The sequence below is a fragment of the Vipera ursinii genome, assembly GCF_947247035.1.
Source record: "Vipera ursinii genome assembly, chromosome: 2".
NCBI lineage: Eukaryota > Metazoa > Chordata > Lepidosauria > Squamata > Viperidae > Vipera > Vipera ursinii.
The window spans coordinates 19,726,585-19,870,763 of NC_139513.1; the positions used below are offsets into that span (position 1 = coordinate 19,726,585).

Consider the following 144,179-nt stretch of genomic DNA (forward strand, 5'->3'; position numbering starts at 1 on the left):
CTTCTGTACACGCAAAGCAACAGAGAATAATAGCAATACAGGTAGTCCTCAATTTACAACCCCAACAGAGCCCCAAATTTATGTTGCTAAGTGAGTTTTGCCCCATTTTACAACCTTTCTTGCTATGTTTGCTAAGTGAATCCCTGCAGTTGTTAAGTGAATCTGCCTTCCCCATTAACTTTGCTTGTCAGAAATTCGCAAAACACCACAGCCCATCTTAAATATGAGTCAATTGCCAAACTTCTAAATTTTGATCATGTGACAAGGGGGATCGTAAGGGTGGAAAATCGGTCGTAAGCCATTTTTATCAGTGTCACTAAGGGAATTGTTGTAAATCAAGGACTACTTGTACCCATAAAAGAGGGAAGTAAAGAAGATAATAAGAAGGATAAATACGAATATTACAGTCACATTATAGAGTTAATATATATAGACATTAGAAAGAACATTCTCCTGGTAACCATGGGAGTTGTAACCAACCATGCAACTTGGAGTCAGATCAAAAAAATAACCGTGGTTCATACCAATGAATCCAGATGAATCGGAGCAAGGGCCAAGCTATTGCCAAGGGCGTCAGAAGTTTGGTTTAAAACGATGGAGTGAATAGGACCTTCTAGTCTATCAGAAATGATCAGACGCTGCATCTGGGCACCTCCGACTGGCCCCAGCATCTTTAAAGAGATGGTATAGTTTGATCCTGAGAAAGATGAAGAAAGTTAGCAGAGCACTCCTCCAGAATCCTCTCTCATCCTCAATACTCCTTTCTTCTGAAATGGATTTTTCTTGGCACTTAAAACCCTTTCCTGACTTTTTTTTTAGCACAGATGTTGGTAATGGGGGATTTAACCCCAGGGTTGCAACAGGATATTCCACCACCTCTTACAACGGATGGAAACTAGTCAAGGAGAGAAGCAACCTAGAACTAAGGAGAAACTTCCTGACAGTTAGAACAACTAACCAGTGGAACAACCTGCCTCCAGAAGTGGTGAATGCTCCAACACTGGAAGTTTTTAAGAAGAGACTGGACAGCCATTTGTCTGAAATGGTATAGGGTTTCCTGCCTTAGCAGGGGTTTGGACTAGATGACCTCCAAGGTCCCTTCCAATATTATTATTATTATTATTATTATTATTATTATTATTATTATTATTATTATTATTATTATTATTATTATTATTATACAACACAGTATCAACAGTAGAGACCTTCAGTGTCTATTATCTCCCAGGACCCATTAATATTAGAACCATCCTTAAAAAGGCACAACAAAGAATGTTCTTCCTTCGTCAACTCAGAAAGCTGGGATTGCCCGAGGATCTGCTGATACAGTTCTACAGAGGAATGGTTGAGTCTGTCATTTGTATCTCAGGAACTGTCGGGTTTGGCACGGCAACCAAACAGGACAGGTACAGATTTCAACCGATAGTTTGGACTGCAGAAAAAAACCATTGCAACCAGCCTGCCTTCCATTGAGGACTTTTATACTGCGCGAATCAGAAAGAGGGCTGAGAAAATATTTACAGGCTCCTCACATGCCCCATTTTAGAATTGAGGCCTTTGAACTGTGGTGCTGGAGAAGACTCCTGCGAGTCCCTCGGACTGCAAGGTGATCAAACCGGTCAGTCCTAGAAGAGATCAACCCTGACTGCTCTTTAGAAGGCCAGATCCTGAAGCTAAAACTCAAATACTTTGGCCACCTAATGAGAAGGAAGGACTCACTGGAGAAGAGCCTAATGCTGGGAAAGGTTGAGGGCAAGAGAGAGAGAGAGAGAATGAGGTGGCTGGATGGAGTCACTGAAGCAGTAGGCGTGAGCTTAAATGGACTCCAGAAGATGGTAGAGGACAGGAAGGCCTGGAGGAACGTTGTCCATAGGGTCACGATGGGTTGGACACGACTTTGCAGCTAACAACAACAACACATGCTGGACATAAAGTGTTTCAACCTCACCCCTCAGGATGCCGCTATAGGGCATTGCATGCCAAAACAACTAGATACAAAGGTATCTGCAGCAGAACATCCAGATTCTGTCACAATTTTGTTCCATATAGCATTAACCTTGTGAACTCTCAAGCTTTGTCTTTCCACTATGTATTCAAATGTACAGTGATTAATACTGTGTGTGTGTGTGTGTGTGTGTCTGTCTGTCTGTCTGTCTGTCTGTGTCTCTGTGTGTCTCTGTGTGTCTGTGCCTATGTCTCTGCGTCTGTCTCTCTCTGTGTGTGTATGTATGAGTGTAGGTACTTATATATGGATGTATGAGGGCAATTCGGAAATAAACTTCTGTTTTGTTATCAGTGACAGACACTCGCAGATACAGACCTATCACCTGGTTGTTTGTATGTATACTGAGAGCTTATGCACTGGAGACAAATTCCTTGTGTCCAATCACGCTTGTTCCAATAAAGAATTCTATTGACAATTGACTAGAATAGAATAGAGCTGGAAGGGACCTTGGAGGTCTTCTAGTCCAGCCCCCTATACCATTTCAGATACGTGACTGTCTTGTCTCTTTTTAAAAATCTCCCTTGATGGAATGCCCACAATTTCTGAAGGCAAATTGTTTCACCGGTTAATTGTCCTCTCTGTTAGGAAGTTTCTCCTTAGTTCCAGGTTGCTTCTCTTTTTGATTAGTTTCCAGCCATTATTTCTTGTCTTGCCTTCTGGTGCTTTGGAGAATAGTTTGACACTTCTTCTTGTGGCAGCCCCTCCAATACTGGAATACTGCTATCAAGTCGCCCCTGTTTCTTTTTTTCTTTAGACTAGCCAAACCCAAGTCCTGCCACCGTTCTTCATATGTTTTAGTCTCCAGGCCTTGGATCATCTTAGTTGCTCTCCTCTGAACTTTTTCAAAAGTCTCAACATCTTTTTTGTAGTATGGTGACCAAAACTGGTTGCAGTATTCCAGGCGTGGTCTTACTAGGTTTTTATAAAACGGTACTAATACTTCGTGTGATCTTGATTCTATGCCTCTGTTTGTACAACCCAGGATTGTATTAGCTTTTTTGGCGGCTGCTGCACACTCAAAACTTACCTTTCGTAGGCTGTCCTTGGATTGGAAGCATGTAGCCATTCTGCTTTTCCATTATCCGGTAGGTAAAGTCAAGCAAACTCTTGCCTCTAATCTCTACCTCGTAAGAGCCCCTGGGAGTCACAGACACGGCCCACCGACCTTGCTGAGGGATAGGAGATATCTTCACGACTTTGTGATTGCTTGTGTCAATCAACATTCGAGGTTTTGTGAATGGGTCACCTATTGCGGAACGTCACAAAAAGGAATGAATTGCGTTACAGGGGGTCCTCGCCTTACGACCACAATCGAGTCCACCATTTCTGTTGCTAAGTGAAACATTTGCTAAGTGACTTTTGCCCTGTTTTATGACTTTTCTTGCCACAGTTGTTAAGTGAATCACTGCAGTTGGTAAATTAGTAACACGGTCTTTAAGGGAAGTCAGTCAGTCCCACTGTCAGTCAGTGGTGTCCCCACTGACTTTGCTTGTTCAGAAGGTCACGAAAGGGGAATGACATGACCAGTGCTTTTTTTGTAAAAAAGAAAAAGGTGCCAGAACTCACACATGCCATACAACCCACCTTGCCTACCCTACAAGGTTCCATCCAAAAAAGGTGCCGGAACTCCGTTCTGAGCGTTCTATGACAAAAAAAAGCCCTGGACATGACATTTATGCAACCGTCATAAATGTGAGTCGGCTGCCAAGTGTCTGAATTTTGATCATGTGACCGTGGGGAGGCTGCAATGGCCGTAAGTGTTAAAAACCGCCCTGAGTCACTTTTTTAGTGATGTCGTAGCTTTGAATGGTCACTAAACGAACTGTTGTGAGTCGAGGACTACCTGTACTCACAGAGGTTAAAATGCCCAGTATTATGGCTTCCTCCAAGTCAGGGCATCCGTGATCGTGCAATTGAAGCCCCGCCCCCTTTTTTTTTACATGCAGACAAGGGAAAGTGTTTGCTTGCACAGCTTGCAGCCCTTTGGGACCTTTTGTATACTCACATTTCTCCTCTCTTCAATTACCTGAAGGTTGCAAGACATTAAAGTTGAACCTCTCATGCCTTAAAGTCTTGACTGAGACTGATATTTCGGAGAGAGATTCATCCACAGGGAAGGAGAACTGAGAGCCATCCACACGATTATGGGCTATTTTAACCGGAGCGGCATTCAGGGACATTTCCAGTAGGCCAAGAGCCTTAGAAAGTTGTTTTTTCTTCACGTTTACAGAGTAGCCACCAGAAAAGGATGCCAATTCTTCATAGACGTTGCCGTAAGCTCTTTGAGAGGCTCTAGGTTTCCTCTTAACAGGCTCTGCCAAAATTAAAAACACATTTTTAGGGGGCTGGAGGCTAAAACATATAGGGAACGGTTGCTGGAATTGGGTATGTGTAGTTTAATGAAGAGAAGGACGTGGGATGACATGATAGCAGTGTTCCAATATCTCAGGGGCTGCCACAAAGAAGAGGGAGTCAAGCTATTCTCCAAAGCACCTGAAGGCAGGACAAGAAGCAACGGATGGAAACTAGTCAAGGAGAGAAGAAACCTAGAACTAAGGAGAAACTTCCTGATAGTTAGAACAATTAACCAGTGGAACAACCTGCCTCCAGAGGTAGTGAATGCTCCAACACTGGAGGTTTTTAAGAAGAGACTGGACAGCCATTTGCCTGAAATAGTATAGGGTTTCCTGCCTGAGCAGGGGGTTGGACTAGATGACCACCAAGGTCCCTTCCAACTTTATATATTATTATTATTATTATTTATTATTATTATTATTATTATTATTATTATTATTATTATTATTATTATTATTATTATTATTATTTCTTCCTTCAAGTGGCTCCTCCTGAGTTTACCAAAGAGAGGCACATGGTTTTAGGAAAGTGCCCTTTTGTCCCTCTAAAGCAGGGCTTTTCAACCTTTTCACCCATTGTGCCACTTTTAGGATATGGCAACATCCGAGTACCACCAGTCGCCTAGCAAGGTGTTAAAAACTTGATGACCAAAAAAAAGAGGAAAAAAGGAAGAAGTACAGGTAATCCTCGACCTACAACAGTTCGCTTAGTGACTGTTCGAAGTTACAATGGCACTGAAAAAAAGTCCACCCCCCCAAGCCACAGCTGAGCAAGACACCTGCCTGCCCGCCCGGCGGCACTCTTCCTCCTGTCCGAGGTTTTCATTGTTGTGAGCATTTCTGTTGAGGATTGGCAGCAGGGTTGGGTGGGGGGTGGGGTGTTTGGTTTTTATTCCCCCCATCTGCTGAGTGGTTGCAGCAGGTTTGGGTCACTTCACATGACCCTGGGACACTGTGACCGTCATAAATATGAATCAGTTGCCAAGCATCTGAATGTAAATCACAAGACCCTGGAGATGCTGCAGCATTCCAGCTGATCGGCGCTTCTTCTGGGCTCAGAAGCGCCAGGATCAGCGCCGACCTCCAGCTGGAGCCTGGCGCTGATCCTGGTGCTTCTGCTGAGCCCTGACAGCCCTGCAGCTCCAGCCGTCTCTCGCTCTGGCTTGTGCGGTGCTGCCACCAGTTCAGCTCATTCTCCTCCCCCGCTACTACTTTTCTAGGATGGTCATGTACCACCTGCCAGGTGCCAATGTACCACAGGTGGTACCCATACCACTGGTTCAAAAGCCCTGCTCTAAAGGTAGTCCTTGACTTACGACCACAATTGAGCCCAGAATCTATGTTGCTAAGGGAGAAATTTGTTAAGGGAGTTTGGCCCCCTTTTAGGACTTTTCCTGCCACAGTTATGAAGTGAATCGCTGCAGTTGTTAAATTAGTAACACGGTTGTTAAGTGAATCTGGTTTCCCCATTGACTTTGTCAGAAAGTCACAAAAGGGGATCCCCGGGACACTGCAACCGTCATAAATATGAACCAGTAGTCAATCCTCTGAATTTTGATCACATGACCATAGGGATTCTGCAGTGGTCATAAGTGTGGAAAACAATCATAACTCACTTTTTTTCAGTGCCGTTGTAACTTTGAATGTTCACTGTTGTAAATCGAGGATTACCTGCACCTGCTATTTATCATTTTTATTTAATGTGGTTTTATACATTGGGACCAGGGCTTATATGACATGCTAGCTGAAGCCGACTCTAAGCGAGACCGTTATTAAGTAAGTTTTGCCCCATTTTTACAACCCTTCTTGCCACATGTAAATGAATCCCTGCAGCTGCTAAGTTACTAACACTGTTGTTAAAGGAATCTGGCTTCCCCACTGAAGTTGCTTGTCAGGCGGTCATAAAAGGAAGGCAATCACAAGATCTTGGGACACTGCAAACCATCATGAATATAAGCCAAACATCTGAATTTGGAAAGAAAGAAGGAAGGAAGGGAGGGAGGGAGGGAGGGAAGCAAGGAAGGAAGGAAGGAAGGAAGGAAGGAAGGAAGGAAGGAAGGAAGGAAGGAAGGAAGGAAGGAAGGAAGGCAGGCAGGCAGGCAGGCAGGCAGGCCCATAGAACCATTTTTTGTAAGCAGATTTCACTGCCCAGGGTGAAATGAGGGAGACTGGCAGCCTAGAAACACAATTAATGAATTAATAAATTAATAAACAAATTTCAGCTGGCCTGCTCACTCTGTCTAGAACAGACATGTCAAACGCAAGGCCTGGGGGCCGGATCCGGCCCGCAAAGTGGTTTCATGCGGCCCATGAAGCCATCCTGGAAACAGTGAGGGAACGGCCCCCACTGCCTTGGCCCTGGCCCAGAGACCCTCCTTCTGCCAGAGACCCTCAGATCTGTCCCACTCCTGCCCAGGCCCCCATAGGCACCCTTGATGCGAACGATGTACAGCTGGCCACGCCCACCCAGTAAGTCATATGCACTCTACCCACGCCCACCCAGTAGGCCACGCCCACCCAGACCATACCCACCCAGCCCCTTGAGGGCAATCTCAATGCTGATGCGGCCCTCAATGAAATTGAGTTTGACACCCCTGGTCTAGAAGGATATGCTTTGGGTACCTTCAACATGGGAAATAAAATGAGCAGAGGTCCAGAAGCAATGTACCTCCATCGCTTCCTCAGCCCTCTGGACTAAGCTCCCTCTGAGATCTGGATTTCACTCTAACCATTTTTCCAGAAAGTGGTTAAAACCTGGCTATCCCACTGGCCTCTGTGACGGCCTCCAAAATGTAGTTTATAGTCCTGGAATTCCACAGTTGTCTCCCATCTAAATAATATCTAAGCCCAACTTTACTTAGTTTTTGAACTCAAACAATGTCAACAGATTTCTTTTTCTAAACACAATATTTCTTTACCTTGGGAATTGGAAGAGACGGGAACTTCTAGTCCCAGAATTTGAACTTTGTTGGCTGGTGAATTCTGGGAGTTGAAGTCCATCCCTCTTCAAGTTATCAAGGTTGAGAAATACTACTTGAGCCTCCTCCAAAAACATATCTCAGCCTGTCCTTCTGGTGACCTCACTGCAATGCATCATCCCCATCTCTCCTGTCCTTCTCAGAAGACGTACCTCTTTTTATACAGATAGTCCTCGACTTACAACCGTTCATTTAGTAATGGTTCGAAGTTACAATGGCACTGAAAAAAGTGACTTATGGCCATTTTTCACATTTACGACCATTGCAACATCACGTGTCCAAATTCAGATGTTTGGCAACTGACTCATATTTATGACAGTTGCAGTGTCCCGGGGCCATGTGATCCCCTTTTGCAACCTTCTGATAAGCAAAGTCAGTGAGGAAGCCAGATTCACTTAACAAAACATTGTTACTAACTTAACCACTGTAGTGGTTCTCTTAACAACTCTGGCCTGAGAGATTGTAAAAGGGGTCAACATTCACTTAACAACTGTCCCATTTAACAACAGAAAATTTTGGGCTCAATTGTGGTCGTAAGTTGAGGACTACTTGTATACGGTTCCCTGATCAATGAAATACGCCTGTGGCTGGGGACATCTGCATCTTCCTGAGAGCCCATGGAAATGTCACTCAGGGCGCCATGCCCTCAGCACCATCCAATGAGGTATAAAAGGGGCGGAGTTTGAATCTTGACCTCATGATGCGCCCTTCCACGTTTGCCCTTCCTGCTTCTCCCCACTAATACTCATGGCTGTTAGCGTGGTTTTCTTCAGTGACCATAGATGTCAGAAAGATAGCAAGGCTTTTCTTCAGGATGTTTCAGATCCCCAGGGATTCTGTCTTACCATCTCGTACAAAAAATTTTTTTGCGGCTTCAGTGGCCATTTCAGGAACTTCCTTGTGCAAATAGGAGTGAGAGGAGAGCAGGGCATCAGTCGCCTCTTTATTGTTTCCCCCAGGAGCGGAGGGGTCTTGGGTCACCTCATTTTTCCCACCGTGTCCACATTTGTCTGCATGGGGGGAAAAAAACATAATAAAAATGCACATTAAAAAAGGGGAGGGTTTTGACTGCGTAGTTGCGGTGGCTGTTGTTTTTTTTTACTTTTTAAAACACTTACGGAGGCATCCATCTTTCAACCAATTCCGTTGGCTCCCAATCAAAAATTAAAAGACACTTAAAATTACGGGTAGTCCTCGACTCACAACATTTCATTTAGCGACCCATCGAAGTTACAACGGCACTGGAAAAAGTGACTTATGACCGTTTTTCATACTTACAACCATTGCAGCATCCCCCCGGTGACGTGATCAGAATTCAAGTGCTGTTGAATTAGTATCAAGTCAATCACAGGTCACGTTTTGGGAATAGCTGCTTTTTTACTTAGCTGCCTTCTCCCAAATCATTACAGATACAGGTAGTCCTCAAGTTACGACAGCCTCAGAAAAAGTGATTTATGACCTGTCCTTGCACTTATGACCATACAGCTTCACTCCTGCAGTCACGTGGCTGCAGTTACAACTGGTTGCGGCATCCTGTAACCCATTACATTCAATTCTACAAATTATGTACTTTTCTTATAATTCTGGAGACTTGGTTGAGAGTTTAAACTTTTCAAACAGTACAACTATTCAAATTATTTAGATTCTTTTAATTTGGAAAACTGTCTCACTTTTCCCTAACAGGACAAACTTTCTATATAGAGATATTCCAGTGCTGTTAGCACAGCTGGTAGACCAGATCAGGAAATCAACTCCAGAGGAAGGCTAAAATTATTTTTTTATTGAGATTGACTATAATAATAGTGTCTTGCAAGCCTCATTGATCTGTATCATTCTCCTCTCTTATGTACTCAGGGAGGTGTCTGTCTGGGCCTCTGCTGAATGTTATCTGTTTATTATGGACTTGAGATATTTTCCCCCCTCTTCTTTTTGATAATGGAGTTTGTGTATCTCCCTCAAAGACATCTTTTTTACTCTCTACATAGGTAAAGGTAAAGGTAAAGGTTCCCCTGCACATGCGTGCTAGTCATTTCCAACTCTAGGGGCTGGTGCTCATCTCCGTTTCAAAGCCGAAGAGCTGGCGCTTGTCCGAGGACATCTCCGTGGTCATGTGGCCGGCATGACTAGACGCCAAAGGTGCACGGAACGCTGTTACCTTCCCACCGTAGTGGTCCCTATTTTTCTACTTGCATTTTTTACGTGCTTTCGAACTGCTAGGTTGGCAGAAGCTGGGACGAGTAACAGGCGCTCACTCTGCTATGCGGCACTCGGGATTCGACCCGCCAAACTGCCGACCTTCTGATCGACAAGCTCAGCGTCCTAACCCACCGAGCCACCGCGTCCCTTAGTACTCTCTACATTGTTGTCCCCAATTCAGGTCTGAACCTGGTGCCAAAGCCGATGAAGAACAACAGGCATGAGGTGCAGGTTTTGTTTCCTTTAATTGAAGCGCTCCAAGAAAAGGGGCCCTGGTCAGAAAATGCCTAGGAACCCTGAACCATAGAATTAAGAAAGGTTTATACATTTTCACTAAAGCAGAAGGAGGGGATAAGGTGGGATAGATAAGAAATATCTAGAAATGTGAAATTTACACAGGCCCAAAACTTAAGAGAGAATTTTTATAAAATGTTTTATAGGTGGCATCTAGACCCTAAAAAATTAGCAAGTATGTATCTGAACTGCCAGCCCAAATGTTGGAGGTGTGGCTGTGAGGATGCAACGTATTTTCATATATGGTGGACTTGTAAAAAGGTTAAAGCTTTTTGGATTAAAATTTGGTGGAATATGCAAAAGATATTTAAGAAAAGGATAAAGTTTTCTCCGCAATTGTTTTTATTGGGTATTATTACAGATACTACTGTTATAGATACAAAGTTAATGTTGAATTTAGTAACGGCAGCGAGACTTTTAGTAGCACAATATTGGAAGAAGGAAGAACTGCCGACTATAGAAGAGTGGACTTTGAAAGTTTCTAACTTGGCGGAAATGGCAAAGATTTCAGCATATTTGAAAGATCAATCCCAACAGAGATACATTGTGGAATGGAGAAGATGGATTGAATATATTCAGAATAAATATGGGACTAAAAAGTATCATTTAGCATTTGAATAAGTAGCGGATTTTTATGACGTATATGTAGTTAGTAGTTACTTTATTAATATTTTGACTATGGAGAGTTAAAGTGTGATAGAATTTAATGTTTTATTATTGTTGTTAGCTTATTTTAGATTATGCTTGTTTGTATTATTATACCCTGTATTCAGCTCTGGGAAGTCGGGGAGAGGGGAGGGGAGGGGAGGGTTGGGGGGGGTTGGGGAGAGGGGAGGGGGAGGAGGGGGCTTTCTGTATTCAAAATGTATTGTAAAACTTTTCAATAAAAAATATCGTCTAATAAACATTTTGATAATGATCTAACAATTATTCCAAGCCTTGGTTAATGAATGCTTCAGGAGTTATCTAATACACGTTCTATTTTGCTCCAGGCCATCCCTATTCCTAGCTTCTAGCTGAGCTATGCAAGATGCCTAACTCCAGGGCTTTTTTTCTCATAGAACGCTCAGAACGGAGTTCCGGCACCTTTTTTGGATGGAACCTTGTAGGGTAGGCAAGGCAGGTTGTATGACATGTGTGAGTTCCGGCACCTTTTTTTCTTTTACGAAAAAAAAGCACTGCCTAATTCTTTGTTACATTTATCAGATTTCTTACAACCCAGAATTGTTACAAGCTTTTACACGTGCATAAGCTTTATACGTGTGAATAAGCATTCTTTGTTCTTGCCAGACAGACTCACAATTACAGGCTTTCCCGTCTCCTGTCTCCTGTCTGCTTTGTTTTAGCAGCCAGTGCATCAATATCTCTGTTAAAGTTGTCATGAATGTAGAAAAACAAAGAAATGGATCCCTTACATGTTTGCGCCTACCATATTTTTACTTTATTTTTTTAAAATGTTTCATTTCTTTGTTTGATTGTTGCAATCTGCCTGGAGTTGTTGAGAATCAGGTGGCATGTAAGTTAATATATTCTTATTAATGTTTTGAATTATTCTTAGCCTGGCTGAGATCCTAGGATCAATAGAAGGCATGTAGACAGCAGATTTTCTTTGAGTTGGTTACAAACAGAAAGCATCGCTTTATGTTCTCTAGCCAAAATGTACATCAAATGTGTACATCAAGTCTCAAAAACAATGAAAAATTACTGATTTCTTTTTCTAGAGGTGCAGCTCCAGAGAATGTTTGTGAGCAGATGATTGCCATGGAGGCAAAGGGAACAAAAAATTATAGGCCAAGTAAATGGTCATAAAGCCCCCATTGTTCCTGGCCAGATATTACAGACAAAAGAACTTCAAATATTGCAGCTGAAATAGCTGTTGCTAAGAGACATTTAAATCCCAGCAACCCAGAAGCTGTAGAAAATCTTAAATCCCTGACCAATAAGGGCAAACCTTATGCTTTCCCTTAACACAGAAGCCTATCATGAAATCTCAACTCTGAAGATACCTCAGTTTCCTCTAAACTAGCATTTCATGATCTTGGCAATTTCACGATGTGTTACTGGGGAATTTTGGGAGCTGAAATGCACCTCTCTTCAAGTTGCCAAAGTTGAGAAACATTGATCTAAATGCTGTCACTGCATTCTAAGTCAGGTACAGTAGTTCTCAACTCACAACTACAAAGGAGTGCAAAAGTTGGGTTGTTAAGATATTTGCTAAGTGAGTTTTGCCCTCATGCCGCAACCTTCCTTGCCACCATTGTTAAGTGAATCACTGCAGTTGTTAAGTTAGTAACATGGTTGTTAAGAGAATCTGGCTTCCCAACTGACTTTGCAAAAAGTTATCATGTGACCCTGCAATTGTCATACATTTGAGTCCATTGTCAAGAGTCTGAATTTTGATCACACGACCATGGGAGATGTTGCAATGGTCATAAGTGAAAAATGGTCATAAGTCATTTTTTTCAGTGCCATCGTAACTTCGAACAGTCGCTAAATGAATGGCTGTAAGTCGAGGACTACTTATATAACACAGCCAACCACCTGTCAAGTCCTAAGTGCATTGTTGCTGGTCTGACAATTATTGCTTCTTAGCTTGCCAACGAACGTAGGGGGAGGGAAAGGGATTGAAATGCAGATTTCAAAAGATGAAGAAAGCAGACCGTGAGACCCAAGAACAATTCACCAGGTGTCTGGCCAGACCCAGAGACACTTTCTCATAACAATATCTTTCCACCTAATTGGGCAACGTGACCTGACCAAGGAGGAGGAGGAGGGGGGAATTCTATACTTTTTGCAAATGCATGCTGAAAAAACTTTACTCAGTAAAGTTTTACATTAAGAGTTCGGAAAGCCTCGAAGGTGTTTACTTGGTTGGGTTTGTCATTCGGAATCCTGACACCACCCATCCATCTATTCCCCAATCTCACTTAATCATAGCTATGTTGGCTAGAGAGAGGTGTGGAAAGGAAGATGCTGGAAGATCAACAGTAGGGCAGATTGGCCCCTTGGATGTGCCCTCCCTGCATTCAAGGGTGGCAGCGCAAGGCACCTGTGACAGGTCTAAACATCTTACCTGAGCTCAGTTGCTTTCTTGGAGGTGTTTCATTATCCAAATTAGATAACATCATCAGGGCTAATGGACTAGCACTGAAGATGTTACCTAGTTTGGATAATGAAATGTGTGCAAGAAAGCAACCAAGCTCAGAGAGCACCAAGGACCCATCATTTCAAGCCAGAGCCAAAAAATATTCTCCTTTATTGAAACAACTTACTTATTCTCTTGCCACTTTACCAGCACTTTACTTCTCATTTCCATCTCTTCTTTCTTTCTTTCTTTCTTTCTTTCTTTCTTTCTTTCTTTCTTTCTTTCTTTCTTTCTTTCTTTCTTTCTTTCTTTCTTTCTTTCTTTCTTTCTTTCTTTTTTCACTCTGCCCAGAACACTTTTGCGGGAACATGTTCCTGGCTGGACTAAACACGCCTACTTCAGTCTGGACTTAGAACTATCTCTAACTGGCTGGTCTACATGTGAATGTTTTCATTTTTCTAGAAGGGACTTTTGGGGAGACTCCCGATACTGAATATTAGCTTTTGGTCTTCATCGGAAGTGGCAAAAGTTAGAACTTGGCAGAAGTTCATATATTTTGCTTGGAATGTGCGTTCCCGCCTTCCCCAGGGTTCCTAGCCTCAGTTCTGTTTATTCATGAATAGGGAAGAAAATGATGATTTTTTTGTCAGTCAGCCATGTTTGTGAAGACAAATCAGTAATGAAAATTTGGTGACATTCTCCTGAATGGGCACCATATGAAACAAAATGTCTCCCTGATGCCTTGTACAGGCTGACTACCTTTTGATTTTGCTGACTTTTTGGGGGAAAAATATAATAAACACAATGTCGCTGAAATTTAGCAGTTAAAAACTAGGAGGGAGAACATTTTTACCTCAGAAAAACTGGTTTAGTTATATGTGAGTTGCACGGTCTGCTGAAACGTAATCATTAAGCAATGTCTTCTTTTGTTTTTGTAGAGCACGTGCTGCTGGTCTGACCCAGAACTGGAGAAAGAGAGAAGAGGGAACGGTTGCTGGAATTGGGTATGTCTAGTTTAACGAAGAGAAGGGTGAGGGGTGACATGATAGCAGTGTTCCAATATCTCCGGGGCTGCCACAAAGAAGAGGGAGTCAAGCTATTCTCCAAAGCACCTGAAAGCAGGACAAGAAGCAACGGATGGAAACTAGTCAAGGAGAGAAGCAACCTAGAACTAAGGAGAAACTTCCTGACAGTTAGAACAATTAACCGGTGGAACAACCTGCCTCCAGAGGTGGTGAATGCTCCAACACTGGAGGTTTTTAAGAAGAGACTGGACAGCCATTTGCCTGAAATGGTATAGGGTTTCCTGCCTGAGCAGGGGGTTGGACTAGATGACCTCCAAGGTCCCTTCCAACTTTATATTATTATTATTATTATTATTATTATTATTATTATTATTATTATTATTATTATTATTATTATTATTATTAATATTATGAGAGAAAAAGATGGGGAAAAACACAGAAAGAAAATAAGAGCTGCACAGATTGTTTTAGAAGGGAAGAGCTGGAGAGAAAAGGGAGAAAAAGCTGCAGAGCAAAGTTGATATGAGTGTGAAGAGCAGTTGAGAGAACATAGAATAATAGAGTTGGAAGAAGTTCTCAGCTGTTTCTCAGTTGGAGAAGAAAACTCTATGGTAGCTTCTCTGAAGGGAGAGAACCAAAGTCCTGGAAAGGTATCTTCAACCAAGAGAAGAAAGAGGGAGAAGGTGGCTGTGGGCAGAAGGTCTTTAATAAAGCCCTAGTCTCTGGGGAAGAACTGGCAGAAGACTCCCAAGAGAGGTCCTTCTCCCAACAGAGAAGACACAAAAGGGGATCCAAGGAAAAGAGATGAGCAGTGCTGAGCACATTCATTTGTGAATCCAGCACATTCCCCCCTTCTACGCTTTCTTCACAATCCTGGAAATGGGAGAAGAAGATGTAGTGAAGTATGGGGAGGAAATGAAGCATTCAGGAGGAGCGTTAGAGGGCAATAGACCAGACATGTCAAACACAAGGCCCGGGGGCCGGATCCGGCCCGCGAAGTGGTTTTGTGTGGCCCGCGAAGCCATCCTGGAAACAGTGAGGGAACGGCCCCCACTGCCTTGGCCCTGGCCCAGAGACCCTCCTTCTGCCAGAGACCCTCAGATCTGTCCCACTCCTGCCCAGGCCCCCATAGGCACCCTTGATGTGAACGATGTAGAGCTGGCTACGCCCACCCAGTAGGCCATATGCACTCTAGCCACGCCTACCCAGTAGGCCACGCCCACCCTGGCCATACCCACCCGGCCCCCTGAGGGCAACCGCAGTGCTGATGCGGCCCTCAATGAAATTGAGTTTGACACCCCTGCAATAGACTCTCGGTGAGAGGCCTAAGAAGAAACCTGACCTTTGTAGAAGCCAGGATTCTGTTGTTAATATCCATTGTAAATAGTTTTGCTATGTACAGTATAGAAGATCCATAAGATCCACCAACTTGGTTCCCTATGTTGGTTACCATCCTCGTAACCTTAACCCACACCTCCAATCATAAAAAGAACCGAGTCACACCATGGCAGATGGAAATAATGGACCTTCTGGGGGTCATATGAAACTTCCTGTTTTTTCAGGATTTCACCGTAGGAAAAATGGAGGATCTATTTGTACCTGGAGGAAAGCAGGACACATCATAGGAAGACCTTCCCACCCACCGGTTACCTTCAAAACAGGCTTTCAACGGTTCAGTGGCATTCTTCTTTTTAAGTGTTCCACCTTTCTTGAGTTGTTTTCCAGGCAAAGGGTTTTTCTCCATGATCGCCTGCATCATCCTCTTTTCTGTGATATTGGCATCGGTGGAGTCACTTGAAGCAAAGCCCTCCAATTCGTGGTTGTGATAAAACCCACTCACAAGTCCCACGCAGAGAAGCAAAGGAAGTTCCCTGGACAACAGCATAGTTTGCGGCTCGACTTGGGCAGGCAGGACAAAACTAAACGAGTTTTCCCCCAGGTCTGCCTCACAACCTCTGCCTGCCTGTCTTGGCTGTGGGAGTTAAATAGCTGAAGTGATACGGGGGTGGGTGGGTGGGTGGGAAAAGGAGCCTCTTGCCAATTGTTCATCTTCTTCTTTTTTTCATATTGAAATTGCCTTTCTAATGAAATCGGGATCATACCCTCCAGCTGCAAGGAGGAAGGTTACAAATTGAGTTTTTGACCAGTTGCCAGACTGGTATTTGCTGAAGCCCCGTGGGTTGCAGTGGGGGAGTATGTGAGTCCTGTTTGTTTAGATCAGTGTTTTGCAACCTTGGCAACTTTAAAGATGTGCATACTTCAACTTTGACATTAAAAACCTTTCACTGTGTTTTTGCTTTGAAAGCATTGTGCTTTAGAGACCTTTGTCACTTTCTACGTTTTTCCGGCACAAGAGCACAATGCAGCCTTCTGATAACAGAATAGTAGAATAACAGAGTCGGAAGGGACCTTGGAGGTCTTCTAGTCCAGGGGTCCCCAACCCCCAGTCTGTGGACCAGTACCGTTCCGTGGCATGCCACAAACAAACAAAGGCCCATTTGTAGGATTACAGGCAGCACACAAAACCACACACTCTCCGGTCTGTGGAAAAACCTTTCTCCACAGAACCGGTTCCTGGTGCCCAAAAGGTTGGGGACGTCTGTTTTTAGTCCATCTCCCTGTTCTAGCAGAAAACCTCAAACCATTTCAGACAAATGGCTGGCCAATCTCTTCTTAAAAAATCTCTAGTGATGGAGCACCTACAACGTCTGGAAGCAAGTCATTCCAATGATTAATTGTTCTCCTTAATTCCAGGTTGCTTCTCTCCTTGATTAGTTTCCATCCATTGTTTCTTGTCCTGCCCTCTGGTGCTCTGGAAAATAAATTGACTCCCTCTTCTTGGTGGCAACCTCTCTCAAATACTGGATGGGTATTAAGATGGGCCACCATTTTCCCATTAGGACATATGGAACGCTATTCTTGCCCTCAAACTGGAGTCTGTGAGGGTCTGGATGGGAGGGAGCAGGTTACATCTCACCCTGGCAAGATGAAGTAACACTGGGTCTTTGGGTCCCCCGGATCTGGTGATTTTTTTTCATCTTTACCTCTTTATGGGATAACATCCCCCCAGACAGAGCTGGTGTGCAGTCTGGGGATCCTCCTGGACTCCTGGCTGCTGCTCAAAAAGAAAGTGGCCAATGTAGTCAAGAGGGCATTGCACAGATTCATCTTTTGCACTAGCTGTAACTGTTTGTGCTCTACGCACTATCACTTCCTGATTGCGGTTACTGCAAGGTAATCTATATGGGGCTGACTTTAAAGAACATTTGAAAGGTGCAATGTTTAAGATGTTGCTTGTTTAAGATGGACGACTGTATAGATTTTCTATAAATAAATAAATACATACATACATACATACATACATACATACATACATACATACGTACATACATACTCTCAACAGACATAGTTACTTCTGAGGTTAGTTTTGTTTGGATCAGCCAGGGAGATGGGGCAAAAGTACTTCAGTTTGGCTGATTATGATCTCAATGTAAGGGGAGCCCAGGGACCAGAAATAAGATCCATTTTGCATCAGGACATTTCTTCAATGTACATCATTTCTGGAGTGAAAGTGAACAAAGGAATCTGCCTGAGAGATGCAAGTTATTTTTCAGCATCTCCATTCCTCAAATCTTATCCATAAGTGTATCTGAAAAATTAGTAGCCCTGGGGAATTCCGGGAGTTGAAGTTCATAGGTCTTAAAATTTCTATGATTGAGAAACATAAGGCTGAAATTCAGCAGGTGCACTTTGAATGCTAGTGCCGAGAAGGGCCAATGGGAGAAGATGCATTTCTTGAATTTATATTGGCCACAAGCTTTTTCAAAAGAAAATCTATTGCTTTCTGGGCTCTTAATCCTTTGTCCTCAGTAACGCTGTCCTTGGTGGACCAGCGCTACAGCAAACAAAATCTATAAGGTGGTTGGAGATGTCCCTTAAAATTGTGTTGTATTCCCCTCAGGAGAGCTCACAAAGTCTATTCGGATAGATCTACACATTTCTCCACGTGATATTGCAAAGTGCGTAGGAAATGAGCAGTGCTTTTGTTGTGATGTTGTTGCACTGCTTGTGTTATTCTCCCACTGTCCCCTGGATCCATCTTAACTTTCTTTGATATAAGCAGGAGGGAGGGAGGCACAGAGGGAAAATGCCATCAGGCTTTCAAGATTCCTTACTTACCGTATCCTGCACTAGTTTTGCTCAACCTCAGCAACTTTAAGATGCATGGGGGAATTCTGGGAATTGATATCCACATACCTTAAAGTTGCTGAGGTTGAAAAACATTGCTCTATATCAATAAAGTAGGCTCCAGGATTTCTGATACAATCTATTCCTTAACCTGGACTTACCTTAAGGGCCTGATAGATACACCTTCCAGATTCATAGTTGACATTTTATTTATTTATTTATTTTTAAATTGCGGTTGTTATTTACACACAGTGTTCCAAATAGTTCTAACTCAGGGGTGTCAAACTCAATTTCATTGAGGGCCGCATCAGCATTGCGGTTGCCCTCAGGGGGCTGGGTGGGTGTGGCCTACTGGGTGGGCGTGGCTAGAGTACGTATGGCCTACTGGGTGGGCAAGGCCAGCTCTACATCGTTCGCATCAAGGGTGCCTATGGGGGCCTGGGCAGGAGTGGGACAGATCTGAGGGTCTTTGTCAGGAGGAGGGTCTCTGGGCCAGGGCCAAGGCAGTGGGGGCTGTTCCCTCAATGTTTCCAGGATGGCTTTGCGGGCCACATGAAACCACTTCGCGGGCCGGATCCGGTCCCCAGGCCTTGTGCTTGACATGTCTGTTCTAACTGGAATACTTTTGGCTATAAAGTCTGGGACCCCTGATTCCCATAGAATTGAAATTTGGCAAATTTTATAAAGCATTTTATGACCTAACACAAAATGTCATTAAAATTTTCCTGTGGTCAACGGGGGTTCCCAATCCCTGAGCTGCAGACTACTACCAGTCCGTGGCCTGTTAGGAACCAGGCTGCACAAGCGAGCAAAGCCTCATTTGCACACGCATGAGATCTAGGTACTGCGTGTAACCATATCCCCCTCTCCGGGCCATGGAAAAATTGTTTTCCAGAGAACCTGTTCCTGGTGCCCAGAAGATTGAGGCCTGCTGCAGTACAGTTCGACACTGACTATTTTCAAGGCAGATACCCTAAATTTTAAAGAACATTTGTAGTGAAAGCAGTGCATTAGACGCCGTGCTATCAAGCGCCAGGTAAATCAGAAAACCCAGGCCATTCAAATGAGTATAAAGGTTTATTGTAAGCTTAAGCTCTCTACAAGAATCTGAGCTACTAAGAGTCAAAGAGTCAAAGGTGAGCTGGACTTAGATCTCTTGTGGTCCCAAAGGGATTCATGACTGATGACACATTTGATCCCTTCCTCGAGCTGAGCCGGGCCATCTCCTACATCTGCCATTCTTGATGACATTGAGGAATCTGGTAAGAAAATATCTCTTATCTTTGACCCAGGCTCACGCGTTGTCTAGTTTTGACTAAAGAGTAGAGGGTAAAATGCTTTAATGAAGACGAGGTGTAGGCGTAGGGTTTCTGTAGCCCATCGTGAAACTGCTTGTGTTTCCATCCTCATCACTGATCAAAACTTCCACAAAAGAATCACAGCAGGTTGACCTACAGAGGGGAGCCAAAATAACGAGGCGGATAAATAACAGGAGAGCGTGAAGGAGGAAGAGTTTGGACAGCTACAAGCTGCATGAGGACTAAAAACCAAGGCGCTAGAATTCAGCAAGCAGTGAAAGATTTAGAGGGTGTGACCAATTCACCAAGGCGGCTCCGCTGCTAACACGTTCCATCAATGCAAAGTACAGGTTGTCCTCTACTTACGACCATTCATTTAGCGACTGTTGAAGTTACAACAAAACTGAAAAAGGTGGCTTGCAATCAGTCCTTGCACTTATGACCTTGCAGCACCCCTAAAGTCATGTGATCAAAAATTCAGACCCTTGGCATGCAGCGTTGTAGTTGCAGCGTGCCAGGGACATGCGATTTGTGGTCTTCCCAGCCAGCCAGCTCCCAACAAGCAAAGTCAGTGGGGGAATCTGGTTTCAACGAATGACTGCGTGACTCATTTAACAATGGCAGTGATTCACTTAACAACAGTGGCAAGAAAGGTCATACAGCTGCCAAAAAAGCCAACACAGGGCTAGGCTGCATTAACAGAGGAATAGAATCAAGATCACGTGAAGTATTAATACCACTTTACAATGCCTTGGTAAGGCCACACTTGGAATACTGCATCCAGTTTTGGTCACCACGATGTAAAATCGATGTTGAGACTCTAGAAAAAGTATAGAGTAGAGCAACAAAGATGATTGGGGGACTGGAGACTAAAACATATAAGGAACGGCTGCTGGAATTGGGTATGTCTAGTTTAATGAAGAGAAGGACTAGGGGTGACATGATAGCAGTGTTCCAATATCTCAGAGCCTGCCACAAAGAAAAGGGAGTCAAACTATTCTCCAAAGCGCCTAAAGGCAGGACAAGAAGCAACGGATGGAAACTAATCAAGGAGAGAAGCAACCTAGAACTAAGGAGAAACTTCCTGACAGTTAGAACAATTAACCAGTGGCACAACCTGCCTCCAGAAGCTGTGAATGCTCCAACACTGGAAGAGACTGGACAGCCATTTGTCTGAAATGGTATAAGGTTTCCTGCCTCAGCAGGGGGTTGGACTAGATGACCTCAAAGGTCCCTTCCAACTTTATTATTATTATTATTTGGGTGAGACTCACTTAAAAACCACTACGCTTAGCAGTAAAAATTGTGGTCCCAATTGTGGTTGAAAGTCGAGAAGGACCTATACTTATTTTCTTATGCTGCACAGTAAGGTGGCATATTTTCCTTGAAATGAAAACATACATTATTTTACTTTGATCTGTGAAGAAAGAAAAGGAACAATTTTGAGAATACGGACTAGCGTTCTGCAAATGCTGTGCAGCTCCTTTTGGGTTGAGGGCTGAAACTGGAGTTTGAACTGGATGCCTTGAAAATAACTAGTCAGGGCATGACTAAAATGAAATTTTGTTCAGATTAAATTTAAATATAGTCGATACAATTATCCGCTACTAATATATTTAATATTTATTCTTTACATTCACAATTATAGTTTAGTAATAACTGGGAATTTAGAATGTCAGTTTTTCTCAAAATAAGGAATTGCTTTAATAAGATGGGGATTTGTAATGTCAGTAATTAGTAATGTTACGTGGATGGAAAGAAATTTATTCTCTTGATGTTAAGGAATGGATTCCATATATGTGTTATGATATTATTGTTATTATTATTATTTGGAATTACGGATCTATTCTAAAAATGAGTAGATGGACCAATATTTTTTTCTAAAGAGTGTAGATCTAATAGGCTTAAGGGCCAAATTAATTTCATATTGAGATTATATAGTCATTTTTTATTTTTCCTATTTTTTTTCTTCCATTATGTTCAGTTTGCTTTAAATCTTTATAACCTATGTAGGGTTTCTATTATATAACTACTGACATTATTTTGATATTAATAAAAAAAATAAAGTCATTGTACTGCTTTGATTTTTTGCATTGCACAGCGAGTTAAAATAAATTTTGTCATAAATTTAAAAACCCTGGGATTTCAAAACAAGAAAAAAATAAAATTAAAACATACTTAATGTATGCGCTGTCCTAAATATTAGCTAATATTAATAATTGTATATTTTGCCTGCTTTAGCACCAACATTTTTTGCTACTGCTTACCTAACAGAGATCTGGCTAAAATCTCTGTAATAGTGGCGAATCTTTGTAATATGGGTTTCAAATTAATAAAATCATTACTCTAATTTTGGATTATTTCCCCCTGGGGAAAAGATATTTCACACCTGGGGATTAAATTAATAAAGAACTGCCTTTTCTATTTTTGCTGGAAACTTTCTAAGCTCAAGAGGGCGCTCTTAGTCTATTTCAAAATAGTTAGAAGCCGGTTGGTTTTCACAAATCCTCGGGAATAAGCACACAACCAGCAGGCAAAACTGTTATCAGTGATTAATTATTCGGCTTGTTCTTTGCATATAACAAGAAGCTCAGCCAATAATAAAGACTGTTGCTAGTGTTGAGGGATGTTGTTGTTAGCTGCGAAGTCGAGTCCAACCCACCGCGACCCTATGGACAACGTTCCTTCAGGCCTTCCTGTCCTCTACCATCTTCTGGAGTCCATTTAAGCTCACGCCTGCTGCTTCAGTGACTCCATCCAGCCACCTCGCTCTCTGTCGTCCCCTTCTTCTATTGCCCTCAGCCTTTCCCAGCATTAGGATCTTCTCCAGTGAGTCCTTCCTTCTCATTAGGTGGCCAAAGTATTTGAGTTTTAGCTTCAGGATCTGGCCTTCTAAAGAGCAGTCAGGGTTGATCTCCTCTAGGACTGACCGGTTTGATCGCCTTGCAGTCCAAGGGACTCGCAGGAGTCTTCTCCAGCACCATAGTTCACAGGCTTCAATTCTTTGGCGCTCAGCCTTTTTTATGGTCCAACTTTCACTGCCATACATTGCAGCTGGGAAGACCATAGCCTTGACTATACACACTTTTGTTGACAGGGTGATATTGTGATATGTTGAGGGATATTGTGTGCTGAAAAGTGGATAGTGCAGATTCGTAAGGCAGGCAAGGGGCAAAACGAGCTTTGGGGTGTCATGTTGTAAAGTCCAGGGCAGAGAAGGCGAACACGGAGATTTATTTGCCCTTACATTTACAAGTAGTCTTCTACTTTCCACCACAACTGAGACCAGAATGTTTGCGGTTAAAGAAAAGGGTGGTTGTTAAACGAGTCATGCCCAATTTTACTCTCTTTTTCCCTATGTTTTTTTTTCCCAGCGAATCACTTCAGTTGAGTGATTCATGTGGTCTTTAAAGCGAATCTGACTTTTCCTATTGATTTGGCTTGTTGGAAGCCAGCTGGGAAGGTTGAAAATGGTTATCACATTATGCCAGGATGCTCCAACCATTGTAAATTCATGCCAGGATACCAAGCAATCAAAATTTTGATCACGTGACCGTGGGGTTGCTTCATCGGTTTTTAAGTGTGAGAAAACCTTATTTTTCAGTGCTGTTGCAACTTTGAACAGTCGCTAAATGAAAGGTTGTAAATGGAGGACTACCTCACCTTAATTATTACTACTTTTATAAATAACTCAAGGCCAAGAGACCTAAGACTCCTTCCTCCTCCTCTTTTCCCCACAACAACCACCCTGTGAGATGAGTTGGGCTGAGAGAGAGAGAGAGAGAGAGAGAGAGAGAGAGAGAGAGAGAGAGAGAGAGAGAGAGAGAGAGAGAGAGAGAGAGACTGGCCCAAAGTCACCCAGCTGGCTTTCATGGCTAAGGCAGAGCTAGAACTCCCAGTCTCCTGGTTTCTAGCTTGGTGTCTTAGCTGCTAGAACAATCTGGCTCTCAATTGGGAATTGGGTATGTGTAGTTTAAAGAAGAGAAGGGCGAGGGGTGACATGATAGCCGTGTTCCAATATCTCAGGGGCTGCCACAAAGAAGAGGGAGTCAAGCTATTCTCCAAAGCACCTGAAAGCAGGACAAGAAGCAACGGATGAAAACTAGTCAAGGAGAGAAGCAACCTAGAACTAAGGAGAAACTTCCTGACAGTTAGAACAATTAACCGGTGGAATAACCTGCCTCCAGAAGCTGTGAATTCTCCAACACTGGAAGTTTTAAAGAAGAGATTGGACAATCATTCATCTGAAATGGTATTGGGTTTCCTGTCTGAGCAGGGGGTTGGACTAGATGACCTCCAAGGTACCTTCCAACTCTGTTATTCTATTCTATTCTATTCCGTTCCGTTCCGTTCCGTTCCATTCCATTCCATTCCATTCCATTCCATTCCATTCCATTCCATTCCATTCCATTCCATTCCATTCCATTCCATTCCATTCTATTCTATTCTATTCTATTCTATTCTATTCTATTCTATTCTATTCTATTCTATTCTATTCTATTCTATTCTATTCCAGAGTAGTCTAGTCTAGTCTAGTGTTCTCCTTAAGCTCCAGATTAAAGGAACTTTCACAGAAAACAAAAGGAAGTTCAAGTAAAATTGAATCAGAAAGATTCAAGATTCACGTTTCTGTTATGTAGACAAGCATTATGTTTAAAACTGCAGGAAAATTAGTTTTTATTTTCAGGGTGGGATGCAATCATTTTAATTTTCTTTGCACCATTTGAAGTAGTCATTGCTAGAGACTAACTGGAGCGGCACCTAGAGGTGAAGATGCTGGCCTCCCACTCAGAAGGTTGAGAGTTCAATCCTAGGCAGCAATAGATATTTCTCTATCAGGGCGCAAAGAGAAAACATCTCCTGCAAACTTCCTTTAGGCATCAGGAAGAGCATCCGGCCAGTAAACACTCAGCTCCATTCAGTTGCCCCGACTCCACCCCAAGCAAGGGATTACAGGATCGTAAAAAGAAAAGAAGAAAAAATAAATGCTGGAGACTAACTGAGATTGTGGGAGTCTTACTTCTTCCCAAAAACCCCAGTTAGTGAGAAGAAGGCTAGATGAGGCTCCTTAGATGAAAGGCAGTGGCTGGAGGGGCTGTCAAATTGTTGAACTGAGGAAAATGGGTTTTATGTTCTTTTCAAACTCCACACCTTCTCAAATTTGCTGGGCAGTCTTGCAAAAGTGTAGAGGTTTGAAACAGAGTTAATCACACGCTTTCCAGAGAATAGAACGAAGCAAGAGAAAGTGATCTTTCAGAAGCTGGTGCCCTCTCAAGCCTGCTGAAATAACTGTGGCCCCATAGCTCTTCTCCTCATTTTTGGCTGGGGGGGAAGTGGGGGGAAAGAATGAACAGTGGTGTAGAAAAAGTGTACTTGAGGACCAGAAAGGAGGACTGAATCCCAGTGGTGCAGTGGTTAGAATGTAGTATTGCAGGCAGACTCCGCTCACTGCCAAGAGTTCGATCCTGACCGGCTCAAGGTTGACTCAGCCTTCCATCCTTCGGAGGTTGGTAAAATGAGGGGCGGGGGATATGCTGACTCTGTAAACCGCTTAGAGAGGGCTGTAAAGCACTGTGAAGTGGTATGTAAGTCTAAGTGCTATTGCAGTTGTTAAAGTGGCCACAGCATAATAGTTGACGAACCATCTTAGACTTTATACCTCTGGAGGCGCAGCAATTTGCACTGGCATAACTCAGGACTCTTTAAGGCTCTCTTGCATGCAGAGGTTGGACAAGACTAGGTGATTGTTGATGCAAATGGGAAAAATATTTTATGACTAATTTCCCCCCCCCAAGAACAATGGATGTATACGAACCTATATTCACACATCACATTCTTCACATCACCTCCTTGTGGGGTGCAAGTGAGACCAGAAGGATTTGCACTGATTTTGACGGTTACAGCACTTTGGTCATCTACTGCAGTGAATGACATTTGCCAAGAATGACGACGGCATTCTGGTACATTTTGGATGTTGCCCCTACATGGCATGACAAATTCTCTGATTTTGTACACAGGTGGGATCTCATCAGTCTCCTGTTGAATAGCAAACGTGTCGGTTAGTAATAAAACTAGCTTGTTGATCAGAAGGTCGGCAGTTTGGCGGGTTGAATCCCGAGTGCCGCGTAACAGAGTGAGCGCCTGTTACTCGTCCCAGCTTCTGCTAACCTAGCAGTTCGAAAGCACGTAAAAATGCAAGTAGAAAAATAGGGACCCCTACGGTGGGAAGGTAACAGCGTTCCATGTGCCTTTGGCGTCTAGTCATGCCGGCCACATGACCACGGAGACGTCCTCGGACAAGCGCTGGCTCTTCGGCTTTGAAACGGAGATGAGCACCGGCCCCTAGAGTTGGAAACGACTAGCATGCATGTGCGGGGGAACCTTTACCTTTACCTTTAGCCATAGTACATGAGTACATTAATTTAAAATGCAAGTACAAGGACATGTAGACATCCTTTTTCCAATATGGCAGACTCTGGCTGGCTGGCTGAGGAATTCTGGGAGTTGAAGTCCACAAGTTATAAAAGGGCCAAGTTTGAAGACACCTGGTCTAAGTAAACTGATTTATTGCTAAAATGCCCAAATGCAGAGGAATCTTCTCAACTAACACTTCACACCTGCTTGGAGCTAAATAAGGGCCAACAGAATCTAAGGGCGGGGGAGGGGCTTGGACTTAGTCTGCTTGTGGCCATGTAGGGATTCAAGGCTGATCCTTCATTTAACTCTGCCCCCAGATTCTGTCACTCCTTCTCTGCAATAGGACTAAATTTCCCAGAATTCTCAGCCAACTTCCTGAGAACCGTAGAACCTGCATTGGTTGGAATGGCACTGACTCTTTAGCTGACTCTTTCTTGAGAGGCTGCCACAAAGAGGAGGGGGGGTGTCAATTTATTTTCCAAAGCACCAGAGGGCAGGACAAGAAACAATAGACGGAAACTAATCAAGGAGAGAAGCAACCTGGACTTATGGAGGAGCTGCCTAACAGCCAGGACAATTAACTAGTGGAACTGCTTGCCTTCAGAGGTTGTTTTTTAGAATCATCTAACCATCATGCCAAAGGAACAGCCCCTCTTTGAGGTAGATGGGTGGTTTAGAAATGTGAAGTAGAAATAATAATAATAATAAAAAACCAGTAACAAGAGAGGGCTTGGGTGATGCTCTGAAGCAGTGTTTCTCAACCTTGGCAACTTGAAGATGTATGGACTTCAATTCCCAGAATTCACCAACCAGCATGGCTGGTTGGAGAATTCTGGGAGTTGAAGTCCACAAGTCTTCAAAGTGCCATGGTTGAGAAATACGGAAGATGTTTAACTTGCATGTGGTTAACCAGCAATGGAGAAATGACTAACATTAGGATACTTCCTTCTACATTTATTTATTTATTTAGATTTATATACCGCCCTTTCCCGAAGGACTCAGGGCGGTTTACAGGGCATTTAAAAAACAGTCAATACAAACATTAAAACATTAAAAGAGATTAAATAGAACCCTGAGAAAATTAAAACCCAGTTAAAATTAAAATTAAAAATATTCTCAGCCTGGGCCAGAGAGCTCAAAGAGCCAGGTCTTCAGGCCCCGGCGGAATGAACGGAGGTCGGGGGCAGTCCTCAGCTCCACTGGCAGCTGGTTCCACAGGGCAGGCGCCCCCACTGAGAAGGCCCTACCCCTGGGTGTTACCCGCCGGCAATCTTTAACCGGCGGCACCGTGAGGAGACCCTCCCTGTGGGAGCGCACTGGATGAAGGGAACTTGATGCTGGCAGCAGGTGTTCCCTCAGATATCCCAGACCCTCGCCATTTAGGGCTTTATAGGTCATCACCAGCACCTTGAATCTCACCCGAAGGGCAACTGGAAGCCAATGCAGCTCGCGGAATAGAGGTGTTACATGGGAGTATCGGGAGACCCCCATCACGACTCGCGCAGCTGCATTCTGCACCAGTTGAAGCCTCCGAGTGGTCCTCAAGGGCAGCCCCATGTAGAGAGCGTTGCAGTAGTCTAAACGGGAGGTCACGAGCGCATGAGTGACTGTGCGTAGGGCATCTGGGTCCAGGTAGGGTCGCAACTGGCTCACCAGGCGAACCTGAGCAAAAGCCCCCCTGGTCACAGCTCCTATATGGTCTTCAAAAGTGAGCTGTGAATCCAGGAGGACGCCCAAGTTGCGAGCCCTATCAACGAGGGGTAACACCTCACCCTCCATCTTTAAAGATGGAATAGTCTGGTTGACCCGAGATGCCGGTATGCACAGCCACTCAGTCTTGGCAGGATTGAGACGAAGCCTGTTTGTACATTTGTAGCCTGATGTATATGTCTGGATGGAAACATGCTTTTCAACTCTCCCTTTGGAAGGGTATACATACAGGTAGTCCTTGACTTACAACCATTGATTTAGTGACAGTTCAAAGTTACAATGGTGCTGGGAAAAGTGACATACAACAGTTTTTCATACTTATGACCATGGCAGTATCCCCATGGTCACGCGATCAAAATTTGGATGTTTGGCAACTGGCATGTATTGATGATGGCTGCACTGACTTGGGGTCATATGATCCCCTTTTCTGACCTTCTGACAAACAAAATCAATGGGGAAGCCCGATTCTCTTAAAAAACTGTGTTACTAACTTAACAACTGCAGTGATTCACTTGGCAACTGTGACAAGGAAGGTCGTAAAATGGGGCTAAACTCACTTAATAACTGTCTCGCTTAGCAACGGAAATTTTGAGCTGAGCTGTGGTCATAAGTCAAGGACTACCTATATAAAAGAGATGGCTTTTTTGATCGATCTCCAAATTGGGCCAGTTTCTGCTACTGTACACTCTTGCTACGGTAAATGCAAGCTTTAAACCTAGCAGAAGAAATTCTCTCAGTTTACAAGATGCTGCAGAAATCAGATTATGAGTCCTTGGTAATAGGGGGTCTTAAGCAGGAAAAGAACAGAATTCTTCCCGGAAGATTAAGTAAGGACTAATCGCTGTGAATAAAATCTCAGGCTTACCAATGCTGTTTCTGGAATAATGCTGATGGGGATTTTCAGGTAGTTCTGAGCAGAACCGCTGTTAGCAGTGAATGTCACAATGCTGGGAAAAAAAACATTTGTGGATTCATTAACAACAAACGATGGTCTCCCTGTTTCTGCAACCCTGCTCCATTCTGCTGCATTAAAGGTAAAGTTTCCCCCGCACATGCGTGCTTGTCGTTTCCGACTCTAGGGGCCGGTGCTCATCTCCGTTTCAAAGCCGAAGAGCCAGCGTTTGTCCGAGGATATCTCCATGGTCATGTGGCCGGCATGACTAGGCGCCAAAGGCGCATGGAACGCTGTTACCTTCCCATTGTAGTGGTCCCTATTTTTCTACTTGCATTTTTATGTGCTTTCGAACTGCTAGGTTGGCAGAAGCTGGGACGAGTAACAGGTGCTCACTCTGTTACGCGGCACTCGGGATTCGACCCACCAAACTGCCGACCTTCTGATCGACAAGCTCAGCATCCTAACCCGCTGAGCCACTGTTTCTGCTGCATTACCATGTTTCAAAAAACTTTTCAAAAGTATGGCTTGCTTGCTCTCATGTTGGAAGTACCGAGATGTTTCTGAGTTGAAAGGATTAGCCTGTGACATCATTGTTGCTCGGGAGGGGGGAAACCCAGCTGGGGGCTCCAATACAGTATGTCCCTATTAACTTGCCCACTGAAGTGGTACCCATATATCTACCCGCTTTCAAACTGCTGAGTCAGCAGGAGCTGGAGCGAGTGACAGGAACTCAACCTGCCATGTGGCAGCAACCAGGTCTCAGACACGAGCCTACCGATCGTCAGCCTTGTGTTCTAACCGCATGAGCCACCGCACTCCATTTCAAACGTATTATACGGGCCATTGTATTAAAGTTCGGTTTTGTGCCTTGTCTCATTAATTAATGAGTTTAATTAATCAGTGGAACGGCTTATCCCCAGAAGTTGTGGGCGCTCCATCACAGGAAATTTTTAAGAAGAGACTAGGCAGCCATTTGTCTGGAAAAGTATAGGACAGTGATGGCGAACCTTTTAGAGACCGAGTGCCCAAACTGCAACCCAAAACCCACTTATGTATCATCGGGTGCTGGGTGGGCGTGGCCCATTGGGTGGGCGTGGCTGCGGTGGTAACAGCAGACTGGGACTAAAAGATTCAATCAATCAATTCCAACTTTGCCAGATTTTTTTTTCCCCCACAAGAAGTTGAAATTGATTGAACCTTTTTTTTTTTTGCACACGGCGGCGGAGCCCTAAAGCGAAAAGGTTTTTATAAAACCCAGCTGAAGGCCTAGGGGTGGGGTGATGGTGTGCATGCCCACAGAGAGGGCTCTGCATGCCATCTGTGGCACGCGTGCCATAGGTTTGCCACCACTGGTATAGGATCTTCTGCTTGAGCAGGAGGATGGAGTAGAAGACCTCCAAGGTTTCCTTCCAACTGTGTGATTCTATTATTCCTGGAGGCTGTCTGAACAAATTCTTGGAGTTTTCTTGGCAAGATTTTTCAGAAGTGGTTTGTCTTCTTCCTGGGGCTGAAAAAGAGGGCGGGGCTCAAAGTCCCCCACCTACTTTTCTGCCTAAGGCAAAACTAGAACTCAGGTCTCTCCTAGTCCAATGCCTTAAAGCATGACACCAAATTGGCTCTCATTCAATTAACAATATTCCTTATCTAGCTAAAGAATACATTCCCCTCTTTATCCAGAAAGCATTTTTCATTCTCCAGGTGACACATAGATTCTCTCTCCGCTTTTTTCTCTTGGCAAACTCCCATCTTTACAAGTTCTTGATATCCACCAGGGCAGTGTTAACCTACCTGGAGACAAAGCTGTTATTTGCAATGGGGGCATTAAAGGTTGCCGTCAGGGTAATATTTTCTCCTGTGTTCAGGAAATGTTCTTTTGGTTGATAGCTGATAATGAAACCTCGATCATCCCAAACTTTAAAAGCATATGTTCTAGCTGCTCCATAGTTGACCACCAGGACAGAGAGTTCCAAGGTCCCACCAGGTGCCATTGTGCCTAGGGAAAAAATAGCAATGTGCTCACAATATAGGTGAAATATTATCGTAGTACTGATCATCCTTGACTTACGACTACCATTGACCCCAAAATTTCTGTTGCTAAGCAAGATAAGTTGTTAAGTGAGTTTTGCCCTAATTTATGACCTTTCTTGCCATAGTTGTTAAGTGCCGTCGTTACATTTGTAATTTGGTTGTTAAATGACTCTGGCTTCCCCATTGCCTTTGCTTGTCAGAAGGTCACAAAAGGGGGAATCACATGACCTCCCAGGACACTGCAACCGTCATAAATATGAACCGGTTGCCAAGCATCCCAATTTTGATCACATGACCACGGGGATGCTGCAGTGTTTGTAAAGTGTGAAAAACAGTCATAAGTCACTTTTTCCAGTGCCGTTGTAACTTTGAATAGTCCCTAGACGAACTGTTGTAAGTAGAGGACTATGGTATCCTGAAATATCAATTTTCTATGAGATGCCATAGAAAAAACCTCTCCTGCATAAATCTTTCTTCAATTTCACTTATTTCAAGATGATGGCTCTCCAACTGAGTCAGACACAAAATATTACTGATGAAAAGTGGTTCGTTTGGTAAAACACTGTGTCCTGTCAAAAATCATAGCTGGTGACAAAGGAGAATTACTCCACATATGTCTGGAGGATCCTGAGTCACCTAAGCAAAACCCACCTACTAGGGCCAGTATTTCTGAAGATCACATCCTCTTCATCAAGCTTCAGAAGTACCAAGTACCAATGCACACACACGCAAGTGAAGCATGCAAAGAATTCCTTCTCTACATGTCCACGTAGATCTCTCTTGGAAGTGTGCTAAATGTCAGCTGTCATCTTATGGTTGCTTATGCTTCGCTACCATGTGCTGACAGTGTGCCTAGATTGCAGGGCTTTTCAACCTTTCCACCCATTGTACCACTTTTAGGATATGGCAACATCCGAGTACCACCACTCGCCTAGCAAGGTGTCAAAAACTTAAAAAAAAAGGAAAAAAGTGATGAAGTACAGGTAGTCCTCGACTTACAACAGTTTGCTTAGTGACTGTTCAAAGTTACAATGGCACTGAAAAAAGTGGCCCTCAAGACACCTGCCTGCCTGCCTGGCGGCATTCTTCCTCCTGTCCGAGGTTTTCATTGTTGTGAGCATTTCTGTTGAGGATTGGCAGCGGGGGTGGGGTGGGGTGGTGTTTGGTTTTTATTCCCCCCCCGTCTGCTGGGTGGTTACAACAGTTTTTGGTCACTTCACATGACCCCGGGACACTGTGACCGTCATAAATATGAATCAGTTGCCAAGCATCTGAATGTAAATCACAAGACCCTGGAAATGCTGCAACATTCCAGCTGATCGGTGCTTCTGGGCTCAGCACAAGTGCCAGGATCAGCGCCGAGCTCCAGCTGGAGCCTGGCGCTGATCCTGGTGCTTCCATTGAGTCCTGACAGCCCTGCAGCTCCAGCCGTCTCTCGTTCTGGCTTGTGCAGTGCTACCACCAGTTCAGCTCATTCCCTTCCTCTGCTACCACTTTTCTAGGATGGTCGCGTACCACCTGCCAGGTGCCAATGTACCACAGGTGGTACCCGTACCACTGGTTGAAAAGCTCTGGCTTAGAATTCTGGGGAGGGTGGATGGGAGGTGGAATGCTTGGGAGAAAACGCAAGTGACTACTTTATCTTCTCAAGAGGCTGCTTCAAGGTCACCCAGCTGGGAGAAGAAGGCAGTTGCATACCAATCTACACTTGAAGTGACCATTCTGAAAACATGTTGCTTGAGCCTGATTGGTCACGGGTGGGGGCAGTGAGGGATGGGAGGCAGTTAAGGGAGGGACAGGTTGAACGAATGGATTTTGGCGTGTAATTCTCTGTTCTGGATATGCACTACTGCAATGTACCTGACTTCTAATAAAACTGTACCTTTCTCAACAAATGGAGCCAAGGATCGTTTCTATTTAGAGGCTTAAGTGGCGACAGGACTAACACTAAATTTGACAGGTAAGAACACAGTGGCAGTAGTCAATGGATGCTACCTTGGATGCTCTTGCAACATCACTCAAGGATGTGGAGAAGGACTGTCTGCTTCCCCTTTCTATTGTCAGAAGAAATCTTGGACCAAGATATAACGGGCCTTTAAAATATTTGGTAGTCCAACCAAATCCCAGCCAAATAAAGTGAGCAGGAAATCCTGGATGAGGGATGTTTGAGATACAGATATATTGTAATACAGATAACCTGCATGCTGCCAAACAGCCACTCAGCCATCAAGTTTTCCTGGAATTCTTGATTTAAATCTAGAAAGCAGAAGCTATTCTAATGATTACAGCTATTGCAGGAGAAGGTAGGAACAGTAAAAAGTGTGTTAACAGTGTGTTAATTAGCCATTCGTCCATTTGGGAAAAGCTGCTGTACAACACGCATGCAAAAAGAAATAATGCTTGGAAAAATCACACTGCCAAAAGCATTAAAAATGCAAGCTTTGAGAGGAAATACACATGAAAATTCCTAAGCAATTTTTCCCTTTTTTTTGACATAGAAAGGTAAAGGTAAAGGTAAAGTTTCCCCTGCACATGCGTGCTAGTAGTTTCCAACTCTAGGGGCCGGTGCTCATTTCCGTTTCAAAGCCAAAGAGCCAGCGCTTGTCCGAGGACGTCTCTACGGTCATGTGGCCGGCATGACTAGACGCCAAAGGCGCACGGAACGCTGTTACCTTCCCACCGTAATGGTCCCTATTTTTCTACTTGCATTTTTACGTGCTTTCGAACTGCTAGGTTGGCAGAAGCTGGTACGCGTAACAGGCGCTCACTCTGTTACGCGGCATTCGGGATTCGACCCGCCAAACTGCCGACCTTCTGATCGACAAGCTCAGCGTCCTAACACACTGAGCCACCGCGTCCCTTGACATATTTATTATTTTATTTATTTATTTATTTATTTATTTATTTATTTATTTATTTATTTATTTATTCATTCCCATTTATATCCTGCCCTTCTCCGAAGACTCAGCTCAGCTTACAATCTAAGCACAAATCAATGTGCTTAGCAATAGCCTTCATTCTATGTATATGCCTGCTTAGTAGGGCTTTCACACACACTCCAAGCGGCAATATTACAAAGTCAGCTTAATTGCCCCCAACAATCTGGGTCCTCATTTTACCTACCTGGGAAGGATGGAAGGCTGAGTCAACCTTGAGCCTGGTGAGAAGCGAACTTGCACTAATTGCAGGCAGCTGGTGTTACTTAAGGAGGCATTAGCCCACTGCTCCACCAAGGCTCTTATAACATAGAAAGACATAGAAAGACCCGGACTAAATAATGAAAAAAAATGCTAGAAAATGAACCAAAAACAAAACTGCTAATTCTGTATTATTGCTTATATATTCCATTCTGCTAGGGACTTACTATTTTGGTCTTCCAGAGGTAGGATCTGCACAGATTCGGTTGTGATGGAATCACCACTGATTCGTACAAAGGAGAAGTTGCCTGGAGAAATTCCCTCCACTTTCAGCAAGGTTTTCTGAAAGGAAAAGATGGAGAAATATTTATTAAAAAATCTTCCACATTCTTCCCGTGCATATTTATGACTTAAATGAGAGACATATTACCGGCAGTGGTCGACTTACAACAGTTCATTTAGTGACTGTTCAAAGTTACAACGGCACTGAAAAAAGTGACATGACTGTTTTTCACAGTTACTAGTTTTCCAGGCTCCCCATGATCGGGTGATCAAAATTCAGATGCTTGGCAACTGATTCATACTTTTGACCATTGCTGTGTCTCAAGGTCATGTGATCCCCTTTTGCAACCTTTTGGCAAGCAAAGCCAATGGGGAAGCCAGATTCACTTAATGTCTAGGTGTCAACATCCAGCTTGAGAATCCTGATAAAACTCCGTCTCATTCCATCTCCAAAAATCTTACTGTTTATTGGATACACTGCATGGGTATGTCGAAGCAAAACTAACTCTGAGTTTCCAAGTCCAATTCATAGAGTTAAACAATAATTTTCCCAGCCAAACCCCCAACATCTTATGTAGTTCATATAAACAAGTTCACTTTGTTATGGGAACCGTCTGCTTCAAATCCACACCTGGTCTGGTGTCCTTGAAAAATATCAACCTCTCATGGTCTTCAGCTAAATCATAAATATTTCGTTTCCCCATCTAATCCACTTGAAAGAAACAACTCCCCCCTTAATCTAAAGGCAAGTTGAAACCCAGAGGCACGTAGATGCCAAAGTTTCATCACTGACACCGGGTTATTAACTTATCAGTTGCATTGGTTCACTTAACATAAAATAAGAGAAACATTTGTTAAGTGAGTTTTGCAAAACTCCCTTAACAAATGTTTCACTTAACAACAGAAATGTTGGGCTTAATTGTGGTCATACATCGAGGACTACCTGTACAAAACTTACAAAGAATCAGATCCTCCTCTCAGAAATTCAGTAGATCTGTAGTAAGACACCTGATATCAAGTTCAAATTCACCTCATTGATCCCAATTTATTGGCTGCAGGAGTGTCTGTCAGGAGGGGACTGTGTCAAAAAAGTCAAGGTGGCGGCCACAATCATGTCATCCAAGCCTTGACGCTTTTTTTACATGTGAGGCATATAAATAACGGGGTGTGGTGGCCTTGATAGTGTCCACCATCTTACTTTTTTGCCTCCCTAGGATATATCATGAGCTTTGACTTTTGAAATTTGGACGCTGAGCTTGTCGATCAGAAGGTCGGCAGTTTGGCCGGTCGAATCCCGAGTGCCGTGTAACAGAGTGAGTGCCTGTTACTCGTCCCAGCTTCTGCCAACCTAGCAGTTCGAAAGCACGTAAAAATGCAAGTAGCAAAATAGGGATCACTACAGTGGGAAGGTAACAGTGTTCCATGCGCCTCTGGCGTCTAGTCATGCCGGCCACATGACCACGGAGACGTCCTCAGACAAGCGCTGGGTCTTCGGCTTTAAAACAGAGATGAGCACCGGCCCCTAGAGTTGGAAACGATAGCATGCGTGTGCGGGGGAACCTTTACCTTTACCTTGGTGCTTCTAAAAGGGAGATTTCTGGTTGGCTACTGATCACCATTTGGGTACATTAAGGTGTATCTCTTCCATCCAGTGCTTTTTATGTAAAAGAAACAGTGCCGGAACTCACACATGTCATACAACCCACCTTGCCTACCCTACAAGGTTCCATCCAAAAAAGGTGCCGGAACTCCGTTCTGAGCGTTCTATGAGAAAAAAAGCCCTGCTTCCATCATTTCTGAACAGTAGCCAGGAGTTAGTCAAATGCAGTGGCTAAATTGTTTGAATGGGATCAGGCACCCTCCGCTTTAAATCCCTGCTCAGTCAGGTTGGTCACTAGCCCACTTTGAACCAGTCTCTACTTTCTCAGTCTTAAAGGGCTCTTGACAGGATACCCTAATTTTAAAAAATGAGCTGTGTTTTACCAAATAACTACCAGGAAAGGATACGTACTGGGCCATGCAAGGAAACAGTTCCAACAGCAAAGAGGTTGCCTAAAGCATCGAAGGATTGATTCAAAGGTATAGGTTCTTGAGGAGTTCCGTCTTCAGAAATAGGCACCAAGCGCAGGACTTGCATGCCTGAAACATCCCCCATCAGCTTCATGGAGACCGTGTAGTTCAACCCTGAAGGAGATGCAGAAGAGTCAAGAAACAGTCCTTCCTTCCTTCCTTCCTTCCTTCCTTCCTTCCTTCCTTCCTTCCTTCCTTCCATAATAATAATAATAATAATAATAATAATAATAATAATAATAATAATAATAATAATAATAATTTGGAAGGGACCTTGGAGGTCATCTAGTCCAACCCCCTGCTCAGGCAAGAAACCCTATACCATTTCAGACAAATGGCTGTCCAGTCTCTTCTTAAAAACTTCCAGTGTTGGAGCATTCACCACTTCTGGAGGCAGGTTGTTCCACTGGTTAATTGTTCTAACTGTCAGGAAGTTTCTTCTTAGTTCTAGGTTGCTTCGCTCCTTGACTAGTTTCCATCCGTTGCTTCTTGTCCTGCTTTCAGGTGCTTTGGAGAATAGCTTGGCTCCCTCTTCTTTGTGGCAGACCCTGAGATATTAGAACACTGCTATCATGTCACCCCTCACCCTTCTCTTCGTTAAACTACACATACCCAATTCCAGCAACCGTTCCCTTCCTTCCTTCCTTCCTTCCTTCCTTCCTTCCTTCCTTCCTTCCTTCCTTCCTTCCTTCCTTCCTTCCTTCCTTCCTTCCTTCTCTCCCTCCCTCCCTCCCTCCCTCCCTCCATTCCTCCCTCCCTCCCTCCCTCCCTCCCTCCCAGATTTCTCCAAACTTACTCAGGCCCTTTAATTTCCTTCTCATTTATACAGGTAGTCCATGACTTATTTATTTATTTATTTATTTATTTTTATTTATTTATTTTATTGAATTTATATACCGCCCTTTCCCGAAGGACTCAGGGTGGTTTACAGGGTACTTAAAACATTGATACAAAAATTAAAAACGATTAAAAAGATTAAATTTAATCCCTGAAAAAAACCCCAATTAAAACTCTCAGCCTGGGCTGGAAAGCTCAAAGAGCCAGGTCTTCAGGTCCCGGCGAAATGAACGAAGGTCGGGGGCAGTCCTATGCTCTGCGGACAGCTGGTTCCAAAGGGCAGGCACACCCACAGAGAAGGCCCTCCCCCTGGGTGTTATCCGCCGGCAATCGTTTACCGGCGGTTCCCTGAGAAGGCCCTCCCTGTGGGAGCGCACTGGACGAAGGGAACTTGATGCCGGCAGCAGGTGTTCCCTCAAATATCCCGGACCCAAGCCATTTAGGGCTTTATAGGTCATCACCAGCACCTTGAATCTCACCCGGAGGGCAACCGGAAGCCAATGCAGCTCGCGGAGTAGAGGTGTTACATGGGAGTGTCAGGAAGCCCCCATCACAACTCGCGCGGCCGCATTCTGCACCAGCTGAAGCCTCCGAGTGGTCCTCAAGGGCAGCCCCATGTAGAGAGCGTTGCAGTAGTCTAAATGGGAGGTCACGAGCGCATGAGTGACTGTGTGTAGGGCATCTCGGTCCAGGTAGGGTCGCAACTGGCGCACCAGGTGAACCTGGGCAAAAGCCCCCCTGGTCACAGCTCCTATGTGGTCTTCAAAATTGAGCCGTGAATCCAGGAGGACGCCCAGGTTGCGAGCCCTATCAACCGGGGGGGGAACACCTCACCCCCCAATGTTAAAGATGGAATAGTCTGGTTAACCCGAGATGCCGGTATGCACAGCCACTCAGTCTTGGCAGGATTGAGATGAAGCCCGTTTCTCCCCATCCAGCCCCGGATTGCCTCCAGGCAACGGGACATCACGGCGAGGGCATCACTGGGTTGGTTCGGGGTGGAGAAAAAAGTTGAGTATCATCAGCATACTGATGATACGCCACCCCGAAACCCCGAATGATCTCGCCCAGCGGCTTCATATAGATGTTGAACAGGAGGGGAGAGAGAACCGACCCCTGAGGGACTCCACAAACGAGAGGCCTCAGAGTGGATCTCTGCCCTCCCGTCAACACTGACTGCGAGCGGCCCAGGAGATAGGAGGAGAACCACCGTAGTACGGTGCCTCCCACTCCCAACCCCCTGAGACGCCGCAGTAGGATACCATGGTCGATGGTATCAAAAGCCACTGAGAGATCTAATAGGACTAGGACAGAGGAACAACCCCTGTCCCAAGCCCGCCAGAGATTATTCACTAGCGCAACCAATGCCGTCTCCGTGCTGTGCCCGGGCCTGAAACCCGATTGGTATGGGTCCAGATAATCAGTTTCCTCCAGGAACAGAGGAAGCTGATGCGCCACCACACTCTCAACAACCTTCGCCAAAAAGCGAAGGTTGGAGACCGGACGATAGTTATTTAAAACAGCCGGGTCCAGGGCAGGCTTCTTGAGGAGGGGTCTCACCACCGCCTCCTTCAAGGCGGCGGGGAAGATACCCTCCTTCAAGGAAGCAGTTATTACTGCCTGGAACCAGCCTTGTGTCTCCTCCCGGGCCGCATAAACCAGCCAGGAGGGGCACGGGTCCAACAAACAGGTGGTGGAGCTCAGCCTCCCCATCATCCTGTCCACATCATCAGGGGAAACAGGATCGAACTCAGTCCAGTTGACATGCTCAAGACCGTCCGATTCCTCCACGTAAGACTCTGCCCAGTCAGAGTCCAAACCGGCCTGGATCTGAGCGATTTTGTCCGTCAGATGATGACTAAACTCCTCGGCCCGTCCCTGTAAGGGATCCTCCCTCACCTCCTGGTTAAGAAGGGAGCGAGTCACCCTAAACAGGGCAGCCGGGTGATTATCTGCGGACGCGATGAGGGCAGTGAAGTAATTAGCCTTCGCCATCCTCATCGCCGCAAGATAAGACCTTATAAAGATTCTTAACTGCAATCGGTCAGATTCGGATCGGCTGGACCTCCAACAGCTCTCTAGACCCCGTCTCCTACGCTTCATCTCCCGGAGCTCCACAGAAAACCATGGAGCCCACCGGGATCTGCGCCGGGTCAGAGGTCGCAAGGGTACAACATGGTCGAGCGCCTTGGTGGCAGCCCTTTCCCAGGCATCCACCAAGGCGTCGGCCGGGCTGTGAGTGAGGGGGGTAGGTATAGACCCAAGCGCCGTCTGGAACCGTTCCAGATCCATTAGGCGCCTGGGGCAAAACCACCTGGTCGGTTCTGCAGCCCAGCAGCGGGGGGTGGCATAATGGAAGACCAACCGCAGGAGGTGATTATCGGACCATGACAGGGGGACAATAGTTGACGAGCCCCCTCCCAGATCATCAGGCCACTGCCCAGATAAGAAAACTAGGTCGAGAGTGTGTCCCCCTCCCATGAGTCAGACCCTGAATTACTTGGGTCAGGTCCATGGCCGTCATGGAGGCCAAGAACTCCCGGGCTAACTCAGATGACCATAACTGAGCCCAAAATTTCTGTTGCTAAATGAAACAGTTGTTAAATAATAAGTAAATAGTTAAATAAATAGTTGTTAAGTGAATCTGGCTTCCCTGTTGACGTCGCTTGTCAGAAAGTCGCAAAAAGGGATCACATGACTCTGGGACATGCAAACATCATAAATATGAGTCAGTTGCCAAGTGTCTGACTTTTGATTGGATGACCATGGAGATGCTGCAACGGCCATAAGTGTGGAAACACGTTCATAAGTCACTTTTCTTAAGGCTGTTATAACTCTGAACTGTTGTAAGTCGAGGACTACCTGTATTTTTACACTGGGCAGATCTGAAGGAAAGAGTAAAGGTACCTTGGACTGGTCGTCCTTGGACTGGAAGCACGTAGTCATCCTCCTTCTGCATAATCTGGTAATTAAAGTCAAGCAAACTTTTGCCTTCAACCTGTATTGTATAAGTGTTTAAGGGCTCCATATTCACGGTCCATGAACCTGGCTCTGGGACAGGAGATATCTTCAAAACCTTCTGGTTGTTGGTGTTGATCAACATGCTCATGGATCCCAACTGAGAACCTGCCACATAAATAGAAACAAGAGCAGGTGTAAACAAAGTGAGAATGTGAGGAAAGTTTCCCCTCCCATTAATTGTCTGCAGCCAATACTGTTATTCTGTTCTCTATGCCTAACTTCCCTGCTAGTGACTTATAACAGGGGTCCCCAATCCTTGGTCTTCGGCCCACTACTGGGCTGCCGCCTATTCAGAACCGGGCTGTGGAAATGGTGGACAAGCGTGCCTGCAACAGCTACACTTGTGGAAGCAGCGGACGAGTGCATGCACGTGAAGCTCCATTTGCGCAAATATATGCGTCTGCCACTCATACGAAACCATCTCCACTCCCCCCCCACCAGTCTGCAAAGCCAGAAAAGATGGGGACAGCTGATTTATAAGGTTTTCAAAGCATTGTTCAGGTTTGGGAAAAGAGGTATAAAGCCTGTCCTCATTTTCTGAGGATTGGATGCCTCTAGAACAGGGGTCAGCAAACTGAAACAGTGAAAGAGCCACTCGGAACCGGTTCCCTCACAAAAGGAAAAACTGGGAGCCGCAAAAAATGTGTGCGCATGCACGTACATGCGCGCATGCGAAGAACAGGGTTTGACTGAAGAGTGGAGCCGAGGCGAGATATGCACCTACCCTGCATATTTGAATTGATTGGTTGAACTTTTTTAGTCCCACTTTTTTTGGGGGGGGACTGCACATGGCAGAGGACTGGGAGCCGCAGGAGACGGCTGAAAGAGCCGCATGTGGCTCCGGAGCCACGGGTTGCAGATTCTAGAAGAATCTCGTCCCATTCATGTCAGAGTTCAAGGCACTTCCCGCTTGAAAGGATGATTAGCCAGTGACATCGCTGTTGCCCGGGTGATGGCCATGGGGGCTTCCTTCATGTGCCCGCAAGGAGCTGGAGAAGTGATGGGAGCTCCCCTCAACACGCAGCAGCACTCGGGTCTCGAACCCGGGCTGGTTAACTTCCAACCCAGTGTTCTAACCACATGAGCCGCTGTGCTCTGTCTAGCAGAGTCTTTCTCAACCTTGGCAACTTGAAGAGGTTCGACTCATGCTGGCTGGCGGTTTCTGGGAGTTAAGTCTACACACCTTCACATTGCCAAAGCTGAGAAACACTGCTTCAGAAGATACTATCGGTAGCTCCTGAGGAAATGCCCTATATATCACACTGCCCCTTACCTGAAGGTTGGAACACATTCATGCTGAATGACGCTGATGCTTTGATAGAGATGGTCACCTCTTTGAGCGTTTCATCCACAGGGAAGGAGAACTGTGAAGTATACATTTGGCCATCCATCAATTTAACAGGAGCAGCATTCAGGGACTTCTCCATTATTCCCAGGACCTGGGAAAGCTGATATTTTGTAGTGAGCACATAGAATCCGCCAGAATAATCTGCCAGTTCTTCATAGCTATTTGCATATGTCTTAGGCTTATACGCAGGAACACCTGTGGAGGAGAATTAAGAGAATGACAGAGTTGGAAGAGATCTTGGAAGTCTTCTAGTCCAATGCCCTGCTCAAGCGGGAGACCAGATACCGTTTCAGACAAAGGGTTGTCCAATCTCTTCTTTAAAAACTCCAGTGTTGGAGCATCCACAATCTCTGGGGGCAACTTGTTCCAATGGTTAATTGTTCTAACTGTCAGGAAGTTTCTCTTTAGTTCTAGGTTGCTTCTCTCCTTGATTAGTTTCCATTATGTACTGGGCTTTTGGAATATCACCACCTGCATTGCTGGAGAACTAACGGCTCTCCAGCAACCCAGACAGGATGTCTCCCGTCCTGCAATTGGTCAACTTTGGGCGGCAAGCATGGCTTCAATCCGATTGGTTAATACCATACGGCCTGGCTATATATTGAAGCAGGGTGACTCCAATCTCTCAGTACAGTTTCTGCTGAAATAAAGTATGAGTTGGTCTGTACTCATCTGCGTGTTCTCGTTCCTGCTCATCAGAGCCCACGACATAATAGTTTCCATCCATTTCTTCCTTGTCCTGCCTTCAGGTGCTTTGGAGAATGGGTGACCCGCTACTACTCTTCGTGGCAGCCCTTTACATATTGGAGGGCTGCTATCGTGTCACCCTTCATCCTACTTTTTTTATTAAGTTATTGAAATTCCCTTTGAAAGCAGCCTCAAAAGTACAATTAATCAGTGGTATGGCTTGTCTCCAGAGGTTGTGGGTGCTTTTTTTTTTTTTTGCTAGATGGCTTTTTGGTTTTTTTAGCAAAACCTTCTCAGCATCTTTACTGAAAATATTTACTAACCCATGGACGAAAGGTGGGCTCCTTTTAAAGAAACCTTAATTTTTTTTGGCTCTTCTGCAGGCAAAGAAAACAACTTTTCAAAGCTGGCACCTGATGTCAGAATGCCCCTGGCCCCCTAAACAATCGGTCTCACACCCTCTGCACACCCTTCTTCAGAAGATGTTTCCCTTGGCTGTGAACTGCTGCCGAGTTCATCATCCCGCAAGGGTTGTATGATCAAGTGGCTATATTTGCTTTCGGTTAAATCCAAAAGTAAATACAAAACTGGCTGCTTGCTTGGAAAATGCTTAGGAACACAAGCCAGCCTGCTGTCATCTTTAAATCAAACCCAGAAAACTTGGCCGCCGTGCCTGATTTTCAAGTTGAGGCAGCGCAGAAACTCAGTTCCTTTGCCTGTTATCTCAAGAATGTGGGAAGCTCTGCCACGTGAATCCCTCAGACGATGCAACCGCTTGGAGGGAAACGCAGACGCGGCTTCATATAATCTGAGTTTAAGGTGCCTCCGAAGCCACAGGGATCAGACACCAACAGGGCTGGCTCACGATATCTTTCTCGCCTGAAGCAAAAAGCAAGATGAGTCTCCTTGATAGATTCCACAGGCAGAAGCTTATTGGGCTTGCTAATGCATCTGCTCTGATGCCAGGAGGTGGGATTAGAGTTGAGAGCAGGCCTCGCCATGGACACAACCCTTCTTTTTCCCTCTTGGCAAGCATGCCCTGCCTCTTGCGCTCTGCTGCCTCAGACAGCAGCCCTGTTGTGCTTATGGAAAGACAGCCCTTGAGTACTGAACTACTTATTTGGCTGGTGTAGGTGATGGGATCCCAGACAGGCAAGGATGTAGAAGTCTCTGCGTGGATCCTGAAAGCAAAGATGGACGGCTCTCTTTTCTTTCTGCTAGCCTGCTTGGCCATGTCTGAATGGCACAGGAAGGGAATTTGTTTCTGTAGGGTTATTCCTCCTCCGACAGCTTATGTGTTTAGAAAAATATTGTCTCTCCCCTTTCCTTCTCCTTCTCTCCTTCTCCTTGCCCCTCCCTCCCTCCCTCCCTCCCTTCCTTCCTTCCTTCTCTTCTTCCTCCTCTTCCTCCTCCTTCTTTGTCCCTTCCTTCCTTCCTTCCTTCCTTCCTTCGTTCCTTCCTTCCTTCCTTCCCTTCTTCCTCCTCTTCCTCCTCCTTCTTTGTCCCTCCCTCCCTCCTTCCCTTCCTTCCTTCCTTCCTTCCTTCTCTTCTTCCTCCTCCTCCTCCTCCTTCTCTTTGTCCCTTCCTTCCTTCCTTCCTTCCTTCCTTCCTTCCTTCCCTTCTTCCTCCTCCTCCTCCTTCTTTGTCCCTCCCTCCCTCCTTCCCTCCCTTCCTCCCTCCCTCCCTCCCTCCCTTCCTTCCTTCCTTCCTTCCTTCCTTCCTTCCTTCCTTCCTTCCTTCTCTTCTTCCTCCTCTTCCTCCTCCTTCTCTTTGTCCCTTCCTTCCTTCCTTCCTTCGTTCCTTCCTTCCTTCCTTCCCTTCTTCCTCCTCTTCCTCCTCCTTCTTTGTCCCTCCCTCCCTCCTTTCCTTCCTTCCTTCCTTCCTTCCTTCCTTCTCTTCTTCCTCCTCCTCCTCCTCCTTCTCTTTGTTCCTTCCTTCCTTCCTTCCTTCCTTCCTTCCTTCCCTTCTTCCTCCTCCTCCTCCTTCTTTGTCCCTCCCTCCCTCCTTCCCTCCCTTCCTCCCTCCCTCCCTCCCTCCCTTCCTTCCTTCCTTCCTTCCTTCCTTCCTTCCTTCCTTCTCTTCTTCCTCCTCTTCCTCCTCCTTCTCTTTGTCCCTTCCTTCCTTCCTTCCTTCGTTCCTTCCTTCCTTCCTTCCCTTCTTCCTCCTCTTCCTCCTCCTTCTTTGTCCCTCCCTCCCTCCTTCCCTTCCTTCCTTCCTTCCTTCCTTCCTTCCTTCCTTCCTTCCCTTCTTCCTCCTCCTCCTCCTTCTTTGTCCCTCCCTCCCTCCTTCCCTCCCTTCCTCCCTCCCTCCCTCCCTCCCTTCCTTCCTTCCTTCCTTCCTTCTCTTCTTCCTCCTCCTCCTCCTCCTTCTCTTTGTCCCTTCCTTCCTTCCTTCCTTCCTTCCTTCCCTTCTTCCTCCTCTTCCTCCTTCTTTGTCCCTCCCTCCCTCCTTCCCTCCCTTCCTCCCTCCCTCCCTCCCTTCCTTCCTTCCTTCTCTTCTTCCTCCTCTTCCTCCTCCTTCTCTTTGTCCCTTCCTTCCTTCCTTCCTTCCTTCCCTTCTTCCTCCTCCTCCTCCTTCTTTGTCCTTCCCTCCCTCCCTCCCTTCCTCCCTCCCTCCCTTCCTTCCTTCCTTCCTTCCTTCTCTTCTTCCTCCTCCTCCTCCTCCTTCTCTTTGTCCCTTCCTTCCTTCCTTCCTTCCTTCCTTCCTTCCTTCCCTTCTTCCTCCTCCTCCTCCTTCTTTGTCCCTCCCTCCCTCCTTCCCTCCCTTCCTCCCTCCCTCCCTCCCTTCCTTCCTTCCTTCCTTCCTTCTCTTCTTCCTCCTCTTCCTCCTCCTTCTCTTTGTCCCTTCCTTCCTTCCTTCCTTCCTTCCCTTCTTCCTCCTCCTCCTCCTTCTTTGTCCTTCCCTCCCTCCCTCCCTTCCTCCCTTCCTTCCTTCCTTCCTTCCTTCCTTCTCTTCTTCCTCCTCTTCCTCTTTGTCCCTTCCTTCCTTCCTTCCTTCCTTCCTCCCTCCCTCCCTTCCTTCCTTCTCTTCTTCCTCCTCTTCCTCTTCCTCCTCCTTCTCTTTGTCCCTTCCTTCCTTCCTTCCTTCCTTCCTTCCTTCCTTCCCTCCCTCCCTCCCTCCCTTCCTTCCTTCCTTCCTTCTCTTCTTCCTCCTCTTCCTCTTCCTCCTCCTTCTCTTTGTCCCTTCCTTCCTTCCTTCCTTCCTTCCTTCCTTCCTTCCTTCCTTCCTTCCTTCCTTCCTTCCTCTACTTATACTGTCTATACTGAAATATATACTAACATACTTTTCGCTGAGGAAGCTGGTTAAACAAAAGATGCAGGCTTGTAACATTTATGGGATTATTTACAAGATTTAATACCAGGCAATTTTCTATTTTTTTTTCTGCCTGAGAAAACATCAGAATATTTTCTTTATTCAGATTGACTTACTTCTGCGTTTCCTACTGGAACAATAGCCTGTGAGGAGATAGTTCACTATGGACTTAGTAGACTCAATCAGAATTTCCACTTCTCCCTTCAGATGCTCATCTTTTGCTCCAGCATCAGTGAAGACAAAGATCTTGGATCTGGAGGGACACAAAGGATTTTAGGAAGTTTGTGCTAGGGGAAAAGTAGCTTGTGTATAGGGTTTGCAAGAAAGTAGCTTACTCTCAGTTGTTGCCTTATACAACTGTGGACTTTAACTTTCAGAATTTTTAAACCTGTGACTGCTAAGTATTTTGGAAATGTAAATCCTGCTATCTGAAAAGCATCCAGTTGGGGAACAGTGGGTGAAACTGATGGAAAAAGGGAGATGAATACGGATTGGCTGAATCACTTTTATAAACAAAAGATGTGTAGGAAAGGCACTGAAAGAACTCAGCCTTAAGCGCTGGACAGCCTCCAATAGGTGAACTATAGATAAACTTTGACTTACAACTATTTAGCGACCATTTGACGTTATGAGAGACCCTCAAAAAGTACTTATGACCCAGATTCGAAGTTCTGATGGCCAGGCGCTTCTGTGGTCATGTGATCATATTTTAGGTGCTCAGCAACCAGCTCACATTTATGGCCGTCCCACTGTCGCATAACACAATTTATAGGGTGGTGGGTTTTTTTTGCTGGAAATTGGCATTTACTTCTGATTTTTGGCAAAACCAGCCTATTGCAGACAATGGGTTTGATTAATAACTGTGGTGTTCACTTAATGACTGTGTCTTTGCTTAATGATCATGATGACCTGCTTAATGACCAGCACAATGTACAACTGTAATAAGGCTCAATTAATGCTGTCAGTCAAGGACTACCTGTAATCTCAGAATCAGATAGCTTTCAGGATTCACAAGCACTGGGAGCTAGCTGCAGAGATGAAAAATGATACAACGGATATGTTTTGATTCTACACTATTATCTGTTCATTCACTATTATCTGTTCATCGGCTTAAGTATGTCAGTCACAGACTTTGCATTGTGACACCACGACACACACATCCTATGTAAGTACAGGTAAGTCCTTGATTTATGATCACAGTTGAGCCCAAGGCAGTTAAGTGAGTTTTGCTCATTTTACGGCCTTTTTTGCAACAGTTGTTAAGTAAATCACTGCAGTTGTTAAGTGAATTACACGGTTGTTAAGTGAATCCAGCCTCCCTTGTTGACTTTGCTTGTTGATAACTGGGAAGGTTACAAATGGTGATCACATGATCCCAGGACAGTACAACTGTCATAAATACATGCCAGTTGCCAGGTGGCTGAATTTTGATCACGTGATCACAGGGATGCTGCAATGGTGGTAAATGTGAAAACAGGTCATGCCACTTTTTCCATGCTGTTGTAACTCTGAACTGTCACTAAATAAATGGCTACCTGTATGGGGCCTGTGAGATGGCTGTATTGTTTGTAAGCTACACTTCCCGATTTTATGGCTGTTTTTAATCGTTTTAACTTGTTTTTAATGTTTTTTATTGTTGTTTTTGGCTATTTAGTTATATGGGTTTGATTGTTCTGTGATTTTTTTTTTATCTCTGTGAACCGCCCAGAGTCACTGTAAAGTCGCGTGCTTCACAGAGAGGCGGACACAGAGCTGGGGTAACGATGAGTTTATTCGTAACAGAACGAACTGGGGAAACAGGGAAGCCTGGTGTCTATTTGTACCTGCCCAGGTGGATGGCATCCAATCAGTTCAAACCTGGGCTTCCTGCCAGTGCAATGGGTGTAGATCCTGGCTTCCCACCAGGCTGACCATGCCTGGGGCTGTCAACAGCTTAAGTCATTAGGCTTATCCTGAGCGAGCAGTTATCGCCCGGAGCTGTCCAACCCCTCTGCTGATCTGCACCATCAGCCTCCTGCTGTGCTGTCCTTTGTGTAGGCTGGGAGGCATACACTGCAGTCACTGCAGTATGTAAGATGATTGGCTATATAAACTAAATAAACAAATAAATAAAAATAAGATTTATCACTGGCTTCCTCTTCCACTTTCTGCAGCTGCCTGCGCCTACATTCCTGGATTATATACGTGATGCTTTAGAAATAAAAAAGGGAAGTAGACTCTGCCTTAAAGTTCCATCTGTTTAAACTTTTTTTAAAAAAAATATTTTTATTATCATTTTTCAATCCTGTAAAAGCAGCGGTCCCCAACCTTTCTGGCATCAGGGACCGGTTTTGTAGAAGACATTTTTTTTTACACAGACTGGAGGGGGGATGCTTTTGTGCACAGCCTAGATCTTGTGCGTGTGCAGATGGAGCCTCCTTGCTTGCCTGCAGCTTGCACAGCCTGGCTCCTAACAGGCCACGGACCGGTCCCAGTCTGTGGCCCGGGGGGGTTTTAGACCCCACAGCCCAGAAGTTGGGGACTCCTGCTTTCAATTTAACAAAATTAAAAGAACAAGAAAAAAACAACACAAGACTATTGGAAATAATAAAAAAAAGAAAAAGAAAAAAAAAACACAGAAATAATAATAATAATAATAATAATAATAATAATAATAATAATAAGAAGAAGAAGAAGAAGAAGAAGAAGTTGGAAGGGACCTTGGAGGTCATCTAGTCCAACCCCCAACCCCCATCTTATTCTTTCCCCTTCCTTGTTGACTCTTTTTAATCCTCAAATCCATAAATTCTCAATTTAGTCTTTTATTCTTTCAGCAAAAAAGATGATAGAAGGTTCCCAATCTTTTTAAAAAAGTCTTTTTTCCCCCCTCCCCTGACCCACCTATCTAAAGTTGGACCCTGAGGCTATGGCGGGAAATGTTGGCTAGACAAAAGAAAAGTACTTCATCAGCACATTACAGACTTCAGAGTGAGAAGACTGACAATTTTGTGTGGGATCTGACAAATTCGAGTGGGAATAAGGTCAATGATAGTTTCAGGCCAGAAAGATTGCCTGCTTCCTCCTAGAGTCAGGAAGATTAAGCGTTCAAATGCTAAAACTCTAGATAGAACATTTAAGGCCTGTTCTACACCGTTAACCTCTTGTGAGAAACAGTTTGCTTGTCTCATTTATATCTGCAAAGACATTTCATTTATAAAGAGGCAGAAGAAAAAACAATGAGACAAATGATTTTAGGAAACCGTTGTTTAAGGGTGTGACACTTGGTTCGCAGACCGAGAAGCTTTTGGGAGACCCTATTGTAAATTGCTTGGGCCCTTCAGATGATTACTCACACCCTAGAGCAGGGGTGTCAAACTCAATTTCATTGAGGGCCGCATCAGCATTGCGGTTGCCCTCAAGGGGCCGGGTGGGTGTTGCCTGGGTGGGCATGGCCTACTGGGTGGACGTGGCTAGAGTGTGTATGGCCTACTGGGTGGGCATGGCCAGCTCTACATCGTTCACATCAAGGGTGCCTATGGGGGCCTGGGCAGGAGTGGGACAGATCTGAGGGTCTCTGGCAGGAGGAGGGTCTCTGGGCCAGGGCCAAGGCAGTGGGGGCCGTTCCCTCACTGTTTCCAGGATGGCTTTGCGGGCCACATGAAACCACATCGCGGGCTGGATCCAGCCCCCGGGCCTTGTATTTGGGTTACTGCAATGCGCCCTACCTGCAAAAAATAGCATGTATGTATCCAAATCAACCACCTAAGTGTTGGAGATGTGAAGAGGCAACTTATTATCATATACGGTGGACATGTAAAAATGTTAAAGCCTTTTGGATAAAAGTATGGTGGATTCTTCAGAAAGTTTTTAAGAAAAAGATAAGATTTACTCCACAGTTATTTTTACTGGGTATTATCTTGGACTGTTCTGCTATAGAAACCAAATTGATGTTACATTTAATAACGGCAGCCAGACTTCTGGTGGCACAATATTGGAAGAAAGAAGATACCTACGATAGAACAATGGACATTTAAAGTAATGGACATGGCTGAAATGGCAAAAGTTTCAGCATATTTGAAAGAGCAATTGCAAGAAAAATATATTTTGGAATGGAGAAGATGGATCGATTATATTCAAAATAAATATGGGACTAAAAAGTTTCAAATAGCTTATGAATAATTTTTAGTTATTAAAAAGATGTGTTATTATTATAGTTTTGTTATAAGGAAGTTAAAGAGTGGAAAGTTTGTTAATGTTTTAATAGATATTTAGCATATGTTTGTATAAGATTGTTATACACAATACCCTGTATTTTGCTTTGGGAAGTTTGGGGGGGGGAGGGGTGATGGGGAGGGGGGTTCAATTTATATGTTTTTTAAATTTTGTAAAACTTTTCAATAAAAAAAGATTCAATTAAGCTCTAAAAAAAGATACTTGGAAGCTGCTGTTGGTGCAGAAAATAACTGCACATGATTGTGCTGCTTTGTGAACTGCGCTGGATGCCAGTTAGTTCCTAGGTGCAATTCAAGGTGTGGTTCTTACCTATAAAAGCCGTTCGTGGCGTTAAGTGAATCTGGCTTTCCCATTGATTTTGCTTGTCTCAAGGTTACAAAAGTTGTTCACAGGACACTGCGACCGTCAAAAATATGAGCAAGTTGCCAAGTGCCTCGTTTTGTTTACCATTGCAAATAAAATCGGGTCTGGTTCTTATTCCAAGCTGGGAGAAAGATGCAAGAGAAATGAATTGGAGGCAGGCTGCAGTTGGAAAGGAGGTCTCCATTTATTTGGTAGCCAGAAACCATAGTGACAACAGCTTATTTCTGGGATGGCTGACCAGTTTGGGGTGGAGAGTAGAATGGGCTTTTTTATATAGCTTTGGGGGCTTCGTAATTGAGATGTCTGTTCCTGTACAAGAATATGTCTTTTAATATTTTAATGGCTGTTACCAGATTCCTATGGGGTCATGTAGGGGTCATGACTGGCTCTAGAGACAAGAGGGAAAATGCAAATCCTAGATGTTTTGTTTGTCTGAGCCAATCTTGTCACTTTCGACTCTTTGCTGCTTATTCGGAGCTGCAGGCTACCCTTTGTTTATGAATGGAGTGGCTTTATGAATAGATTAAAAAATATCCATTCAGAAAGCCTAGCCTCTTCCGGTTTCTGCTTCAGGCTGTTTTCCTATAGCAGAAAGACCGGAGCTGCTCTCTGCCTTTATTAAAGAGATCTTTCTCCTCTTCTCCTTTAGGGGAAATATTCTATTCTGCCTCTTTTAATATCCTGTAGAATATTTTATTCTGGGCGGGGGAGGGGGCTGCCCACATCACATAATCATGGGGATGCTGCAGTGGTTGTAAGTGTGAAAAAGGATCGTAAGCCACTTTTTCAGTGCCGTCGTAACTTCGAACAGTCACTGAACAAATTGTTGTAATTCAAGGACTGTCTGAAGAGTATTGAGAAATATGGAGAAAAAGGGAATTAGAGGCATCATCCTGGACACTTCTCACCTTGGCATGCTGTGTTGCAAAGCCAGTTTCAAGCCAGACATGGACATTTCTGGGCAGTCACCACCTCCAGTAGCAGTCAGGAGAGAGATTGCAGATTCCAATTCGTCCACACTTTGGGTCTTAATGATGGGTCCAAAATCTGCAAAGATAGGTCTAGGTGGGAACTGAGTCATGATAGTATGAAGAAGACCAGCCAAGGGCCACAGTTTCAGACAGAGTCTCTGGGTTTTTTTTATTATGTTAATTCCGTTTTTTGCCTTTCCTGGGGTTCTGAAGAGATTTTTCCAATACTTTCCTTTTAAGTAATTAAAGATGAACATTCTTATCTGTTCCTCAAAATAATAAGACTGGCACTTGATTTCCACATGTCTTGACTCAGATTATTTAGTTTATTCAGCGGTAAACAGTCTAATCGCTGAGAGTTTACCATAATATCAGTTCAGATGTATGCACTAATTCATTTAAGAGAAGTCCTCTTAAAAGGTTTAATTAAAAGCTTCCTCCTTTGACTTCTGGGTCTATAATTGTTTTCTGCACAGAAAGGGCAAGTATCACTGGATTCATCAAATCATAGGGTTGGCAAGGATCTCAGAGGTCAACCAGTCTGACCTCTTTTCTTGGAATAGCACTTGCTAAAGCATTGTGGACAGATGGCTCTCCAGCCTTGGTCTGGAGCTCAGTCAATGACTTTTTCATGTTCAAATGGGATTTTCTACAGCAATGGCAACATTACAAAATGGCATTTGCACCTAATAGAAACTAATATTTACAGCATATCTTCCGAGAGAAGGCAGGAGCCGAGGGATTAAAGGACATTTCAAAGTGACCATCTGAATAGGATACAATTACATGAGCATAGATCAGGAGGAAAACTCAGCTCGCTTAACTGTTCATCAGAAAATGTGGCTTCCAGTCCCTCCACCATCTTGGATATTTGCATCCACGTCATTTTCAGATTGTGAACTAGACACAGCATTCCAAAATACGGGTAGTCCTCGACTTATGACCGCAACCGAGCCCAGCATTTCCATTTCTAAGCAAGACAGTCAATAAGTCGGTTTTGCTGCATTTTTCTTGCCACAGTTGTTAAGTGAATCACTGCAGTTGCTTAATGAATCATGCGGTTCTTAAGTGAATCTGGCTTCCCCATTGACTTTGCTTGTCAGAAGGTCAGAAAAGGTGAACACATGATCCCGGGATACTTGCAACCATCATAAATACATGGCAGTTGCCAAGCGTCTGAATTTTGATCACGGGACCATGGGGTTGCTGCAACAGTTGTAAGTGTGAAACTCGCTTATAAGTGACTTTTTTTTCCAGTGCCACCATAACTTCAAGTGGTCACTAAACAAATGGTTATAAGTCAAGGACTACCTGTAGCTTGAAGTCAGTTTCAGTTCATTCTTACCATTGATTTACAAAACACCTGACCTTAGCTAAAGATCTACTGCGCTTTTCCCTCTTTCAGTTACAAATACAAACATTCTCCAAAAGAGCAGCTTTTAACGTCCCCATTTAAGGGAAAGATTCAAGTTTTTAATCATCCTCCCGATTTATTTCCCTCAGTTTCCTCCTTTGCAGTAAAGCGGTGACAAATAATCACACATCCTGAGAGTTTTGTGAGCTCTTGGTTCACTTTCCACCGAAGGACAATCTGTCACTGTAGCCTGGTCACCCCAGCAGAGATGTAATTCCTCCTGTTTTTACTAAAAAAGAAAACAACAAGAACAACCACCCTGTATTCCCTATTGTTGTTCTGCACCAGCCTGCTACCGGCCCTGCAGAAAAGGCAGGGACAACCCCTTTTTCAAAAAGGCAAGAGGCTAGAATTACGCCTGCCAAATTTATTGCAACAAAAACAAACGGAACAAGACAAACCAAGAAACAGGAGCTTTAAGAAACATGAACTATCCGACGGTTGCCTTCAGCAAACCAGCCCTCCCCACACATTCCCCTTATATAGAGTTCAGGGCGTGGCTTCTCTCTGCCTCTTTCTGAGGTGCCCCATTGCCTTCCTCTGTTTACTCCTGCTTGACTGCCTCCTGCGTCGGGCGTCCTTGAACAGGGCCAGCTGTGGGTCATCTTCATCCACGCTGTCAGGCTCACACAGCTGGGTCTGCGTCGTAACCAGATGGGAGGGGCCTGGCTGAGGGCTCTGCAGAGCCTCAAGGCTATCCTCAGCAAGCTCTCCAACACCCCCCTCCTCCTCCTCTGAATCGTCCAACCCAACTGCCGAACCCACAGGCTGACCCTGAATCACAACAATTGTTAAATCACATAATCCCTTCTAACTGGCCATAACACTGCTTGAATTCTCTGGAAAAAAACAACACACAAACAACCTTGAGCAAAAAAAGGAGGGCAATTCCAGCCTGAAAGGGAGAAATCAGAAGGAATCTCAGCCTTCTATCACCTCCTTACCGGGATCGTTGAAGGGCACAAGGATGTAATTATAAGGTGCATCCGGAGAGCCAGAATACGTTCGGAGGAGCTCAATGCATTTGGTTTTGACTAGATGGATGTCGTCTGACATGCTGCCGGTCGTGTCCACCACAAAAGTGAGGGAATAACCATCCAGGTTGAAAAACTTCTTAAAAATATCGTCTCCCACTTTAGATAAGAGGCCGACACCTGAACAAAGAAGAGAACAAAACGGAGCAACAGAGTTGGAAGAGAACTTGGAAGTCATTTAATCCAGATTTCCCCAACATTTTTGTCTTTGCTGATGTCCAGGGGGGTGGGGTGGGGGGGTGGGGGGGCGGAGAGGGGATGGTTCCATGTGAGTGGCGGGCAAACAGGCACACGTTCGGCCGTTGTTGACTCAAGTGGGGATATGCGTGCACGTTCTCCCCCTCCACTTTTGCAGTCCAATTCCGAACAGCTTAAGGGCTGGAGATGGGCCACAGCCCAGGGGTTGGAGACACTGGTGAGATTCAGCCGGTTCGCACCACTTTGGCAGAACCGGTAGCTATTTTTTTTCTTGCCCAGGCCCAGAATGGACATCTGGAAGTGGCATCCACACAGAGAACCGGTTGTTCACATATTTGAATCCCACCACTGGTTGGGGACCCCTGTTCTAGTCCAATCCCCTGCTATAACAGGAGACAGCACTATACCAGTGATGGCGAACCTTTTAGAGACTGAGTGCCCAAACTGCAACCCAAAACCCACTTATGTATCGTTGGGTGCCGGGTGGGCATGGCCCATTGGGTGGGTGTGGCCCATTGGGTGAGCGTGGCTGCGGTGGTAACGGCAGACTGGGTGGGACTAAAAAGTTCAATCAATCAATTCCAACTTTGCGAGATCTTTTTTCCCCCGTGAGATGATGAAATTGATTGATTGATTGAACCTTTTTTTTTTGCACATGGCAGCAGACGCCTAAACCGAAAAGGTTTTCTAACCTTTTATAACCAGCTGAAGGCCTAGGACTGGGCTGACGGCATGCGTGCCCACAGAGAGGGCTCTGCGTGCCACCTGTGGCACCCGTGCCATAGGTTCGCCACCACAGCCCTGTACCATTTCAGGCCAGCGTTTGTCCAACAGCAGGACTGAGTTATGTCTGTACTACAATATATCTTGTTTCAAATTGTTGTGAGTGGCAACACTTAATATTGCTTGATTTGCAAAGGAAAAGCCACAACGGCATAAATGCCAACTTTTCAAGCCCTGCAGATACATGAGACAGATATTCCAGGCGGTCCTCGACTTACGGCCGCAACTGAGCCCCAAAGTTCTATTGCTAAGTGAGGCATTCCTTAAGTGAGTTTTGCCCCATTTCACGACCTTTCTTGCCACACTTGTCAAGTGAATCGCTGCAGTTGTTAAGTGAGTCACCCGCTGAATCTGGCTTCTCCATTGACTTTGCTTGTCTCAAGGTGATCGCATGACCCGGGGACAGTGCAACCGTCATAAATACGAGTCCATTGCTTAGCATCTGAATTTTGATCACACGACCATGGGGATGCTGTGATGGTGATAAGTGTGAAAAATGGTCGTAGGTCACTTTTTTCCAGTGCTGTTGTAACTTTGAATGTAACTGTTGTAAATTGAGGACTAGCTGTACTAAAGTTCTGTTGACTGAAAATCCAGAGAAGGGCTATCCAACACCTATAAATGGCACCCAGGTTGAGGAAGTATGTCTAGCCTCTTTTTAAATTGGGCAAAACAGTAGAGGAATGTCTATGTAAGGATTGGAGAAATTTTCTAGCCCATCATTCAAACTGAGATGGGTGGTTTACAAATGTGATAACTAAATAAAAATAAGTAAATCTAGGACACAGCCTTACCATCTCCAACGAAAAAGCTCTTGGTGGCTTCGATGGCTAATTCCGCTGCTTTATGATGCAGGCGATAGTGTGGTGAAAGTTCGGGATTAGAGGTCTCCTTGTTGATGCCACCAGTGGTAGGGAACGTATGAGTCACGTCATTTTTCCCACCATGTCCACATTTGCCTTTAATATACAAAAAAGAAGGAAAAGGCACAAATGCCTTGGCTTATCGAAGGCAGATATATAGTCTGTGATAACCTTTGCACTGGAGCATGGTAGCTCCACGTGCTCAGAATGCTGGATTGGAAGTTGGCAAGTCGACATTCAAAATCTGAGAGCTGTTGCTTATTGGGATGAGCTCCTATCACTTGCCCCAGCTACTTGCGGGGACAAAAAAGGAGTTCCCAAGGCTGTTTCCCAAGCAATGGTGATGTCACCAGATAATCCTTTCAACCCAGAAGCTCCTTAAACAGTGTCTCCTACGTGAACGGAATGGGACCCTTACATTTTAATGTCATGTAGGGGCAGTACATGTGACAAGACACACCAACATTTTTCAGCCTTATCCACTTGAAGATGTGTGGGCTTCAGCTCCCCAAATCTCCCAAGCCAGCATGTGGGTGGAGAATTCTAGAGCTGAAGTCCACACATTTGCAAGTTGCTGAGAAACAGGGAGACAGGCCTTCAGGCTAGCATATTGCTGAGATGGTTCTTAAAAAACTGAGTTCAAAATAATTTGAACGGACTTCATTGCCATTTTATACTGCAGGCATTATTGGCTTGATCCAAGGGCTAGCTAAGCATGAAAATTATCCGCTCCCGTCTGCTTGTTTGGAACACAGAAGAAGAATGGATGAAAATATTTAGCAAGGGTAGGTGATATTTACCTAGTGGTTTCTTCCTACAGGAATCTGATACTTTATATCCACTTGTAAGCATGTCTTTCACCAGGAGGTTGTCCTCACACTCAAACTCGGTCCTGTTAAACAAAGACTTTGGTATGTGGGATTCATGAGCTTAAATCTCACCTAAATCAGAAATCTATCCTGAACTGCATTTCATAAACATGCTGAAAATAACAGAAATCATTAATTTCAGATGTGCAATACGGGTGTTTGTAGGCAATGTAACTGAACTGTCCGGTGCCTATCACTAGAGCTGTGCAAATCTTTCAGAAGAGATGTGTCAGAGAAGTGCGTACAGGTAGTTCTCACTTAACCCTGGAAATTGGGGCCGGCGACTCCATCACTAAGCCATGTGGTTGTAAATAGTGATGTCACATGACTGTGCTGACTTATGATGGTAGTTGTGGTCATCCACGACTTATCATCCTTAAAAAAACCCTATGCAGTTGCAGTGGCCTGTAGTCACGTGATCACCATTTGTGACCTCCCGCTGGCTTCCCCATTGACTTTGCTTGTCGGAAGCTGGCAAGGGAGGTTGCAAATGGTGATCATTTGACTGAGGGATGCTGCGATGTCATTATTGTGAGCCAATTGTCAGGCACCCAAATCGTGATCAGATGAGCACAGAGATGCTAAGAGAACTGCAGCTGAGGACTCCATCATTCTGAATGGCCATTCAACAAAAACTACCTGTACATAGTTCTCTCTTTGAACTGTTAGAGTACCTGCCTTTCTTTCTCCTGCAGCTGCTTGCTTAGTTGGTGGTGGCCATTTTCCTGTTGATAACCACATTTTTCTGGGAAAAAAGATGCAGTTGCTTTAATGATCCAAAGCACTCGCCATAAAGTGATTGAGAAACATCACTTAAAAATAATTTGCCCATTATAATAACCCTTACCCAAAAGGTTCTAACTGAAGTTAATAAGGACCGAGAGCAGATTTTTGTCTCTTTTTTTCAAACACTGTATGGGAAAGTGACTCCTGATGGCTTTAAAAATAAATCTATGCAGTTTCATTGGCAACATGTGGTTTGCCATAACTAGCGCCAGGAGACCTGGCTTCAGGGCTAAGGTCTCATAATCTCACAGTTTCTAGCTCAATGTCCAGACCACACTGGCACTCTCTTGGAAAGTATTGGATTAAAAAAAAAAAACTGGAGCTCAGATTCTCAGATGTGGAGTCACTCACTGTCATATTAGCGGACATTACATTCAAAGTTTTTAGTTTTAGTCTTTGAAAATAAATCTCTCTAAGTATTGTATTATATTTAATTGATTTGTATCTTAAGTGTATTTAAGTGTATTTTATGTGTACATATATATATATATATATGAATATTGTAGATAAGAAGGTATGTCAGTCCATTTGTACCGTGTCCAATGTTTTTAAATAATAAATTTAATAAAGTTTTTTAAAAAAGAAAGAAGTACTTAACAACGGTTTTTACTCATGGTTCATTAGAAATTAAATTCATTTCCAGTTACTAGTGTTTCTGCATTATACCCCATTATAATTATTCACATTCGTTTATACTGTTAAATCTTTTTAATATTGCATTTATTGGTTATGATCCAAAGATTCACTGAATCATTTGAATAAAAACCTTTAATTTATCTTTAAAAAAAAGAAAATAAATCTCTCTGAGTTGATCTGCACATACAACAAATTATAAGACCAAAGCAGTGGTGGGATTCAGCCAGTTTGCACTGGTTTGGCAAAACTGGTAGCTACATTTTGCTGAGTTCGGAGAACCGGCTGAATGCACACTGCTTCCAGAAGTCTATTCTAGGCCTGGAGGAGGCCTCCCAGTCCTAGAACGGCCCGCCGTAAGTGCACGGATGCCACTTCCGGAAGTCTGTTCTAGGCCTCGGAGGCCCAGGCCTTCATCCAATAAGAGAACCAGTTGTTCAGGTATTTGAATCCCACCACTGGATCAAAGTCTCATTTGAGACAAAGACTCTGGGTCTTCCTTTAAAAAACAAAACAAAAACTTGCATGTGGAAATGAGAATTTTGGAGAGAAAAATAAGTGAAGTCCCATTCCTTAAATGTAATGCTTTTCCATAGTCACAAAAAAATTGTAGGAAGACCCATTCAGATAAGCAATACAGGTAATCCTCGACTTGCAGCCATTTGTTTAGTGACAGTTTAAAGTTATAATGGCACTGATAAGAGTGACCTATGACTGTTTTTCACGTTTGTGACGGTTGCAGCATCCCCATGGCCAGGTGATCAAAATTCGGATGCATTGTAAACATGAAAAATGGTCAGAGGTCACTCTTATCCGTGCTGTTGTAACTTTGAATGGTCACTAAATGAATGTGGTAAGTCAAGGACTACCTGTAGTTCTTGTTTAGCAACTGGCTTGCTTAGCGACCATTTGCAATTAGGATAGTGATGAAAAGCTAACTTTGTAACCAGTCCTTGCATTTTTGCAGGTCTGTAAAACAAATTAAAGCTGAAGTAAAATCATAGGTGCAGTCTCCGTTTTGGCTAGCACATGCTTTGTTTAAAAACTGAGTTGCCAGTCCTAAGTGTGGTCACTAAACGTGGACTACTTCCACTTGATTTATATACAGATGAAGATCAACCTTTACAACCCATTGTATAAAATAACCCTCTTTTTTTTAGATGAACCCATTTGCGGATTTACCTTGATACTCTTTTACAATTAACACATGTCTTCTTAGAAGCTGGTGCAGTGGGAATGACTGGACTACTTGAATTTACTGAGGGAACATAAAAAGAAGAAAGATTCTCTTTAGATGTAGCTGAACTTCTCTAAAAATCTGAAATTCCTCCAATCCGACATTCGGAATTTTAAAGGTATTGTGAGGGTTCTCCCCAAACGGTGCTGGTGGGGTGGCTGGCCATAAAACACACAATTAGAAGGCAATCTGGGGAAGGTGACATTAATTGGGCCAAGAATAAGGCAGAAAGAAGGTTGGAGCCTCAAAAGCCAGGTCACAAAATTACAACAAGGCCTTTATTTCACAAAACTATTGATGATGCTCAAAAGTGCGTGCGCGCGCACACACACACACACACACACACACACACACACATCCTTTCAAGTGCAAGGCTCAGCTGGAGAAAAGTGTTATTTTTAGGTTTTTGTCAGCTTTGCAAAGCAGATCAGAACTAAGATTAATGCTACAAAGACTAATGCTACTTTTACTGTAAAGCTAGGATAACTGAATTTTGAAAGTCTGAATGTGCTTTCCTTTCCCTCCCTTTCCCTCCATGTGAACCAGGGAGGAGCTTGTCTGAGATGTTTACTCATATTACACTCTTGGTCTAGGCTCAAGCCCCTCTTCTCTGACCATTGCCTTGGTAGTGGCTCTTCCTTTTGTCCTTCAAGGTCATTCCCTCTGCCCTGTATAAATTTATATCCCCACCATTGTACAGCCTAGGGAGAAATCCATCACTCCTTCCTATTTTCTCCAGCACAGCAACTCTGTGAGGTGGGTTGGGCCCCAAGACACCCAATGGGCTTCTGTGCCTAAGGGAGGATGGACACCCGCGGTCTCCTGCTTTCCAGTGTAGCACTTTAACCACTATACCACAGGTCTGCAGCCCGCGGCTCCGGAGCCGCATGCGGCTCTTTTAGCCGTCTCCTGCGGCTCCCAGTCCTCTGCCATGTGCAGTCCAAAAAAAAAAAAAAAAGTGGGACTAAAAATGTTCAACCAATCAATTCAAATATGCAGGGTAGGTGCATATCTCGCCTTGGCTCCACTCTTCAGTCAAACCCTGTTCTGCACATGTGCGCATGTACGCGCATGTGCACACATTTTTTGCAGCTCCCAGTTTTTCCTTTTGTGAGGGAACCGGTTCCGAGTGGCTCTTTCACTGTTTCAGGTTGCTGACCCCTGCACTATACCAAAGCAGATTTCTAATTTCAATTGGCCACGAGGTATTCTTTGAAATAGAACTGATGTAGGCGTGGGAAGTCAGCTTCCCAGAGAAGGAAATATTAAAAGGGCAGAATATATTTCCCTAAAGGATTTTAAAAGCAGAAACCAACCCTGCCCCCAAGTCTCTCTGTCCCAAGCACAAACCAAGTCTGCAGGAATGCCGATGCGATAATCTTGTCAGGAAACTGGGATTAGGAAGAAAGATCTCTAGAGTCAACATCAGCGACAGCCCCAGGGAAGCAGGGGACATAATAGGACATACCCACAACCGTCAAGAATCCTAGAGGGGCACACCTAGGCTCAGGACAGAATACGTGACAAAGGAAATACAAAGCTTGAAACAGGAAATAACTCCAAACGATAGAGTCCAGGGGGTATGAAAACTCACTACCCACATGTGGTCAGTCCTTTTTTTCTGTTGGATCCATCTTTCTGTCTGGCTTTCCTCTGCAATAAACTACAACCTTCTTCCCAAAGCAGTTGCCATGTTTATTCCCCGCTTGGAGGAACCATGATGGAGACTTTTCTTCCTACACAGGAGTCTAGTGATCTTCTGTAGAGCGTGACAGCGACTGCCTGTCACACACAGACATGAACACATAACACAAAACACCTAATTGGAAGTCTCCTTCCAAATAAACTCAACTCCCATTGGCTTTGCAGAGATATTACTGCATTTGTTTTGGCAACAGTATAGAAGTAGTTTGCTGTGCCTTTTTTTCCTAGGATCTGCTTTGTTTCCCTCTGTGTGTGTGTGTGTGTGTGTGTGTGTGTGTGTGTGTGTGTGTAAACGTGCATAGATACAAACATGCAAGAATGTGTGTGAAAAACAGTCAAGCTACACGGCCAGGAAAGCCCATCTGGCATTAACATAGGTATGTATGAAGACATCAACACCAGAAACTTTACACCGGGTACTTCAACCAGAAGTTGACCTAATAAAAAAATTGGAAAGATGGACTACATGCTTCAATAATAAATAAATTAAAATAGAACCAGAGCTTTCTGCAGTTGGTGGGAGGGGAATTGGTACGTACATATTTTTTCCAATAGCAAAAGCACTTAGATTTGTATACCACCCATAGTGCTGTATAGAAAAGTAATTGTAATTGTGACTGTATAGAAAAGTAGAGAAAACTCTACCCCAGATAAGGCATACTAGGGTTATTTGCACTGTGTGTTTGTGTGTGTGTGTATTTATATATATATATAAATCAAGATGCTAGCCATGACCACTTGATTTTGCCCACCACCTTGACTTTTTCAGTCCCCTCCCACCATGGTCAGCTCTAGGCAGCATCCAGTTCTTTGCTTCCGTACTCGTTGCGACTTACACAAGTATTCGTAAGGGCTGTCCTTTCCCATTTCGACCCAGTTGGTGTTGCTGAAGAATTTCTGAATCACGTGAAGACCTCTTCCAGCACTGAGGCGAGCTGCTTCCAAGGCTGCTGAGTCTAATTCCCCTCTCAGACTAGAAAGCATGGAGTCACGCAGAATTTGAATTTGGTTAATACCTGGGAAAAGATAGCATGTAACTTCTGAAGAGCTGAATGTAAACTTAATCATCTAGTCCTACAAACTCTCCAGAACAGGAATTGGTTACTACAGATCCCCCCACACAGGAGGCCATCTTAATTCTGGACCTTTGGTGGAGGAGAATCTGCCTGCCTGCCTGCCTGCCTGCCTGCCTGCCTGTCTATCATCCATCACAAACTAAACTAGAACTCACCATGGCCAACTTGCTGCGGGACAACCTGCCACAGGACAATCCAACAATTCAATTTAATTATTTAAAATAATTTCAAAACGATTTTAATTTTTGTCATACACATTTCACTTTGTCCCCCTTTTTGCATTCTTTCTTTAATGATTCTATTCGACCATTTCTTTGATATTAGTGTAACTCTCGTCCTACAGTTGATTTGTCCTGTGGGCAAGTTGGGCGTGGCGAGTTGTCCCGCGGTGGGTTGGCCACAGCGAGTTGTTTGCAGGAAGTTGGCCATGGCAAGTTGTCCTAGACCAGGGGTAGGCGACCTCGGCTCTTTTATGACTCATGGACTTCTGGGAGTTGAAGTCCATGAGTCATAAAAGAGCCGAGGTTGCCTATACCCCTGTCCTAGACCCCTCTTCTCCAGGATAAATTCACCTCCAACCACAATCCTTGTTACCTTGATTGCCGTCCTCTGGATATGTTCAGTTTGTCTTTCCTCAAATTCTCTCCTTTTTGAATGCTTATATAGTGATATTAGGCCACATAATAGTAAACTAAACTTTGAGCCATGTTCCTTTTTCTGGAATATCTTGAACAGCAGAAGAGCTAGGATCGATCAAGTCTAGCCATGATTGAGCCATCTTTCTACCTTACTGAGATCTTCTGCTACATGGGAGGACCAGCCCTGCAAATATACCCTTGGCCGGTATCCACCAAAGAAAGTTTTCTGTGTGCCAGCCCAGAATGATGGTACCTGTTAGGCCTTGATCAAACTCAGGTTAACAGTAGAATCAAGAAATCCTAAGGAATCTATCTGACTTTTTGCTTGGGTGTGACTTCCAAAAAAAGTTTGCTTTTAGTTATCTTTGGACTTTGATCACTGATACTTCATTTTTTTTTCATCGATGTTAGCATTGCGTTACTATAGCATTTTCTTAAAACATTGATTTATCATATTTATATAGCTACTCAGCTTATAATATATGATTCTGGGCAGCTTCCAATGAAATTGTAAAATAACCATATTAGAATACCATTTCACTGGTCTGCTGTGAAAGTTCTTCCTTTTAAAAACAAATATATAAAAAGAATGCAGTGGTGAAGAGTTTAGCGCAGTGGTGAAGGCCCTGGCCTAGAAACCAGGTGGCTGGGAGTTCTAGTTCTGCTTTAGGAATGAAAGCTGGCTGGATGACTTTGGGCCAGTCCTTGTCTCTCAGCCCAACTCACCCCACAGAGTTGTTGTTGTTGTTGTGGGGAAAATAGGTGGAGTAAGGAATATTAGGTATGTTCCTTGGTTTGAGTTGTTTATGAAAAAAAGGCAAGATAAAAATAAAAAAGACGTACTTTTGTTCATGAGATTAAGTCTCTGCTATATGTAAAGCAAACGTGCCCTCTGCAAATATTGACTTTTATTATTATTATTATTATTATTATTATTATTATTATTATTATTATTATTATTATTATTTATCCCATTTATATCCCGCCCTTCTTCGAAGACTCAGGGTGGCTTACAATTTAAGCACAAACCAATGTGCTTAGCAATAGCCTTCATTCTATGTATATGCCTGCTTATTAGGGCTTTCGGTCCCCCCCAAGCAGCATTATTACAAAGTCAGCTTATTGCCCCCAACAATCTGGGTCCTCATTTTACCTACCTCGGAAGGATGGAAGGCTGAGTCAACCTTGAGCCTGGTGGGATGCGAACCTGCACTAATTGCAGGCAGCTGGTGTTACTTAAGGAGGCATTAGCCCACTGCTCCACCAAGGCTCTTTATCCAAAGCTCTTTCTTTTAAAAAGAACCTGGAGGTCAGTGACAGATGTACACAATAAGAAAGCCACCCCATCCTTTGTATAACTGACAAGCATTAAACCACAAACGTGGTGACAGCAGGAAAGGGAGTGCTGGACAAGTACAACAACTTTATCCACTGTGGCTAAATTAAAGCTGAGCATTTTCAGTTCTGAACTAGGGCAAAAGTAAGAACGGTAGCTTTTTAAACAGAGTTCGAATATGGCCAATAGTGAGGCATGTTGGGAACTGTAGTTCAGCAACATCCGGAATTTCACAGGTTCCCCACCATTGCTGTAGACTAGAGATTGTAGTGAATTGGATCAGCTGTTCCAAGCAGATTGTATGGTTTCTAGTGAATAAATAATGGCATTGGCCCAACCTAAAGCTACTAATTAACCAACCATATTCAACCATAAGTCATGTGAAATCGTGGCAGTTCAGCATAATTTTCATATTTTATATTTCGTTTCCCTTTAATGTGTTGATTTCTTTCTCTCTCTCTCTCTCTCTCTCTCTCTCTCTCTCTCTCTCTCCCTCTCTCTCTCTCTCTCCCTCTCTCTCTCTCTCTCTCTCTCTCTCTCTCTCTCTATATATATATATATATATATATATATATATATATATATATATATATATATATATATATATATATATATCTCCCAGGTCCATAACCTGGACTTAGCTGCACATCTCTGAGTTAAGGTATTTTTACTGGATCAGGCTAGAACAGGGGTAGGCAACCTTGGCTCGTTTATGACTCGTGGACTTCAACTCCCAGAATTCTGGGAGTTGAAGTCAACGAGTCATAAAAGAGACAATGTTGCCTACCCCTGGGCTAGAATGATTGCCTCTTTTAGGATACTGACCATTGACCAGGTTTGTCACCTGCTTCCATTATAACTGAGTTTCCTCTAGTTCCTAATACCACCCTTCGCACCCCTGAACATACCCCTCTTCTAAGCAGCAACAACCATAAATTCTATCTTACTTTTGCTAATCTGTTCACAGTAGAAGTAGTAGTCATTGTTGCCTTTAGACGATTCCACTAGATTATTTCCAGTGACAATTTCCTGGACGGCTTTTGTGAATCGGCTGGGAGAGACATCAGCTGTGTAAAAAAAAAAAGTGGATTAGTTAAAATTATTGTCCTCAGTAGTAACAATAGTAGTATTCTTTTTTTTAAATTCCATTTATATCCCGCCCTTCTCCGAAGACTCAAGGTGGCTTACAAGCTTAGCCTTCTTGATCTTTCAATCTATCTGGCATATTCAATACACATTCTTTGAAAATCTATCATCTTCCTGCCCGCCCACCCGCCCACCCACCCGTCTGTCTGTCTGTCTGTCTGTCTGTCTGTCTCTCTCTCTATCGTATTTTCCGGCGTATAAGACGACTGGGCGTATAAGACGACCCCCGACTTTTGAGAAGATTTTCATGGGTTAAAAAGTTGTCTTTTACACCGGAAAATACGGTATCTATCTATCTATCTATCTATCTATCTATCTATCTATCTATCTATCTATCTATCTATCCCTCAACTTACAACCGCAAGTGAGTCCCAAATCTCCTTTGTAATTGTTAAATGTGCTTTGCTCCATTTTACAACCTTTCTTGCCACAGTTGCTAAGTGAATCATGCAGTCGTTAAGTGAATCTGGCTTCCCCCATTGACTTTGCTTGTTGGGAGGTTGAGAAGGTTACATGACACCGAGACAGTGCAACTTTCATAAATACATGCTAGTTGCCAAGCGCCCAAATCTTGATCACACGACTGTGAGGATGCTGCGACAGTCGTAAGTGTGAAAACTGGTCCTAGGTCACTTTTGTCTGGTGCTGTTGTAACTTCAAACAGTCACTAAATTAATGGTTGCAGAGGACTGCTTATGTGGCTGCCTGTCTCATGTGAAAATGACTCCGGGCTGCTTCTAATTATTAAAATAGAAAACTACGCGTAAAACAATCCAAAACTATTTTAAAACAGTACGGTTAAAAAAAGGCACATGGAACAAGAGAATTTGATGTTTCAGTAAGAAAGAGAGCCATCACTAGGTTTCCCTCATTTCCTAGCCTGATGGCATAGCCGCTTCTTGGGGGATTTGCGCAATGTTAAGGGAGAGGGAGCTAAGCTCACTTCCATGGGGTGGAGGAAAAAAGGTTCCATAAAGTGGGTGCCATGGCAGTAAAGGCTTGTCCAGTGGGACTTACCACATTCCCTAACAAATGGGATCCATAATTTGCCTTCTCAGATACTCTCAGACATCCTGGTCCCTTGCCATGAAGGACTTTAAAGGTGAAATCCGACACCTTGAATTGGACCTGGAAGCAAACTGGCAACCAACACACTTTGCGGAACAGATGTGTAATGCGTACCATTCTAGGGTCAAATGTAACTGCCCGCGTCACTGCATTTCGCACCAGCTGAAGCTTCCAGATACTCTCCGAAGATAGCCCATACAAACCACATGCCAGGAATTCAAATGGGAGGTGACCAGGCTGCAGGTGACAGTGAGCACAGCAGTTGCATCCAGGAAAGAGTGCAACTGATGAACAACACGAACTTGTGCAAAAGCCCTCCTAGCCAAAACTGCTACCTGTTCTTTAAGCAGGAGCCGTGAGACCAGGACCCCCCAGATTGTGCTCTGGGTTTGTATGAGGCATTGTCACCCCATCCAGCACCAAAAATGGCATAGTCCTAGAACTGGGAGCCACTCAGCCTTCCGACGGTTCAGCTGGAGCTGTTGTTGGGGAAAGGTCACCTGGTTGTGATTCAGTCCAAAGCCTCAGAATGGCCCCTTACATCAAACGGCAAACAGGGCTTTGGAGGGAACCATGCATCAGACCAGCAGAATTGGTGAAAAAAGTAAAGTCCTACATTTAGGCAAGAAAAACCAAATGCACAGGTATAGTATAGGTGGTTCCTTGCTCAATGGTAGTAACTGTGAAAGGTGTCCTAGTGGACAATCACTTAGATATGAGCCGGCAGTGTGCTGCAGCTGCCAGAAAAGCCAACACAGTGCTAGGCTGCATTAACAGAGGGAGAGAATCAAGATCACGTGAAGTGTTAATACCACTTTACAATGCCTTGGTAAGGCCACACTTGGAATACTGCATCCAGTTTTGGTCACCAGGATGTAAAAAAGATGTTGAGACTCTGGAAAGAGTACAGAGAAGAGCAACAAAGATGATGAGGGGACTGGAGGCTAAAACGTATGAGGAATAGTTGCTGGAATTGGGAATGTCTAGTCCAGGGGTGTCAAACTCAATTTCATTGAGGGCCGCATCAGCATTGAGATTGCCCTCAAGGGGCCGGGTGGGTATGGTCTGGGTGGGCGTGGCCTACTGGGTGGGTGTGGCTAGAGTGCATATGACTTACTGGGTGGGTGTGGCCAGCTGTACATCGTTCGCATCAAGGGTGCCTATGGGGGCCTGGGCAGGAGTGGGACAGATCTGAGGATCTCTGGCAGAAGGAGGGTCTCTGGGCCAGGGCCAAGGCAGTGGGGGCTGTTCCCTCACTGTTTCCAGGATGGCTTCGCGGGCCGCATGAAACCACTTTGCGGGCCGGATCCGGCCCCCGGGCCTTGTGTTTGACATGTCTGATCTATGCAGTTGTGTTTCTGCCTCCCTTCGTGTTGCATTTGCATGCAATTTTCCGTATGTATACATTGGGAAACTTTGGGTGAATTGCATGCTCTATTCTGAGTCACACAACCAGGAAGGAGGCAGACTTAGAATGATCAGTCAGCAAAATTCCAAGCCACTGCCCAGCTGTTTCCCCCTTTGGGATCCACGGGGATGGGAGGTGGGGTGGGGGGAGAGAGATTTTCTCTGATTTGTTTTTCTCTCTCAGCAACTCCAAGCCAGATCCACCCCCACCTTTGAACATTACCTTTCTTTTATTACATTCTCCCACCATATCAAGTCCATTCCCATTCTGGGATTCCTGCTGATAGACAAGCAGAGGCACAGAACTCCAGCCTTTTTTAAAACATAATTTATTTCTAGCATTCGGTTGGCTTGGAAAAGATAAAAAGGCAGGTTATTGATTTGATTCGATTTGATTTGATTTGATTAAATTTATATGCCGCCCTTCTCTCTGAGGACTCAGGGTGGCTCACAACAATAAAAATTAAAAAACATAGAGTAAAAAATTTAAAAAAGAATTAAACAATAGATGCAATAATTACGAGACAATTTAACCCAGTGAAAAGCCTAATTAAAAACCATAGACAGTCCAGGCCCGCTTGTTGAAACAACCAGGTCTTCAGGTCACGGCAGAAGGACCGAAGGTCAGGGGCCGTCCGCAGCTCTGGGGGCAGTTCATTCTAGAGGGTCGGCGTGCCCACAGAGAAGGCTCTCCCCCTGGGGGTCGCCAGCCGGCATTGCCTGGCCGACGGCACCCTGAGGAGGCCGACTCTGTGGGAGCGAACCAGGTGATGGGAGGTTGACAACGGCAGCAGGTGGTCTCGCAAGTACCCCGGGCCTAAGCCATGTAGGGCTTTAAAGGTTATTACCAACACCTTGAATCGCACTCGGAGGGTAACCGGAAGCAATGCAGCTCGTGCAGGAGTGGTGTAACATGGGAGTACCGAGATCCTCCCATAAGCACCCACGCGGCTGCATTTTGCACCAGTTGAAGCCTCCGGGTGCTCTTCAAGGGCAGCTCCATGTAAAGAGCATTGCAGTAATCCAGGCGAGAAGTGACGAGGGTGTGGGTTTGGGACCCCTGCTCTAGGGTAACCTTTGTCAGCCTGGCCAATTTCCAGATGGGCTGGATGACAACTCTGATCTTCCCAGCTAAGCCCAATCAACGCTGGCTGAGGGTGATGAGGGCTCATGGTCCACAACAGTTGGTTGGCAAAGGCTGAGCTATGCAAAGAAATGGATACAGGTGGTCCTCAACTTGCAACCATTCTTTTAGTGACTGTTCAGCGTTACAACCGCGCTGAAAAAGTGACTGATGTCTGCTTTTCCCACTTGTGACCATTGCAGCATCCCCATGGTCACATAATCAAAATTCAGATGCTTGGGAAGTGAAGTGTCCCAGGGTCATGTGGTCATATTTTACGACCCGCTGACAAGCAAAGTCAATGGGGAAGGCAGAGTCACTTAACCACCATGCTACTAACCTAACAACTGTAGTCATTCGCTTAACCCGTGTCAAGAAAAGTGGCAAAAATGAGGCAAAAGTCACTTTTAACCACTGCCTTGCTTTGCAACAGAACTGTGAGGCACCATTGTGAACATAAGTCGAGGACTATGTGTATGAAGGATACCCAAGGAAAATATTCTGGGTAAAACTGAATTGAAGGAGCTTCTAGGATGAAAAGTGAAACATTTTCAAACAAAAAAGAAAGTCTAGCTTCTTTTTTGAAAACGCATCTTTGGGACAATTCTAAGTGAACGTGTAGGGCATTTCCGAGAGTCCCTGCCAATGGGATCGGACAAAATGGAGTGACAGGGATCAGCAGCTTGGCTGGGTACAAGGAATGCCTGTGCCCTATCTTGTGACTTGCAAGGGAGTATTCCCACAGGGTTAAATAGTTCCATTTCTTGTGTGCCTCTTCTCAAGGTCTTGAAGACAACCACAATTTCATATCTCTCTGCACATTCTCTCCCTTCATTCCTTCTTAAATCCAAGGAGCAGCTGATACAGTCCATGTTCCTGTCAGACTCGATTGACCGCTTCTGTCATTCTGCACCGAACTGCTGTGGTGAATAGATTATTCAGAGCTGACCGCTCTTAAAATTCTGCCTCTGTTAATTACACTTGTTCTCCATTTATATAAGAGGCAAAGCCTATCGTCTGTGAAACGAATCATCAAGGCCAGGCTCACCCGGCACACAATGCTAGAAGCCACGGCTTTGTTGTTGTTAGCTGCGAAGTCGTGTCCGACCCATCGCGATCCCATGGACAACGTTCCTCCAGGCCTTCCTGTCCTCTACCATCTTCTGGAGTCCATTTAAGCTCACGCCTACTGCTTCAGTGACTCCATCCAGCCACCTCATTCTCTGTCGTCCCCTTCTTCTCTTGCCCTTAATCTTTCCCACCATTAGGCTCTTGTCCAATGAGTCCTTCCTTCTCATTAGGCGGCCAATGAGAGAGATGAATTCACTTAATGTTCACATGACTCACTTACCAACTGTAATGATTCACTTAACAACCATAGCAAAAAAAGGTCATAAAATCAGGCATGACCCTCTGACAACAGATATTCTGGTCCCAATTTGTGCTTCTAAGTCAAGGACTCCCAATACATCAGTGCTCACCTCCCAGAATTCCCCAGCCAACACTGGAAGACCTCACATCTTAAAGTTGCTAAAACTGCAATACATCAACAAGATGCTCTGCTTAATTCTTCCCTGAAATCTTAGCTTCCTAAAGAATGATCATCCTTAAAATCAGCTTTCACAGAACCATGTCTCATACTACTGGTTTCCTGTGCTGTATGTGGTTTAGAAATGTGGGGAAAGCTCCCGGATTTTAGATTAAATCCCACCGAAAAGGGGTTTTTTCCCCTCTTTTTTCAGCAGTGTGCCTGGTTAGCAGTTAGGACAACCTATTCACCTGATCTGTGTGGGTTTTTTGAAAGCAAATTCCCATGACATTTGTCCATTTTGGCTTCTGGCTATGTCTTTGTTATGCTTGTCAAACGCCAGAAGAGACTGCTGAAAGAAAAAAAACCTCTTCACATTATTACATTAAGCCATAGTTCATTATTTGTTTTATCTATATTCTTTAGTTAATAGAAGAACAGAGTTGGAAGGGGCCTTGGAGGTCTAGTCCAATCCTCTGGCATACATGGGATAGAAACTCTTGTTTTTAAGGATCTTGAAGTGGGAGGTGTTTTGAGTTAATGCGGATCATAACCATTGAGCATGGCCGGGTTCACATATCACACGAAGCTTTGAACTGTGTAATCATGATTTACTGAAATAAGCACAACTGACAGACTCATGCAACTCCCAGAAACTATGATTTACAAGGCACCATTTGATGACTTACAGTGGTGCGTGCAGACTTTGCTGATTGTGGCTTATAAAGAAATCCACATGTCTGAGTCTGTTGTTTGAACCAAGCCAGGATGTCTTCATTAGAAGTTAATTACAGGTAGTCCTCGACTTAAAACCATTTGTTTAGTGACCGTTTGAAGTTATAACCGCACTGAAAAAAAGTGACTTATGATGGGTTTTTACACAACCACATCTCCACAGTCATGTGTTCAAAACTCAGTTGCTTGTCAACTGGCATGTATTTATGACGGTTGCAGTGTCCCGGAGTCATGTGATCACCATTTGCGACCTTCTGGAAGCGAAGTCAATGGGGAAGCCAGATTCACACAACCATGTTAACTATCTTAACAACAGCAGTGACTCACTCAACAATTGTGGCAAGGCAAGGAGGCAAAACTCACTCAACTATCTTGCTGTTATTCTATTTATAATAGAATTGTACTCTATTCCATCTAAATTCTTCAAGTGACAATAAAGGTTATCCTATCCCAGGGGTAGACAACCTTGGCTCTTTTATGACGTGTGGACTTCAACTCCCAGAATTCCTCAGCCAGCCATGCTGAGGGAAAAGGGCATGGGTCTTCAAGCTTGGCCCTTTTATGACTTGTGGACTTCAACTCCCAGAATATCTCAGCCAGCGTGCCTAGCTGAGGAATTCTGGAAGTTGAAGTCCACAAGTCATAAAAAGGCCAAGTTTGAAGACCCCTGGGAAAGGGAGAGGTTTCCAAGCTGAGCCATGCTGGCTCAGGAATTCTGGGAGTTGAAGTCCACGAGCCATAAAAGAGCCAAGGTTGCCTTACCCCTTGTCCTATCCTGTCCTGCTTAGCAAGGGGAAATGTTGGGCTCAACTGTGGTCTTAAGTTGAGGACTACCTGTACTTTTGCAGGCTCCCTCCCAGAGGTTAGGGGAGAGCAAACGACATCCGACGGCAAACACGAGAGTTGCGGAAAGCGCGGTCTGTGCTGGGGAAACTGACCCGCGAGAGTCGTGGGGAGGCACTAACGGCCTTTTGCAAACCAGCCGCAAACCCGGGGAAAAAAAAAAGAGGTTTGCGCGCGCCTTCCTTGCAAGAAGCCAACCGGGGAAGGGTTGCTCCGAGCCTTTCAAAGGGCGATCCCGACTGGGCTGAGGGGGCAAAAAACACCCGGACTCACAAAGCTGAACATGAGGTAGACCGGGGGGGGGAGGGGGAGGGAGGGAGGGAGGGACTGCGGAGGAGGCGTGACCCATCTTTGCCACGCCCACCGGAACGCGAAGGGAACTTCTGTGTTTTTTTAAACCAGGGGTCTTCAAACTTGGCCCTTTTATGACTTGTGGACTTCAACTCCCAGAATTCCTCAGCCAGCTTTGCTGGCTGAGGAATTCTGGGAGTTGAAGTCCACAAGTCATAAAAGGGCCAAGTTTGAAGACCCGTGTTTTAAACTCTCTGGGCGCGGAGCTCCAGCCACGAAGCTTCATCCTGACGCGCCTTCCAAGATGCGGGGAGCGGATCCGAGAGGCCGAGAGAGGCCGCCGCTTGAGAGAAACAAAGCCCCCGCCTTTCTCCACCCCGGGGATCCCGGCGCCTTCCAGCCGAGCGCGGGAGGAGAGAGACTGTTGCTCCGGTTGCTTTGAACTGATCCGCCGTGCTGGCCGGGCGGGAGTTGTGTCAATCAAGCACCAACGCAACTAGAAGACGCGATTTAGCAAAAGGCCGGAGTAAAACAGGATGAGAAGGGAGGGATAAATACAGGCCTTAGCTTTCTCTTCGCGGTCAGCCGGCCCCGATCTTTAAAAAAAACACACTCCCTGACAATTTAAACAAAACACAAAAAGAACAGGCACCATGAACAGATCATCACAAAGTTAAAAAAAAACAAAAAACCAAAGTTGTTAGTTGATTGGAACCAGGGCGCCTTAGAATCAAAGGGGTTGATTCTGAAATAGTGGTAGATAACTTTTGAGGTACAGTGGAAGATACTACAGGTATTCCTTTACTGACCACAGTTCATTTAGTGACCAAAATTGCAAGGGCCCTGAGAAAAGTGACTTTGGACCGTTTTTCACAATCATTGTGGCATCCCCACATGGTCACGTGATCAAAATTCGGACGCTTGACTCGTGATGGCCGGAGTGTTCCAGGGTCATTGTCGACTGTCCCACTGGTTGAAGTAGCAAAGAAAACTGGGCAGCCATGTTATCACCTTTTGCAACCTTCGGACAAGCAAAGTCAGTGAAGAAGCCAGATTCACTTAAGAACCGTCTTACTATAACTTAGCTGCAGTGATTCGCTTAACAACTGTGGCAAGAAAGGTCGTAGAATGGGGTGAAACTCATCTAACAAATGCCTCACCTAGCAACAGAGATCAATTTTGATCATAAGTCAAGGACTACCTTTGCAGAGAAGTCCTATTGTCTCCCAATGGAACTTGTATAGCTGGGGACTTACATAACCTACACCCTTTAGATTGCATTCATCCAACATGGTGACCTGGTGACTTTTATTAGCTTGTAGTGAGAGGGGAGCTATTGCAGTTTGCAATGATTTACAAATAGTCCGTGAGTTGCAACCATTCATTTAGCAACTGTGGCATTGAAAAAAGAGGCTTATAACCAGTCCTCGCCTTTTAGGATCATTGCAACATCCCTGTAGTTATGTGATCAAAACTTCGGCCCTTGGCAGCCTGCATGAATTTACAACATTTGCAGCATCCTAAAGTTATGTGGTTGCCATTTGTGATCTTCCTGGCTGGCTTTCAACAAGTAAAGTCAGTGGGGGAAGCCAGATTCACTGAATGACTATATGATTCTCTTAACAACTACAGTGATTAACAACCATGATTAAAAAGGAGGCAAAATTTTAAATAACTTTCGTCCTGTCTCCAACAACCTTCGCTTCCTTGCTAAGGTTGTTGAGACAGTGGTGGCTCGGCAGCTCCCTTTGGTCCTGGAGGAAACTGAGTATCTGGACCCGTGCCAATCGGGTTTCAGGCCTGGGTACAGCATGGAGACGGCATTGGTCGTGCTGGTGGATGATCTCTGGCGGGCCCGAGATAGGTGTTATTCTTCTGTCCTGGTCCTATCAGATCTCTCAGCAGCTTTTGATACCATCGACCATGGTATCTTGCTGCGACGTCTTGAGGGGTTGGGAGTGGGAGGCACCGTTTTACGGTGGTTCTCCTCCTACCTCTCGGGCCGTTGGCAGACAGTGTTGGCAGGAGGGCAGAGGTCAACCCCGAGTCCCCTTAGTTGTGGGGTGCCTCAGGGGTCGGTCCTCTCGCCCCTCCTGTTCAACATCTACATGAAGCCACTGAGTGAGATCATCCATGGTTTCGGGGTGAGGTATCATCAATAACAGCGTTCTGTGCGCCTTTGGCGTCTAGTCATGCCGGCCACATGACCACGGAGACGTCCTCGGACAAGCGCTGGCTCTTCGGCTTTGAAACGGAGATGAGCACCGGCCCCTAGAGTCGGAAACGACTAGCACGCATGTGCGGGGGAACCTTTACCTTTACCTTATCATCAATATGCTGATGATACCCAGCTTTTCATCTCCACCCTGAACCAACCCAGCGATGCCCTTGATGTGATGTCCCGTTGCCTGGAAGCGGTACAGATCTGGATGGGGAAGAACAGGCTCCAGCTCAACCCGGCCAAGACTGAGTGGCTTTACGTACCGGCATCTCGTTTAGTCCAAGAGGTTCCGTCTTTGGTTATGGGAGGAGAGGTGTTACCTCCCGTTGATAGGGCGCGCACCTTAGGTGTCCTCCTGCATACACGACTCAGTTTTGAAGATCATATAGGAGTTGTGGCCAGGGGGGCATTTGCCTAGGTTTGCCTGGTGTGCCAGTTGCGCCCCTATCTGGACTGAGATGCCCTACGTACGGTCACTCATGCACTCGTTACCTCCCGTATAGATTACTGCAATGCTCTCTACATGGGGCTGCCCTTGAAGACCACCCGGAGGCTCCAGCTGGTGCAGAATGCGGCCGCGCGGGTAGTGATGGGAGCATCCCGATACTCCCATATTACACCCCTCCTGCGTGAGCTGCATTGGCTACCGGTTGCCCTCCGGGTGAGATTTAAGGTGTTGGTACTTACCTTTAAAGCCCTACATGGCCTAGGCCAGGGATATTTGCAGGACCGTCTACTGCCGGGAATGACTTCCCATCGCCCAGTGCGCTCACACAGGGAAGGCCTCCTCAGGATGCCGTTGGCTAGACAATGTCAGCTGGCGACCCCCAGGGGGAGGGCCTTCTCTGTGGGAGCGCCAGCCCTGTGAAACCAACTTCCCCTTGAGCTCCGGATGGCCCCGGATCTTCGGTCCTTTTGCCGCGGCCTTAAAACATTCCTTTTCCATCAGGCTGACCTGGACTGACAGGGATTTTTAAAATGTTTTTAACTTATTATTGGGGCTGCTAGTTTAATTCTTTTTTAACTTTTGTATTATTGTATTTTTATTGTTGTTAGCCGCCCTGAGTCCTTCGGGAGATAGGGCGGCATATAAGTCCCAAAAATAAATAATAAATAAATAAAATTGGGTGCAATTCACTTAACAAACACCTGTCTTGCCAACAACAGATATTCTGGTTTCAGTTCTGGTTGTAAATCCAGAACTATCTACTATATAGCTTAGAATAACTCAGTCTGATACAGTTTTGTCAATTGTGTTCTGTAATAATGCAGTATGAGTGCACTAGCTGTGAACAAACCATGGCCAGACATTTCTGACCCTAGAGCAGACATGTCAAACTCGCGATGTCATGTGACATCGCGCAACGTATCGGGACGGTTTTGCCATTCCGGCAATGGGGTGGGCGCAGCTTCCGGATGACGCATCCGGCCCACAGGCCATCAGTTTGGCACCCCTGCTCTAGAGGGTGATGCTCATCTTCATTTCTTAGCAGACGGAGCCAACGTGCCCGGAAGACCTTCCCACCGAAGTGGTACCTATTTATCTACTTGCATTTGCATGCTTTCAAACTGCTAGGTGTGCAGAAGCTTGAGCCAAGTAACGGGAGCTCACTCTGATATGCAGCGCATGAGTCTCAAACCTAGGCTGTCAGCTTTCCAGCTGACAAGCTCAGCATCTTTAACCACTGAGGCATCGCATCCCCTACTACGGCCTAAAAAAAAATTCAAGGCTTAATATGTCAGCTGATTTGACTTTCTAGCAAAAGTGGGAAAAACTATCACCCAAGGCCTTGGAAAACGGTTGTTAACATCCAGAGGTGATAGATAAATGCCCATTTTATGGGACTACTACAAATGCCATAACCGTCAACCAGAAATTCAACAGGGGAAGCCTTTTCTGGTTCAGGAATAGCTTTTTGGCCACCCGAATTTCTGCCTGCTAGGCAGCTGCTAAAAACTCTTTACCAGCACATCTCATATACATGAAAAAGTGTCTTTGTGGTTATAAGGGAGGGAACAATCCTATTATCTATCTTTGTCAATTGGTTGTTTAATCAGCAAGCCTTCACTTGTCCAATTACACAACCTCTGACTTCCTCATTCCATAGTCCTAGGGACACAAAATCAAGGCCTATTGTAAGATACAATATTAACAATCATCCCACGATAGTTACTTTTACCTGTTGCAAGTCATTCGGAACTGTAGTGCAATCTGCCTGGTAAAGTTAGCAAAACTTTCTTGAACAAAAGCGTGCTTATTATGAATTGCTTGGCTGCGATTGACAAAGTGCTTTGTCCACCCCCCTGAAGCTTTGCACCGGCTCGCCACAGGGCTGCGTGCTTAGCCCCTACCTGTACTCTTTGTATACATATGACTGCGTATCATCCGACCCATCTACTGCGATAATCAAGTTCGCAGATGATACAACCGTGGTGGGTCTTATTACAGGCGGGGATGAGACAGCATACAGGGCGGAGGTACAAAAACTATCCATATGGTGTTGTAACAACAACTTGCACCTGAACATCGGCAAGACGAAAGAGATGGTGTTAGACTTCCGGAGAAAAAAGGAGGAACCTGCCTCACTTTACATCAGGGAGGACTGTGTGGAGAGAGTTTCCTCCTTTAAATTTCTGGGAGTCTACCTCTGCGAAGATCTGACCTGGAAAGTTAACACAACCCAGGTGGCCAGAAAGGCCCAACAGAGGCTTCACTTTCTCAGGGTCTTGCGGAAGAACAGGGTAGAACAACGGCTAATGACCCTCTTTTACTGGTCTACTATAGAGAGCGTCCTCTCGTATGGTATTGTGGTTTGGTATGCTGGTCTGACAGCCGTGGATAGGAAGGCATTACAGAGGGTGGTGAGCACAGCAGAGGGTGGTGAGCACAGCACAAGACATTGTGGGCTGTCCCCTGACACCACTGGATGACATCGCCATTGCCTTGGAAGAGTGAGGAAGATTCTCAGGGATGACTCACACCCTGGAGGGTTTGTGTCACTGTAAGTTGGGGGTGGGGGCACGAAGGGAGGCTCAGCCAATCTCAATGTATCCATGGTTGTACTTTGACAATAAAGGTTCATTCATTCACAAAGTCATCTGGAATTATGCTGCACCTACCTGTATATAAAAGGTGCAAGTTGGAGGGAAGTCTGCTCTATTAAAAGTGGTTAGTGAGAGTGTCTTACTTCTAATTGGTTGATACTAAAAACAAGGCTTTCTCCTCGTACATTATTCCGGTGATGAAGTGTCTATGGAGCTTCTCAGGCATCCAGGTCATGGTTGTCCCAATTTGGGACGTGGTTTGGGACAACCTTGACCTGGACGACCGAGAATCGCCATAGATATTTAGTTAATGCACTTTGGGATGAATACACCCTTCAAGTGGTGCGGGAGTATGAACGGATTTTCAGACAACAATGCAGACTACAGGAACCATTTGCACTTCAGTTTGAGATGCAGACAACACGGACTCATCCCCGACAGCCTGTGTGCCTGTCTTCACCAGTGAAAGGGACACAGGGCACAAAATATCCTGCAGCCAAAAAGGCTCCACACACCTTTGCACTACTCAGGTGACCCTGAGGACACAGGTAAACCTCCAAGAGTCTCTAAAGCAGGGGTGTCAAACTCAATTTCACTGAGGGCCGCATCAGCATTGCGGTTGCCCTCAGGGGGCCGGGTGGGTATGGCCAGGGTGGGCGTGGCCTACTGGGTGGGCGTGGCTAGAGTGTATATGGCCTACTGGGTAGGCGTGGCCAGCTCTACATCGTTCGCATCAAGGGTGCCTATGGGGGCCTGGGCGGGAGTGGGACAGATCTGAGGGTCTCTGGCAGGAGGAGGGTCTCTGGGCCAGGGCCAAGGCAGTGGGGGCTGTTCCCTCACTGTTTCCAGGATGGCTTCGCGGGCCGCATGAAACCACTTCGCGGGCCGGATCCGGCCCCCGGGCCTTGTGTTTGACATGTCTGCTCTAAAGGAATGCAAATTTCCGCAAGGAATAGAAATCCTTCCATTCCCACCACCCAGTCAGAGCTGACAAAGCTTCTTGGGTAAGAAGGAAAAAAAAATCTCCAAAATAAAACGAGAAAGTCCAGTTGCCTCCTGAAAAAGCACCTTTGGGATTCCGGTGCTAAACAAGAGAATTTGGGAGAATCTAAAGGGAAGAAGAATCTTTGAAACTTCTGGGCCTGGTTGTGGTGTTGTTCACCACCCTTTGCCGTGCATCTGGTGCTTATTCTTATTGAGCCCCCCCCCCCGTTTTTAGCCACAAACTAGTCAGTCCTGTGAGCCTGAACTTTTCTACGCTTGACCAGGTGCAAAAGCCTGCAAAACCAGTTAAACTGGGGGAATCTATTCCACTAGATTACAGGGATGTCAAACTCAATTTCATTGAGGGCCGCATCAGCATTGCGGTTACCCTCAGGGGGCCGGGTGGGTATGGCCTGGGTGGGCGTGGCCTACTGGGTGGGCGTGGCTAGAGTGCATATGGCCTACTGGGTGGGCATGGCCAGCTCTACGTCGTTCGCATCAAGGGTGCCTATGGGGGCATGGGCAGGAGTGGGACAGATCTGAGAGTCTCTGGCAGAAGGAGGGTCTCTGGGCCAGGGCCAAGGCAGTGGGGGCCATTCCCTCACTGTTTCCAGGATGGCTTCGCGGGCCGCATGAAACCACTTCACGGGCCGGATCCGGCCCCCAGGCCTTGTGTTTGACATGTCTGGTCTAGTCTAATTTTATTTATTTATTTATTTTAATTCCATTTATATCCCGCCCTTCTCCGAAGACTCAGGGCGGCTTACAAGCTTAGCAGTAGCCTTCATTCTATGTATATGCCTGCTTATTAGGGCTTTCACACACACCCCAAGCGGCATTATTACAAAGTCAGCTTAATTGCCCCCAACAATCTGGGTCCTCTGGGTCCCCTGGTGGGATGCGAACCTGCACTAATTGCAGGCAGCTGGTGTTACTTAAGGAGGCATTAGCCCACTGCTCCACCAAGGCTAATGAAGAGAAGGACGAGGGACGACATGATAGCAGTGTTGTTGTTGTTGTTATTATTATTAATGAGGGTGGGTGGAGGACAGACCAATCTAGTAAATGGTGGTTCTAGAGAATCCCTTGATAATCAGGGTGTGAGTTAACCTCTCCCATTATTAGATCTCAGGGCCATTGTTCTGACAGGAACATCAGATCCAGTGTTTGGCCCGGGAGATAGGCCCTTGGCTGTCATGGTGGTTATGAACTCCCAAGCCACCTCAGGCCCCAATTTCCTGAGAAAGCAGATTGAAGTCCCCAAAGGCCATACATCTGGGGAACTCCACGGTCAGCCCAGAAATGGAGTCAGTAAGGTCAGGCAGGAAAGCTGTTATGCACCAATCACAACTGATTCTTAGAGCTCAACTCAATGATGCAGTGTCCCTGAAAGTCATAAGACAGTGGTTCTCAACCTGTGGTCCACAGACCCCTGAGGGGCCATGGTGCCATCACAGGGATCCATGAAAGCTTGAAGAAATGTTATGATTTATATCTTGAGTTAAGTCTTGGTGGTCTGTAGCCACAAACTGTATTTAAAAGGGGTCAGTGGTAAAGAAAAGGTTGAGAACCACTGTCATAACAGATTCCCCGATGACATTCATCACACCTCCACCCCTCCCGCAGGATCTCATCTGATGCCACAACTGAAACCTAGCTGGGCATAGCTCTGAAAGGGCTACCCTCATTCTAGATCTAGAAAGGTCTAAGGCTCAAGGAAATGACATTAAAAGATATCTCCTGAAATTGCATTTCTTCTCCAGATGTCTGGGAAATATCGGAATTGGAGCCCAACTCATCCAATTCCACTCAACTCAACAAGGACAATGTATGATAATATGGAAGAAAAGGCTAGAAGAACTATCTAGAATCTGTAAGGATTGATCAATATACAGTACCCCAATGTTCCCTCAGATGATGACTTTTTCATGGTCTGGAGTTGAGATGAAGCACCGATACAGTAATCACAATTAGCTTTCTGGAAAGAGTTGTGCTGGAGAAGAAGTTCAGGTTTGGGAAGAACAATGCAATGTAGTTGTATTTATGACAAAGGGATCCAGTGTCTTAAAACCGAGGGTTAGGACACTGAGCTTTGGACCAAGATGGATCCTTTTGCTTTGGACCCCAGAGCCAGCTCACCTTGGTAATAGGCCTTGAAGAGCCTGATTGCATTCAATGGGACCATGTTTTCTAGCTCCCCGGGCGCCATGGCAGGTCTTCCAGGCAGTGGGTTCCTCTCCATGTACCAGGCTACAGCCCGCAGCGCCCCCAATTCCGTGATGTCAGTGTCTGTGAAGTCATTTGGAGAGATGTCTCCTGATTCATGGTTAGGGCGGAATCCGCTCACAATCCCCGCGCAGAGAAGCAAGGAGAGCAGCATGCTTGGCAACAGAGCAGCCAAATGGTCGAGAAGGAAAGGAGTGTTGCCTTCCCGCTCAGCTTCCTTTGCTCCAGAGCGTGTCCTTCACGCTGCTGGTTAAATAGCTCGAGTGGCACTGGGGAAATCCCCCACCTCTTCAGCCTGCTTCCTCCTTCAGGTAACTAAAGAATCCAGGAAAAGAAATTCACCAGCCTTTCGTCACACGACACGGAGGCCGAGATAAAGGGTCATTAGCAATTGTGTCATCGAGGCTGTCTCTAAAATGGACAGTTTCCTTCTAATAAAACTGCCGGGCCTCTAAAGCAGTGGTGTTTTTTTTTAACACTTGGCAACTTTTAAGTTGGGTGGACTTCAGCTTTCAATCAAGACAGTCCGGTTTCCTCACCTTATTGGAGGGCAGTATAGTAGGTTAGCCTAGGGGGGCCAAACAGCAAGCTAGGTGCTGGTGATGACCTATAAAGCCTTAAATGGCTTGGGTCCAGGATATCTGAGGGAACACCTGCTGCCGGCATCAAGCTCCCTTCGTCCTGTGCGCTCCCACAGGGAGGGTCTTCTCAAGGTACCGCCGGTAAAAGATTGCCGGCGGATAACACCCAGGGGGAGGGCCTTCTCTGTGGGTGTGCCTGCCCTTTGGAACCAGCTGCCCGTAGAGCTTAGGACTGCCCCTGACCTTTGCTCATTCCGCCAGGACCTGAAGACTTGGCTCTTTGAGCTTTCTGGCCTGGACTGAGGGTATTAATTGGGGTTTTAAATTGGATTTTAATTGGGGTTTTATATTGATTCAAGGTTAAATGTAATTATTTTAACTGTTCTTAATTTTTGTAATTGTTGTATTGTTATTTTAAAAAACCTTGTGAACCGCCTTGAGTCCTACGGGAGAAGGGCGGTATATAAGTCTAATAAAGATAAAGATAAAGTTAGTTGAGTATCTGAAGTGGCATGCAGAGATGGTGAGGAGGCAACTGGACTTTTCAGTTCTCAAGCTCTGCTGCCCACACCGAGGAACTGCCTCCCGTCCGTTGTCTGATGATGCCAAGCTGTGCATGGCCCTCCACATTCAGTCTACAACACAGGTCTGCAACCCGCGGCTCCGGAGCCGTAGGCGACTCTTTCAGCCGTCTCCTGCGGCTCCCAGTCCTCTGCCATGTGCAGTCCAAAAAAAAAAAAAGTGGGACTAAAAAATTTCAACCAATCAATTCAAATATGCAGGGTAGGTGCATATCTCGCCTTGGCTCCACTCTTCAGTGAAACCCTGTTCTGCGCATGCGTGCATGTACGCGCATGCGCACACATTTTTTGCGGCTCCCAGTTTTTCCTTTTGTGAGGGAACCGGTTCCGAGTGGCTCTTTCACTGTTTCAGGTTGCTGACCCCTGGTATAGGGTTTCCTGCCTGAGCAGGGGGTTGGAGTAGATGACCCTCATTTTCTTCTTCTGCTTCCTCAGGAGAGAAATGATTATAAGAGAGGAGGAAAGCCCTTTCCTTGCCGGCACCCCCACTTATGGAATTCCCTCCCCGAAAGGTTCCAGTGGAGCCTGCATTAGCATTATTTCAATGGTAGGTGAAGATCTTTCTATTTTCTCATTTTAATCCTGCTTTAATTCATATTGCTCTAGATTTTGCCGACCACCTTGCAGCTGTCTAGTTTACATAGTGTATTTTTGTTTTTTTCCTTTTTATTTTTCATATACAAGTCAAGGCAGCAAACATACCTACTAATCCTTCCTCTTCCTATTTTCCCCACAACAACAACCCTGTGAGGTGGATTGGATTGAAGGAGAGGAACTGGCCCAATGTTGCCCAGCTGGTTTTCCCTGTTATTTTGTATTTTATTTTATTTTATTATTTTATTATATTTTATTTTATTTTATTATTTTATTTTATTTTATTTTATTATTATTTTATTTTATTTTATTTTATTTTATTTTATTTTATTTTATTTTATTATTTTATTTTATTTTATTTTATTTTATTTTATTTTATTATTTTATTTTATTATTTTATTATTTTATTTTATTTTATTTTATTTTATTATCTCATCTCATCTCATCTCATTTCATCTCAACTTGTTTTGTTTTTATTATCATTTTTATTTTATTATCAGATTTTAAATTTAAATTTAAATTTAAATTTTATTTATTTTATTAATTAATTTTGTTTGTTGTTATTTTGCTATCATTTTTAGCTTATTTTATTATTTCGTTTATTATTTTAGAAAAAAATAACAAAAAGAGAGAGGGTCATTGATGTGGGAGTCTTAAGGATTGAACTGAATGAGTTAGAAACTAGAGGACAATCCAGAAGTACAAAAATGCCTCCAGTTGATAGTTGGCCCAAAATAGCTTCACTGCTGGCACTCAACTATAGATTTAATGCTGGGACCTCCAACTTGACTTTTATAGAGATCAAGGCGCTTATAAAATGCTTCTCCTCTCTCAACTTTTGATTATTAAAGGTAAAAAAGGTAAAGGTTCCCCCGCACATGCGTGCTAGTCGTTTCCGACTCTAGGGGCCGGTGCTCATCTCCGTTTCAAAGCCGAAGAGCCAGCGCTTGTCTGAGGACGTCTCCATGGTCATGTGGCCGGCATGACTAGACCACTGCTGTTACCTTCCCACCGCAGTGGTCCCTATTTTTCTACTTGCATTTTTACGTGCTTTCAAACTGCTAGGTTGGCAGAAGCTGGGATGAGTAACAGGCGCTCACTCTGCTACGCGGCACTCAGGATTCGACCCGCCAAACTGCCGACCTTCTGATCGACAAGCTCAGCGTCCTAACCCAAAAATTGGCTTAATTTTAAACAAAATGAAAAAGGAAGTTACAAGTGAAACACTCATTTCCCAAAGCATCTTAATTACCAGATCATATACTGGCTCCATAAATATTATTATTTTTTATTTGTTTATTTATTTAAAGGTAGAGAACAGCTGTGGGCCAGAGCTGTAAATATGTCCATTTGCTCCGAAAGAAAGAAAGTAAAGAGGAAGGGAGAGGGGGGAAAAAGATGGAAAAAAGCCAAAGAAAGGTTGGGATTACATATTTTTGAGGGTGTTTGCAGCGTGTGATAAGAAAACAATCAAGATGGCAGCCATGATGATGCATGCAATCAAAGCTCTGCTTTGTACACAGAAAACAGAGGGAGCTTCAATCCCAGCCTTGTGATTTTTCTGGCTGATGACTTCTCTTGTTTCGACTGGGAACGAGAGGCATGCGAGATCATGAGGCCGTGGCACATAAAAGGTTTACCAGAGCATGTTCAGAAGATATGAGCCAGTATAAAGGGGATTGACCTCAATCTACCTTTGATCTAATGCAACTAGTTTCTTCATTATATTTCTTTGCTTCCACTAATTATGTCAAAATCTGTGAAGATGCTTTAGAGCAGAAATGGGGAATAATGTCCCCTTTATGACTTCTGGACTTCAACATGGCTGGCTCAGGAAATTAATAATAATAATAATAATAATAATAATAATAATAATAATAATAATAATAATAATAATGATGATGATGATGATGTTGGAAGGGACCTTGGAGATCATCTAGTCCAACCCCCTGCTAAGGTAGGAAACCCTATACCATTTCAGGCAAATGGCTGTCCAGTCTCTTCTTAAATACTTCCAGTGTTGGAGCATTCACCACTTCTGGAGGCAGGTTGTTCCACTGGTTAATTGTTCTAACTGTCAGGAAGTTTCTCCTTAGTTCTAGGCTGCTTCTCTCCTTGACTAGTTTCCATCCGTTGCTTCTTGTCCTGCTTTCAGGTGCTTTGGAGAATAGCTTGACTCCCTCTTCTTTGTGGCAATCCCTGAGATATTGGAACACTGCTATCATGTCACCCCTAGTCCTTCTCTTCATTAAACTACACATACCCAGTTCCAGCAACCGTTCCCTATATGTTTTAGCCTCCAGTCCCCCAATCATCTTTGTTGCTCTTCTGGGAGTTGAAGTCCACAAGTCATAAAAGGGCCATCGTTCCCCAACCCTACTCAATAGTCAAGTTCTCTGAGATTTGGGGTAAACTTCAGATTTAGCAAGATTACTTTTTATCCGGCTCCTTGCAACAAATCAGGTGTAAAATCAATTGAAGATGGAAAATAAACTGTAAGAGTGACTTATGAACTGTTTTCACACCTCAGCCGTGGTTTATTTTACTAAGCCTCTCTAAAATAAGAAAGTGAACCACATCACTACCTCTTCCTTCTCCTTTCCTACTTCTGTATTTATTTATTTATTTTGTTCTGTTGGCTAAGTCTTTCATAATTAGAGGCAGATCCAGAATTGTAATTGCTGGTTTTAATATATGCTATCGTCACTTTGTGTGAGATGGGTGGCCATATAAATTTGGCAAAGAATAAAAATGCATTTTTTAAAAGTCTATAATTATCAACTCTCTTCCAGCCTTCTGTCTTCAGATGATTGCAGTCACCTCAATTACATAAGCTCATTTTTTGCTAAGGGTGTGGTGCAGCCATTTTTGTTAATCCCGTGAACTTGATTAATAAATAAATAGTTCAAATAATGACACTAAGGATGGAAAACCCCTGATCTTTCTACTGTACAATTTCCCTTTTTGATGTTAGCTAGGGACTGTTAGTTTTTGTTTTGCTGAAACTTTTCAAGCACCAGGGAAAATCACACCGTAGGCAAGGAAGCTAAGAAGAAAGGCAATGGCAATTTATTAAACATTTACTTCAATTATTCAATTTATGTAGCTGTCCATCCCGCATATGTGACTGTGGGTGGCTCAAAATTAAAACAATAAACACATGCAAATCAATAGCCAAAACAAATAAAATCATTAAAAGCCAATTAAAGCAATGAAAACCATAAAAGATAAACTTTCCTTTTGCACTGTTTCCAAATTTAGGGATAATAATAATAATAATAATAATAATAATAATAATAATAATAATAACAACAACAACAACAACAACAACAACAATAATAATAATAATAATAATAAGAAGAAGAAGAAGAAGTAGTAGTAGTAGTAGTTGGAAGGGACCTTGGAGATCATCTAGTCCAACCCCCTGCTCAGGCAGGAAACCTTATACCATTTCAGGCAAATGGCTGTCCAGTCTCTTCTTAAAAACTTCCAGTGTTGGAGCATTCACTACCTCTGGAGGCAGGTTGTTCCACTGGTTAATTGTTCTAACTGTCAGGAAGTTTCTCCTTAGTTCTACGTTGCTTCTCTCCTTGACTAGTTTCCATCCATTGCTTCTTGTCCAGCTTTCAGGTGCTTTGGAGAATAGCTTGACTCCCTCTTCTTTGTGGTAGCCCCTGAGATATTGGAACACTGCTATCACGTCACCCCTCACCCTTCTCTTTGTTAAACTACACATACCCAATTCCAGCAACCGCTCTTCTCTGTACCTTTTCTAGAGTCTCAACATCTTTGTTACACCGTGGTGACCAAAACTGGATGCAGTATTCCAGGTGTGGCCTTACCAAAGCATTGTAATATGGTATTAGTACTTCACTTGATCTTGATTCTATCTCTCTGTTAATGCAGCCTAGCACTGTGTTGGCTTTTTTGGCAGCTGCAGCACACTGCTGGCTCATATTGAAGTGATTGTCTACAGGACTCCGAGATCCCTCTCACAGTTACTACTATTGAGCACCTATACTATACCTGTGCATTTGATTTTTCCTGCCTAAATGTAGAACCTTACTTTTTTCACCATTGAATTTCATTTTGTTAGATAGTGCCCAGTGTTCGAGTCTGTCCAGATCCTTCTGTATGTTAAGCCTATCTTCTGGAGTATTGGCTATTCCTGCCAGCTTGGTGTCATCTGCAAATTTGATGAGTTCCCCATCTATCCCTTCATCCAAATCGTTGATGAAGATGTTGAAGAGCACTGGGCCCAGAACAGAGCCCTGGGGCACCCCACTACACACTTCCTTCCATGTAGATGCAGTTCCATTGAGGACCACATGCTGAATACGGCCTGTCAGCCAGCTGTGAATCCATCTGGTGGTGATGCTATCTAACCCACATTTTTCTATCTTATCAAGTAGTAGGTTGTGATCTACTTTATCAAATGCCTTACTGAAGTCCAAGTAAATTATATCTACAGCATTCCTCTGGTCCACTAGTTTTGTCACTTGGTCAAAGAATGTAATAAGATTTGTCTGGCATGATCTGTTTTTGACAAACCCATGTTGGCTTTTAGTAATGACTTTGTATGCATCAAGGTGTTTGCTGATTTGTTGTTTGATTATCTTTTCCGGAATCTTCCCAGGTATTGAGGTCAGGCTGATAGGTTTGTAGTTTCCTGGATGTATTTTTTTCCCTTTTTTGAAAGCAGTTTTTTCCCCAAAGCCGTGTGCTGCAGAATTCTAGACTTCTCTGTCAACTTGACCGAGTTCATATTCTGCAATCTGAACAAGTTTGAAAACTCTGCCCTAAAGTCAACTACAACTGAACTCAGAAGATATGTTAATAATATTCAGCTGAGAGTCATACTGTGTTAGCCAGGCAGAGCAGTGTAAGTACATTTTCTAAGTGTAAAGTTAATTTAGGCTAGTGCAAATCTGTGTAATTCTAACACTTCTTTTTTTGAATTTTTTATTAGTTTTATACGGTTGGGGAGAGGGAGGTAAGGGGGTGGGAATTAGGGTTTGCGTACAGGAAAGGTTGTGGGTAAGAGTTGGGTTTACCCCCAATAACATTCAATATTTGGCAAACAGCATATTTTATGGGTAAATATATATAAATAGAAATGGTAAAAGTAATAATTGATAACAATAAGTATAGTAATTCATCATAAACAATACTAAATTTTCAATGTATAGTATTTTTCTTACTCAAGTAAATTCAAAATTACATATCACATTCCTTTCTCTCTAACTCGCTTAGCTAGCCATTGATAAAATTTATTCCAAGTTCTATAGTAAACTGAATGCTCTTTTTCTTTAATCTCTAAAGTTAATCTATCCATTTCTGCACAATCCAATGTTTTCTTAATTAATACTTCTTCAGTCGTTAACTTTTCATTTTTTCCAGTATTGGGCATACGTAATTCTCGCTGCTGTTAATACAGATTTATTTATTTATTATATGCCATCAAATCATTAAACCTTAGTGATCACACTGATAGATTTTCTCCATGATAAGAGAAGCCTTGGTGGAGCAGTGGGCTAATGCCTCCTTAAGTAACACCAGCTGCCTGCAATTAGTGCAGGTTCGCATCCCACCAGGCTCAAGGTTGACTCAGTCTTCCATCCTTCCGAGGTAGGTAAAATGAGGACCCAGATTGTTGGGGGCAATAAGCTGACTTTGTAATAATGCCGCTTGGAGGGTGGGTGAAAGCCCTAATAAAGCAGGCATATACATAGAATGAAGGCTATTGCTAAGCACATTGGTTTGTGCTTAAAATTGTAAGCCGCCCTGAGTCTTCGGAGAAGGGCGGGATATAAATGGGATTAAAATAAAAATAAAAAAATAAAAAAATCTGCCCCTAACCTGGTCCTTCATGTCTTCCAATGGTCCAGCCATCACCATTGTAACTGACTTGATTTGCCTGGCTATTAGTAGTCTTCTTCATCCTTCCACCTTGGCCAGCATCAGAAGCTTCTCTAGCTGGGTCTTTGTATTACATGTCTGAGACAGGGAAATTTGAGTCTGGTCATATGTGCCTTGAGTGAGAATTCTGGGTTGATTTGTTTGATATTCCATCAGCTTGTATCCTGCGGTATCCTCAGATGTGTCTTCTCCAATACCAAAGTTCAAAAGTGTCAACTCTCTTGTCTGTGAAGATTGTACTGTCTCAACTGTCAGTATCTATCCTTCCATTCCCCTCCCCCACCGTTAGAACTGATGAAGCTTCTTGGATGAGAAGCGAAACGTTTTCTTCTTTGTTAAGGAAAAAAAACAGTCCAGTTGCCTTTTGAAAAAAAAAACACCTTTATGTCAATTCTCTTCATATTCTGCTTCCTCAAAGTCCAAATTTTGCTTAGGGGGGAATACCATGGTTTGCAGAATTCTGATATTTGTAGGTACAGCCAGTTTCATTTCATTTCATTTATTATATTTGTATACCGCCCTTCTCCCGAAGGACTCAGGGCGGTGAACAGGGCACATAAAAAATACAGAATACAAAAATTAAAAAAGAATTAAATAAGAGCCCGAGCTAAAAACAGTAGAATAATATTAAAAATCCCCAATAAAAACCCCAGCACATCCCCCATCAGGCCAATGAGAAAGATTAAGCAGTTTCTAATTTTTATCTATCAAGTGATATTCCTTCAGCTGCTGATACAGCTTCCTTCCTTCCTTCCTTCCTTCCTTCCTTCCTTCCTTCCTTCCTTCCTTCCTTCCTTCCTTCCTTCCTTCCTTCCTCCTGCAAATTTTTGGGATCTGGATGAGCCATTGAAGAATTTGCAAGCAAATGAGGCAAGCTTTCACATTCTGAGACAAAATTCATTTATTCTTCCACTGACATCCTTTGGTATGGAAACAATATTGGTTTGCTTTTGCAACCTTGGAAATCCTACTGTCAGTGAACTCACTTTTTTTAAAGATAAAGGTAAAGGTTCCCCCACACATACATGCTAGTCATTTCCAACTGTAGGAACCGGTGCTCATCTCTGCTTCAAAGCCGAAGAGTGAGCGCTTGTCTGAGGACGTCTCCGTGGTCATGTGGCCGGCATGACTAGACGCCAAAGGCGCACGGAACGCTGTTACCTTCCCACTGTGGCGGTCCCTATTTTTCTACTTGCATTTTTACGTGCTTTCGAACTGCTAGGTTGGCAGAAGCTGGGACGAGTAACAGGCGCTCACTCTGTTACACGGCACTAGGGATTCGACCCGCCAAACTGCCGACCTTCTGATCGACAAGCTCAGTGTCCTAACCCACTGAGCCACCGTGTCACTTTTTTAAGGGTAGTATAAATTTAGATAGCCTTAATCTGAACTTGAACTCAGATTGGGAACTGATTTTTGTCTGAGAACAGGAATGAGGAAGTGTTTCTGAAATTCCGAGAAACACTCGGTTCACCAAACTCACGTTGCGAGATAAAAATCTTTTCAAGGTGTCAGCTGCAAGGAGCCCCAGAATAATATGCAGTCACTGATGTCTACTGGGCCATTCTCTTGAGACCCACTTGCCTCCCTTTGTACCTGATCTTTTTCTTAAGCTACCGTAGGACCAATGTCTAGCACACTGTTTCTCCAACTTGGCAACTTTAAATTATTTAAAGAACTGAAGCAGAGTTTCTGGAATTTCTAGAGGTTGAAGCCCACATAGCTTAAAGTTGCCAAGTTTGGCAAGCACTGGTCAAGAAAGTCTTGTACCCTCAGACCTCTCCCTAGAGGATTTTGTGGCTGGCCAAGCATGATATAGCCACTGATATAGTTTTTTGATTAGGCTAGTCTCCTCTTACCACCATTTCGTAAATGTGCCCATGCAGAGAGTCATAGAAATGACCTTGGAGAAAGTATGTAGCAACAAGGACCAAAGCCTGTGTTAAGTTCGGGAAACAGAAAAAATGTGTGAGCTCAAGCTGAATCCATGCTAATTCATTGGGAAAGAAAAGGGAGGCGAGGGATTCATGATTCTGTTACTACATCGATAAAGTAGAGTTCCACTCAAACAGGTGGAGTCTGTTTTCTGACCTGGTCTACCTTGAAGAGTTGACATCAGTCTTGACAGCCTATGTTTCCCATCCTTCCCTCTCAGTGAATTAGGATGTAACCTCCCATGCTTTGTTTGTTTCCCAGACTTAACTCACGCTTTTGTTTCTGCAGCCATTTCTGCATATTTTCTCCAAAGTCTATGGAGATTCTCAATCATCCAGGTCATGGTTGTCCCAAAGGTGCTTTTACTTGTTTTTTCTTTGAAGATGTTACACTTCTCATCCAAAAGCTTCTTCAGTTCTGACTGGATAGTAGAGAATTGAAGGATTTGAAGGGCACAGATAAACCTCCAAGTGGCTTCAATGGCTCTCAGAGAGAGTGCTAATGACCAGATGACTGCAAAGAATATAAATCTTTCCATTCTACACCATTCAGTCAGAACTGAAGAAGCTTCTTGATAAGAAGTGAAACATCTTCAAGGAAAAACAAGAAAGTCTAGCTGCAGTTTGAAAAAGCACCTTTAGGTTTCTCCAAACTCATTTCCGTGGCTCTTGATAGTCCATCACATGCTCTGAAAATTCCAAATAGGCTCCTATCTTCACCAGGAAGTTAGGCATCTTCAGCAAACATCCAGTGATGTCAAGATGATCTTACATGCATAGTGATGTCATGATACTAATCCCACCCTTACCTACAATACTTGTATCCTGGTGTCCCGCTGTGTGATGTGTATACATGGATTTTCATTTGTTGTTTTCCCCAATGGACATCCATAACCATGAGGTTGAGGTCAGTTCAAGGACTATTATTTTTTTTTTTGCAAAAAGTCATCTGCTCAACTCTCCCTTGAGGAGGATGGTGATCAAGAAAGTTCTGCTATTTACTTTTCCATTTCTTTATATGTCCATTTCTTTCTTGTCAAAACACAAAGAGGTGGATTGATATGTCACCTTTGGGATTAAACTGTTTGCTTATTGATTTTCATTGCATGTTGACTCTAAATATTGTTCAAGTCTGTGGACATAGTGCCCCGACAACTTGAATAAGATTTGTCATCATTTGAGCTTAAGTGTGCTTCTTAGTGCAAAAGCTGCATTGTGACAACTCTTGCCTCTGGGTGACAAGGTTCTTTAATAAGAAAAGGAAAGCTGCCTCACTACTAATCTTTTAACTGCATTTTATAATAATACAAGTTTATCTTCTGCCGGTAGCATGGACATTAAGTGTTTTCCTGGCAACTCTTCAGAATTGATTTGCCATCAACTTCTTCCGGATATTTCTCAATGTCTCAGTTTAGCCTGAGCTCCAGGATTTTCCTTCAAAGGACTAGCCAGATCCAACTGTATGGTGTTTTTTTTTTAAAAAAAAGATCCCCCAATGTAATGGTATGTGGAAACACTTTTGGGGGACATGAGGAAGAGCTCCAGGCTAGCAACCATCATGCAAAAGAATCAGCCCCTCAGAAGCAGAACAAACTCTCTCTAGTTTTCTAGAAAGTAAAAGGAAAGGATGGTAGAATTACTTTCAGACTTGGAAGATTTTGTTGATGTGAACATACAATAAAGATAGAGCTAGCATTCTTTGTTGTGCTTCTTGTTTGGATTACCTCAGATTAGGACATCATTATGAAAGAGTGCAGAGAAGAGTAACAAAGATGAGTAGGGGACTGGAAGCTAAAACCTATGAAGAACGGTTGCAGGAATTGGGTATGTCTAGTTTAATGAAAAGAAGCACTTGGGGTGACCTGATAGTAATCTTCCAATATCTAAGGAGGTGCCACAATGAAGAGGAGGGTCAACCTATTTTCTGAAGCGCCAGAAAGCAAGACAAGAAGCAATGGATGAAAACTAACTAAGGAGAGAAACAACCTAGAACTAAGGAGACATTTCCTGATAATGAGAATAATTAATCAGTGGAATGACTTGTCTCCAGATATTGTGGATGCTCCAATCCTGGAGGTTTTTAAGAAGAGGTCGAACAATCATTCCACCATGATGTCTGGGGAATTTTGGGAGTTGAAGCCCACACATCTTCAAGTTGCCAAGGCTGAAAAACACAGCTCTAACATAAAGTGGCATGTAGGAGCAGAACGGATCCCCGATCCTGATGACATCATCAATTGCATCATCAGTGAAGTGTCCTCCATCATGCCAGAGCAAACTGTGTCAAGAGAAGAGGGGAAACATTACTTTGAAAATTGGAAGGGTTAAAGATAATTTTATGCTGCCTCAGCTCTGGGCTGGGAATGAGAGAAAAGCAGTGTCTTGAGAACATGTGATTTAAACACAGGTATCCAAGCATGATCACACTGCAGTTATGGAGGGACCTGAGGACAAGCCCATAGCCTAACACATTTTACATGATTTGAAATTGCCCTGAGATAGAAAATACTACAGTTATAACAATACGGGTAGTCCTCAACTTGCTCATTTAGCAACTGTTCAAAGTTACACCACTGAAAAAGTAACTTCACTTCACTGTTGCAGTATCCCCATGGTCATATGATCAAACTTGGGATGCTTGCAACTGTATTTACGAGGGTTGCAGTATTTTGGGGTTACGTGATCACCTTCCTACCTGGCTTCCCGCAAGCAAACTCAATGGGGGAAGCTGGATTTGCTTAACAACCGTGGCAAAAAGGTCATAAAATTAGGCACGACCCACTTAACAACTGCCTTGCTTAGCAAGGGAAATTCTGGTCCCAGTTATGTGTTAGGATATTGAATTTAGTAGCTGGAACAGTAAAGTGTACAATGAGCCAGAACACAGATTTGTAGTTGATTGGTTGGAGAGAGCTGGCTCATGCACAAGGCAATCTGCGCTATGATTGGTTGCTGTAGGTGTGGAGGGGGAGTTTCCCTTTTTCCCGCCTTTTTCTTTTATGTGCTCTGTATACTGTTTCATTTACCTCATGATGTTCCTGTGTTCCTGACTATCTTATGTCCTGTAAGCTGCCTTGAGTCGCCATGTGCGAGTAGGCAGCAATATAAATTTTCTACACAAATAAACAAACGTCTTGACTGTTGTAAATATAAATGTTAAATACATTCATTTATATAAAACTACAAGTTTATGTCAGTGTCTCTGACTTCATCTAGACCAGGGGTAGGGAACCTTGGCTCTTTTATGACTCGTGGACTTCAATTCCCAGAATTCCTGAGCCAGCATGGAATTCTGGAAGTTGAGGTCCACGAGTCATAAAAGAGCCAAGGTTGCCTACCCCTGTCTAGACAGCTACTGCTCAATTCCTCGACCATATAACTAGGAAAACTTAAGTCTGTCTTATTCATGGGGTAGAGTCAAGACAAAGGCAATATTATAAAAAGCAATTGCCAGAGTGCGCCTTTGTTTGATCCCTATTTATTTATTTATTTATTTATTTAATTTGTATACCGCCCTTCTCCCGAAGGACTCAGGGTGGTGAACAGGGCAACACATATTAAAAAACAAGATACAAAAATTAAAAGCGATTAAACAACAGTGCCCATAAATAAATTAGTACACATTAAAAAGTTAAAACCGATTTATAAAACCCAACCCCATCCCATCAGGCCAGGCCAGCTTGTTCAAAAAGGTAGGTTTTGAGATCGCGCCGGAAGGAGCGGAGGTCAGGCGCCATCCGGAGCTCGGCTGGAAGATGGTTCCATAAATCTGGCGCGCCCACAGAGAATGCCCTCCCCCTGGGGGCCACCAGTCGGCATTCTTTGACCGGTGGCACCCTGAGGAGGCCCTCTCTGTGGGAGCGTACTGGGCGGAGGGAAGTTGACGCCGGCCGCAGGTGCTCCCCAAGGTATTCCGGACCCATGCCATGTAGGGCTTTGTAGGTCATTACTAACACCTTGAATCTCACCCAGAAGACAACTGGAAGCCAATGCAGCTCGTGGAGCAGAGGTGTAATTGGGACACAGCTTGTCATTCTCTTCCCTTTCATGTCCAAATATATTCCTAGCATCATTATTTCACGACTGTATCTGTGCACATAAATCAGCAGTTGCATTTTTTATACATCCATGTGCAGTGCTTTATTTGTAAAAAAAAAAAAAAAGGTGCCGGAACTCACACATGTCATACAACCCGCCTTGCCTATCCTATAAGGTTCCATCCAAAAAAGGTGCCGGAAATCCATTCTGGGCGTTCTATGACAAAAAAGCCCTGCCCATGTGCTATGTTTTGGCCAGCCAGCATTATAAGCCTTGGTTTATATTTGTTCCCTCTAATCCAGGGCTATGAACTTTTGATGACCAAGAACTATTTAACATAGGAAGATGGCCACGTTGTGCATATTAATGTGCTTGGCATGGATTTTCTGTTTTGATCTGAAGGACTTAAAACATGCTAGGCATATTTTAACAGAATAACAGAGTTGGAAGGGTGTCTTGTAATCCAACCCCATGCTCAAGCAGGAGACCCTGTATCATTTCAGACAAATGGCTGTCCAACTCTTCTTAAACGCCTCCTGTGATGGACTACCCACAACTTCTGGAGGCAAACCATTCCACTTATTAATTGTTCTCACTGTCAAGAAATTTCCCCTTAGTTCTGTGTTGAATCTCTCCTTGATAAGTTTCCATCCATTGCTTCTTATTCTGCCTTCAGGTGCTTTGGAGAATCAGTTGACCACCTTTTTCTTTGTGGCAGCCACTCAAATATTGGAATACTGTCACCCCTCATCCTACTTTTCACTACACTAGACATACACAATTCCCGCGACTGTTCTTAGGCTATAACCGTCTTAGGCTATACTACTATCACAAAATGCTGGGAGAACCCTCCTCCAATTTTAAGCAGTTGTGGCCTGTTTGGAGGAGGCCAAGAGCCACCCAAATAGGCAAGGGAACTATAATTTGCCAACCCCTTGCCCTAATTTTTGCCCACCCCTTGCCCTAATTTTTGCTTATAATTTGCTTTGCTTGAAAATGTAAGGGTGAAGGCACGAGACTTTAAACAGTGGACAAAAGGTGAAGAAGTAGGCCCAGCTAACTCTATTCAACCTGCAAAATAAATCTAGCGTCCTTCTGCTATTTTTTGTAGCAATTTTTCATGAGAGTCCCACTTTCTGGAACACTCAATAATGATTGCTTTATGTCTGTGAAGTATGTACTTAACCAAATAAACACAAAAGGGCCACAAGTGGCAGTGTAAATACCCTGATTTTTAAAGATAACAAACTGAAAAGCTCAATCTGGTAAACCCAATAGATGGATATGTTTTTTAGCATACCAGGAAGCAGGAAAAAGAAGTAGTTGCTAAGAGTGGATGTTAAAGAAGAAATAAGGACACACAAGGAAGCTAAACTTATTAACGAAATTTGTTGAGGTACCTGCAGAACAAAGAGGTGTCTGAAATCTGCTATGTGGTTAAAAAAAGGAGTAAGCAGCTACTGTGGTTTCAGTGACCTGAAGCAGGAACGTCATGAGCTTTAAGATGCTTAGAAGTGACACACGTAATTTTCTGTACAAAAGTTCCTTTGTTTCCTAAGTCTTAGGAACTTGACTTAGGGGTGACACGATAGCAGTGTTCCAATACCTCAGGGGCTGCCACGAAGAAGAGGGAGTCAAGCTATTCTCCAAAGCACCTGAAAGCAGGACAAGAAGCAACGGATGGAAACTAGTCAAGGAGAGAAGCAACCTAGAACTAAGGAGAAACTTCCTGACAGTTAGAACAATTAACCAGTGGAACAACCTGCCTCCAGAGGTGGTGAATGCTCCAACACTGGAGGTTTTTAAGAAGAGACTGGACAGCCATTTGCCTGAAATGGTATAAGGTCTCCTGCCTGAGCAGGGGGTTGGACTAGATGACCTGCAAGGTCCCTTCCAAATAATAATAATAATAATAATAATAATAATAATAATAATAATAATAATAATAATAATAATAATAATAATAATAATAATAATAATAATAATTGTTATGGATTCTCTGAACAAAAGTGACTTCCTGTGAAGCCAGTTAATGGGTTGGCTTCACAGGAAGATACCCGAGAACATGCCTTTTTTTTAATCTGGAGAACTTGCTAAGATCTTGTTCCTTTCTCCCTATGATTTATTTGGAGGTTATTTCCATTAAGAACAGGAGCCATTTCTAGATCGCAGAACCCGTACCTGAGACCAGAAAGTTAGTTTGGAAAGTGAAGAGCAAGATGCAAGAGATGCACAATTCCATTTCACCAGCATCTCATGATTTTCTTCCCAGTATTTTGGTGCCTGTATGGATACCATCTGTCTGCTCAATAGGAGAGCTAAAGGTAAAGGTAAAGGTTCCCCCGCACATGCGTGCTAGTCATTTCCAACTCTAGGGGCCAGTGCTCATCTCCGTTACCAAGCCGAAGAGCCAGTGTTTGTCCAAGGACGTTTCCGTGATCATGTGGCCGGCATGACTAGACGCCAAAGGCGTACGGAACGCTGTTACCTTCCCACCGTAGTGGTCCCTATTTTTCTACTTGCATTTTTGCGTGCTTTCGAACTGCTAGGTTGGCAGAAGCTGGGACGAGTAACAGGCGCTCACTCTGTTACGCGGCACTCCATAATTCTGTCTGGGACAGCCAGGAAAGAAAAAGGGTCAAGAGGGCCAAAGAAGTTGTAGAGAATAAAGGAGATGACATGTATGAAAGACAGGAATCTATGCAGCTCTTAGTTATCGTCTTCATATTTATGGCTTTTCTGTAATAAATCTATTTATCTAGCCTTCTCTGACTGCTTGGGAGTGTTGGGTGGGCAGAGAAGTAAGTGCTGTACCCTTTGTGAAGCCCTGAAAGCATGAAGCAAAGCTGTGACTGAATAGTATCAATTCTATTTAAAGTATTTAAATATGTTTTAAATACAGCAGTTAAACATACTGAGCTTGTCTGCTGGAAAGTTGACAGCTCATGTTTGAGACCCCGCACGATGGGGTGAGCTCTCGTTACTTGCCCCAGCTCCTGCCAACATAGTAAATCTAAAGCAGGGGTTTTCAAATTTGGCCCTTGTAGACTTCAACTCCCAGAATTCCTCAGACCCCTGTTCTAAAGCATGCAAATATGAGTAGATAAATAGCTACCACTTCAATGGGAAGGTAACAGCATTCCATATGCCCTGCCATATAGCCATGCTGACCACATGACCATGGAAGTATCTTCAGACAATGGTTAAGAAACGGAGATGAGCACTGTCCCCTAGAGTCAGACATGACTAGACAGGGGAAAAACCTTTACCTTTATTTAAAAATTAGCTAAAAATCAGGAGGGAGAGTAGGGTGATTGGTGCGAAGGAGCTGCACTACTTTGATTTTTGGGAAATGGGGGTTGGCTATGTAAGTTCTCAATGATCCCCCAAATCCATATGTTCTCCCAGGCCTCAAAATGTAAGTGTTTCATCTTCCATGTTCTGCAACTGTTATGTGCTCCTGGCTAATTTCCTTCATGACCAGAGGCAAGCTCGCCTGACCAATAACCAGCCAAGACACAGTGAAGGCCTTTTGTTTCGTTTATTGCAATAAGAGGGGAGAGAAGCTATCAAAGCTTGGTTGTCTCCAAAGTTCCAACCCAAAATATTCCCTTCTTTATACAGCCCTGTTCCGGCTGCCACATCCCTCCTCTTTCCCCATTGGCTGAATTACTATAAGGTTACACTCTTTCCGACTGCCTCCTACCTATTTCCTGGTACATACTAAATCATACATCACATGTACATTAATAATATAAAATATTAGACATATTCAATTGTCGGTTTTGAGTTCTGGGCCTCTTAGAACAATAGGTTCTCTCCTGTTTTTCAGTTTAGTTAAGTTTTCCTGGCTAGCCATTTCCTCTTATGAAATGGTGTGATAGTGTTGAGGGAAATGTCTTCATCATGGTTCAATCCAAGCCGGGGATAAACAGCATGGCGACTGCTTTAGAAAGAAGGTTGCAGTTTATTGAAGAGGAGAGCCAGACAGAAAGATGGCTCTGGAAGAAAAGAGAGAGAGCACATGTAGGGAGTGGGTTTTTATACCCTCTGGGGCTCTGGAGGTTGTTTCTTGTTCCTGTTTGAGGCTTTGTCTTTCCTGTGTCATGTATTTTGACCTGTGTCCCTTTGGCATCTGTGGATTAATCCTATTATGTCCTGTCTTAGACTCTGGGTGGGGTATGTAGATTTTAGGTTCTTTGTCTTCTTAATTTTCTAGCTGGGGGCCTCCAACCTTCCTGGATTATTTACATCTGCATTTCTACAGAGCTGGTTTCTGTTTGGGGGAGGGAGACTTGGGGCTATTAAGAAAAACTGGGCATGCTTTTCTGCCTTTTTAATATTTCCTTCTCTGGGTGTGTGTGTGACTTCCCACAATAGCTTGTCTTCTTGCTTTTCCAATCTAAGACCCAGCTAATTTTTGACCACATATTTAGCTTACATCCTGCCTTTATGCTATCCTTTCCTGTTTCCCAGCCATTGTAGTTTTCGGTAAGCTTGTTTGTCCAGGCAGTAAGTTTCCACTGCAGCAAATTCAATTTTAAATTTCTTTTTCAATATTAAATTTTGAAGACCTTTCCTTGACTTCTAGCAGCAACCTAATTAGCTGTCCATATTCTTTGCAGATTGGTGTATTATTTCCTATCCTGGCCTAACTTGAACAGCTGACATCTAGCTAAGAGTGGTTCTAACTGGAATGGTTGATCAAACAAAGAGACTAAATAACAGAAATCAGAGATTAACTGTGGAACCTTATGAATACATAACGTGTGCCCTACCATTTCTGTTTCTTGCAGCCTTTTCTTTCTAGCCAGCTCAAAATTCTCTGGTTCTATGGAGGTCAAATATTTTCTGTCCATAGGAAAATTCAGCTGGACTCTAACGAAATATTTTGACAATTATCTCAAATCAAACACAATTCTTTTTAAAGCAAGACTCTGGCAAAGTTCTCTTTAACAGTATTTATTGAGCTGAAAGGATGAAAAGAATTCTAGCAACAGAGTTATTTCCTATTTTGAAAAAATTATACCAGGTAAATTAGGAAAAAACTGATGATTTTGTTTTATTTTGAAGTTTCAATTTAATTTCTAATAACCTTTATATCATCTTGTGGACCTTTTCCCTGATGTTGGAGATTAGCTTTGGATCAACCATTAAGCAAAATAAACTTAGGGCCCTAAGGAAATGGGGACACCACACTCCCCCCCCAGCCATTATGCCCTTAACTCTTTTACAGCTATGCTTAACTTAAAGTTTTTCATAACTGTCATCTGATGTGTTTCATTTTAATCAGCATTATTAAAAATGTTTTCTTTGGCATGGTGAGTGGACAAAGTTTAAAAGTTTGGTTTGAAGGCGTCACATATCACATTTCTTTCCGTCTCATGATGTGACAGCTTCACTTCCATGGGAGGGTACTATTGTTGGGTAGTTTTTAGAGCATTATTTGCCTTAATCCAGTTCTGATGGAGATGCATGCAACCAGATGATTACAAAAGATCGGGGCTTTTTTTCTCATTGAACGCTCAGATTGGAGTTCCGGCACCTTTTTTGGATGCAACTTTGTAGGGTAGGCAAGGCGGGTTGTATAACGTGCGAGTTCCGGCACCTTTTTCTTTTACAAAAAAAGCACTGCAAAAAGATGAATCTTTATGCATATGGGAACCTATACTTAGTGTAATGGTCATAATTTCAAGTAAATTATGTTATTATTTTAATGTTATTGTATTAATGTATTGAATTGGGCTGTAATATTTAATATTTTTTTTTAATTTTTATATGTTTTATTTTATTGTATTGCCCTGTACACCGCCCTGAGTCCTTCGGGAGAAGGGCGGTATAGAAATTAAATTATTATTATTATTATTATTATTATTATTATTATTATTATTATTAATAATAATAATAATAATAATAATAATAATAATAATAATTAGGTGATTCTGCATAGTTGGTTTATTTAATGTTAGGAGAATTAGTGGGAAGTAGTGGAGTGTTTCTGCGTTGATCTTCAGTGTTTCAGTGTCTTGTTTTCCATAAAAATCAGAGCCAACAACTGCAATGGAATGAAGAGCAGACAAGCAGATGGGGTCTTTGAAACCTGTCTGGAAAGGACGGGACATGAGATCACCCACAAGTGCTCCAGACACTTGTCCAGACACTCAAGATAGTCATCTCCAGTGTTTAGAGCTGGCAGACAAAGGAATAGCCATCTTCTTCCAACCATGGTCAACACTTTTGAAGGGATATTCCTTTCTTTTTTTACCCACTTTTGAAAATTGCTTGTTAACTGCTTTTCAGTTATTAGAAACCTTTGGATAGATATGTTTGTCAATCCCAGATGAGTTTCCTTTAGTCCCAAGTTAAAGAAATTTTAAATACAAATTTAAAGTCTTAATTTTTTTCTGGAATAACCAGCAAAAGGGGGATTAGAACTTTTTAAAGTCAAAGTTTTTAGTAAAATCAAAGTTACAAACAGACTGAGGGTCCAGACAAATTTGAAATAAGGTTCTGGAATAAATTATACAGAGTCTTTCATTTTTCTCTCTTTCTTTTTCTCCACCTTCTATTCCTTCTTTTATGTATCTATGTTTTTTTAAATTTGTATTAATTGTTTTCTGTTGTAATTATAATATTGAATAGAGTTACTATTACAAAAAACAAAGGAGGTGAGGTGGACTTCCAGAAGAGGGAGAGAGCTTTATTTGTGTGGATTAACTCTGGGTAACTTATTTGGGGAGGGGGGGGGTTGAGGAAGTTTGGGTAAAGGATTCTCCCTCTCCTCTCCCCCCCCAAGTTTGCTTTTTTTACTTGATTAAATTACTTTCAGCTGTTGGAAGAAAAGTATTCATTGTGGTTCAGTCCAAGCCGGGAATAAACAACATATGGCGACTGCTTTAGGAAGAAGGTTGCAGTTTATTGAAGAGGAGAGCCAGACAGGAAGATGGCTCTGGCAGAAAAGAGAGTGATCACAAGTAGGGAGTGGGTTTTTATACCCTCTGAAGCTTTTTGTTTGGAGTTGTTCCTGTGGCATGAACTTTGACCTGAGTCTGAGTGTGCCTTTCTGATGGTGATGGGTTAATCCTATTATGTCCCAAAGGTCATATCCTGCTTCCCTGAGGCTGGGGCTAATGACTCTTAGAGTTTGGGTGGGGCATGTAGGTTTTAGGTGTCTTTGTCGTCCTAAGCTTCTAGCTTCAACTTTCCTGATGGTTTACATCTGCATCTCTATAGAGCTGGTTTCTGCTTGCGGGAGGGAGACCTGGGGCTATTCAGAAAACTGGGCATGCTTTTCTGTCTCTTTAAGATCCTTTGAGGAAATATATTTTTCTGCCCTTTTAATATTTCCTTCTTGGGGTGGGGGTGGGGTTGCTGACTTCCCACACAGCTTGACTGTCAATTATCTAGTGGAGACTCTGACTCTTAGCCCGTTGTAGATTCTGTTAACATTTTATTTATTTATTTATTTATTTATTTATTTATTTATTTATTTATTTATTTATTTATTTATTTATTTAGATTTATATACCGCCCTTTCCCGAAGGACTCAGGGCGGTTTACAGGGTATTTAAAACAAGAAATACAAAAGTTAAAAACAATTAAAAAAAATTACAACAGTCCCTGAAAAAGTAAAAAACCCCAATTAAAATTAAAATTAAAATTCTCAGCCTGGGCCAGAGAGCTCGAAGAGCCAGGTCTTCAGGTCCCGGCGGAATGAACGGAGGTCGGGGGGGCAGTCCTAAGCTCCACGGGCAGCTGGTTCCAGAGGGCAGGCACACCCACTGAGAAGGCCCTCCCCCTGGGTGTTACCCGCCGGCAATCTTTTACCGGCGGCACCCTGAGAAGACCCTCCCTGTGGGAGCGCACTGGACGAAGGGAACGTGATGCTGGCAGCAGGTGTTCCCTCAGATATCCCGGACCCAAGCCATTTAGGGCTTTATAGGTCATCACCAGCACCTTGAATCTCACCCGAAGGGCAACCGGAAGCCAATGCAGGGAAGATGGAAATGGTGTAAAGAATAAAATGTATTTTGATATAAAACTGATTATGTGCTTGACCCCCTCCCTCAGTCTCAGCCTGGTAATCTCCTACAGTTGGGCTGAGCAGGATAAAATGGCCCCAAGTCACTCAGGGAGCTTTGTTACTAAGGGGTTGGGGGACAAAACCTGGGACTTTCCATAGTCAGTACGATATTTTAACTCCCCACCACCTCACACACACAAACGCACACACACTGGCTGGCTGTGGATAGGCCTGAACAAGCTAACAATCTGCATCTGGATAGCTTCACAAGATTATTAGATGACAAGATGTTTAGAACCAGAGCCAGGGGAGGCAGGCAGGTTTTGCTTCTTCTTCTTCTTCCTCCTTTAAAAAAAAGGTCTATTTTCTCTTTTTAAAAAGAAGTTAATGGTATAAATAATGGGCTACTTGCCTGGAGTCTGTCTAAGATCTGAACTATTATTTTTTTGTCATCTTTTATAGCAGCCTCTCCTAATTTGGTGTCCTGCCTTCACACTGGACTTCAGCAATGTTCTAAAATCAAGTACTGAAAGAGTATTTTCTCCATTTTCCATCACTCTTATGGCTTTTACTTCTGTTTCTCTTCAGCGTGAATTTTATGTTTTTCCAAAGCAGGAAAAAAAGGGTAGCCATTCAGTTTCTAGAGCAGAAAAGACAATAGCATACAAAGGGAAGCATTTTGGTGGTGGTGAGGATACATCCCCCCTTTCTGGTAATTCCAGTGTCCTGAAAACAGAAATGTATGTTTGTGTGTGTTGCTTGAAATGGCACATTGTTTATTTTTGTGCCATGGTTTTTAATGTTTTTAGTTATGCTAGAATGGCTGAACCTGTAGGGTACTTGGTGCTCTCTGAGCTTGGTTGTTTTCTTGAAAATGTTTCATTACCAAATTAGGTACCCTCTTCAATTTGAATTTGGTTGTACAGAAAGGGTGGGTTATATATAAGGCATAGTCAGTAAATTTATATATTTACACTTAAAAATATTCACATTGCAATCAGTTCTGCTGAAGGCATTCTACGAAACTGAATTCAGAGCATTGCTGCCCAACAAAACATTATATATATATATATATATATCCTAAATTCTTTGTTAGTAATTTACACAATTTAAAATTTACACAAATATGAGCTGTCACCGGTGTGACTACAGCCTGTTCGATGGCCTTTGAGATAAGGCTGAAAACAGGAAATAAAGATTTGCCCCATGTTTGGGGCCTAGCAAGGCAATCTAAGAGTTAACATATGACACATATACATATACATATATACATACATACATACATACATACATACATACATACATACATACATATATACATATATACATATATACATATATACATATATACATATATACATATATACATATATACATATATACATATATACATATATACATATATACATATTTGTTTTCTGAGGTTTTCGCGGGTGCCTGTATGTGGATCCTTGGTTTTTTGGGTTTTTCCCCGCGTAGAATTAAAGGTGTAGGCGCAACGTTTCGACGGAATCCCATCCGTCATCATCAGGCTTCTGCTTCCTTCTTCTGGGAGAAGCATGTGGCTCTTGCTCTTTGTTCCTCTTTTTTAAACTGCCAGAGGGGGTGTGTTCTGTGGAGGTGTGCTCTGATTGGGTAGGGGACCAAGTGTGTTCTGATTGGGTGGGAGTGTGTTTTGAATGGTGGGTGTGTTCTGATTGGGTGGGGGTGTGTTCTGAGTGGATGGGCTGGCAGCTGAGACCAGGAAGCAGAAGCCTGATGATGACGGATGGGATTCCGTCGAAACGTTGCGCCTACACCTTTAATTCTACGCGGGGAAAAACCCGAAAAACCAAGGATCCATATATATATATATATATATATATATATATATATATATATATATATATATATATATATATATATATATGTCAAATGCTTGTTAACTATTTTTAGATTACCTTGATAGGCCCCAAACATGGGACAAATCTTTATTTCCTGTGTCAGCCTAACCTGAAGGCCATCGACAGGCAGTAGTCACACCGGTGACAGCTCATATTTGTGTAAATTTTAAATTGCTAACAAAGAATTAAGGGAGACTGATATGCATTTCAAACTTATTAGTTTTCATCAGTCAGCCATACCCTTCTGAGATTCGAACCTGGGCTGATTGCACATTAGGCAGTTGTTTTTGCCTCTAAGCCACAGGATCTCTCTCGCTTTGTTAGCTGAGAAGCAAGGGGAGATATATGTCAAATGCTTGTTAATATAAACCTATATATATGTTTAAGTATTTGTCAAGGCTTTTTGAATGGACCTTGCTAATTAACTCTTTCATTCCTGTTTTGGCCCGGCTCAGGGCTTATCCACAGGAACTAGTCAACTTATGACAGCTCATTATTTTGTGCAAATTATTCAAATTGCTAATAAAGAATTTTGGAGGCTAAGATGATCATTTCGAACTCTTTTATGTTCTCATCAGTTAGTCATACCCTTTATCTGAGATTCGATAAAACATATATATATGTTTTGCTCCTGGAAGCAGCAGGAGGAACACTCCGGCCTGATGATGACGGATGGGATTTCGTCGAAACGTCGCCACAACTTTCTGAAGATGAAAGGAACGCGGGAAGAAACCCGAGACTCTAGATCTACACATATGTATATATGTATATATATATACATACATACATACATACATACATACATATACTGTATGTATATATATATATATATATATATATATATATATATATATATATATATATATATATATATATATATATATATATATATATATATATGTCGGGTCTACTTTTATTGTAAAGCTATAATACCTGAATCTTATGAGTCTGGAATGTGCTTCCCTCCCTTTATCTTCTGTAAACTAGGGAGAGGTCTGCTCATGTTATCTTTTTGGCTTGAGCTCAGGGAAAAATAGTAACTAAATCAAGGTACTATTTGGAAAGACCACACCCAACTAACTGCAAATATAATTGAGATATGAGCGGGATAGAAAATATGTTATAAATTGGAACTATTTTTAGTAGAAATAATTTTAGAAAAATATGATGAAGAAGCATATGCTTAATGTTGTATGTATGTTGTACGTGTCAAAAGCAGTAAGAATTGTATTTGCTTAGTAGTGTTTGAAAAGTGAAGCAACATTACCTGAAGAAGAGCGTATGTAGAAACCGATAGAGCGATATTGAAGAACAAAGAAAAAGAAGATATAGAATAATTTCAAATATGGGATATAGTTTATTAGTGGCCAGAAAAAAGGAGTAGTGATTGGAAATTCAATGTGTATCTTTAAGTAAAAAAATGAACCCAGACAACACGTTGTTTACTAAGCACTTATGATGTGTAAAAATAGGAAATCAATAAAATATTACATAAAACAGAGAGAAGAACCGAAGAGCTACGTATATTCTCTAGCATTGGTTTTATTCAAAAAGCAAATATTTTATATTCTTTTTGCTTTTCAGTGATTTATTTGAAACCACACTGTTTGTTTTCCCATGCAACATTGTAGCTCTGAGCTTGTCGATCAGAAGGTTGGCAGTTTGGCGGGTCGAATCCCTAGTGCCGCGTAACAGAGTGAGCGCCTGTTACTTGTCCCAGCTTCTGCCAACCTAGCAGTTTGAAAGCACGTAAAAATGCAAGTAGAAAAATAGGGACCACTCCGGTGGGAAGGTAACAGCGTTCCGTGCGCCTTTGGCGTCTAGTCATGCTGGCCACATGACCACGGAGACGTCCTTGGACAAGCGCTGGCTCTTCGGCTTTGAAACGGAGATGAGCACCGGCCCCTAAGAGTCGGAAACGACTAGTATGCATGTGCGGGGGAACCTTTACCTTTACCTTTAGAACAGGGGTGTCAAACTGCTGGCCCGCAGGCCGGATCCATCATGCCAAAACCGCACCCACCCCATTGCCGGCAATGGAAAAAAGTCACAATATGTAGCAACATGTCACATGACGTTGCGAGTTTGACACCCCTGCTGCAGAATATTTTATTCTGAGGGCCCTTCCCACAATATTAAAGATAGGGCTTTTTACCTGAATGGCCAAAGTACTGTAACTGTTACAAGTAGGCTACTTTTCAGTTATGATCTAATAATAATAATAATAATAATAATAATAATAATAATAATAATAATAATAATAATAATAATAAGTTGGAAGGGACCTTGGAGGTCATCTAGTCCAACCCCCTGCTCAGGCAGGAAACCCTATACCATTTCAGACAAATGGCTGTCCAGTCTCTTCTTAAAAACTTCCAGTGTTGGAGCATTCAGCACCTCTGGAGGCAGGTTGTTCCACTGGTTAATTGTTCTAACTGTCAGGAAGTTTCTCCTTAGTTCTAAGTTGCTTCTCTCCTTGACTAGTTTCCATCCGTTGCTTCTTGTCCTGCTTTCAGGTGCTTTGGAGAATAGCTTGGCTCCCTCTTCTTTGTGGCAGCCCCTGAGATATTGGAACACTGCTATCATGTCACCCCTTGCCCTTCTCTTTGTTAAACTACACATACCCAATTCCAGCAACCGTTCCCTATATGCTTTAGCCTCCAGTCCCCCAATCATCTTTGTTGTTTTTCTCTGTACTCTTTCTAGAGTCTTGACATCTTTTTTACATCGTGGTGATCTACATCCTATCAAAGTGATGATGGAAGAAGGGCAACCAGAACAATGGCTTTCCTCACCAAGTGTCTTCTCTGTAGTTAACTCTGAAGAGGCTGAAATCTGAGATACTGTTCAAGCAGGTACCGGTAGTAAGTGACTGCAGCAAACCATCAGTTCAATGGACTTTTTGTTCAGCCTGTACCTCTGTTGAATATAAATTGAGTATTTCTTCATTTACGGCAAATGACACCATTTACACTAAGAATGTAATTATACACTTAAGTTTGATGCAAATGGCATATGTTGGCACAAAAACCTGTAAACTCAGAAGGAAAAAGTAGTTATGCCTCTGTAATCAGGCACATACTGTATGGTCCTCGACGTACAACTGTAATTGAGCCCATAATTGTACCAGTCATTAAGTGGGTCACACAGAGAAGGCCTCCTCAGGGTACCGTCGGCTAGACAATGTCGGCTGGCGACCCCCAGGGGGAGGGCCTTCTCTGTGGGAGCGCCAGTCCTATGGAATCAACTTCCCCTTGAGCTTCAGATGGCCCCAGATCTCCAGTCCTTTCGCCGCGGCCTCAAAACACTCCTTTTCCACCTGGCTGACCTGGACTGACAAGGATTTTAATTATGTTTTTAATTTTTTAACTCTAATTTTTAATTTATTTTAATTTCAATTTTAATTTATTGTACAGAGGCCTTTAATTTTAATTTTATCTTAACTTCTGTATTTATTGTATGTTATTGTTGTTAGCCGCCCTGAGTCCTTCGGGAGATAGGGCGGCATATAAGTCCCAATAATAAATAAATAAATAAATAAATAAATAAATATGATGGCACACAATTTTTTAATTTTTTTTCTAGTGGTCATTAAGCACACAACATAATTAAGTGAACCCCTTGTCTGCACTGGGCATTGTTTGCCAGAAACTGGAATTAAAATACCAGTTTCCATGGAAAACGTGATCAGTTGTGGTCATATGACTGCAGGATACTGTAAATGGCCTTAAATGCAATTTGATAGCCAAGGGACCAGAATAAAATCAAATGATCAAGAAGGTGGGCATTGCAACTTTCAATCTGTCATGTAAGAAGCCCTGGGAAAGTCTGTTGTAACTTTGAATGGCAGTCATAAATCAAGGACTACCTGTATGGTGAAGGCAGTGTTCTCATGGTTCAAAGTTTTATTAGTTTAACAAAGCATAAAATATAAAAATATAAAAAAGATGAAGATAAGATAGGGGAAAAAGGGGGAAGAGTGAAGAGTATAGGGTAGAGGGGGAAAAGGGAAAAAAAACATTGCTTTATGACTTCTTTAGGTGCAGTAGAATAAGACAATAACATAAAATCTCAGCTTTCTACTTTTATATAATAATATATCCTAGCCATTTCTATAACACCAAACCGATCTAATCAGCAAAACCCAGAACCCCAAAAACAAAGTTTCATTTTTTCTCCATCTCAAGTAAAGGTAAAGGTAAAGGTAAAGGTTCCCCCACACGTGCGTGCTAGTCGTTTCCAACTCTAGGGGCCGATGCTCATCTCCGTTTCAAAGCCGAAGAGCCAGCGCTTGTCCGAGGACGTCTCCGTGGTCATGTGGCCGGCATGACTAGACGCCAAAGGCGCACGGAACACTGTTACCTTCCCACCGGAGTGGTCCCTATTTTTCTACTTGCATTTTTTACGTGCTTTCGAACTGCTAGGTTGGCAGAAGCTGGGACGAGTAACAGGCGCTCACTCTGTTACGCGGCACTCGGGATTCGACCCGCCAAACTGCCAACCTTCTGATCGACAAGCTCAGCGTCCTAACCCACTGAGCCACCCCGTCCCATCTCAAGTACAAAGCCCAAAAGTGGTTTCCAAGTAGAAACAAAATTGTGTTCTTTAATCAAAGCAGTCAATTTAGCCATCTCTGCTAACTCCATCAGCTTTTGCAGCCATTCATCCATTGTGGTGTAGGAAGTCAGCAAATCCCCACCCAAGAGAATGAAATATTTAGGGGAATATTAAAAAAGGCAGGATAGAATATTTCCCCTAAAGGAGAAATGGAGGAAAAAAATCTTAACAAAGGTAGAAACAGTCCCATTCTTCCTTCCTCAGGCAGAAACCTGAGGAGGTCAATCTTTAGAAACGGAGATTTTTTTAATCCATTCAGAAAGGCTGGGGCCAAACTATTCATAAGCAAAATGCCTTCAGCCACAGCTCCCACAGAACGGTGGAGCTGATGGGATTAGAAAAACAAAGACTCCTAAAATCTACATTCCCCACCCAGGTCCAAGGACAGAACATGACCTCCAAGCCACAACGGGAGTCAGGCAACAATAAGTAGAATACCAAAAGGGCACACTCAAGCACAGGTCAAAGTACATTTCACAACAGGCATCTCAAACACAAAGAAGGAATAAAAACCCAACCACTCTCAACTCCATTTTGTCCGCTGTCCCAAAACTACATGCTGTTGTTGGTTCTGCTCATCATTAAACCTTCTTTCCTAAGAAGTCAGCCTCCATTTTTTTTTATTCCCAAATTGTAACTGGACCTGATTTTTCTTTCAACAGTGGGCATCACAATGTCCTTCCATTTTTGTGTGTAAAGTAATGAAGGCAGTTTTTCTCAACTTTAAGATATATTGATTTCAGCTCTCAGAATTTCCCCATGCTGCTTGGCAAATTCTTGGAGATAAAGTTCTCATGCATGCTGTCTTGGGAAAATCTGGGTGTTGAAATCAACACATCTTAAAGTGGCTGAGGTTGAGAAACACAGGTGCAAAGTATTGCATTACATTTGCCCTCTTGCTTGATTTAGAAATAGACTTGTTCTTTCTCTGAATGAGTTGGAAGTGGCAGCATTTCACAGCACTGAATTAAATCAAACAAACCATATCCTGACATAATAGTGTGCTGCAGCTGCCAAAAAAAGCCAACACAGTGCTAGGCTGCATTAACAGAGGGATAGAATCAAAATCACGTGAAGCGTTAATACCACTTTGCAATGCCTTGGTAAGGCCACACTTGGAACACTTCATCCAGTTTTGGTCATCATGATGTAAAAAAGATGTTGAGACTCTAGAACAGACATGTCAAACTCTCAACGTAATGTGATATCGCACAATGTATTGGGAGAGTTTTGCCATTTCTGGCAATGGGGTGGGCACAGCTTCCGGACACCCCTGCTCTAGAAAGAGTACAGAGAAGAGCAACAAAGATGATTAGGAGACTGGAGGCTAAAACATATAAGAAACGATTGCTGGAATTGGGTATGTCTAGTTTAATGAAGAGAAGGACGAGGGGGGACATGATAGCAGTGTTCCAATATCTCAGGGGCTGCCACAAACAAGAGGGAATCAAGCTATTCTCCAAAGCACCTGAAGGCAGGACAAAAAGCAATGGGTGGAAACCGACCAAAGAGAGAAGCAACCTAGAACAAATTTCCTGACAGTGAGAACAATTAATCAGTGGAGCAACCTGCCTCCAGAAGCTGTGAATGCTCCAACACTGGAAGTTGTTAAGAAGAGACTGGACAGCCATAGTATATGGCAGTTGTAGGCAACCTTGGCTCTTTTACAACTCATGGACTTCAACTTCAGGTTTCAGGCCCGGTCACAGCACGGAGACGGCACTGGTCGTGCTGGTGAATGATCTCTGGTGGGCTTGGGACAGGGGTTGCTCACCTGTCCTAGTCCTATTAGATCTCTCAGCGGCTTTCGATACCATCGACCATGGTATCCTACTGCGACGTCTTTGGGGGCTGGGAGTGGGAGGCACCGTTTTATGGTGGTTCTCCTCCTATCTCCTGGGCCGCTCGCAGTCGGTGTTGACGGGAGGGCAGAGATCCACCCCGAGGCCTCTCACTTGTGGAGTCCCTCAGGGGTCGGTTCTCTCGCCCCTCCTGTTCAACATCTATATGAAGCCGCTGGGCGAGGTCATTCGTGGTTTCGCGGTGGAGTATCATCAGTACGCTGATGATACCCAAATTTTTCTCTCCACCCCGAACCAACCCAGCGATGCCCTCGCCGTGATGTCCCGTTGCCTGGAGGCGGTCCAGGTCTGGATGGGGAGAAACAGGCTTCCTCTCAATCCTGCCAAGACTGAGTGGCTTTGCGTATCGGCATCTCGGGCTAATCAAACTACTCCACTTTTAATGATGGGGGGTGAGGTGTTACCCCCCGTTGATAGGGCTCGCAACTTGGGCGTCCTCCTGGACTCACGGCTCAATTTTGAAGATCATATAGGAGCCGTGACCAGGGGAGCTTTTGCCCAGGTTCGCCTGGTGTGCCAGTTGCGACCCTACCTGGACCGAGATGCCCTACACACAGTCACTCATGTGCTCGTGACCTCCCGTTTAGACTACTGCAATGCTCTCTACATGGGGCTGCCCTTGAGGACCACTCGGAGGCTTCAACTGGTGCAGAATGCGGCCGTGCGAGTTGTGATGGGGGTTTCCCGATACTCCCATGTAACACCTCTACTCCGTGAGCTGCATTGGCTTCCGGTTGCCCTCCGGGTGAGATTCAAGGTGCTGGTGATGACCTATAAAGCCCTAAATGGCTTGGGTCCAGGATATTTGAGGGAACACCTGCTGCCAGCATCAAGTTCCCTTCGTCCAGTGCGCTCGCAGAGGGAGGGTCTTCTCAGGGTGCCGCCGGTAAAAGATTGGAACCAGCTGCCCGTGGAGCTTAGGACTGCCCCTGACCTATGCTCATTCCGCCGGGACCTGAAGACCTGGCTCTTTGAGCTCTCTGGCCCAGGCTGAGAATTTTAACTGGGGTTTTATTTTCAGGGATAATTTAATCTTTTATTTGTCTTTTAACTTTGTATTTTGTATTGGTGTGATTTTAAAATGCCCTGTAAACCGCCCTGAGTCCTTCGGGAAAGGGCGGTATATAAATCTAATAAAATAAATAAATAAATAATTAAACTCCCAGAATTCCTGAACTAGCACAAGTTGTAAAAGAGCCAAATTTGCCTACCCCTGGTATAGGGTATAGGGTTTCCTGCCTGAGTAGGGGGTTGGACTGGATGATCTCCAAGGTCCCTTCCAATTTTTATCATCATCATCATCATCATCATCATCATCATCATCATTATCATCATCATCATCATCATCATCATCATCATCCAAAAGAGCAGAGATGACAAGTCCTTTCAAAGTCGTTAGAGTGCACTGTTCACTTATTTTTAGTTTTGTCCCTTTCTTAGTTTTTTTTTTGGCGGGGGTGTGTGTGTGTAGGGATGTTGAAGTGGCAGTGTTTCTAATATTTCTCCAGATGAGGGCACCCTCACTATGCTATAACGACATCTGAAGACTATCAAAAGGATTATGGCACACATTTATGTGTATTAAAATCAAATATATTCCATGTATGAAGCACTGGACTGTGGATTTGAGATGGGGGCAATATTAAAAGTGGTATCTGAGAAAAATAAAAATCTGGAGGTATAGTATAGACAAGATACTTGTCTATCGATAACAGCCATTCACAAAATGTCTAAGACTAGAGCATTTTTGCATGTTGAATGCATATACTGGTAAAGATGATCTGATTTAAAAGCTAGCTGATCTATTTCTGATAGTCTGTCTTTATTATTATTATTATTATTATTATTATTATTATTATTATTGTTGTTGTTGTTGTTGTTGTTGTTGTTGTTGTTATTATTATTATTATTATTATTATTATTATTATTATTATTATTATTATTATTATTATTTAAATTTTTATACCACCCTTCTCCCGAAGGACTCAGGGTGGTGTACAGGGCAATAAATATCAAAATGTAAATACAAAAGTTAAAAAAGAGTTAAAAAGAATTAAATAATTATGCCCAATATGATACAATAATAAAAGTGTGTTAAAACTAAATCCAACCCCAAACCCATCAGACCAGGCCAGATTGTTCAAAAAAGAAGGTTTTGAGAGCGAAGGTCGGGGGCCATCCGGAGCTCAACCGGCAAGCGGTTCCACAGGTCTGGTGCGCCCACAGAGAAGGCCCTCCCCCTGGGGGCCACCAATCGACATTCTCTGATCGGAGGCGCCCTGAGGTGGCCCTCTCTGTGGGAACGCACAGGGCGGAGGGAAGTAGACGCCGGCAGCAAGTGCTGCCGTAGGTAATCCGGACCCATGCCATGTAGGGCTTTATTATTGGGTTCCAGGACAGCCATTGTTAAGTTTCCTGTTGGAGCATTATTTGGAAGTTTATAAAGATTCTCAATCATTCAGGTTATGGTTGTCCCAGAGGGGCTTTCCTTGAAGACATTTTGCTTCTCATCCAAGAAGCTTTTTTTATTTCAGTTTAGTTCTTCAGAACTGAAGAAGCTTCTTGGATGAGAAGCAAAATGTCTTCAAGGAAAAACAAAGGAAGTCCAGTCGCCTTTTGAAAAAGCACCTTTGGGATTACTTTAGATGCCAAATTTGCTTCCCCAGAATCAGGCACTTTGTCCTACCTACTGCAGTGGTGAATTGCTGAAAAAGAGGCATGGCTCCCCTTAGAATAGCAGTTCCCCAAATTTTCTGCCTCTGTGGACAGGCAGTAGCAGCAGACGGTGGTGATGCCCAGGGCAGGGGATCCTCCACATTCGCAAATGCAGCTTTGTGTGCTTGCCCGCTGCTTGCTTGGCCCGGTTCCAATGGGCCACAGACCCATACTGGTTTGTGCACCAGGGATGCACATACAGTGTCTTAGGAAATAAGCCTTGGTGGCGCAGTGGGCTAATGCCTCCTTAAGTAACACCAGCTGCCTGCAATTAGTGCAGGTTCGCATCCCACCAGGCTCAAGGTTGACTCAGCCTTCCATCCTTCAGAGGTAGGTAAAATGAGGACCCAGATTGTTGGGGGCAATTAAGCTGACTTTGTAATAATGCCGCTTGGGTGTGTGTGTGTGTGTGAAAGCCCTAATAAGCAGGCATAGACATAGAATGAAGTCTACTGCTAAGCTTGTAAGCCGCCCTGAGTCTTCGGAGAAGGGCGGGATATAAATGTAATTAAAAAAAATACTGTAGGTGTTGCTGATGGTGGATGTTATGAGGTCCAAAATAGTCTTGTCAAAATAGATATGAGAGCACAGATTTCCTTCAGATCTGCTGCAAAGTTTCGGTCCTAGGGTGACCCAGTGCAATCTGTTGCTGGTCTGGGGTTGGGAACTTGCATAGGTCTGCCATTAAAGGCCTACCTGCTCTGCAAAGGAAATTGTCAGGTGCAAGAAATCAGGAACCAGGGTTGTTCAAATGACTACAAGTTTATTCCATGCTATCTTAAGAATCTGTACTACTAACAGTCAAAGGCAAATTGGTGGTAGATAAGGATCAATGGAATTCAAGGTGGGCCGGACTTAGATCTCTTGTGGGCATGAAGGGACTTGAGACTGATGATGCATTTGACCCCTCCCTCAGGCACAACCTGCTCATCTCCTACAGAAATTTCATTATCAGAGAGGTGCTCAAGATTATATGCTGGCGGTTTTGGTTGTGAACTGCAGGCAATGAGGTTTTGTTTTTACAGTAGTTCTTGTGGGAAATTATTCCTGGAGAGTGATCTGGCTTGATTGATATTTCTTGTTTGACATGGGCATGTCCATGTATGTGGGTGTTTATATGTATGTGATTTAACATGGCTGGATCATTCTTGTAGTTTGAGAAAGGCCTGCTTTAAAACCCTTCCAGTGTAAACCTCTCTTCTGCTGATTTTGAACATGGAGAGTTTTGGGAGAAAGTTTGAATTGCGTGTGTTGTATAAGGATTGATTTGTTTCCCATATAAGCTGGTGCTTCGGGAGGCTTTTTCACAAGCATGACAGTGAATCTGCTGCATGACATTTTCTGGGCTCAGTTTCATTATACGTTATTTAGATCAGCCTGCATTTTGCCCTTAAGTTGAAGAAATAGATCAGCCTGCATTTTGCCCTTAAGTTGAAGAAATAAAGATGCTATCAACAGTTTGTGATGGTGATGGATCTGCATATGGAGGGGAGGTTGAACAACTGGCCCTGTGGTGCAGTCATAACAATCTGGAGCTGAATACACTTGCAATTGTACAGATGAGAGTGGATTTTGGGAGGAGCCTTTCCATTTTACCACCACTTACCACACTCCACAGTACAGTATCAGCAGTAGAATTCTTCAAATTTGGGGGTTCTATAATCTCCCTGGAATTGAAATGGACACCTTAACATTAGAACCATTATTAAAAGGGCACAACGAAGAACGTTCTTCCTGCACCAACTCAGGAAACTCACAGTGCCCCAGGAGCTGTTGATACAGTTTTTGTTGTTGTTAGCTGCGAAGTCGTGTCCGACCCATCGCGACCCTACGGGCAACGTTCCTCCAGGCCTTCCTGTCTTCCACCATCTTCTGGAGTCCATTTAAGCTCACGCCTACTGCTTCAGTGACTCCATCCAGCCACCTCATTCTCTGTCGTCCCCTTCTTCTCTTGCCCTCAACCTTTCCCAGCATTAGGCTCTTCTCCGGTGAGTCCTTCCTTCTCATTAGGTGGCCAAAGTATTGGAGTTTCAACTTCAGGATCTGGCCTTCTAAAGAGCAGTCAGGGTTGATCTCCTCTAGGACTGACCGGTTTGATCGCCTTGCAGTCCAAGGGACTCGCAGGAGTCTTCTCCAGCACCATAGTTCAAAGGCCTCAATTCTTTGGCGCTCAGCCTTTCTTATGGTCCAACTTTCACAGCCATACAGTGATACAGTTTTACAGAGGAATTATTGAGTCTGTCTTTTCTGCTTCTATAACTGTCCTGTTTGGTACCGCAGCCAAACAGGAGAGATAGAGACTCCAACGGATAGTCAAGGTTGCAGCCTTCCTTGAGTAGAAAAATTGTATATTATGTGGGTCAAAAGAAGGGCTGAGAGGACCCCTCACATCCTGGACATGAACTCTTCCAACGGTTCCCCTTGGGATGGCACTCTATACGGCATTGCAAGTCAAAGCAACTAGACACAGGGACAGTGCTTTTCCCTTTGTGCCATCACTCTGCTGAACAACTAATTCTCACAGTGTTGTTTAATGTCTATGTTTATTTACCCATGTACCATGGCTAGTAGTATTATTATTTATACTTCTTATTATCTTTCCTCCTCCCCTCTCTTGCTATTATTATTATCGTGATGGTTATCATTATTTTGTTGCTGAGAGTTTCTGCACCAGAGACAAATTCCTTCTGTGTCTCACACTTAGCCAAATAAAGTATTCAACTGAATTGAACTGAATTGAATTGAATAGATCTCAGAGGAGGAGAAACTTTTAGAGACAGGCTAAGGTGCTGAAGATAATTAGGTAAAGGTAAAGGTTCCCCCGCACATGCGTGCTGGTCGTTTCCAACTCTAGGGGCCGGTGCTCATCTCCGTTTCAAAGCCGAAGAGCCAGCGCTTGTCTGAGGACGTCTCCGTGGTCATGTGGCCGGCATGACTAGATGCCAAAGGCGCACAGAACGCTGTTACCTTCCCACCGTAGTGGTCCCTATTTTTCTACTTGCATTTTTACGTGCTTTCGGACTGCTAGGTTGGCAGAAGCTGGGACGCGTAACAGGCGCTCACTCTATTCTTCCCAAAAGGAACTATTACTGTAGGGTTTACTTTCAGCAGTTTTTGCCTTCCGCAAACTGAGCTTCTTCAGATGATTCCCCCCCCACAAGTGTTAATAACATTCTGCTGATGATACTGAACATTTTTTTTTCATCCAGAAGAATGGCTGACAGTCCTGCAGCTTTCTTTTTTAGCATTCTCTGAGGAAATAGTGATTCTCACATTTCCCTCAGGAAGATGACAGCTGTCACTGAATCCTTTGGAAAGTGCTGTTGAAGAGGAAGAAGTTATGAAAATGACAAACTGCTTCCCTGTGCTTTACATGGGGCTGGCTTTGAAGATTATTCAAAAACAACACTGGGTGCAGAATGCAGTTGATGGCATACTGATGGGTAAAAATTGCCACAACAGCCATTGTGAACTAATTGTGCATGCTGCATTTGCTTTAAGTGGGTTTCTGTGTACAGTACAAAACAGGCTGTACCTTCTGATCCTGGTAAAATGATCTCTAAAACTTGCTTCTTTTTCTCTCTTTAACACTTTGCATATGTTTTATGAACACGTGGAAGATGAACAGTGGATTGGGCACACAGTCCCTGCTCCAAGAGGAGAAGATGCCTTCAAACCGTGGGTCTCTACAGATACCTTGGGCTTTTGAACCTTTGTGATCTTTTTGACATTTTTACCAATGAGATATGTTCCCCAAGGAGGACATAAAGAACAACTTCCTCACCAACGACAATTTCCTTCCTCTGTGTTGCCAGCCATTTAGTTACTTGTGTGCATGTGTTCATATGTGTCCTATATGTGCTTCTCATTTTGTGACCTTTGCTATTGCGGAACAAAGAATGAGAAGAAATATGTTCTTTCTTTCTGTGAAGGGTGATAGACCATTTGTTTATAGGACTATTCTATAATCACAATAACATCGCAGGGAACAAATGACAAAATGCAAAACAGCCTTAGCTTTTGGCTGGTTTTTTTTTCAATAATTGTAAAAAGTGTAGTAAACAAAATGGCTCTGATTCCTGGTAAACGTTTCTGAAAAATGTTCCCAGAATTGGTTTCTATCCTTTTCTAATGTACTAATGTTAGAGGAAGGGACGGGTGGCTCAGTGGGTTAGGACGCTGAGCTTGTCGATCAGAAGGTCGGCAGTTTGGCGGGTCGAATCCCGAGTGCCGCGTAACAGAGTGAGTGCCTGTTACTCATCCCAGCTTCTGCCAACCTAGCAGTTCGAAAGCACGTAAAAATGCAAGTAGAAAAATAGGGACCACTCCGGTGGGAAGGTAACAGCGTTCCGTGCGCCTTTGGCGTCTAGTCATGCCGGCCACATGACCACGGAGACGTCCTCGGACAAGCGCTGGCGCTTCGGCTTTGAAACGGAGATGAGCACTGCCCCCTAGAGTTGGAAACGACTAGCACGCATGTGCGGGGGAACCTTTACCTTTACCTAATGATAGAGATGTCTGTGTTTCCTCCCCTTCCTTGTGTTTTCTTCACTTGAATAAAGCCCTCTGATTCTTCAATTGGTTTTCTAATTCTAGTATATTTTCCTTTTTTCCCCTGCCTTTAAACAATTGCACAGTTCTCAGTTTTTCCAGCCCTGCTGCTTTCATGGAATGCCCTTGGATACCTAGCAGAACTGAGGAATTATGGAGACATTTTGCAATTGAAATTAGGATTATTTATTTTAAACTTGAACATGGGGCAAAATCTCAGCTCCCATGTTGCTCTTGCCTTTGTTTGGAGACCGTAATTACTTGAAAAGCATAAGATTACAAATCATAAGCAAATTACTTTTGGGGTTTCTTCCTTTTTTTCACACATATAATCATGGCACTTTTATTTGGTAGCAATAATCATATGGATCATGAAATCCAAATCTTGAAAACAGTGTGGCAATTATGGATTCAGCAAAAACAAATCTGGTTTGCCTAATTTCATTTCATTTTCGATCAAGTAATGTTGGGAAAGATGGAAAGAAGGAGAAGAAGAGGATGGATGCAATTACTGTGGCATTTGGAACAGCCTTGGAAGACATGAAGGATCAGGTTGGGGATAGATTGTCATGGAGAGAATTTATCTATGTGTTTACTAAGAGTTGATTGACTTGATGGCACATCATTGACCAATCAATCAACCAATCAACCAGGTTACATGTAGCTCCCTGCAAAACCTTCCTGGATCCATGTAAAAAGATGGGAAGGTTCAACCCACTTCTTGGAAATCAAAAGAGGGATGGCCAGGGCAATGTACATCCTATCCTCCCACCGTTGGGTTAGATATTTGGCATATAGATTTTCACTGTATAGCAGTTTGTGCAATTCACTTCTTGACACAGAGAAACCTTTGGTGCAATTCTAGGCATCACACCTCATGAGCCATTAAAGAGGCCACTGTGAAGTTGGATCCTACTCCTCCATATATGACTTGGGGCTTTCTAACATCCCCCTTTTTCTCAACAGCAATAGCACTTAGACTTGTATACCACCCCATAGTGCTTTACTGCACTCTGTAGGTCAGACATGTCAAACTCACATGACGTCGTGCGATGTATCAGAGCTTTTTTCCCATTGCCAGCAATGGGGTGGGCACGGTTTCCTGGTGACGCCTTGGTGGAGCAGTGGGCTAATGCCTCCTTAAGTAACACCAGCTGCCTGCAATTAGTGCAGGTTCACATCCCACCAGGCTCAAGGTTGACTCAGCCTTCCATCCTTCCGAGGTAGGTAAAATGAGGACCCAGATTGTTGGGGGCAATTAAGCTGACTTTGTAATAATGCCGCTTGGGTGTGTGTGAAAGCCCTAATAAGCAGGCATATACATAGAATGAAGGCTACTGCTAAGCTTGTAAGCCGCCCTGAGTCTTCGGAGAAGGGCGGGATATAAATGGAATTAAAAAAATAAAAAAAATAAAAAATCTGGCCCACAGGCCGGCAATTTGACACCCCTACTCTAGGTTGTTTACTATGTCAGCATATTGCTCCCAACAATTGGGGTCCTCATTTTACCAATCTTGGAAGGATGGAAGGCTGAGTCAACTGTGAGTCCCATCAGGATCAAACTCCAGACTATGGGCAGAGTTTGCCTGCAATACTGCATTCCAACCACTGTGCCACCAGGATTCTGCAGGAAAACCTTTACAGGCATCTGTTTGACTCAAATGAAAAGTGTTATGTATGCAGGCATCTGCATAGCAACAGCCATCAGGGGGCGTTGGCCTGGACAGTTTCGGCGGGAAACCTAGGGCCAACCCCATTGGCTGTTAGCTTACCTGGCCAGGTATATAAGGAGGCCAGGTAGCCCTCATTCCTCAGTTCATTTCCCCTTCCAATAAAGAGCTGAACTCACACACCGGCTGGCGTCTCTCTTGCGTCGGACCCACTACTCAATAGTGGCGACGAAGGTGGGATTGCTGCCGACCAAGAGCTGAAGTCACTGGGGAAACGCTCCGCGAGCTGAAGGGAAAGGCATTTTTCCTTCTTCCCCCCACGACCGCCAGCCGAACCGGCAACGCCAAGTGCCACATCCACGACCAACTGCCGCCATGGCTAGAGCCGGACAACCCCGCGAATTCGAGACCCGCCGCCCCGAAACCTGGACCCGTTACCTGGCTCACGTTGAACTGTACATGCGGTTCAATCAGATATCGGAGGACGGTGCAAAGGCGGCCGCCCTGCTCTGCCTTGGGGGACCAGCGCTGCTGGAAGTCGCCTCGAACCTGTTCCCCCAGGAGGCCATCAACACCGTCGCGTACCGAGACCTCGTGGCCAGACTCAACGCACATTTCAGGCCCCGGCACTCCAAGGTGGCTGCACGGTCACAATTCGAGAAAAGGGACCAGCGCCCCGACGAGACCGGCACCGACTTCCTCACCGCCCTACGGGAAGCTGCCATCGCTTGCAGGTTCACAAATTTGGAGGAGCGACTACGGGACCGGCTGATTTGCGGCCTACGCGACAGGCGGTTGCAGGAGCGCCTGTTCGAAAGAGAGGAGGTCTCTCTCCAGGAAGCCGAGGACGCCATCCTAGCCCATGAAGCGGCCTGCGGGGCCGTCCAAGCCTGCCAGGGAAACCGGCCCGGCAACCAGGCAACCAGCATCCACCGGCAAGGGGCCACAGAGGAGGACGACCTGAGCATCGACCTCCTCCAGTGGAAGTCGACCCCCGACCAGCGAGCCAGACGCCCAGACAGGCCCAGGCCTCCCAGCAACACTGCTGTTCCCCAGAGGTGCGCAGGGTGTGGAGGGAACCACATGCGCAGCCTCTGCAAGTTCCGGTCTGCCACGTGCCGGGCCTGCAAGAAAACAGGCCACATAGCCGCCGTCTGCCGTAGCCGCCGCCCCCGAGAGGAGATCCACGAGCTGCAGCCAGAGGAACCGCCGTTCGAAGGTACTAGGGCCCCCACCAAAACAAAAATTGGCTATGTCGAGAGCCGGCTGGCCATTAACCACACGGGTAGCCGCCGGCTGCTCAAACCCAAAATTAGATTAACAATCCGTTTGCAAGGCGTCCCTTGCAGCATGGAGCTTGACTCCGGATCAGCAGTCTCGATTATTTCGGACGAGACCCTTAACCACATAATTAGCCGGAGCAAGCAACGGATTAAATTACGGCCTACTAAATTAACCCTAACTGATTTTCAGAATTCGCCGGTCAAGGTGAAGGGGGAGGCCACCATTTCAGTGGGGTTTAAGGGTCGCGAAGGGCACCTGGACGTTGTAGTGGTAGAGGGCTGCAGAGCCAGCCTGGTCGGGCTGGACTGGTTTGAGGCCCTGGGAATCTCAGTATCCGGGATCCATCGGATCCAGGGGGACTCCGTTGAGGCCGTTTGCCGGGAGTTCGCCGACGTCTTCGACGGGTCATTAGGCAAGTACACCGGGGCCCCCATATTGTTCAAGCTTAACTCGAACGTCTCCCCCGTTAGGGTCCGGCCGCGGCGAGTCCCGTTTGCGCTCAAACACAAAATCGAGCGCGAACTAGACAAGTTGGTGGCCCAGGGAATCTTAGAGCCCGTAGATGGAGGGGAGTGGGAAACCCCCATCGTGACCCCCCTCAAATCCAACGGGGAAATAAGGATCTGCACCGACTATAAGTGCTCGGTGAACCGCGCCCTAAACCCGCATGCTTACCCGGTTCCCGCGGTCAGCCACGTTCTCGCTTCCCTCCAAGGCGGCGCCATTTTTGCAAGGCTCGATCTTGCACAGGCGTACCAGCAACTCACGGTCACTAGGGAAACAGCTGACATCCAAACCATAGTAACCCATAGGGGGGCGTTCCGGGTGAACAGGCTGCAGTTTGGAGTCAGCGTTGCTCCCGGCATTTTCCAGGAGGTTATGGAAAAGACACTCAAGGGCATTCCAGGAGTCTGCCCCTATTTTGATGACATCCTGATCGCAGGAGCATCAGCAGAGGAACTGGCAGGGAGGCTTAGGGAAGTGCTGGCAAGGCTGCGCACAGCTGGCCTCAAACTCAAAAAGGAAAAATGCAGCATAGGCGTTCCTTCCACAGAATTTTTGGGGTTCAGAGTAGATGCCAGGGGAATCCACCCCACAGAATCCAAGGTGAGGGCCATGAAACTAGCACCCACACCCAAGAACAAAGCAGAGCTTCAGGCATTCCTGGGTCTGCTGAATTTCTACCATACATTCCTCCCACACAAGGCAGCCATCGCTGAACCGCTCCACAGGCTGCTAGACAAACAGGCAACATGGGCCTGGACGGCCACCCATGATCAGAGCTTCAAGGCCCTGAAGGCATTGCTGTCGGACAAGTCCATAGTAACCCATTTCATCGAGTCCAAGCCCATTTGTATCGCCTGCGATGCATCCCCTTATGGTGTGGGTGCTGTCCTAAGCCACCTTGAGCCCAACGGGGCACAAGTCCCCATAGCATACTGTTCTAGGACACTGTCTGGAGCAGAAAGAAACTACGCCCAAATAGACAAAGAAGCCCTGGCAATCGTGGCAGGAATCAAGAAATTCCACGATTACTTATATGGCAGGGAGTTCACTGTCTTCACGGACCACAAACCACTCCTGGGCCTGTTCACCACAGACAGGCAAACCCCCCAGATTCTGTCCCCCAGGATGCTCCGGTGGTCCATCTTCCTTGCAGCATACAATTGCAAGCTGGTACACAAGCCAGGGAAGGAGATGGGCCACGCAGACGGTCTAAGTAGGCTCCCCCTAGACACACACGACCCAGACCCAGCACCAGCCACACAGATCCTAGCCCTGCAGGAACTACCCGAGTGCCCAGTTCTTGCCAAGGACATTGCCAGCCACACAGCCACAGACAACATCATGGGCAGGGTGCACTCATGGGTTTGCACAGGGTGGCAGGACAAATCCCCGGGACCAGAGTTTCAGGCCTATTTCATTAGACGCGATGAAATCTCCACACACAAAGGGTGCCTCCTTTGGGGTAGCAGGGTCATCATTCCACCCGCACTATGCGGGGCCATTCCAGGGTCAACTATTTTTAGTAGTGGTGGACAGTCACTCCAAGTGGTTAGAGGTAGTCCCTGTCCCCAACATGACCTCGGGGAGGACAATCCAGGTGCTCAGAGCTCTCTTTGCCACACATGGCCTCCCCGACGTAATTGTGTCTGATAATGGGCCTCAGTTTACTGCTGCTGATTTCCAGGCGTTCTTGAAGGCGAACTGGATTAGGCACACCACCTCCGCGCCTTTCCATCCATCTACCAACGGGCAGGCCGAACGGATGGTAAGGACGACCAAAGACGCACTCCGGCGCATCATCAGCGGGGACTGGCACCACAGACTGGCCAAATTTTTACTAGCCCAACACACAACACCATGCGTGGCTACTGGCAAGAGCCCAGCAGAACTGCAATGGGGACGGCGCCTCATCACCAAGCTGGACCGCCTACACCCAGACCGGGTAGCAGCCGAAACCGGAAGGGCAACATCACCATCATCACCATCACCACCAGCATCACTACCATCACCATTGCCATCATCACCCACACACAGGGTCCTCAACCTGGGGGACCTGGTCTGGGCAAGGAACTATGGGGCTGGACATCCTTGGGTTCCGGGGACAGTGGTCGGGAAAACAGGACCCCTTTCGTACATTGTAGGGGTGGAGGGGGACAGACGCATAAGGCGACACATCGATCAGCTCAGAGGAAGAGTCCCTGAGCACGTCACACACGCCCCTGAGCGCGTCACACACGTCCCTGAACTCAACGCACACGATCAACAGGAGGACCACACTCCAGGAGGGGTCAACCCAGCTGAGGACATCACAGGGCAGGGACCAGAGGAGGAGGACTTCCTGATGCCGGCTCCTTGCAGCCCTGCACAAAGGCCTCAGGAACCCACGGTCCAAGCCCAGGGGCCAAGCACACCCAGACGATCCACCCGTCCACACAGGACACCAGCCTACCTGTCGGACTATGTGTGCAAGTGACCCTCACACAAGGACACCACTGTTTTTTTTATATATATACTCATAGTTATAGTAGTTGCATGTTGTTGTTGTTATGTGGGTCTTCTCTAAGGGGGGAGGGGTGTTATGTATGCAGGCATCTGCATAGCAACAGCCATCAGGGGGCGTTGGCCTGGACAGTTTCGGCGGGAAACCTAGGGCCAACCCCATTGGCTGTTAGCTTACCTGGCCAGGTATATAAGGAGGCCAGGTAGCCCTCATTCCTCAGTTCACTTCCCCTTCCAATAAAGAGCTGAACTCACACACCGGCTGGCGTCTCTCTTGCGTCGGACCCACTACTCAATAAAAAGATAGAAAGGACTGTCAGAGTCCAATTGTAAGGTTCCTAGCTACCACAAGGATATGAGATTTTGTCTGTTTTCCCATCCCTCTATTGCAGCTGCTCCCAACCTTTTCTATACCCCGCGCCCCTAGAACGCTTCTGATATATTCATACACCCCTTACAAAAATTCAAAATAACGGCAACAATTTATTTATTTATTTATTTTGGGGACTTATATGCCGCCCTATCTCCCGAAGGACTCAGGGCGGCTAAGAACAATAAAAAAATTCAATAATACAAACGTTAAAAAAGGATTTTTGCATATACACAAACATTTATGCATATACACAATAATTTTGAAAACCCAAGTTTTTGCACCCCCTGGAATATTGTCTCGCACCCCCGGTTGGGAACCCCTGCTCTATGGCTCTATTTTCATTGCTCTGCCTATGGACATTTCTGTCTCAACTATGATTTGTGGTTAAGATTACATTTTTACTATGTTTTGCTTAATAAATCCTTTCAGCTTTTATCTCCTTGCGGTGTTTGATGCTTTCAAGATTTTATTTGTTTTATATTATTCTAACCTGCCTTGAGATCTTTAATTTTTCACCCCTTAAGATGACCTCTTTCAAACAAAATGGCTTGAAATAACAATACTGTGATTTCCTGGCCAGAAAAACAAGCAGCAAACAAAGCTGATGGAGCTATCCTCTCAAAGCTCACGCATTCTTTTCCATTTTATTTTGTACAGAAAAAAAACAAGAGAGACAGATCTTCAAGGAGAACTCACCATCTTCCAGTTTCTAGGCCAGCGCCTTAACAACTAAGCAACTAAGACGATCAAAGGCCTGGAGATTAAAACATACGAAGAACGGCTGCAGGACTTGGGTTTGGCTAGTCTAAAGAAAAGAACAAATAGGGGAGACATGATAGCAGAATTCCAGTATATAATAATAATAGTAATAATAATAATAATAATAATAATAATAATAATAATAATGATGATGATGATGATGATGATGATGATGATAATAATAATAATAATAATAATAATAATAATAATAATAATAATAATAATAATGATGATGATGATGATGATGATGATGTTAGAAGGGACCTTGGAGGTCATCTAGTCCAACCACCTGCTCACGCAGGAAACCCTATACCATTTCGGACAAATGGCTGTCCAGTCTCTTCTTAAAAATTTCCAGTGCTAGAGCATTCACAGCTTCTGGAGGCAGGTTGTTCCACTGATTACTTGTTCTAATTGTCAGGAAGTTTCTCGTTAGTTCTTGGTTGCTTCTCTCTTTGATTAGTTTCCATCCGTTGTTTTTTGTCCTGCCTTCAGGCGCTTTGGAGAATAGCTTGACTCCCTCTTCTTTTGTGGCAGCCCCTGAGGTATTGGAACACTGCTATCATGTTCCCCCTCGCCCTTCTCTTCATTAAACTACACATACCCAATTCCAGCAACCGTTCCTTATACGTTTTAGCCTCCAGTCCCCTAATCATCTTTGTTGCTCTTCTCTGTACTCTTTCTAGAGGGGCTGCCACAAAAAAGAGGGGGTCATGTTATTCACCAAAGCACCAGAGGGCAGGACAAGAAACAATGTTTGGAAACTGATCAGAGAGAGAAGCAATCTGGAATTAAGGAGAAACTTCCTGACACTGAGGACAATTAACCAGTGGAACAGCTTGCCTCCAGAAATCATGGGCACTCCATCACTGGAGATTTTTAAGAAGAAGCTAGACAGTCACTTGTCTGAGATGGTATAGGTCAGGGGTAGGCAAGCAGGAGGACCTATACCAAGGGTAGGCAACCTCGGCTCTTTTATGACTCATGGACTTCAACTTCCAGAATTCCTGAGCCAGCCAGGAATTCTGGGAGTTGAAGTCCATAAGTCATAAAAGAGCTGAGGTTGCCTACCCTTGGTATAGGTCCTCCTGCTTGAGCAGTGGGCTGCACTAGAAGATCTCCAAGGTCCCTTCCAGCTCTATTCTATTCTAACTAACCACTGGATCAAACTGGCTGAAAGATTTTCTTTCATAGAAATTTTAAAAACTTTATGATGTGTACATGAAAAAAGAGTAGGCCTTTTTTATTGTGGCTGCCATCTTGATTTTTTTTTTGACCCATCCCCTATGGACACTTCAACATAGCCTGTCCACTGCTGGTCAGATGGGATATCCACAAGCCTTTCCTCTCTCAATCCTTCTGTGCCATCCAGGCATTCACCTCACTTGTTCTCCCTCTGAAAATGGAAGAGCGTATGCCACAGGCGATCAGCTGATCACTGGCTGAAGTGACTCAAGCTTTCCCACCCTCCTTTTATATGCTAAATAAAGCTTATCTTTGTTTCCCTTTTCCATAAACTGCAGCTTTCAGAATAGGTCCTTATGAAAGTTATACTTCTAACTTTGGTATTCCTGTCTCTGTGCATTCTTTCCATTGTATAAAGTTATCTGTTCTGCAGCAAAGATCACCCATAAAAACAGTGGCTTTGGGGCATATCAGATCCTGCCAGCTGCTCTCCTCAGGGGAGGGGGGGGGGAAAGAGGAGAAAAGGTTGCTTTGCCCAGTATAGGTAGACCTGCAGGAGATGACCAGGCTGAGCCTGAGGGAAGGGTGAAGCCTGTTGTGTAGTGAGTTCTTTGGAGGCAGGAAGCGAGACGAGAGGTTTTAAACAGGAACATTGCTTTATTGAGGCAAACAGGAAGAGAACTGAATCAGAGGCTTCTGCGCAGCTACTTATACGGTTGGCCACTAGGCGGCGGCCAATAGGTTTAAAGGAACCCATTCCTGCCCCAAATCATCCAATGATCTTCTTGGAGACAGCTTGTCTGGCAAGTCAGTGACCGTTACACAGACACCTCAATTGAGCAACCTTGAGCAGTATTCAAAAGACACGTGAAAACAGTTCAAGTGAATCCCAATACATTACAAAGCCCATCATGAGTTTGGAGTCTCTTGACAGAATCTTTATTTCTTGGATTGCAGGCTGGTCTAGATTTGAGCTTCAGAGATTTTCACTCATAATGAAACTGAGCCAAGAAAAAGTCACACAGCAGATTCATTGTCACGCTTGTGAAAAAGCCTCCTGTAGCACATGCCCTAGAGCTCTGATCACGGTCCAATGGGACACTCAGTGGGAAGTGGACGTTTGAGAGGAGTCAGAAGCTAGTAGAAAATACTGCAGGTTAACTGCTGCTGAGACAAAGTCAGTGAAGATCAATACTGATGTTAAAGTCACTGCCTTTGTCCTTATACGTTTCCAGGGCCAATTTAAAGAGCTGAATATTACCTTTAAAGTCCTGTGTAGTGTAAGAGGGTATATAATGCCTTGCCAAAATTGAATCTCCTGGTCCATTCCAATAATCTAAATCAGTGTTTTTTCATCCTTGACAATTTCGGGACCGACTCATGAGGGAGGCCACACCCTTGACCTAGTTTTCTTATCTGGACGGTGGTTAGATGATCTTGGTGGGGGCTCCCCAATTGTTATGCCCCTGTCATGGACCGATCATCATCTCCTGCGGCTGGTCTTCCATTTTGCCACCCCTCCCCGTGGGTGTGTGGAACCTATCAAATGGTACCGCCCCAGACGCTTAATGGATCCCCAGAGGTTCCAGGCGGCGCTGGGGTCCCCACCTGCCTCCCTTGCTCACAGCTCAGCAGACGCCTTAGTGGAAGCCTGGGAAAGGGCAGCCATTGAGGCTCTTGACCGAGTTGTACCCCTGCGGCCCCTGACCCGGTGCAGATCCCGTCGAGCTCCATGGTTCTCCGTGGAGCTCCGGGAGATGAAGCGTCGGAGACGGGGCCTAGAGAGCGGTTGGAGATCCAGCCGATCCGAATCCGACCGATTGCGACTAAGAACCTTTACTAGGTCTTATCTCGCTGCGATAAGGGAGGCGAGGTCTAACCACTTCGCCACCCTTATCGCGTCCGCAGATAATCGCCCGGCCGCCCTGTTTAGGGTGACTCGCTCCCTCCTAAATCAGGAGGTGAGGGAGGATCCCTTGCAGGGTCGTGCCGAGGAGTTTAACCAGCATCTGTTGGACAAAATCGCTCGGATTCGGACCGGTCTGGACTCTGACTGGGCAGAGTCTGTCGAGCAGGACATGGGCGGTCTTGTCGATATCACCTGGGAGAAGTTTGATTCTGTGACTCCGGAGGAAGCAGACAGGATCATGGGGAGGCTGAGCACCACCACATGTTTACTGGACCCGTGCCCTTCCTGGCTGGTCTTTGCAGCCCGGGAGAGGACACGCAGCTGGTTCCAGGCAGTTATATCGGCTTCTTTGAGTGAGGGCAGCTTCCCCGCCATCTTGAAAGAGGCGGTGGTGAGGCCTCTCCTCAAGAAGCCTGCCTTGGACCCAGCTGTATTGAACAACTTTCGTCCTGTCTCCAACCTTCGCTTTCTTGCGAAGGTTGTTGAGAGTGTGGTGGCACATCAGCTCCCTCTGGTCCTGGATGAAGCGGATTATCTAGACCCGTACCAATCGGGTTTCAGGCCCAGGTACAGCACGGAGACGGCATTGGTCGCGCTGGTGAATGATCTCTGGAGGGCTCGGGACAGGGGGCATTCCTCTGTTCTGGTCCTATTAGACCTCTCAGCGGCTTTCGATACCATCGACCATGGTATCTTGCTGCGGCGTCTCAGGGGATTGGGAGTGGGAGGCACGGTTTTACAGTGGTTCTCCTCCTATCTCCAGGGACGCTCACAGTCGGTGTTGGCAGGAGGGCAGAGGTCGACCGCGAGGTCTCTCATTTGTGGAGTTCCTCAGGGGTCGGTCCTCTCGCCTCTCCTGTTCAACATCTATATGAAACCGCTGGGTGAGATCATTCGTGGTTTTGGAGTTGGGTATCATCAGTATGCTGATGATACCCAGCTTTTCTTTTCGACCCCAAACCACCCCAGTGATGCCCTCACCGTGATGTCCCATTGCCTGGAGGCGGTTTGGGTCTGGATGGGGAGGAACAGACTTCAACTCAACCCCGACAAGACCGAGTGGCTTTGCATACCTTCATCCCAGGTTTATTCGGACATTCCACCTCTCACTATGGGGGGCGAATTATTACCCCCCCCCGTAGATAGGGCTCGCAACTTGGGAGTCCTCCTAGATTCACGGCTCACCCTGGAAGACCATATAGGAGCTGTGACTAGGGGGGCTTTCGCCCAGGTTCGCCTGGTGCGCCAGTTGCGGCCCTATCTAAGCCGGGATGATCTATGCACGGTCACTCACGCGCTCGTGACCTCTCGACTAGACTACTGCAACGCTCTCTACATGGGGCTGCCCTTGAGGACCACCCGGAAGCTCCAACTGGCACAGAATGCAGCCGTGAGAGTTGTGTTGGGAGTTTCCCGATACTCCCATGTCACACCTCTGCTCCGTGAGCTGCATTGGTTGCCAGTTGTCTTCCGGGTGAGATTCAAGGTACTAGTAATGGTGTTTAAAGCCCTACATGGCAGGGGTCCGGAGTACCTTAGGGAACACCTGCTGCCGGCGTCAACTTCCCTCCGCCCTGTGCGTTCCCACAGAGAGGGACTCCTCAGGGTGCCACCGGTCAGAGAATGTAGATTGGTGGCCCCCAGGGGGAGATCTTTGTCTGTGGGCGCCCCGGAGCTATGGAACCAGTTACCGGTTGAGCTCCGGATGGCGCCCGATCTTTGCTCCTTTCGCCGCGATCTGAAAACATACCTGTTCGAACAAGCCGGCCTGGCCTGAGGGGGGATTGGTGGGGTTTTTTATTATTATTTTATTGGGGTTTTTTATTAATGTACCAACTGTTTTTATGGGCATGTATTTAATTACCTTTTAATTTTTGTAACTCTGTGTTTTATTCTTGCCCTGTACACCGCCCTGAGTCCTTTGGGAGAAGGGCGGTATAGAAATGTTAATAAATTAAATTAAATTAAATTAAAAATTAAAGACATGTGGACTTCCAGAATTCCTCAAAACACTGCTTTAGACAAGCTATTGAAAATTTTGCCCCCTTAAGAAGTACAGGTGTGTGTGTGTGGGCTAGATGACAGGATGTCATTGTCTGAGACACCTTTCCCCTGGATGTGTTTTCACTATTCCTTCTTGCATTTGCACAAGCAGGTGAAAACCATACTATCTCTCTGGCCTTGGTGGAGAGGGGAAAGCATTATCATTGGATTCCATTGGAGTTGGGTGGATAATCCATTTAAATGAATCCAATAAACAAGAATGTTCTTTTTCTGGATTTTATGAGCTGTTTTATTGTGTTTTGTGGTACATCCCCTGAGGTCTTCAAAATAAGGGCAGGCTACAAATAGTGTTTAATAACTCTATAAAATTAATATTCCCCATTTTACGGGGGGGGGCATTAAGAGAGATCAGTGCCAAATGTGAGAAGTCTGAGTGATAAAATATAAAATCTACAAATTTAGAACTTGAAGTTTGTTATTATTATGTCTCGGATAACTGCCTTGTTAAGATACTGCATATTTATGGCTGTGCTCAATTATTTCTTTACAACCAGCAAATAATTTTACAGCAAGGGCTTCTGCAATTGTAAATTCTCATGCACGTGACAGAGGAGACTCTGGTCTATGGATAGAAGCTAACGTCACAATTAATCTCATAGCCTAAAAGTTGCCATGAAATTCTCTGCTGTTTATGGCTTTATGGCTCCCAGCAAGACAAGTTTGTTAACACAAGAAAGACTCATTACAAGCAGGCAACAGGAACATGTAAACAGATGTCAGTAATATATTTTTGATTTACCTTATAAGCAGGAGGGGGAAACATGGCAACGAGATGTGTAAATATTTGGCCAGCCATAGAGTCAGTTATGATTGCAGCTTTTTCTAATCAGCGGACTGATCCTCGTGACAGCCAACCAGGACCATACTGGTTAAGGAATTAAGTGGACTGATTACTCTGCACTCAGAAATGGAGGACCACATCGATTCCCACAACGGAGGAATGGTTACAAAAGCTAATGGAGCTAGCAGAGATGGCTAGACTGACTGTACTGATTAAACAGAAGAATATGAACACTTTTACTGCCACGTGGAAACCGCTTCTAGACTTTGTGCTTGAGGTCGGAAAAAAAAGAAATGAAATTTTGATTTTGGGTCTTACCAATTAGATAGATTTAATGGTATGGAAATGGCCAGCTTATATTATTTTGTAAAAGTAAAAAGTTGAGGTTTATTTATTTATTTATTTATTTATTATTTATTATTTAGATTTATATACCGCCCTTTCCCGAAGGACTCAGGGCAGTTTACAGGGTATTTAAAAGAAAATGAATACAAAAGTTAAAAACAAATTTAAAAAGATTAAATGAAACCCTGAGAAAAAAAACCCAGTTAAAATTAAAAATTAAAAAATTCTCAGCCTGGGCCAGAGAGCTCGAAGAGCCAAGTCTTCAGGTCCCGGCAGAATGAACGGAGGTCGGGGGCAGTCCTAAGCTCCACGGGCAGCTGGTTCCAAAGGGCAGGCGCACCCACAGAGAAGGCCCTCCCCCTGGGTGTTACCCGCCGGCAGTCTTTTACCGCTGGCACCCTGAGAAGGCCCTCCCTGTGTGAGCGCACTGGACGAAGGGAGCTTGATGCTGGCAGCAGGTGTTCCCTCAAATATCCCGGACCCTCGCCATTTAGGGCTTTATAGGTCATCACCAGCACCTTGAATCTGGTGATGAGGTTGATAATCTACTTTGCTGCACCAAAGGAAGTCGGAAGTCAGCGCCTTTTTCTCCTTTTTTCTCTTACCTACCTCACTTCTCTCTTCCCTTTTCCCTTCCCCATTTTTTCCGCTATTTACTTTTGTATTTTCATTGCATTGCATACTATAAACAAATAAAACTTTTAAACATATGGTGCCCAGAATCATGTTGGATGAGATGGGCAGTTATATAAATTCATTGAACAAATAAAAGTGGGGAAAAAGGGAATTAAGTGGATTGAAATCAAACTCTTGTGGCAGGTCCAAACTTTTCAAGAGGACAAGTAGGATATGCAACTGATGGTTACACCGCAAAGTATGGCTTCTCATCAATATAACTGTGTCATTCTACAAGTTCCTGAATTCCAGTTTCTTATCACAATATCGAATATTCAAAATTCTTTCCAGGTGTAATTCAAGGTGCTGGGCATCACCTTTAAAGTCCTGAGTGACCAAGGGCCAGTTTTTTTGTGGGACCACATCTCCCTATGGGTATCTGCTCATTCCACCAAGTGGGTGTGCTCCAGGTCCCTTGCTTTACATGTTGCCATCTGATGGGACATTTGGAACACTCTTCCCCATAAGATCTTGGAGGACCCCACCCTCCTTGCCTTTGGGAAGGTCCTGAAGAGTTGACTCTTCCCAAAAATCTTGGGCTAGAGTGAGACTGAAGCCCAGAAGAACTGTGTCAAGCTTGAAGCACGTGCACGATGTTGCCACCCTTACTGCTTCTTAGCTTGCCAACGCACTAGGGGGAAGGGGAGGGGAAAAATGGAATGCAGACTCTGGACAACAAGAAATCCAGCCATGCAAATCAAGGACGCTTCAGCAGATGCCTACCAACTCAGAGAGACACTTTCTCATAACAAACTTTTGACACTTGATTGGACAATGTGACATGCACTAATAGGGGGAGAGAGAATTGTGTGTTTTAATTATAGCGGTTCACGTGGGAAATAACCAGAGCTGGTTTTGCTTTCAATCATGCCAAAATGTTGTACTCAATAAAGTTTTGCATAAAGAGTTTGGATCGTCTAAGCGATGCTTACTTGTTTGGATTCGTTAGTCGGAACCTTGACAAATGGTTTGTGGACATATAAGGATGTGTTGCATTTGGGGATGTTGGGGGTACTGAGAGTTTTTACGATGGTGTTCTCTTTTCTTGCTTTTCTTGTTTGTAGTCCCAGGCTTGTGGTACGTACAATGGTGGCTAAATAAATCTTAATGTAAAATAAAATATTAACATAAAGTGGAACCTGATTAACCTGATTTATTTTTACTTGGGACTTGTTTTTAATTCTGCTTTTAAGCTAAGCTTTATTTATGTGTCTATGTCAGGGCTTTTCAACCAGTGGTACAGGTACCACCTGTGGTACATTGGCACCTGGCAGGTGGTACCAACCATCCTAGAAAAGTGGTAGTGGGGGAGGGGAATGAGCTGAACCAGTGGCAGCACCGCACAAGCCTGAGTGAGAGACGGCTGGAGCTCGGCGCTGATCATGGCACTTCTGCTGAGCCCAGAAGAAGTACCGATCAGCTGGAATGTTGCAGTCTTGTGATTTACATCAGATGCTTTGCAACTGATTCATATTTATGATGGTCACGGTGTCCCAGGTTCATGTGAAGTGACCAAAACCTGCTGCAACCACCCAGCAGACGGGGGTGGATAAAAACCAACCTCCCCACCCTACCCCCACTACCAATCCTCAACAGAAATGCTCACAACAATGAAAACCTCGGACAGGAGGAAGAGTGCCACCAGGCGGGTAGGCAGGTATCTTGCTCATTTATGGCTTGGGGGGCATTTTTTTCAGTGTCATTGTAACTTCAAACAGTCACTAAGCAAACTGTTGTAAGTTGAGGACTAACTGTACTTCATGTTTTTCCTTTTTTTTTTTGGTCATCAAGTTTTTGACACCTTGCTGGGCGACTGGTGGTACTTGGAAGTTGCCATATCCTAAAAGTGGTACAATGAGTGAAAAGGTTGGAAAGCCCTAGTCTATGTGGCTTTATTATGCTATTGTAAGCTGCCTAGAGTCACTTAGGTGGGATGGCTGATGTAGATCTTTAATAATAAAGTAAAATAAAATATTAAGATAACATTTAACAAGACGGGGTGGGGTGGGGGTTGTATGTGTCTCATTGTATACCTCAAAGGTTTGCCTGGTGCGCCAGTTGCGGCCCTATTTGGACCGGGATGCCTTGTGTACGGTCACTCATGCACTCGTGACCTCTCGCCTAGACTATTGTAATGCTCTCTACATGGGGCTTCCCTTGAAGACCACTCGGAGGCTCCAACTGGTACAGAATGCGGCCGCGAGAGTTGTCCTGGGAGTTTCCCGGTACTCCCATGTTACACCTTTGCTCCGCGAGCTGCATTGGTTACCAGTTGTCTTCCGGGTGAGGTTCAAGGTCTTGGTTATGATCTTTAAGTCCTTACATGGCATGGGTCCGGGATACCTCGAGGACCACCTGCTGCCGGCGTCAACTCCCCTCCGCCCTGTGCGTGCCCACAGAGAGGGCCTCCTCAGGGTGCCTCCAGTCAGGGAATGTCGACTGGTTGCCCCCAGGGGGAGGGCCTTCTCTGTGGGTGCCCCGGCACTTTGGAACCAACTGCCGGTTGAGCTCCGGATGGCATCGGACCTCCGATCCTTCCATCGCGGGTTGAAGACCCACTTGTTTGAGTTAGCTGGTCTGGCCTGAAGGGGAATTTGGGTTTTTAATTGTGGTTTTATTACTTCATTATTGTTATATTTTAATTGGGCATGGTTTAATTTTCTTTTAATTTTTGTATACCTATTTATATATGCCCTGTGAACCGCCCTGAGTCCCTAGGGAGAAGGGCGGTATAGAAATTCAATAAAACTAAACTAAACTAAACTAAATGGGATGGGGTTTGCATTATTAACACTATCCTGGCCATTTTACAGATCCTCACATCTTTTATGGACTTTTATGATCAACTCCTTTCGAACATATGTTCAGGAATTGGGTATGTCTAGTCTAAAGAAAAGAAGAAACAGGGTTGACATGATAGCAGTGTTCCAATATTTGAAAGGCTGCACACTAAAAAAGAGGGAGTCAAGCTATTCTCCAAAGCACCAGAAGGCAAAATAAGAAACAATGGATGGAAATTAATCCAACCTAGAACTAAGGAGAAATTTCCTAACAGTGAGAACAATTAACCAGTGGAACAGCTTGCGTTCAGAGGTTGTGTGTTCCATCACTGAAGGATTTTAAGAAGAGATTGGACAACCATTTGTCTGAAATGGTATAGGGTTTTCTGCCTGAGCAGGGGTTTGGACTAGATGACCTCTAAAGTCCCTTCCAACTCTGTTACTTTGTTCTGTTCTTCCCTCTTTGTTGTTACAATTACGCAGTGTCCTAATCTCTTTCTGTGAGCAGTGCTGTTTTGTCTATCTAAAACCAAAATATAGGAGAATGAGAAGATACTCCTTTATTTTTAGCACTGAAAAGAAAGCCATGTTATCAAAAGATCTTTTTTAATGATTTAAAACAGTCTTCCTCCTGGCTCTTACAATTCTCATTTTACTTAAAAGTATGTACATACTTTGTCCTCACAATCTGCTAATTAATTGCTGTCCAAGAAATTATCATTACACATTGGGATTCTTTATTTATACAGTCCGAAGAGTTACATTTTCTTCTTGCTTAATGGATTCCATGCCCTTGCAGTTTTGACTTGACTGCAATTCTAGTGATTTACTCTTAAGATCAAAATCAGTATATCTTTGACAATGTTGCTTTGTTTATCCCAGAAATATTGGAGGAATGTACTTAAGATTAACACTGTGCACCATCCAAGACTGATATAATGGTTTATACATTCTTGTATTGGACTCATTGTTCCTACAGGGGTTTCAGCCGTGCAATTATGTTTAATGACCTATAACTGAACAAATAAATAACTTTGTTCTTGCTAGTATAGTATCAACATTACTGTTAAACTGTGAGAGGTAACTTAAAAAGGTAAAGGTAAACGACATGCGTGCTAGTCGTTTCCAACTCTAGGGACTGGTGCTCATCTCCGTTTCAAAGCCAAAGAGCCAGCGCTTGTCTGAGGACGTCTCCGTGGTCATGTGGCTGGCATGACTAGATGCCAAAGGCGCATGGAACGCTGTTACCTTCCCACCGTAGTGGTCCCTATTTTTCTACTTGCATTTTTACGTGCTTTCGAACTGCTAGGTTGGCAGAAGCTGGGACGAGTAACAGGCGCTCACTCTGCTACGCGGCACTCGGGATTCGACCCGCCAAACTGCCGACCTTCTGATCGACAAGCTCAGCATCCTATCCCACTGAGCCACCGTGTCCCTTAACATATAGAGGTAACATATTGAGCATCAAATCATATATCACCTTCAAAGACAGCTAGCTATGCTGTCAACTAGATTTGAAGTAGTTGCAACAGGTTGCCACAAATGTTTTGGAAGACTGTAAGTTCACACCAGGCATTTTACTAAAGTTTATGTTGTTAAGCGAGACATTTATTCAGTGAGTTTTGCCCCATTTCTTGCCACAGTTCTTAAGTGAATCACTGCAGTTGGTAAGTTAGTAACCCAATTGTAAGTGAATCTGGCTTTCCCCTATTGACTTCACTGGTCAGAAGGTTGCAGAAGGGGATTGCATGACCCCTGGGACACTGCAACCGTCATAAGTATGAGCCAGTTGCCAAGCGTCTGAATTATGATTACATGACCAAGGGGACGCTGCATTGATTGTAAGTGTGAAAACGGTCATAAATCACTTTTTTCAGTGCCATTGCAATTGTGAACAGCCACTAAGCAAACTGTTGTTAAGTTGAGGATTACGACTGTATTGTTAATACAGTTGATAAAATAAATAGGGGAGCAGGCAGGGCATGTTTAAGGACAGACTATTGTTTCCATGGTCTTCCCAGTTGCAATGTATGGCAGTGAAAGTTGGACCATAAGAAAGGCTGAGTGCCAAAGAATTGAAGCCTTTGAACTATGGTGCTGGAGAAGACTCCTGCGAGTCCCTTGGACTGCAAGGCGATCAAACCGGTCAGTCCTAGAGGAGATCAACCCTGACTGCTCTTTAGGAGGCCAGATCCTGAAGCTGAAACTCAAATACTTTGGCCACCTAATGAGAAGGAAGGACTCACTGGAGAAGAGCCTAATGCTGGGAAAGATTGAGGGCAATAGAAGAAGGGGATGACAGAGAATGAGGTGGCTGGATGGAGTCACTGAAGCAGTAGGCGTGAGCCTAAATGGACTCCAGAAGATGGTAGAGGACAGGAAGGCCTGGAGGAACGTTGTCCATGGGGTCACGATGGGTCGGACACGACTTCGCAACTAACAACAACAACAATTGTTTCCAGCATAAATTTTATGCTAAGTTAGGTTTTTTTTTCCTTCTGAAACATTCACTTCAAATTTTGAAACATATTTTGGGTGGTTCCCTTTCAGGTATATGCCCAGGACATTTTTCAGAACAAAAACAACTAAATGAAAAAAGAAAGAGAGAAAAAGAGGAAAAGAAAAGGAGGGAAGGAAAGGAAAGGAAAGGAAAGGAAAGGAAAGGAAAGGAAAGGAAAGGAAAGGAAAGGAAAGGAAAGGAAAGTTTCAGAAGTCTAGAGGTTTTTCATAGAATCTAGGTTGGAAGGGGCCTTGGAGATCTTCTAGTCCAAAACCTAGCCAAGGCAGGAATCCTCTTACTTCCTCAGACAAATGGTTGTCCATTTTGTCCACAACTCTGGGACGCAAGCTGGTCCACTGTTTAATAATGAAGCAGTCCTATGACTGGCTTTAAAAAACTAGTTTATGTAAGTTCTCTGAACAACAAAAGTCAACAATGTTGAAAGAGAATGAGACTGGCAAGGGAAATCCAGGACAAAAAGGATCCTTCGAGATAAATGTGACTAGGAACTTTTGATTTATGTACCAAACATTTGCATACCGCTTGTCATCCTTCTTGAGTTTCAGGATTGTATGCAATATGTGAATAATAACAGAACAGAACCACTGGGACAAAATAGAAGATAAAAGCTTTAAAAAAATCTAAAATATTTCCAGATGACAGTGTCTGCTAAATCTAAGTTACTCTACTGGATGCTGAAAAATATTTCCTACCCAAAAAAGGTGTTCATAGCTGCTTGTAAGCCGCCCTGAGTCTTCGGAGAAGGACGGGATTTAAATGTAATAAAAATAAATAAAATAAAATAAAATAAAAAATCGCGCAAACTGATTACAAAGCTAGACATGGCCGAGTTGCTAAACTAATCCACTGGGCATTGTGTGAAAAATACAACTTGCCGGTGTCCGAAAAGTCATGGGAACATAGGGTGGAAAAAGTTGTTGAGAATGAGAGGCTGAAGATCTTGTGGGATTTCCGAATACAGACAGATTGCCATTTGGAACACAACACGCCAGATATCACAGTTGTAGGGAACCGAAGCATACAGCTGATTGATATCACTGTACCAGGAGATGCCAGAGTCGAAGAAAAAGAACTGGAAAAAATTACAAAATACTGCAACCTGGCCATCGAAACTGCGCAATTGTGGATGAAACGCATAACAGTGATACCCATTGTCATCGGGGCACTGGGAACTATGTCCAAAAACTTTACAAAACACATCAAGAAATTGCAACTTCCTGCAATAACTCCAGCAAAGCTACAAAAACCTGCACTACTCGGAACATCTTACATTTTAAGGAGATACCTGGTTGATACCTAGGATGCTGGCAGCAGCCCGTGTCAACCATTAGTGCCAGTCAATTTGAGTGTTCAGTTGACTGAGTTTCATGTTTTATGAATAAAAGTTTTATAATAATAATGTTGGAACCCCCTGCTCAGGCAGGAAACACTATACCATTTCAGACAAATGGCTGCCCAGTCTCTTCTTAAAAGCTTCCAGTGTTGGAGCATTCACAGCTTCTTCAGGCAGGTTGTTCCACTGATTAATTGTTCTAACTAATGTCAAAGCCCATTTCAAAAGTTCTCCCCAATGAATCGTTCTGTAGCTATTTCATCAGATGTTGCTAGAACACGCATCTTTCTAATCACACTGAATAATAAACAAACACAAATGAAGTATTTCTAGCAGGCCATCCCAATATCTCCAGCTACTTCACTTTAGGAACATACAATCAGTCATGTGGTCTACAGTGGTGGAGTTCATCATACATTACTTTTTTTTTAGTATTTCAATAGAATTTCCTCCATACGTGGAATAGAGAAGTTGACTAAAATACTTTCTCACTCAAGTCCAAGATTGAGAAACAACTTGATGGAGGAAAGAGTGGGATATGGTATCGTTTTAAAAAAGTTGAATATAGAGCTTTCGTACAATGAAACAAAACGTAAATGTATAAAATACAAAAAAGGGGGGAGAAACCCCTTTTGTGACCTTGTAATAAGTTGTCTTCCTTCCTTCCTTCTTTCTTTCTTTCTTTCTTTCTTTCTTTCTTTCTTTCTTTCTTTCTTTCTTTCTTTCTTTCTTTCTTTCTCTCTCTCTCTTTCTTTTCTTTCTTTCTTTCTTTCCTTCCTTCCTTCCTTCCTTCCTTCCTTCCTTCCTTCCTTCCTTCCTTCTTTCTTTCTTTCTTTCTTTCTTTCTTTCTTTCTTTCTTTCTTTCTTTCTTTCTTTCTTTCCCTCATTCATTAACAGACTCCACAGCCTAGATTTACTTCATGGATTTCCTGATTCCAGCAGTTAACTTCAGTCCAGTCCCTTCTCTGTAATCACTGCGATCACTGTAGACCATATGGCTCATTGTATACTCCTGTGATGAAATTTGGAAAGTGTACCATCACTGTTTCTCTATTACGGTATCATTATCATGTGTTCTTGTAAGTAAAGATGTGTTGGAAAAATATTGCATTTGAAAAATGAATCTCTCTGATGCTGGAAATTTTTTTTTCAAAGACATGTTGGCCTAAGTATTTATTATTATTATTATTATTATTATTATTATTATTATTATTATTATTATTATTATTATTATTTTGCAGTTTTTTGCTCTAATTTTTGTAACCAAGAAAGTGAAAAAGTTAGTGTAAACAACTTTCTCATTAAAACAGCTACATCTTTTTCAGGCTTCTATGTGGCTTTAAAAATAAGAACCAGCTTTCTTTTTAGCATATGACTGTTCATTTGTCAGTGAATTGTTGAGGAGAAGAAACAGGCATGGGCATTGCCTACCTGGCTTCAAACTGCACTAGAGTTCCAGATTGTTATATCTTCATCAGAAATCTGCCAACTCCCTTGTCAGGAAATCTTAAACAAATTTTGTTTTTTGCTTTCTATCTTTTCCTTAGAAGCCACATGAAGCCTAAAGATTTAAAAAAAAGCAAAGAACAAAAAACACACATCTCACAACAGGGATTTTGAAGTCATGTCTTCCTGTATATAATTAATTATAATTATCAGATCTTTTTTTGTCCCACCTGTATATGTCAACTCAAGGTGACAAACATACTTAATACCCCTGCCTCCTATTTTCTCATTTATTTTAATCTTGTCTCAGTATTTATTTATTTATTTATTTATTTATTTATTGATGGGATTTATATCCCGCCCTATCTCCCGAAGGACTCAGGGCGGCTAACCACAAAACATATAATAAGTACATAAATCAAGATAAAATGAAATTGAGAACATCAGTGCAATAAAAAATTAGAGAATCTAAAAATGAATTAAAAATACTAAATATAAATTAATTAAAATGCCTGTCAGTCTAGGTCAGCCTGGTGGAACAGGTGTGTTTTGAGGCCGCGGCGAAAGGATTGGAGGTTTTGGGCTATCCGAAGCTCAGGGGGGAGCTGATTCCATAGGGTTGGCGCTCCCACAGAGAAGGCCCTCCCCCTGGGGGTCGCCAGCCGACATTGCCTAGCTGACGGTACCCTGAGGAGGCCTTCTCTGTGTGAGCGTACTGGACGATGGGAATTTGTTCCCGGCAGCAGATGGTCCTGCAAGTATCCCGGGCCTAAGCCATGTAGGGCTTTAAAGGTAAGTACCAGCACCTTAAATCTCACCCGGAGGGCAACTGGTAGCCAATGCAGCTCACGCAGGAGGGGTGTAATATGGGAGTATCGGGGAGCTCCCATCACAACCCGTGCAGCTGCATTCTGCACCAGCTGAAGCCTCCGGGTGGTCTTCAAGGGCAGCCCCATGTAGAGAGCATTACAGTAATCAATACGGGAGGTAACGAGTGCGTGGGTGACTGTACGTAGGGCATCTCGGTCCAAAAAGGGGCGCAATTGGTATATAAGACGAATCTGTGCAAATGCCCCCCTAGCCACGGTTCCAATGTGATCAGTATGCATGTACATCATTGCTACATGATTTATTATAGCTTATTAAAACAAATATTTTAATAAATATTTACTGGCAAGATCTCAGATGGGGATCTTCCTCAGCCCAGTCAAATTGGGATTCCCCCTCCCCCCCAATGATGAGAAAATAAATCACAGATTTCTGAGATACAACACTTGTTTACTATGCCTCCCCCCCAAAAGATGGATGGCTTGAAGAGTGAGTCTGAAATGTTTGAATAAAATAGGTGAAGAACTCCAAAGACAGCTTTTCCATAAAAATAATTCCTTAATCCTTCCAAATGGTTTTGGAGCCAACTATTCTCTTCAGTCTGGCAAACAGCTATATGGAATGCCATGAGCTAATCTTCCTTCCTTCCATCTGTTGAAGGAAAAGTCTTCATCATGGTTCAGTCCAAGCCAGGAATAAACAACATGGTGACTGCTTTAGAAAGGAGGTTGCAGTTTATTGAAGAGGAGAGCCAGACAGGAAGATGGCTCTGGAAGAAAAAAGGGATAAGCACATGTAGGGAGTGTGTTTTTATACCCTCTGGAGCCTTTTGTCTGGAGCTGTTCCTGTGGCATGAAGTTTGACCTGAATCTGAGTGTGCCTTTCTGGTATTCTGATGGTGGTGGGTTAATCCTATTATGTCCCAAAGGCCATATCCTGCTTCCCTGAGGCTGTGGCTGATGACTCTTAGATTTTTGGTGTTGATTCTAGGGATTTTTCTTCTTAATCCCAGTTTCCTGATTCCAGTCTTTCTGACAAGATTATCACATGCATTTCTACAGAGCTGGTTTCTGCTTGGGGGAGGGAGACTTGAGGCTATTAAGAAAACTGGGCATGCTTTTCTGCCTCTTTAAGATCCTTTGAGAAAATATATTTTTCTACCCTTTTAATATTTCCTTCTCTCGGTTTGTGTGTGACTTCCCACACTTCCTTCCTTCCTTCCTTCCTTCCTTCCTTCCTTCCTTCCTTCCTTCCTTCCTTCTTTCCTTCCTTCCTTCCTTCCTTCCTTCCTTCCTTCATTCCTTCCTTCCTTCCTTCTTTCCTTCCTGACTCCTGGTGATTGGCTGGATATGTCACTGCAGTTTTTCAGAAGTAATAATGATAATGATAATGATAATGATAATGATAATGATAACAACTGAATGTTCAGTTGACTGAGGTTCATGTTTAATGAATAAAAGTTTAATACTAATACTAATACTAATAATAATTACGAAGTTTGAAGAGACCTTGGAGATCATATAGTCCAACTCTCTGCTCGGGCAGGAAACCCTATACCATTTCAGACAAATGGCTGTCCAGTCTCTTCTTTAAAACTTCCAGTGTTCGAGCATTCACCACTTCTGCAGACAGGTTGCTCTACTGGTTAATTGTTCTAACTGTCAGGAAGTTTCTCCTTAGTTCTAGGTTGCTTCTTTCCTTGATTAGTTTCCATCCATTGCTTCTTGTCCTGCCTTAAGTGCTTTGGAGAATAGCTTGACTCCCTCTTCTTTGTGGCAGCCCCTGAGATATTGGAACACTGCTATCATTTCTCTCCTCCTCCTTCTCTTCATTAAATTAGACATACCCAATTACAGAAACCGTTCCTCATATATTTTAGCCTCCAGATCTCTAATCATCTTTGTTGCTCTTCTCTGCACTATTTCTAGAGTCTCAACATCATTTTTACATTGTGGTGACCAAAATTGGATGCAGTATTCCAAGTGTGGCCTTACCAAGGCATTGTAAAGTGGTATTAATACTTCATGTGATCTTGAATCTATCCCTCTGTTAATGCAGCCTAAAACTGTGTTGGCTTTTTTGACAGTGGCAGCACACTGCTGGCTCATATCTAAGTGATTGTCCACTAGGACAATTACTACTATTGAGCAAGGTACCACCTATACTATACATGTACATTTGGTTTTTATTGCCTAAATGTAGAACTTTACTTTTTTCACCATTGAATTTCATTTTGTTAGATAGCACCCAGTGTTCGAGTCTGTCCAGAACCTCCTGTATCTTAAGCCTATCTTCTGGAGTATTGGCTATTCCTGCCAGCTTGGCGTCATCTGGAAATTTGATGAGTTCCCCATCTATCCCCTTGTCCAAATCGTTGATGAAGACGTTGAAGAGCACTGGGCCCAGAACAGAGCCCTGGGGCACCCTACTACACACTTCCCTCCATGTAGATGCCTGTTCCTTTGAGGACCACAAGCTGATACTGCCGGTCAGCTAGCTATGAATCCATCTGGTGGTGATGCTGTCTAACCCACATTTTTCTATCTTATCAAGTAGTAGGTTGTGATCTACTTTATCAAATGCCTTACTGAAGTCCAAGTAAATTATATGCATAGCATTCCTCTGATCCACTAATTTTGTCACTTGGTCAAAGAATGCAATAAGATTTGTCTGGCATGATCTGTTTTTGACAAACCCATGTTGGCTTTTAGTAATGACTTTGTTTGCCTCTAGGTGTTTGCTGATTTGTTGTTTGATTATCTTTTCCAGAATCTTCCAGGTATTGAGGTCAGGCTGATAGGCCTGTAGTTTCCTGGATCTATTTTTTCCCTTTTTTGAAGATGGGAACTACATCAGCTCTTTTCCAGTCCTCTGGTAGTTCCCCAGTGCTCCAGGATGTTTGAAAAATATAGTTCAGTGGTTCTGAGATCAAGTAGTTTGCCCTTGCTTGCTTCCTAGGGCTGAGAGAGAGGGACTGGCTAGCTGGCTTCATGCCCTAACCACACATCAAGTCTGAGGAGAGTGCAAAAAAAAAGCCATTTTTTCAGTGCTATATTAAAAATAGTGATAGCACTTAGACTTATATGCCGCTTCACAGAGCTTTACGGCCCTCTCTAAGAGGTTTACACAGTCAGCATCTTGCCTCCAATAATCTGAGTCCTCATTTTACTGACCTCAGAAGAATGGGAGGCGGAGTCAACTTGAGACCTATCAGGATTGAACTCCCGGCTGTGAGCAGAGTTACTTGCCGTACTCCATTCTAATCACTGCTCCGTCATGGCACCTTTCCAGTTAATGCAACAAAAACCCTGTTACTCATTCTCTGTATATCTTAAAAAAATAATAACTTCACAATTCCAGAAGCGGTGTGTGCATTTGTCTGACAGTTTACAGTTAACAAATGAAAATAAAATTTGAGCACTCACCCTAAAACAGTGGAATTTCTGACGCTGTCCTATCATCATTCCTTTGTTGGCTTTGAAAACTTATTGCAAACTGTGATGGTGAAAGCAGGGAGGCATTTTCAGGAGCTGTAACATCATTCTATTTTGCTTCTGTAGATGGAGGGAAAGGGGAGGATAAAAAATTGTGAGGCCTTTGGTCCATGAGGCCGTTGAAATTAAAAAAATACACCAATCCTTTGCGGCTAGCCGGCCCCTGAAGAAGAGATAACAAAATAACAGAAGTGACCTTGGAGGTCATCTAGTCCAACCCCCCTGCTCAGGCAGGAAACCCTATACCATTTCAGACAAATGGCTGTCCAGTCTCTTCTTCAAAACTCCAGTGATGGAGCATCTGCAACTTCTGAAGGCAAGCCATTTCACCGATGAGTTGTTCTCCCTGTTGGGAAATTCCTCCTTTGTTGTAGGTTGCTTTTCTCCTTGATTAGTTTCCATCCATTGCTTCTTGTCCTGCCTTCAGGTGCTTTGGAGAATAGGTTAAACCCCTCTTCTTTGTGGCAGCCCCTTAGATATTGAAACACTGCTATCGTGTTAGTACTAGTCCTTCTTTTCATTAAACT

General features: G+C 44.1%; 1 protein-coding gene across 1 annotated transcript; it reads right to left on the reverse strand.

Annotated features, from left to right (window-relative positions):
• Positions 1–19,195: 19,195 nt before the first annotated feature.
• Positions 19,196–80,097, reverse strand: LOC310634340 (von Willebrand factor A domain-containing protein 7-like). Its single transcript, XM_083352630.1, has 17 exons — positions 79,815–80,097; positions 64,232–64,351; positions 61,071–61,250; positions 58,476–58,551; positions 55,806–55,897; positions 54,937–55,101; positions 53,072–53,281; positions 50,651–50,789; positions 45,284–45,420; positions 41,094–41,363; positions 39,707–39,925; positions 35,904–36,076; positions 33,838–33,952; positions 30,234–30,438; positions 28,416–28,497; positions 25,239–25,459; positions 19,196–19,576 (listed from the first exon to the last, which is right to left on the reverse strand). The coding sequence occupies exons 1-17, from the start codon at positions 80,053–80,055 to the stop codon at positions 19,465–19,467; spliced, it is 2,757 nt and encodes a 918-aa protein (XP_083208756.1). The 5' UTR covers positions 80,056–80,097; the 3' UTR covers positions 19,196–19,464.
• Positions 80,098–144,179: the final 64,082 nt, after the last annotated feature.

Coding starts and splice junctions, on each gene's coding strand:
- LOC310634340 (XM_083352630.1), bottom strand. CDS start 80,055: ATGCTGCTCTCCTTGCTTCTCTGCGCGGGGATTGTGAGCGGATTCCGC. Junction 64,352..79,814: donor CTTCAAGGCCTATTACCAAG/GTGAGCTGGCTC, acceptor TTTTTTACACAG/CTGATGTCTCTCCCAGCCGA. Junction 58,552..61,070: donor CAGCCCTTACGAATACTTGT/GTAAGTCGCAAC, acceptor ATGTTCCCTCAG/TAAATTCAAGTAGTCCAGTC.